Raw genomic sequence first — 136196 nt, forward strand, 5'->3', positions numbered from 1 at the left:
TATATATAAAACTAATGATACACATAAATCGCCTACAATTATATTCATTAATTATAAGAACAACTAATTAACCTTTGGACGATCCACAAATGTCTTATAACAATGAATTTCAATGTACCTATAAATCAATAATCATATAATTTAACATCCATTATTCTATGAGTAATTAAAATAATCATTATTAATTTAGAATTAAATAACCTTATAAATTTGGCTACTAACAAATTCATCATATATTTAATTTCAACCAAATATATATGGCCTGCACATATTTATTACTATTAATAATTCATAGTTATTTTATTAATTTCATTCCAGGTCATAAAATAATATTCACATTTATTTGTGTTTTGCATTCAAATACGTTCAAGAAAATATGCAGCATATACATATATTTAATGCTACTGATAATTTCAAAGCATTCATATGTTAATTTAATGGCAGGATATAAACTTTCAATTTTTTAATCACGTTTAATAATGATATTTGGAAAAAATTAAGGAAGTGGAGTTGAGAATAGGAAACATTGGGTTGCAAATAATAATTCCAAAGAATTCCATACGCTCTAACCGTGCAGCAGCACTTTCTTTCTCCCCGTTCAAAACAATTCGTGCACTTTCATTCCAAATAAATGCTTAACGTGCGTACATGGGGCGGCAGCAAGAGTGTTTATGTATTTGTGGTGTAATGAAAGCAAGCAATACAAAATCGACTTCTTTTTTAATATAAGATTTGATAGCACTAGAAGAAAAATCTACAAATTTTATAATTAGAGTTCAGATAAATTAAATAATTATTGAAAAATCATAAATTTTATAGCATATTAAACGATTTTTTAGATTATCAATTATAGGAATTATCAATCATAGAAAATCAACAAGATTTTAAAAATTATGATTCTCACAAATAATAAATAAATCAATAGTGCATATCTATTTTTTTTTTTCATAGGGAGACTTATTTCCTGTGTGCTTTGATTCTCTTGACAAATGAAAGAAATAATATTTGACTCCATTGATTATTCTTTTTTATTTCTCTTTATGTTTGCCATGACTATTATTTTGTCAAGAAATGAAACCTTATTTTACTTTAAGGTTCCTTTTATCATCACTAACATGAAATAAGATTCCTTTTATAATCATTATTTCCATTTGAGTGAGAAAATTTTTTTATTTAACATAATTATAATTTAATTCTTAATTATTAATTATTTATTTATTAATCTCTAAACGTAAGTGATGTTTTTCGCACGAAACATTAATTCTAACATCTCATCGAGTGACACATTTATGCATAATGCTTTGCTAATAAATTTCATATAATATTCAAAATTGAGAAAGATTGCTAAGAATTCAGAAATTAAGCATACATACTGGTCGAATTTGGTGATAAAGGAGTTGAACAGAAAAGAAATAGCATGGAGATAGTTTTAAGATATATCATCCTGTATTTTCTTCCAAAACGCGAACAATATCGTCGTCAAGCCACAATCCTGAATTATGTCATGCATGCTCACACAACCAGAATTATCGATCTTTGAGAGATTTGTCTGCCAACACTCGAATACCATCTTCTGCATGAAAACCATGAGCATGTAGCATTTGTTTGACAAATCCCATATTGTAAGTATTGAAAAAACGAGCAATGTCAAGGAAAATTTCCTTTTCATTTTCTTCCAAACCATCATAGCTCACTTTAAGTTTATCATGGATCTTTTTATGAGAAATTCTTTCATATTTATCTAATGCAGAGTTACATTCACATAAACTTTTCCGAAATAATGGAGAACCTATCACTTCCAAAGCCAATGGAAGGCCACGAGCATAAAAAACTGCACGCGGTTTAAATTATGAAAATAACTTGGATCAACTTTTTTTTTTTTCTCTTGAAGGCATGCCAGCTAAACAATTCAAAAGCTTTTTCATCACTTAGCAGTTTAACCTCATGTAATTTTACAGCCCCATGAGTGGCTAACAATTGTTTGTCTCTTGTTGTGATAATAATCTTGCTACCAGAGCCAAGCCAATGGAATTCTCCAGCAAGTGCCTTTAACTGCACCCATTTGTCAACATCGTAAAAAATCAAAAGAACCTTCTTCTGTTGAAGGCCTCCTTTTTATAATCAGGATTCCTCCATTGGCATCTCCCACTTTTATATCTCTCTTCCCAAGTATATATATATATGAGAAAGTAGTGTTTCTTGGAGTTGTACAAGACCATCCTTGTTAATTAATTGGTTTTTCTCTAGTGTCAAAAAAAAAAAAAAAAACACAAACCTTCAAATTGATCAGAAATCATGTTATACACCGCACAAGCAATTGTGGTTTTACCTATTCCTCCAATGCCATAAATACCTACCATGTTGCCTTCGGACCCAAATCCTAGGACAGGTGACACTTGATGTTAAAATTTCACACTGATTAATGAGTTTATGATGATAGTTTAACAGTTTGGAATCCTAATTTTATTAGAATAAATTTGGGTGTATGTATAAAAAATAAAAAATAAAATATTAAGTGTAAGAAATATTTTTCTCACCACATATATTATTTCGCAAATCATAACGATAAACATGTTCAAAAATAAATTTCAAATCAAGTGTTCAATTTTACAATGATCTAATGATTAACGAGTCTGAGATCGTCATTTTATTGAAAAATATTTAGATGTATACATGAAAAAGAAAAAAACTTTGGAGAGAAAGTATAAAAAACAAAATTGAGAGAAAAAGAGAGTGTAGATATATATGTTAATATAAAAACTCACCTAATATATTTATTTATAATTAGAATACTTTGGCGTATTATTTAACATATCTTGTTTTCTTACTTTTATTATCTTATAAACAAAAACTTTATTTTATTTCATATTAAATTAATAAATAAAAATATTTTTTTATTTTTTTTAAATTATTATTTTAATTAATAATATTATTTTTCTTTGTTTATTTAATTATAACCATCTAACTATTTTTTAAAATTTTATTTATTTTTAAATAAAATTATTTTTAATTTATTTTCCGAAAAAAAATAAGATGTTACGTTAGACCTGTTCTCACTGCCGTCGATACTGATGCAGTGGCACCAAACTGACCACGACTTTGGAGTTTTTCTGGTGCGACTTCAGTGGCAGATCTGAAGCTTTTTTTTCTTTAGTTTTTGATTTTTTATTTCGATTTATGTTGAAAACTTGTTCTGTATATTTTTTGTTGATATTTTGGTGTTGATTTCTTAGGTAGAATATTATACGTTACTTTCGTAAAAAAAATCATTATATTATTGATCTGAATCACAACTGTCAATGGAGAAGATTTTCTTTTACTTTTTTTTATCCGGTGTAAATACTTCTATCGTAGTCAACCACTTATTTTAAATAATCCATATCTAATGAACCATGTTTGTTTCTCACAGTGTTGTCCAATGTCCAGACAAAAGCTAGTTATTCTTACCGTGCAAATCCATTGGGGGTATCCAACGCAAAAAGCTGTCTACCAGGAAGATAATTTTTTTACTAGCGAGAGTTTCACGTGAAATGAAATGACAAACTTTAATATTTTTATACTAGTGCCAGTTTCACGTGAAATAGGATGAAAGCTTTAATATTTTTATACTAGCTAGCACGAATATGGATTCCTTTCTTTCCCAACTCAGCTATAATCAACCAAGAAATTAAAATTGATTGTGTAAAGAAAAAGTTAGAGTTTGTAATAATTTTTGTTTTAAATTCTCTCTCTAATCTGAAATTAATCTCCATATCATTGTCTTTATGAATGCATGCCAGATGCCTTACATGTAAGCCTTAGCACGACAAACGTATAGGAATGGGTTAATTTTCTTTTATAAAAAAAATAGGAAATTGTAGATTTTAAAAATATTACAAGTTATAGGTGAGTCGTGCTTTAAAATAAGACTTTATATATAATGAAATTATATTTTAAAACATGATTTTAGAATATTGTATTTTTTAAAATACTAAAGACTTATTTTAGATTATACTTTAGTATTTTTTATAATATAAAATATTTAAAGTCGTGATAAAAACATAAATTTAATATTTTTTTAATAGAAAATCTATGAAGTTGTGATAAAAAAATGACTTCAATATTTTTTTAATAAATTGTGACGTTATAAAAACATGGCTTCTCTATCATGTTTTAAAATACAACCTACTTACTTATAATTTATAATATTCTTAAAATTTATCAATTCCTGTAAAAAAAATTTAAATTAACTCACTTCTATAAATTTTCCCTTCACACCTAGTACACCATAAATAACATGTCATTCAATATTTAATTGTGTAAAGATACTTAAATCATCCTTTATTTTAAGATAAATACTAATCAAATGTTTAAAATTAGGTTATTTATGTTTTCTGAGTTTTTCTATGATTTTTATAATAAATATGTTTTATTCTATTTTTAACCAATACTCTAAGAGCATAAATTAATCGCACTCTAATTTTTAACATTTCACTAATAATTCTCATTTTTTATCATATCATAAATTCTATCAAAATTATATATATATATATATATATATATATATATATATATATATATATTACTCTCCAAATATTGGATAGCATAGAAGGTTAGTTGTTTATTATGCATTTCCTTATTTAATTATAAACTAGTTACCGAAAGATTCTCAAATTTACGATCCCACGCACTCCAAAGGCAAAATCTTCTCAAATTTGGAAACCCTTGGATTTTTAAAATTGACTTTTGGACATTTAAAAATATATTTGATGTCGAGATATAAAAAAGAAGAAAATGTAGATATAATAATAATAATAATAATAATAATAATAATAATAATATGAATGATGAGAAAAAGGAATTAAAAAAATGGTAAGTATTAATGAAATATTCCATTTAAAAACTAATGCATCTAATAGTAAGACTCCTATTGTTATTAACACTTCTCTCACTTTCTCTTTTTATTATTTGTTTGTCATTATAATGTCATTTTTACTTAGGAATATTTAATATAAATAATTAATACAAATGATATTGTGAATTGAGTTTTATAAAAAAAAGATTAAATATTACTTATATTTGCATCTTATAAATAAGATGGAAGAAAATGCCCTCTTAAATTATAATAGTATTAATCATAACAATAATAATGATACTAATAGGGTGGGGTTTAAATATTTAAATTAACGATCTAGCAATTGTTTGATGAGAATCCATCGCACGTGTTTCCAAGAACCTGATACAGTGATACGTACAAGGAGTAACTTTAAGAGAGATTTAAGTAACACTTTAACGTGATGGCAAACTTCAACCTTTATATATCTTGATTCTCGTACAATCAATTTGTTTTTTTTAATCATATCTCGTATAGAAGAAAAAGAAATACTCATAAAGAGCGCCTATAAATTGTTGCATGCATGCAAGAAGGAACAAGGCAGCGCAAAACTCACAACACATACAAAAAAATCCAGATAAATGGCTTATGCTAGGCTTGCCCCTTTGGCTCTCTTCTTGCTTGCCACTTTCAGTACGTAACATTCCATTTTTCTTCTTTTTTTTCTTTTCTTCATGATTTCTAAATATATATTTTAGAACTAAGAGAAATTATACTACCTCTTTCCCAAATCTTTTAATGTTTTAGCTTTTTTTTTTCAAAACATTTAATGTTTTAGAATTGGTATGAGAAATTTTTCACTTATTTTTCACCGCCTCCCCTGCAAATAAAATGCTGGTATGACGTTGACCTTGAATTTTATGGTAAGGTCAATTATTTAGAGTAATGATACCAGATAGTTATAGAATTAATGTAGTTAAAGCGTAAGTATAAGCACAAATATAACTTATAGCTTACATCCACGTTTAAAGATAATTGATATATGTTTATATAAAAAAAATGATGGGGAATACAGAGAGTTATCATGCTTCACTCAAACCTGAGTATCTCATCGTAATTTCTAATTTGTGTATGCACTCAACTCTCAACAAATATACAAAGATCTAAAGAAACAATTCTCCAGTGAGAGATTATTGATTATATAATCCTACAATTGTGTTTTTAATTAAGTATTTTGAATTTATAGGCCTTCAAGCTTTGGCTAATGAATATTCTTAACTTTAATCCTTAATTCATACAAAGCAGCACAAAGATGCTTCTGTGGTAAGCATCATAACAGTTGTTGCCTGTGTGACAAAACTTAGGGCTTTTGCTGCAATAGAGGAAATCCTCCAAAATTGATGACTTTTAGCATATGAAATTCAAGATATCAAACAACTCCAATTTACAGATAAGGAAATAATACAACAACAAACCTTATCCCACAAAATGCAAGATATCAAACAACAACAAACCTTATCCCACTAGTGGGAAAATAAGGAAATAACACAGCTAAAGTAAATCAGAAAGTTGACTGAAAAGTGAAAACATTACATTAATTGCAGAATTTAATAAACTTCCCCAACATCTGGGATTTCTTCAGCCTTCAGGCAAACACTATTCTCGATGAGGTGATGTGCAGAGTAACATTTGCTATTGCAATCTAGCATGATTTTCATTGTTCTTCAGTTTCAAGTGATATATGTCTTCCCCATCAATTTCTAGGCGTTGGAGACCAGGAATGAGGTCCCAATAAGCTCCGGTGTCTCTTTGGCATAGTGGGACAGGCAGTGGACAGTCAGAGATACTGAGAGAAGCCAAGGAGTTAGGAAAACCCTGTCCAGGTAGAGACTCTAGATTTTGGCATCCTTTTATTTCTCTGTGTCTGAGGTTCTGAAGATTCCAGAGCAACTGTGGTAAAACTGAAAGAGAATCAAGATTACATTCTAGTATGTGGAGATCATGAAGTGCTGTGAACAGGGATAATGGAAAGGATGAAAGACTGTCACAACAACTGCTTTCTATGTGCAAATGCTTACGTGCCCGGCAATGCCAGGTAACATGTTCGTCCCAAAAGCGGTCCAAATTCCTACACTCAGATACGTGTAGTGACTCTAATGTCTAGTGTTTGTGCTCTTTAGGAAAGGATTCCAGAGATGGACAATTGCAGATGACCAATTCCCTTAGACAAGTATTGCCTCGCATCATTTCCCTGTATGCAAAACACTCGAAGAGAAGGAAAAACTCTGCCCGCGTCTAGCTCCCACTGTTCCCAGTTAGGCATTTATCCGAAGTCAAAATTTCAAGGGAACTAAATGGCATATCATGATTACCAAAGAATTCAGACTTCACAACTCTTAGACTTGCCATTTTTTCTCTGTGAAGTGTTTTAAGATATAGAAATTGATCAAGTGGTGGCAACGATAAGCAAATCTCACAAGAAACAAGATGCACAGAAACCATATTAGAGAAAGCAGAATTCCCCAACCAATCTGGGAACACTGCACCACCATAGTGTTCAATTTTGAGGCCTTTCAAATTTGTGTGTGGCCGCAGGTTATCAAGAACAATTCTTTCCCTCCTAATATTATGCCTACATTGTGTCTATTTGAGTTCCAATTCATCAAGAAAATTCTTTTCATTCAAGTTGGCCTCAGATGCTTCTTTTCCTTCAGCATTAAGGCAGATAGTATGTTGCTTTTATGAGCTGGAAGATCTCACATATTATTTTGCAGTATATTGTTCCAATTCTTAGCTTCTGTTTTGAAAGCCAAGAGACTTCCAAGTGTTTTAAGAGATAAAGGATGCCTTTTGCATTTGCTAACTATTTTCTCACCAATTTCCTTTAAGGTGACAGTTGCTTCAGGATTTCTGGTTCTGAATGCACGGCGAGCAAATAACTACCAGCAAGCCTTGTCTAATAGATCTGGAAGTGAGTAGGATTTAGCAACATGCATAGTCAACCCAACTCTTTCATTTCATGTGGTAACCATGATACAACTTCTGCGAGCCCCACTTTACATGGGTCTCTTGAGGAGGTTTCAGTCAAGAAACCTTCTTCCTAATAATTATTGGACAGAAGGTTTCTTGACTGGAACTGGGCAGAATAGTGGTGGTAACATAGATTTTACCATGCATGACATGGTCTGTGTTTTAGCCTTGTTTGTATCTGCAAAAATTTATCCTATCTTTGACAGAAATGATGAGAGCATTGAAACTTCTTTCTTGATCTCAAATCTGCAAAATGTTGAAGAAAGTTCATCTGAGCTTTATGGCCCTCTAATGGAAGAATATATCCCCTTGAAGGATAATATTGACGTTGGCAACATAACTCATGGCCTTGACCAACAAACTCCAAAAATTGAACTTAATTATTTATCTACTACTGCAAATGATGCTGTCCAAACTACATTTGAGTATGGGACTCATTTCGATACACTCAGAATTTTGGATGCATCACAGCTAGTGGAATTACCATCCGAACTGCACAGCCTCAGAATTGAAGGGTGTCACTCTTTCAAGTCCCTGCAAGATGTTTTGATGGACAGAAGAACCAACTTCTTTGAATTGTTTATAATTGATTGTTCTTTTCTCGAGTACTAATTAACTGATGGATCATGCCCCACTTTCTTAAGAACTCTTCATGCGCATAAGTGTGGAAAATTAGAATTCCTCCCATCTCGTGAGAAAAAGCAAAAATTTGATTTTTTGGAACATTTTTTCATTGGTAGTAGCTGCGATTCTCTAATGTCTTTCCCAATGAACCTTTTTCCAAAACTTTAAATTGTTTGCATCTGGGATTGTCCCAATTTAGAGTCCCTTTCTATAGAGGAAGGCCAGAACCATAATCTATCACTGGAGTCTTCAGAAATTTGGGATGGAGAGGATCTGTTGTGAAGGATTTTGTGAAACAATGAGCTTGAGGTTATGGCTATGAAAGAAAAGCAGATGGCAGTCTTCTTTGGATGTGTGTATTGATTATTTATATGTATATGTGTTCATGTTGAGAGTGCCTAGAGTGTGTATTTTTCTCTGAGGTATGTGTTAGAGAGGGAAGGAATAATGTATTTGGTGAGTGAAGAGTATGAAGTTTATGTAATGTATGAGTGACCTTATACTGTTGAAGAAGGAAATAAAAGTAAAATTTGTTGAGAAAATGCATGATACCTTTTTTCAACATCAATGTATATGCAACGGCACAAAGTAAGCGTAATTAACATCATATGTGTTATGGAGATGATATTAAGAGCCACCACAGGACAATAAGAAGAATGTTATAGTATAACTAGGCATCAATTATTTTGCTCCTTTTAATCACATCCGCTTAATTTATTGGGTATGTTAGTTTATTTTGATGCGCGTATTACAATTTACAAATAAAAATAAAACTATTTTAGTTTTAGAAAGTTGAGAAAGAAAACATTTTTCATATCCAAAAGAGATATTGAAAATGTCTAATAGAAAGGAGGAGAGTGAGAATATATTGCTGGCTTTTTTACCAACCAGGAGTAAAAAAAATTTCAACTTTCCAATCCAGAGAATATTTTAAAAAATTACCAAAAATGAAATAAGTCGTAACAGATATTACGATTTCTAACTCATAAGTCACAACACCTGTTACGACTTGTTATTTTTTGTATCTGAAGTCGTAAAAATATTTACGACTTCAATGTAAATGTAATTTTTTATGACTTTAAAATCATATTTTTATATAAAAAAAAAAGAAAAGAAAGTCATATTTTGTGTTACGACTTTAAAGTCGTAAAATTATTTTATTTTATTTTTTTAATTTTTTAAAGGTTTACGAGTAAATCTTTTTTTAAAAAAAATACTATTTTACTATTTGCAGACATGCTTTTGTTTTGCTAACCTATTTTCTTTTAGTAAATTTATTTTTTTAAATTTAATATTGTTTACGGTTTTATTTTTATTTTAAATAAAAAAGTTCAAAAAATATATTTAAATATATAATAAATAATATTAAGTTGATTTTACTAGTATATTTTTTATTTTATTTGATATGTTATTATTTTATTTTAATGTTTTATTAATTAAAACATATTATATATATTTTTAATATAGTTTACTTTAAATTTTTTTATTTAAAGTTTAAATAATCTATCAACAAAAATTAAAAACAACATAATTAATACATTAATATAAAACGCACAATACAAATAAAAGAAAAACATAAAAATTGCAGCGTGTGTTTTTTGTAATTTAAATTATGATGATTTTGTTGATCCTATATACAAGTTGAAAAGCATTTTCAAAGTTTATCAACATCATTTTCATTCCCTTGGTGAAGACACATGGCCTCAATATTTAGGCCTGCATTTTATCTTTGATTCTTTAAAACGGCTACAGACATCAGGACACTACTCGAATACTTAATGAGATGGAAGAACCAATTCTAAATAGGTCTAAGAAATGCTCATTATGTAAAACTGAAGGACATGATCGAACTAATTATCCATACAAACAAGTACATGATTAAAATAACTTGTAATTTTTATGTTTTTCTTTCATTTGTATTGTGCGTTTTATATTAATATATTAATTATGTTGTTTTTAATTTTTATTGATAGATTATTTAAACTTTAAATAAAAAAATATTTAAAGTAAACTATATTAAAAATATATATAACATGTTTTAAATAATAAAATATTAAAATAAAATAATAACATATTAAATAAAATCACAAAAAATATACTAATAAAATAAAAAATATTATTTATTATATATTTAAATATATTTTTTTAACTTTTTTATTTAAAATAAAAATAAAATCGTAAAAAATATTAAATTAAAAAAACATATTTCCAAAAAAAGTTAGGTTAATAAAACAAAAACATGTCTCCAAATAATAAAATAACAGTTTTAATAAAAAAAAATAGACGTACTACTTTGAAGTCGTAAAACAAAATATGATTTTCATTTTTTTTTTAATATAACTTTAAAGTCGTGAAAAAAATACAACTTTAAAATCCTAAAGCTTTAAAAAAATTAAAAAAAAAATAATTTTACGACTTTAAAGTCGTAAAAAAAATACGACTTTCATTTTTAAAAGAAATACAAATTTAAAGTTGTAAAAAAATTATATTTACATTGAAGTCGTAGATAGTTAAAAAAAAATTTAAAAATAATAAGTCGTAACAGGTGTTACGACTCTTAGTTAGAAGTTGTAAGTTACGACTTACTCTGTTTTGAGTAATTTTTTAAAATATCTCCCGGATTAGAAAATTGGAAATTTTTTTATCCTAATGGGTAAAAAAGCCTATATTGCTCTCCAAATTATTACTCTGATTTATAATATAAGAGTATATAAGTTTTTTTCAAGGGCTAAGTGAATTTGCATGCTGTCTTTAGTGTTTTTTTCTTCTTCTTTTTTAAATGATTTTCATATTTGATTAATGTATTTGAATAATTTATTTTAGAGCGTTTGATGTTTTGTTGAGACTTTTAATATTTGTTAACATGTTTGGCATATATTTAATAATTTCTAGTCCTAACATTTTGAAAATGCTGGTCAATTTTGAAAGTCAAATTCTTCTAAACATTATATTATTATGTAGTGACAGTTATTTGTTTTTTATTATTAAAATATATTGTTATTTTCAGCGTTTGAATATATTGATTTTTGTAAGTTATATTTACTTGAATATATTAATTTATGAACTTGAATATTTTTCAGTAAAAGAAATCAGCTTGATTATTTAGTTTTTTTTTTAAGAAACTTGAATATTTTTTTAGTTTAATTTTATTTTTTAACTATTGACAAATTCTTTAAAAACAATTATTGAAACTTAATTTAGAGTTAAAGATAATATATATATATATATATATATATATATATATATATATATATATATATATATATATATAATATACTAAAAAGAGGTAGACGATTAAGAAGAACTGAAATACAAATAGAAATAAAAGAAAAATAGAAGAGAGAAGAGAGTGAAACTATAATAATAATGTTATTATTATCTTTAAATTTAAACTAAATCAAATACCATTTTATATTAATTTGATTTACGAAAAAAATAATAAAGTGATATTTAAAATTAAACTTAAGTATATTTTTTATTCCTAATAAATATTTAATTTTAACATTTGTTTTATAATAAATTTTTTATTTCATTGAGTCTATAATACAATAATTTTATTTTTATCCTTAACACTCTTTTTTAATCCATAATAAAATAGAAAATTTTGGATTTACTTATTAATAAATTTTTTATTTATAATTAATGTAAATTAAAACAAAATCTAATAATTTATCAAGTAGCAAATATAAAATATAAAATTCAAAATATTAAAAATAAAAAAATAAAATTATTATTTTATTAAAAACTGAATCTAAAATAAAAATTTATTAAGAAATAAACTTAAAAATTAAATATTTATTAAAGATAAAAAAAAAATACTTATCTCGTACCCAGTTTCTGGAGTCAACGCTTGAAGTATAGCTTGACTTACCTGTTGTTAGCATTAAGTATTACCTCTGTTCTATAATCGACTTAACGTTGAGTCAATCATTCACAAAACTAAGCTGCACTTCCAACATTCACAATCCTTTCTTCTTTTTTATTCGATCACTCACTTTTCTACCATGGCAGAAGCATTGGTTGGTGGTGCTCTTCTTTCTGCTTTCCTTCAGGTTGCATTTGACAGGTTGGCTTCACGCCAAGTGGTGGACTTCTTTCGCGGAAGAAAGCTCAATGAAAAGCTGCTGAAGAAGCTGAAGGTGAAGCTTCTGTCCATAAATGCTGTGGTTGATGATGCAGAACAAAAGCAGTTTGAGAATTCATATGTGAAAGCATGGCTTGATGAGGTCAAAGATGCTGTGTTTGATGCAGAGGATCTGTTGGATGAAATAGACTTAGAATTCTCCAAATGCGAGTTGGAAGCCGAATCCCGGGCCGGTACTAGAAAGGTACGAAATTTTGACATGGAAATTGAATCAAGGATGAAACAAGTCCTTGATGACTTGGAATTTCTTGTAAGTCAGAAGGGTGATTTAGGTTTGAAAGAGGGCAGTGGTGTTGGTGTGGGATTGGGTAGTAAAGTGTCACAGAAATTGCCATCAACATCTTTGGTGGTTGAAAGTGATATTTATGGCAGAGATGAGGACAAAGAAATGATCTTTAATTGGCTCACATCTGACAATGAATATCATAACCAGCTATCAATACTTTCTGTTGTGGGCATGGGCGGGGTGGGTAAGACTACGCTTGCCCAACATGTATACAATGACCCTAGGATAGAGGGTAAATTTGATATCAAAGCTTGGGTTTGTGTTTCGGATGATTTTGATGTTTTGACAGTAACAAGAGCAATTCTTGAGGCGGTCATTGACTCAACTGATAATAGTAGAGGCCTAGAAATGGTTCATCGACGGTTGAAAGAAAATTTGATAGGCAAGAGATTTCTTCTCGTTTTGGATGACGTTTGGAATGAAAAACGAGAAAAGTGGGAAGCTGTGCAAACTCCTCTTACTTACGGGGCCAGGGGAAGTAGAATTCTTGTCACGACGCGCACTACGAAAGTTGCTTCTACCGTGCGATCAAATAAAGAACTTCACTTGGAGCAATTGCAAGAAGATCATTGCTGGAAAGTTTTTGCTAAGCATGCATTCCAAGATGATAATCCTCGGTTGAATGTTGAGTTGAAGGAGATTGGTATAATGATAGTTGAAAAGTGTAAAGGATTGCCGCTTGCCTTGAAAACAATTGGAAGTCTTTTATACACAAAGGTATCTGCCTCAGAATGGAAAAATGTATTTCTAAGCAAGATATGGGACTTACCCAAAGAAGATAATGAAATTATCCCTGCTTTATTATTGAGCTATCACCACCTTCCTTCTCATCTAAAGAGATGCTTTGCTTATTGTGCCTTGTTCTCCAAAGATCATGAGTTTGACAAGGACGATTTAATTATGTTATGGATGGCTGAAAATTTTCTACAATTCCCTCAACAGAGTAAGCGTCCAGAAGAAGTTGGTGAACAGTACTTTAATGATCTATTGTCGAGATCCTTCTTTCAAGAATCAAGGAGATATGGAAGGCGCTTTATCATGCATGACCTTGTAAATGATTTGGCTAAATATGTTTGTGGGAACATCTGTTTCAGGTTGGAAGTTGAAGAAGAAAAAAGAATACCAAATGCAACTCGTCATTTTTCATTTGTAATCAATCACATTCAATATTTTGATGGGTTTGGGAGTTTATATGATGCTAAAAGGTTACGTACTTTTATGCCAACAAGTGGGAGAGTGGTTTTTCTTAGTGATTGGCATTGTAAGATATCGATACATGAGTTGTTCTGCAAGTTTAGGTTTTTACGTGTGTTATCTTTGTCTCAATGTTCTGGCCTTACTGAGGTGCCCGAGTCTTTAGGCAATCTTAAGCATCTCCATTCATTAGACCTTTCTAGTACTGACATAAAACACCTACCGGATTCAACATGTTTGCTCTATAACTTGCAAACACTGAAGCTTAATTATTGTTACAATTTGGAGGAGCTTCCTTTGAATTTACATAAACTCACCAATTTGCGTTGCCTTGAATTTGTGTTTACTAAAGTGAGAAAGGTACCAATTCATTTGGGAAAACTGAAAAATCTTCAAGTATTGAGTTCGTTTTATGTTGGCAAAAGTAAGGAGTCCAGTATACAGCAACTTGGAGAACTCAATCTTCATAGGAAGCTATCGATTGGGGAGCTGCAAAATATTGTGAATCCATCAGATGCATTAGCAGCAGATTTTAAAAATAAAACACATCTTGTGGAGCTAGAGTTAAATTGGAACTGGAATCCGAACCAGATCCCTGATGATCCAAGGAAAGACAGGGAAGTACTCGAGAATCTACAACCTTCTAAACACTTGGAGAAGTTGTCAATTAAGAACTATGGGGGTACACAATTTCCAAGTTGGTTTTTGAATAATTCATTGTTGAATGTAGTTTCCTTAAGATTGGACTGCTGTAAATATTGCCTATGTTTGCCTCCACTTGGACATTTGCCATTTCTCAAGTGTCTGTTGATTATAGGGCTTGATGGGATAGTGAATATTGATGCTAATTTTTATGGGAGTAGCTCTTCTTCATTTACATCCTTGGAAACATTGCACTTCTCCAACATGAAGGAATGGGAAGAATGGGAATGTAAAGCTGAGACAAGTGTCTTTCCAAACCTTCAACATCTTTCTATAGAGCAATGTCCCAAGCTGATAGGGCATCTACCAGAACAACTTCTTCATTTAAAAACACTATTTATTCATGACTGCAACCAACTTGTGGGTTCTGCTCCTAAGGCTGTAGAAATTTGTGTATTAGATCTACAAGACTGTGGAAAGCTGCAATTTGATTATCATTCGGCTACTTTGGAACAGCTTGTTATTAATGGTCACCACATGGAAGCATCAGCACTAGAAAGTATTGAGCACATCATATCTAATACTTCTCTTGATTCCTTGCGCATTGATTCTTGTCCGAATATGAATATTCCCATGAGCAGTTGCCACAATTTCCTTGGAACTTTGGAGATTGATAGTGGATGTGACTCTATAATTAGTTTTCCTCTAGATTTCTTCCCAAATCTCCGTTCACTTAATCTCAGGTGTTGTCGTAATCTACAAATGATTTCACAGGAGCACACTCATAATCATCTCAAGGATCTGAAAATTGTTGGGTGCCTTCAATTTGAATCATTTCCCAGCAAAGGATTATCTGCACCATTTCTAGAGATCTTTTGTATTGAAGGATTGAAGAATTTGAAATTTTTGTCTGAATGCATGCATATCCTCCTTCCATCTCTTTATAGGCTATCGATACACGATTGTCCACAAGTTGAGTTTATCTTCAATGCAGGTTTGCCATCAAATCTAAATTACATGCATCTCTCAAATTGCTCAAAACTCATTGCTTCACTAATAGGGGCTTTAGGAGCCAACACCTCTCTAGAAACCTTGCATATTGGAAAAGTGGATGTGGAGTCTTTTCCTGATGAGGGGTTGTTGCCACTCTCTCTTACTTCTCTATGGATCTATAAGTGTCCATATCTTAAAAAAATGAACTACAAGGATGTTTGCCACCTCTCCTCTCTCAAGGAATTGATTCTTGAAGACTGTCCCAACCTCCAATGCTTACCAGAGGAGGGTCTACCCAAATTCATTTCAACTCTTATAATTTTGGGCAATTGTCCATTGCTCAAACAGCGTTGCCAGAAACCAGAAGGTGAAGACTGGGGAAAGATTGCTCACATTAAAGATGTGAAGGTTTGGTAAACCAATAAGATGAACCAAAAGTTTGAAATTACACATGCACCTATTCTGATACTACCTTCTCATCAGGTGCCAATTCTCCTCAATATCTTTAGAGCTTTTGAAATACAAGCTTGTTAATTGGATATATTCCATTCTCTTGTTAGCATTTACTAAACAACAGAACACAAGTTGCACTTAAACTGATTAATGTTTGTTGAAGGAGGACGACTTGTCCACTTTCTTCATGCATCAGTTTTTTTCTTACATTCTGTTTTACATGCATGAATTTGTATTATCGTATCCGCTGTTGAAGTTGAATTTCAATAAAATGTGTTGCTTATATTTAGGACACTGGAACAATGATGACGAGGATGAAGTGCAAAAGTTCATATCCCGTAAAGAGTATTTTGCCATTGGGAGTTATGGGGGGTTCATCTTTTATCTTCCTTTAGCTTGTTGGGTAAATTTGTTTTCTTGCCCACATTATTCTCACTTTCTTCTTAGATCACACTTCTTACATTATTTTGAGGATTTATTTTTCTCATGGTAAGTTTTCTTGCCTAGAATCTTTTTCTATTGGTTATGTTATGGCATTTTCTTTTATTTTGGAGTCAATTGAACTCAATCTTAGACTGAAAAAGCATTGAGAAATCATACTATGTATTATGAACTTAGTCTTACCCTTTGCACGGTTTTCTATAATGTGGATTGGGTTTCTTTTCCTGTCTCTTCTTAACTTTTCTTGCTTAATGTTCTTGACATATATGTCTTTTTGTTAATAACATATTGTGCAAATTCATCCTTGTTTAAATTTATACTTTACTAATTGTTCATTTTTTTTCCAAAGAAGTGCATATTCGATGAAAATATGGTGGTTTCAGTTACATATTGACTAAGGTATCATCATCATGAACCTCGTGAGAGTCTTGTTTGTGTTTGTCATTTGTCATCATAATTCAAAGTACAGAGAGAAGTATGTATAACTATTCCTATAAATTAATTGATAATTGTGTGGATTAAAATGTATGGATACCTTCCTAGCTGCAGTAACAGTCAATTTTGTTTGTCACGTGATGATAATTATCACTGTGTTTCCAAACTATCTCCTAGGATTATGATACTGCAATATCTTGGCTTCACACTATATAACCTCCACAATCCACAGGCCTTTGTTGGTGTCCTAATGCAAGGTTTCACTGAATATCCAGAGAACATGAGAAAATTGGTTAATCTGCATCACCTTGAGCAAGAAGCACTGATGTGAAGGGATGTTCACAAAGTAGGCACACTGCAAAATCTCCAAGCACAAAGTGGAGGAGTGAAGGTTGTTTTTACAAGGGGAATTTTCCTTCATAAAAGTACAAAATTTTAAAAGCTTTCAAGGGATCAAGGCATTTTGAAGAGAGAACAGATTGATGTTTGGGGGAGTTGTTTGTTTTCTAACGGGCAATTGAAAGTGGCAGTGTTGGAATCTTGTATATTAGATCATCTGCTCAAAGGAGATATAACTAATAAATACTTGACATTTCTTAATGCTGTTGTTGTATTTTTTTTTTTTTTTCTGGCTTGTTCTGGTGGCATCACTGGTGTTGTGCACTCTTGTTATTTTATTTGTACTCTCTCTTTTGCTGATAATGATAACGCTGCCACCGATATAGCATCACTGGTTCGACAATATTGTTTGTTGCTTTTGGTATCAAATTTTGATGAATGTTATCAACAATCTAACATAGCACTTCACTAAAGTCCATATACAGACTAGGCATCTACTAAATGTTTCTAGCAACAAAATTAAATTCAGATAGCAACAAAGCACAAGACTGGACCAGAATCACTACAATCGATCACTATGCTCAACATGATTACGAATGTGTACACAGGAGCAGTGAAATCACAGACTTGCTATCCAGCAATCACAGAATTGCAGCCAGAATAACGGAACTAAAACGTGACCTGTTATTATCTTCACGTGATCAAGGAGTTACTCAACCATGAGAATGAGGAGTCAACTTTTCATAGGCAAACTGGAATTTGCTTTCTCAAATTGGGTCGACTTTCCTTAGGCAATCTGAAAGAGTTGATTGAAATTAAAGACTAAATCAATACAAGCTTTTCTTCTTTTTGTTATAAGTGCATAAGATTTACAGATTTTGTCGCGTGCCAGAGAATTTGGTTAGTCACCGTAAATCTTTTTTTTCAATTACATTTTTTTTATTCACCAAATTTAAAACATAGACATTGCTTACTCGGACCAACTTAATGTTGGTGTTAATGTTTTTGGGCTTCTTATTTTAACTAAATTTTATATGTATAAAAGTTCTCTTATTTTCTGTCTGTTTAGTAGAATTGCCAATAAACTTATAACATTATTGTCTGGTATACGATGTTTTGTTTTCTTATTCACACACTCTTAAGGTTACACCACTTAATACTAATGGAGTTTAGCTCAATTGGTTGAACATATTTTTACAGATAAAAAAAAATTACAGCATAAATTAATTTTGGAGTGCACAGATCCACCACAAATATTCCCTATTATTGCAGGTTTGTCGATTTATTACATTCGTATTGTAGTCCTTTATAAGTTTATGTTTTAAAAGCCATATGTTTTACAAAATGTTTGGCTTTTCATCACCAAAACATTAAATGTGGTGTGTTGGATTAGGATTTTAAAAAACTATTTTAACATAAAAAGTCTAATAAATTTTAAAGATTATGTTGGATGATTAGGACTTATTAGATTTTAAAGACTTTTATGATAATTTGAATTTTAATGGATCTATATCATGTGAATTTAAAGAATTTGAAATGATTGTATAGATTTATAAGATTTGAAATGATGAGATTTAGATAAAGAAAAAAAAGTAAACAAATATATTTTTTTTAATCTTTTAATAGTTAAATTGATTCTAACTTTATGTCTTCTTATACTAACCCTTCTTGTAATAACATTTTTTTCATTCTCACTTTTGGATTTGAAAAATAAATTTAAAATTATAAGTTGGTTTTGTGATTTTTTAATTACTATAATTATTTCATGATAAATCTAATGACATATTTAAATGGAGTAGAATGGAGCAGTAAGAATAAAAAAATTTATAGAAGGGTTATTAAATCATGTGGATGACAAAATTAAGTGGCAATCACGAAAATATTGTGTCGAACAAGTGATGAACATGATTAGTATAAAAAAAACATAATTAACCTTAACACATAAGACAAATATTAATTTAAAAAACAAAAGATCATCTTCAATTATTATCCAATTGGCGTGGACATATCTCATCTCATTTGATGAAAGGGAATTAAATCCTTCGCAAAGTTGTGAGTCATTGCTGAGGAGTAATTAGTGAGTTAGTCAATAAGGAAGATCAACAGTTTCACACATGCAACTAAACTGAAAGAAAATCAATGTTATCCATTTAATATATCATCTTAAAGAACAAGTATGTACATGTACTTTGGTTTGGGCCATGTTTTGATGTGACAAAGCTCATCAATATTTTGATGTACATCCAGTGTCTCACCATCAGCTCCAAAACATGCCTAATTACCTGTAACAATCACAATTGATAAAACATTTTTTCACAAAACATGTCATCAGTGCAATTTAAAACATAATCCAATAATGATTTATAATAGTTATCATTTATTATCATCAATAATGAATTGATTGCTAAAACCTTATCAAATAATATTTTATAATTATTATCATTCATTATCTAATAATGATTCAAAATCTTATTTAGTAATTATTTGTAATAGATATCATTATGATGAATTAGTAAACGTATGTATCATTTATAGTGTTTAAAGGTCAAGGTTGAGGTCAACATAGATAATATAAAAAATGGACTCAGTGGTGTTGGTGATGACCTAAATGCTAATAAAAATTTCGAACTTTGCATTACTTGTTAAAAGACACAAGTCATTATCAATTGTGTCAATCCTTATTAGTGTTACAAACACGAATGAAAAAGAATATTGGTTAGGATTAACAAAAAAGATAAACAATAAAAAGATAGATACTTGATGATAGAGATTCAGAATGATGTCTCCAATGAACTTGAGATGCTTATAAGAGACACCCTTGATGAAGGGGTGAGTAAGGACTTCTTCTAAAAACTTTTTGTTTTCAAATATGTAGCCTAGAATTATCTCCACGCCCTCTCAATCCAATATAGTTTCATCTCTACATATGTAGTAGTAACACAAACACAAGTCGAAACATTTCAACAATTTGTCTTTGTCGTGTCTCGTTCTATTTGTATCGTTGCAAGTGAGGAACAAGGCTTTTTATAGGCCCCTCCAGATATTTTTTTTAATTATCAAAGAAAAAAATACTTATATGGTGTGAAACGTTTTTGCTGATTAATTGAAATTTTATAAAAATTACTTTATAAAACATGTGTGAAAAAAATATATTTAAATGTATATTAATATGATATAGACTTTGAAATATACTAATTTATAATCTGTATAAATAAATTATACATGAAAATAAATATTGATATGATATTTAAAAATTATTAGTATAATATTTATATAAATATACACATAAATATATTTTCCATATATATTATGACACAATTTGTGTATTTAATAATATATTTTCAAAAATTAGTTTATAAAAATGTAAACATTTTTATCTTGATGTAATATGGTGTCACATAGGCTTTTGAAATGTATCTTGGAGAGGTCTATTTATTTGATTGTAAAATTTTTAATCCAGGAATCGAATATAACTCCTCCGGAACTTGACTATATAGCCATTCACTTTGAAACTGATTGTAAGCAAGCTGTGGATGTTCTTCAGAGTTTTGTTCAAAGGGCGAATTTTACCAAACTCAAAGGGCGAATTTTATTAGGAGGCAAAGCAAGAAGGGGTTCGCCTATTAGCAACGGCAGCTAAGTTTTATGCTAGCAACATGTGTTTGAGTCTATTTCCAATTGTATCTTTATTCTTTATCATGAATCAAATGTTATAAGTTTTCTTCTCTTAAAAAATTACAGAAATAAAAAATTAAAAATTAAAAACTCAACTATATTTTTAGTTAAATGTATATATTTAAGTTTGTTATTTAATTACTAAGTTAACTGATTTATATTTTCAAAAATTATAACAACAAAATCTTTAATATATATGTATATAGGAAAATGTTAATATTCATTCCAGCAGGAGTGCATTAGTATTTAACACCAAACTTTGGACCGTAAAATCATTGGTTATTTGGTTTTTTTCAAAATTTAATTTGAGGATATTATGATATTTTATCATTTAATTTTAAAACTAACCTTTTTTTTCTCTTCAATCTCTGTGTGTGCACGCTTGTATGTGTGTTTGTGTGATCAATTTAGTTATTTTGAACATGCCTATGGGTAAGTGTGAAAACAAAGAAACACACTATAAGTGTACCATGTTTAAAGTCTATCTTCAATGTGTGTGTATGTATGTGTGTCTGTGTGATCAATTTAGTTATTTTGAACATGCCTATGGGCAAGTGTGAAAACTTTAGTTATTTTGAACATGCTTATGGGCAAGTGTGAAAACAAAGAAACACTAAGTGTGAAAACAAAGAAACACATATTATAAGTGTGTGTGAAAGGTACCTATAAGGCTATAACGTCTGGGGAGTTGATATTGATCTCACTATAAGTGTGAAAACAAAGAAACACATATTATAAGTGTGTGTGAAAGGTACCTATAAGGCTATAACGTCTGGGGAGTTGATATTATCACATTTGCTATTAATTCTTACACACCTAATAAAAGAACCTCTTACCCCTATGAGTTCTTCATCCCTCCTCCCCTTCCCCACACCCACCCATCGACACCACACCATCTCCACCTTAGATTTGAACCAGTGTTGGGCCCCAACATTGGCGACTCCTGTGCGCACTACCTCAACCTCCATTTGTGCCGCAACGGGAGTCTTCCTTGTTGCACAGTGGGAGTGATGTCCGTGGCAAATAGATCTATTGGTGTAAGATGTTTGGTCATGCAATAATGTTGTTGGTATGGTGATGACTCTGGTGATTGACGGCAGCGAGATGACGTGATGGAAGGTGGTGATCTGGTGTTTGGGACGTGTAAATCTTGGTGGTGTTTGATGATGGTTATGGTTAACAATGTGCGGTGTGCACAAGAAGAACAAACAAACATACAGGGGTATTAAAACAAATAACCAATGAAAACACAATTCTATTATACAATTGGTAGGATAATGTGTTTTTTATGCTAATTTTTTGGCACCCCTCAACAAATAAACAAAAACATGATTTTGTTATATAATTCTGTGCATCTTCTTCAATAAAACAACGAAAACATGATTCAATTGTACAATTATACAACAAAAATTGTGTTTTCATGAAAAATGTATTTTTGAATTTTTACTTTAAAGATTACCCGGTAGAGGTTAATAACAATGGTGTCGGGCCAATAACAACTCCCTAACACTTGCCCATTAATGATTTAGTTAAGGTGAAGATCTGGAGTTCTTTAGTTGGAATGCTGTAAAAATGAATGACAAAGTCTCTCTGAATTTTGTTAATATATTAAATGACAAATTATATTTTTAGTCCTTAAACCTTTTGAGGTTTTTGATTTTAGTTTATAAATTTTTCATTGATTGGTCAAAGTCTTTCAACTTTCCTTCCATCCTAAGCCGTGTCATCAAACTCTCCGTCGGTCGGATTGGTCCAATCGGGCTTTAGTGACCTAACCGGATCGATTTTACTATTGGACTATTCATGCATATGACCCAGAATGACTCGGCCAAACTCAAATAGTTTTTGAGGAAACCTAACGACCCAACCCAAGTTTATAAACCTGGACTGGGCTATGCACAAAAAAATAAACTACCTTTATAATATTGTTTTGATGCCTCATTATTATTGATTGTTATTTTAGATTTTTTAATCAAATAATATTAATTATATACCTATTTATAATATATATATATATATATATATATATATAATTTTAAATTTTTAATATATATTAGATCAATTGACTCACCAGTTGAATTACTTATTCACTACCATGATTAGATCAATAATCAAGACCAATTTTTATAACAATGATACTTAAGTTTTAGTCTTTTCGTCTATTTTGGTTGTTAACTGATTGTGCGTCATAAATTTTATTACTTTTAATGGCAGCACGTTCTTTAATAGTTTAAAGTCGGAAGAAAATACGTAATTTAAATTGTTTAAATGCTATGAAACAAAGGCGGCCTCTAGGTCGGGAGTGATGAGTAAATCTCTCACTTTGAGAAAGAAAGCTGGTGCATATGAGTTTGGTCTTTTTCAAGATGTGTGAGAGCACCATAGATAGTTCCAGTGGCCACCCTTTTCTTTTCTCGTCACCCCTCCTTCCCTCTAATTAATCGTTTTCCTTTTATCTCTATTGCTCTCCCTCTCCTTCTCCGTGCTCGGAGCTCTTGCACCATCATGCTCCCTTCGTATCTTGCTCTTACCTTTTCTCTTTCTCCTTCACACGGTGTTGACATTGATGATAGTTAGGGGTGAGAATAGGTCAGACCAACCTACAGGGACCTACGACCTGACCTATATAAAGTCTGGCCTGTACTAACCTATTTAATTAAAAGGTTAGACTCAGACTTTTTAAAAGTCTATTAAATTAAATAGATCAGACTTTGACTTATTAAAAAACTTTATAAATCTGATAGGTTGACATATATATATATATATATATATATATATATATATATATATATATATATATATTATTTTCTGGGTACCAATTTATACTTATATTATAGGTATAATTATTTTTTTTTATAAAATTAGTAGACTTTGATTACACATTACTGCTCCATAACTAAGACTTTAATTAAAATTTAAGTGTGATTCATGTGCCCCTTTATATTTTTCATTATTTTTAAAAAGGCTTTTCTATTCCTGGTAATAACTTTTTTAAAAAGACTATCAGACTAGGTAAGACTTTTAAAAAGACTAGGCCGAACAAAAAAAATAAAAGTCTTTGATAAACTATAGGTCAGGCCTCAAAAATTCATCGTAGGCTAGACTTAGACCTTTTAAAGCCTGACCTATTTTCACCCCTAATGATAGCTTTATATTGTATTGGCTTTTGTGAAAGGACAACAAGAAGATTAATTTTAATTTTAATTGCTCAAAGTTATACATATTAGAATACTAAAATGGATGCAGGAGAATTCATCAATTATTTTCATCACAATAATGTTCATTGGAATTGAAAGTCTTCAAATTTGGACTCACCAAAAATCTCAACAATGGTAGTCAATGGCCATGAGTCTTGATAAAAGATAAAAATCATAGGCATTAACTTTGGGGTGGACGTATCTATGATAATCATGCACATATCTCATAAAAGATAAAAAAAATCATACGCATTAACTTTTTTTCCCCCCGTGGGGAATTTGCTCATGCTCCCATCCTAGAAGCCCCCATAAAACATTTATGTCGGTTTTGACCTCTAGAAATCGTTGAGTTTTGAACAGACCTAAGAACCCTATATCTCAACCACACTAAACTCTTAGTTCAACTTCTCTCAGTGCACAAGTCACAATAACAAGAAAACATCACATAACACATTAAACTTCTTCCACTTGCGAATATAAAGTCAGACCACACAACCACAGCAAACGGGAAGGGTTTCTCTCATTCCATTTTCTCGCACTTCTGCGCTGCGAATCAAAGGGAGCTTCACGAAGAACAGGTAGTTCAGCAGTTCTGCGCTCACCACGAACCGCTCCATTACCTCTCCCACGTAGACCGGCACCCCCACCGGGACTCAGATCGGAGGAGCGTGTACGGATCGGAGAGCTTGCAAATAAGCTGCTTCATCGCTTTTTATGGTCTACGTATTTCAATATTGCACCCCCATCGCTTTTTATGTTTTTAGATTTTTTTAAAAGATAAATATATTTTTTTCAAAATTAATTTTTGAAATGTATTTTAAGTTATGATAGTGGTTTTAAAAATTAATTTTCAAAATGTAAATAATACATTCTAAAAATTAAAATTAGTTTCTGGAAGTATGCATTCTACCTTTGGTTCCGGAAATATAACCCCTCTTAAAATCAAAGAGAGCGGAACTTCAAACTTGCTTTTGTGTGCAAATTGGCTTCATCTGATCTCTCTCTGTCATAAAGCAAATGTGGTCATCACATCTCACGGCCACGACTACTTCAAAGAAATAAAATCAATGGCAGAAGGAAAATAAAAACCCTGACAAACAGTTGAAAAAAGCGGGATGGGTTGGAGAAGAATAATTGATGGGAAGCATATTTTACCGAGAACACATGCTTCCAGAAAATAATTTTTTAACACTTCCACATCTGAAAATTAGTTTCCAAAATATATTTAATACATTTCAAAAATCAAATTCTGAAACATCTATCGATTAATAAAAATAAATTTCAGAACTTAATTTTAAAAAAAACAATTAAAACAAAATGAAAAGTGGTGTGTATAAGTAAAAAAAAATAAAAAAAACTAAATATTACTTCTAATCAAGTATGTTTTAATAATTTACTAGCCATTACTCATGTATACACACGGGTCATCCCGCTTAAATTAAAAAGTAAAATATTTTAAAAAGTATAAAAATTACAAGAAAAAATACAAAAAATCATTTGCATTATTTTTTATGGTGAATAAAAGAAGTTAGATCCTTTTCATTACTAAAAAAATAGACATCTTTTATATTTATCTTCCTTCCCTCACCTCCTACGCAAACGTGACACGTCTCGTTATATTTCTTCCTGTTATCCTCTTTCTCTTTTCAGTTTTTACATTCAATAGTAATTTTTTTAAAATTCTCATTTTATTCCTATTTATAAAAAATGTCAATAATATAAAATATCCATTTTAGCCTTTTCACCAACCTATTCTTTTATATAATAGAGATAGATTTCTTACTTTATTTTCAAAAAATTTATTTTGATACATTAAATTTTTAAAAAAATATTTGTTTTTAATATTTTTTAAAATTTCATTTTGATCATTTGCTTTATTTTCCTTTGAAAAAACATTAGTGCTCGTCCATATTTTAAATTTTAAAATAAATAATTATTTTAACAATCATTATTTTAAATTAATTATTTTACTTATATTTGACGTTCCATCAAAATTTAAAACATTGACAAAGCACTAGCATTTTTAATAAAAAATAAATAAATGATTAAGATGAAACTTTAAAAAAACATAAAAAATAAAATAAAACTTCTAAAACTTAATATGCCAAAAAATATAAAGAATACTAAAACATAATGAACTAAGAATGACAGTTAACCTTAATAATAAAAAACAAAAGCAACTCCCAAAAAATCCCAGGAACTTGTGGCTTAAGGTTTGTCTCTAAGCTCGACCGCTAATTTTGGGTTAAATTAGTTTTTTTTTCCTTTACTTTATTATTTTAGTTCAATTTAATTCTTTAATTTTTCATATTCAACTAGGTTCTCTAATTTTTAAAAAGAATTTGATTTGATCTTTGTCATCCATTTTGTCTAACTAAGTTAAGTTTATATCCGTTTAAGTGAAGAAAACATCAATAACTACCTAGACTCTACCATTTAACAATTTTGATAGAATGGATGACAAAGATCAAATTAAACCCATAGAACCTAATTAAATCGGTAAAACTAAAAGATCAAATTGAACCAAAATAATAAATTAAAGGACAAATAAACTAATTTAACCCTTTGTTTTATTTTGAAAAAAATTAGCTCACCTTCAAATGCACTAGCCCCGATATCCCAGGCAACCCCGCTGGTGTTTCTCTTTCTCTCTCTTTTAAATACCGCTATTTTAGATAAACAATGTATCTTCATTTTTTACGGCCGGGAGTGTAGACCTATACCCGAAGTGAAAACTTAAATTAAACCCCAAAAATAAATTGCTCATATTCCGTTATCTAGGCAAAGGCAACATGTTCACAGGTAATGGTATAAACCAACCTGCAATATTGTTACCATGAACTAGTCAGGATCAATCTTCAGAATAGTCCTATATAGTTTAAAACACCTGCATACATTGCCGGTTTAGGGTTTAATTTTCCATACTCATAACAGCGTACATTGAGTCCATCTACCAGCGTATTTGAGATTAGAACACCTGCATAACATAAAGCAGATCAAAACACTCTTCCTTAAGAATATACGGTGATTAAGAAAATATTGTAATTCAAATTCAATCCATCATGAGGGCAATTAATTACAGACTAGACAATGTACTGTTTTTTTTTTTTTTGCTCAACAAAATTAGATAATTATATTATATGCAAAGTACCAGAGGTACTGAAAATACAAACAGTAGTGCTATACACAGATGGTATCAATACTATCCTAGAGATTAGTATTAGATACCATTTGAGCCCAAGGCCAAGATTACAACTGTGGTGTATCTACTACAGAGAATCCTAACCATTACCCTTCTTTCCTATTTACCCAAATACTTCCCCCAGTTGAGATGACCATTGGTTGTAATGACTAGACAATGTACTGTACTTCGAAAGATACGCATAGGATCAGGAAATAACATCCTGGTGACATTTAATGTCAAATAATCAACCACACCTCCAGCATTTACCAATTTAATTCACTAGTAGCATAAGCATTAGCATTTTAATGTCTTTTTTCCTACAGCCAGAGACCACTCTTTTACAATATCCAATAATGCAATTCTCATATGTAACATGGCTGATATTCAGTCCTTGAGTTCAAAAAAAATATTCCATAACTCATTTATCCACTTTTAGAAGGGAGTACAATATATGTAATGTTTCAAATATTCCATAATTCATCATAGTCAGTCTGAAATTCAGGAAAAGAATGAAGGTTATGCTAGCAAACATAAAACTCATCGATATATTTAACATGGATCACTCACAAAAAAATTTACGTGCTAATTTTAGGTAACTTAGAATTAATGATTGTATAGGAGACCATCAATATTATTAATGTTTATGCACAATGGTTAGATTGTAAAAACTTGTGAAAGAAAAGTTTTGCGAAAATTTGGAGGGATTGGTTCAAAGCATTTCATTAGAGAGAAAAAGTCTCTTAGGCAAGGATCTAAGCAGACATGTTGGTAGTCAGTCAAGGCAACTTCATAGGAGTTCATGATAGTTTTCGTATGGAAGAACTAAATGATGAAAAATGGTCTATTCTTGATTTCTCTGACTTATGAATTCATAATTATGAACATTTGTTTCAAAAAGCGAGAAGAACATCTAATTAGTACCGTGTCTTTTCTACCTTTGGACTTTCTTCATCATTTCCAATCTTGTGATTTTGCTCTATGGGCGCTTCAATGGTTTTACAGCCCAACTTGCTAGCTTCTTTGAGGAGATCAAGTATATATTTTCTCTGAGAAATGAAGATACCCTACCTAGAGTATGCAACCTCTATCCCAAGGAAGTACTTTACCTTCCCGAGATCTTTCATCTTAAATTGGGCAGCCAACCTCTCCATCAAGGTCTGTTTTTCAAGCTCATCATCGCCTGCAATAATTATATCATCGACATAGACCAAGAGCAAAGTAAGTTTACCATCTTAGGAGTGTTTTATAAAAAGAGTATGGTCACATTGGCTTTGCTTGTACCCCAAAGATACCATAGCTTGAGTGAACCTACCAAACCAAGCCCAAGGAGACTGCTTGAGACCATATAGGATCTTCTTTAGTCTGCAAACTTTATTTCCTCCATTAGGGGCACCATATCCAGGTGGAATCTCCATGTATACTTTTTCTTCCAAGCTTCCATGTAAGAAGGCATTTTTAACATCAAATTAATGCATCTCCCAACCAAAGTGCGCTGCTAAGGAGATGATGATCCTGACTATATTCATTTTTGCCACTGGAGAGAATGTCTTCTCATAATTGATCTCCCATAGGTTATGTATTTCCCTTTGCAACCAACCTTGCCTAATACTGGTCCAATGTGCCATCAGCCTGATATTTAACTATATATATCCACCTACAACCCACTGCTTTTTTGCCTTTCGGTCTCTCTACAATCTCTCAAGTCTCGTTCCTTTCCAATGCTCCCATTTCTTCATTCATGGCTCGAACCCAATTCTCATCCTATAAGGCTTCTTGTACTGATGTAGTGATTCTGATAGAATCAATAGCTAACAAAAACTCTGGTGTTGTAGAGAAAGATTTTTAGTAGACACAAATTGGGATATAGGATAACTGGCACAAGATCTTTTTCCTTTTCTTAAGGCAATTGGCAAATCATCTAGGTTAGATTCACAAGAGGCATCTAAGGTGTCCTCAAGAGTATGAGTTCTTACTTCCGATTTGGATGATTGAAGTTGTTGTTGGACCAGGTTGGATTCTTTTTTTCGCTAGTACTGGTTCCCAAAGCGTTTGTCCTCCTTATGTTGAACTAATGATGATGTTAGTTCAGGGTCTTTGTCATCCTCTGTAGGAGTGGAATAGTATAACAAGGGAAAGCATGACAACTTAGGGATCTCAGCTTCTGGACTACTCTTCCCTTGAAGCAGAGGACTAGTGAAGAAAGACTCTGTTTCATGAAAAGTGATATCCTTGAAAACATAGACACAACGACTTTGAGGGTGATAACATTTGTACCCATTTTTGTTTGAGGCGTAACCTACAAAGACATATTTGACAGCCCAAGGATCTAACTTTTCCCATGGGGACCATGAACATAAACATGAACAAAGATAGGACATCAAAAGACAACTCTGACGACTAGTCATAAGGGGAACATAAGGATAGAATGTAGTCATGAGTTGAATAGGACTAACACCATTTAAAACACAAGAGGATAACCTATTTATCAAGTGGCGGTTAGAATAGCTTACCCCCAGTAAGACTTAGTAGCAGACATTTGGAAGAGTAAAGCTCTGACAACCTCAAGAAGATGTCGATTTTTCCTTTCTGCAACCCCATTTTGTTTAGGGGTGTCCACAAAAGTTAACTCATGAATAACACTATTATCTTTGAGGAAGTTGGAAAGGTTTTAATTCACACATTCTCTCCCATTATCAGAATGCAATCTTTTAATTGGGCTCCCAAATTGTGTTTGAATTATACAGTAAAAGTTTGCAAACAATTGGAAAACTTCAAATTTTTCTTTCATGAGAAATATCCAAGTGACTCAAGTGCAGTCATCAATAACAGAAACAAGCCACTTTGCACCAGAAATATTACTAATAGGTGTAGATCCCGACACATCCTAATAAACAAGATCAAAAGGTTTAGAACTTTTATTGGTATTGGGAAGAAAAGTTGTTCGATGGTGTTTAACAAACTCACAAACACCACAATGGAAAGACTCAACTGACATTTTTGTAAACAAAAAAGGAAATAAAGACTAAAGGACACTAAACAGAGGATGACTCAAATGCCTATGCTGAAGCCATATTTGGGAGGATGACCAAGGTTTTGAACTTGTCTGATGATTGGAAGTGAGAGTTTTCTATCTAGTACACTCTTTATTGTCTTCATCCTGCAAGTAGTATAACCCGCCCTGCTCTTTAGCAATTTCAATCGTCCTTCTCAAGGCAAGATCCTGAAAAGCACAATAAGAGTGAAAAAATGTCACACCACAGTTTAAGTCCTGGGTGATTTTATGAATAGACAAGAGGTTATTAGATAATTTGGAAACATGGAGCACATTGTTCAAATGAAGGGAAGATTGAAGTTGAATGTTACCGCAACCAATAACAGGGGTATGAGAACCATTAGCGACAATGATGTGTTGGTTACCAGTTAAAATGGTGTAGGATGAAAAATAAGAAGAGTGAGGTGTCATATGATTAGTAGCACCAGAGTCTATAATTCAGATATTTTTAGTACTAGAAGCATTAAAGGATAGAAAGCTAGAACTCTTACCAGTCATGGTTAGGGAACAAGAGGTAAATATCTTACTGAGAGAGTCCATAAGGACCCGTAGACGTTCTAATTCTACTTTGCTATGAGCTGGGATCTCCTTTTTAGCATGTGGGATAAGTGTGTCTTCTACACCTTTGGAAGCAAACGTTGCTTGATTTGCACCTTCTCCTTTCCAAGAAGTCTAAAACATGTCTCCTTAGTATGACCTTGCTTCCTACAATAGATGCACCAGCGATCATCAGAGTTAGCCTTTGTGAGAGGCTTCCTAAATGAAGAGGATGAGCCTTTTGTGGAACCCTTGCCAGTAGCTAAGGCTGAACCATCAACAGAACTATCCTCTTCCAACATTAATGACCTCCGAGTTTCTTCTCCTTACATAGTGCAGAACACCTTTGAGAGAGAAGAAAGTTTTTCTTTGCCCAAAATCTGAACCCGAATCAGATCAAACTCAAAGTTCAGTCCATTAAGAAATTTAAAGATTCTCATCTTTTCAATGAACTGTGTCGATGTGGTAGAATCAACTGTGGACGTCATTTTCAAATCTTGATATTGATCCAACTTGATCCATAAACCATTCAACGTCCCATAGTAATTTGTTATTGAAAGACTCCCCTGCTTGGTATTGAAAGCCTTGTTCTCTATCTTATAAAATGTTGCAGTATCCTTCTTCATAGAATACGTCTTACTAAGATTCTCCCAAATCTCCTTAACAGTGGAGAAGAACATACAGTTCTGGCAGATTTCTTGAGTCATAGAATACCATCACCAGGTCATGATAAGAGTGTCTTCGTCATCCCAGGCTTCATACTTAGGATCTATGTGGTTCAACTTCTTTCAACCCTTGAGAGTATTGCGAACCAACCAGGCTCACTGGAGGTAATTGCGCCCATCAAGTCGATGCCAGCCTTGCTATGCCTGAAGGTCATTGGGACTGAGAAGAGGGACTATCTTGTCTGTAGACATAATGGGGAGAGGAAAATCGCAGAAACAGAACAGAGAAAAAACGCAGAACAGTAATCGTAACCTTCTCAAGCTAGGGTTTCTTAACAGCTGCAAAAGGAGGCTGTTTTAGGGCAAAATAAACCCTGGAACAGAACCAGGGTGGGCCGGCAACCTGTTCTGTGACAGCACTGTCGGAAAAAAAATGGCATGTACAGTGGCATGTGCGCGCTTACACACGCTGGAGAAAAAAAGGGCGAGTGGTGGCTCGTCCTGCGGCGGTTGGCAGTGAAACTTCAAGGATGGGCCGATCTGGAGAAGGCGCTTCTCCTGGTGGGTTCTCCGGTCAGTTTCCCAACGGCAGACAGTGGCTAACGACGGCAGAAGGTGGCTGACGGCGGAGGACAGCGACCAATGGTATACGCAGTAACTGGGCACTAAAATAGTAACAACTGCAAAAATGAAGGCTGCCTAGAAAAATGCAGAAGCAGAGCCCCCTGGATCGGGAGCTCTGATACCAACTTGAAAGATAATAATCTGAATATTATTGTAATTCTATGTTTTCAAAGAGTAAATGCAAGACTTATTTATAAGCTATCAGCAACATAATTAAGGAAAGAAATACAATGGAACAAAATCTATACAAATCAAATATGTACTAATTACAGAATAAAATTTGTGCTAATTATAGAATGTATCACAACAAACCATATAGAATAAAGTCATGTGATCCATATAATCAACCTCACTTAATTATATAAGGCTCTTGTTGTTATTTCAAATTCTAACTAACCTCACGAATAACTGATAATTCTAACCTCAATATAACTTGAGAAAGGTAATATGACATGAGAAAAGGATTACAGTACACTTAATACTTAATTCTTTACATACTAAAATAAAGTCCATAACAACAGTCAGGGTTACACAACGAAATAGCAACTGAAAGAGAATTAGCACACAAAGTTTGTCCTTCACTCAGGACTGCACTTTCAACTGGTTCTAGACATACAACCAAACTTTGGTAAATCTGTTTGGATAAACTTCTCCAATACTTGTAGGAGAAGAAAATAAGGAAAAATGGTTTTTTTTTCTTCTATAAGTGCTTTGGAAAAGATTTGTCCAAAAAGACCATCCATTTCTAAAGCTTTACAGATGGAGGGGTATGGGTTCAGATCCAAGAATCATTCCTCGAGTTCTTTGTTGAGACCTAACATAAAAATTGGTAATTTTATCCTCCACAACATTATTATATGTTTTCATCTACTTGGCAACACCAACTAAAAGATTACGACATGCCAAGTCGTTGCCAGTAATGAGTGAGAAGTAAGAACTCAATGTAGGAGTAGGATTCATCAACACTAGCCCAAAAATCCTTTGCATTTCTGGCCTATTTACTGGTTCATGATGTTGAGCAGTCATCAATCAAGACATGATCATGTGGTGTAGTTCTCAGACTTCCACTTTCCACTGCTTGTATATAGGATCAAATTTGGAAGGGGGTTCCTCAGTACCGGTAAGGTATTCCTCTTTGCCTTCACCACTGATAAACACAAGGACAGAATGAGACTTTAGGAGGTAGTTTGTTTCCACTGTCCAGTGCTTGGCATGACAGAACTCTCAGAGTTCATAAGGGATTGAGAGGATTCCCCATAGGAGGGTTGGTATTGGAAGAGCTGCAGCTGTCAGACGCCATAGCAGGGTTTAGGGATTTTGAAATAGAGAGCACACTGATGCCATGAAGGATCATATGATGGAATTCACTGGTTTCTATTGCAATACGAATTAGGAAGCTATAATATCTTGACCAAGGGGTGTTGCTACTTACACCCTTGTGCAAATTTGGTTAAGGATATTCATAAGTATGAAGGTCATGTGAGTTAGATATATTGCAGGAAACCAATCAGGATGCAGATTTTATGCACATTTTAGATCAGTTTCATATTTTTTATGTAGTTCCGGATTTCATTTGTAATGTCTTGAAGGGAGATCTTGTTAGTGTTTGTTTTTGTAGAGGTTTCTAGGGTTCTTCTGTGTGCATTTCACTAAAAAAAGAAGCAATAATTTATTTTTTTGCTGAAACCAAGGTATCATGAGACTAATCCCTTAAAGTGTGCAGAGATCTCCGAAATGAATTTTGTCTCTCCCAACAAAGTTTTCTCCATATACATGACAAGAAAATTGAATCCCTGTCAACATACTCTGTATATCAACTATCTACCAATTGTGCTAGACCTTGTTGGTAAAAGGAAGCTATAATATGTACAGCTGTTTTCGTTTTGGGTATCTTCACCCACAATTTAAGGATCTAAATCTGGTACCTAGAAATCAGGATATACACTAATTACAGGAAATAAACAGCTTAGCTAAATAAGGAAAGAATCTGAATCCTGAAACCAATATGTTGCAATAATTCCTAAATCAGAAGAAAACACAATAAGTTCTATGAATCTGATCAACTGACTAGGATAAGCTTGTAAATAATTGATTGTAAAAAAAGCTAAATGGTCAATCATGTCAAAGCTTGTAAATAATTTAACTGGGATGGCATCTGTGATTCATACCAATTGAGGGGGCAATGTGCCCCTTGGTGTTTTTTTTAAGAGAATTTAATGTAATATCATCTATTTGTATGCCATTATGTGGTATGCTTACCTTGGACAAGAGGGCAGAGGAACCTAGAAAATTCCCCATCCTGCTTCCATCTTCTTAGGCTGCTTCGACATCTTGCATGTTTGCCTGGGACAAGAGGGTAGAGGATCCCAGAAAATTCCCCATCCCGCTTCCATCATCTGAGGCTAGTTCGACATCTGGCATGTCATACTCCTGCTCCAATGTATACAGAGTAATATGAATAAACAATTATATTTCAATATCAAATAAGGCCAGAGAGGAAAAACCAAACCATCCATATCAGTCTTACCGTATACTCTTCTGAAATATCCCCGAACGATGGGATCCAATTGTTTTCTCCAATCATGCTCTCTATCAATTCAGAATAATGAATTCTTTTATATTCATCTAATGCAATCTCGCATTCCGCTATTGTTTTTCCACTAAAACTGGAACCAATAGCTTTCAAAGCACAAGGATTGCCATCAGCACAAGTTTCAGCACGGCTTATGATGTCCATGTATTTGAAACTCATATTCATGGAACTGAAAGCCTCTAGGCAAAGCACTTGATAAGCCGATGTCTTGTCTAACCCCTTTACTTCATATACCTTTTCAATTCCATTATTTTCAAGCAAAGTTATATCTGGAGCTATAATGAAGACTTGACTTCCAGGAGCAAAGCGAGGAGTAAGTCCAAGAGCAGCTTTCAACGAATCCAGAGAGTCAATGCAATCCAAAACTGCAAGAACCTTCTCATGCCTTATAAATGGCACTCCTTCCTGGGAATTTCCAAGCATATAAGGCCCAAGCATGTTTTGGAGATATTCCGGCCCATGTTCCCTAATTTTTTCTCCCACATCAGGAAGAAAGCAATGAGCAGGAAAACTTGGGGCAATTACCTCATAAACCTTACGAGTTATTGTTTCCTTTCCTGGTCCAACAACTCCAACCACGTTGACTCCATTGTCAGATTCGGGAGACAAAAGCAACATCACTTCCGTCACTCGAGGAATTACTCCAATCGTGGAAGCAACGTGTTTAGCGCTCACTTGAACAATCTTTTCGACACACTGGTATTCATATGTAACTCCATCCCTGCTCAATTAAAGGAGTCTAGGTGAAGTCATACTATACTAAAGTCATACAAGAAGAAGGTAAAGTTTGGTCAGAATCAGTACCCGAAACGAAAGCCAGTCAAATCAGTCACTTTAGTCAGAACCTCGTTAAATTTCTCAAACAGTTTTCCACCCATCAGATATCGCACATCTTTGAGTTCCAGCTTGTAAAGAAAAGGCAGAAACAGATGGCACGTCCTATTCTCATCAACCACCGTGGCAAGTTTCTCCAACTGATCTGGAGAAGATACAAGGTCCTTGGAGAAGACAGGAATAACAACCATGGATTCTTCAATTTCCTTTCTTCCTAGCTCATGACCAGCCCCGACTAAGACTGCACGGAAACCACGCCGTTGAAAAGCTTTGAGGAGAGTGCCCCCAAAACCCCACCGGGTGTCTTTCTCGGAGATGATCAACGCGTCATTGCGGAAGGGTTTCGGCTCGACGGAAAGATTGAAGGTTGCCATGATTTGAGACAGAGTAAGCAAACTGCGAAATACAAATACAACTGAGGCGTTGAAGACTGCAGCAGGGAAAACGAAACCTTGAAATTTTCTTTTCTTTTTTCGAGAAACCTTGAAATTTCTACTGTGCATAAGTTTTTACAATGGCGGCTACATAGCAGTTAAAAAGAAAGTTGTCTTTTTCTCGGAATATTTTTTAAATTTTAGGACATACTAGAAGGTTCTTCTACCAGTACCACACGTGTATACAAAATTGACTTAATAATATGAAACTTTTTTATAAAGATAAAAGATGAAAATAGAATCATTTAAAAATTACATCTTAAAGAATTAAAATAGTGTCACTTAAACCAAAGTGATTTTAATTAACATGTCATATTATTACTTTAATCAGCATTAATGAATATATTACATTTTTCTATTCATATATTTAATGTTCTTGTTAAAAAGAATAAAAACAATAAAAAATAAAAAATATAAAGAATTAAAACAAAAATTTTAAAACTTAAAAGGTTAAAATAAAATAAAAATAGTCAAACACAATGAATCAGAATCACACTTAATCTTTTGAATATCTTGTTATGAAGTATATTATTCTAAAAAGTTATATTTAATATTAACTTTAGAAATTTATCTAAAATCCTTACTGACATTTTTTAAAGTAATAAAATCAATAAGTGTTCAAAATCAAATATTAATATTAATATTAATATATATAGGCTCACATATGTAACAAAATACATATATATTATTATAGCTTTACTTTTACCACAAAATTATCAAAGTTAAATTGAGATATGGATTTAAAATCATTTGTGAACGATAAAATCTTATAAAGAAAAAAAAAAAAGATAACATCAAATTAAAAGTTGAACGGAGGTAGTTACAGAAATATTAGAAGGAGTATGGGTAGCTACAAACATTAATAAAAGAAATTTTAGGAAAATTAAGTTGCAAGCTGAATTAGTATGGGTTTTATTTAATACTAAAATTTCAAAAAAAAATACTAAACAAAAAATAATATATCTTAAATATGTAATTTATGTGATCTTAAAATCATCGATTAATATCACTATCATCATTGTTTTCATTACAATTTTCATAATCATCCTCACAATCATTATTATGATTTTTAATCGATCGTTGTCAATAATCATTATTAATGTTACTAACATGATGTTGTTGTTATGGTCGTCATTTAGTGACAACGATAATAATAATAATAAAGATAAGTGTTGTGATAAATTTTAACATAAATTATTTTTTGATAAAGGGTATAAATTAATCTTTAATATATTTAATTTTTTATTTATAAATTTATTTAAAAATTTTATGATTAAATAAAGTTTAAATTTAAATTTAAAATATCTCTATATATAAATAAAAAGATATAATAATAATAATAATAAATATACAACCAAATTTCATATCTAACAACTATAAATTTGACCCCGGAAATTATTTAATTACTAACATGTTTTAACAATTTCAACTACTTTCATGTCAATTGGGGAAAAAAAACTTAGAGACAACGCTAACTTCTCCCTCTAATAATTATATAACGAAACCATTATTTAAGAATCATTACTCTTTCCATAATGATCAAAAACTTACTCTTTGCATGCCTGCTTAGCACATTTTCTTATATATTTTTTTTAAAATGCAATAAAAATAAAAAATTATCACCATCGTCCTAATAAAAGAAACATATTTAAACAAAAGCATATAATTTATCGATCAGTGATACAAAGTTTACACACACATAATCTACGTATACATATATGAAATTTGCTAATATATTTTTTATGGAATATATTCTTATTTTTTAGAAGAAATATATTAAAAAATTATACCTTCATTTTAAGAAAATCTTAAATATGTATTTTTTAACATTCTTTCAAAATGGCAAAACTATCCCTTCTTTAAAAATGGCAAAACTACCTTCATTTTTTAATATATTCTTATTTTTTAGCAATATTGCTGATGCACCCAGCATTCTTTAAAAATGGCAAAATTATCCCTTCCTTCTTTCTCCTTTTAAAAGCTGTTTTTTTTTATATAAAAAAAAACAGAGCAGCATTGTTGCGCACTCTTTTTCTCACTTTTCTCTCTTCAGTGTCATATTATCTTCGATTCCTTAGCAACGATTAGGTTCGGTAAAGGCAGAAGAATTACGGATCAAGTTGATCTGTAACAATCAACTTGATCCGCAACTTTAAAATCTACATGCGGATCAAGTTGATCTGTAAAGCACCACCACCACGCCGCCAAACGCTAGTCGAGGAGAATGCACGAGGAAGAAGCAAAACAGAGCAGCACAACAACACCACCACCAAGCATTTTAAAGAAGCTTGCAGATCAGGTTGACCAAATCCCCTTCGGGAATTTGCTAGGGGATTCCTCCTTCAATTTCGGGCGTTTTGACATATTATGGGCCTCAAACAGACATTTCTATCAAAAGTTACAACCGTTTGAAACTTACGGATCAACTTGATCTGTGAAATACTTTTTAAAAATCAACTTGCGGATCAACTTGATCCATAAAAGACTTACGGATCAACTTGATCCGTGTTGATCCGTTAGTCATAAAAATCAACTCGCGAATCAATTTGACCTGTAAAAGACTTACGGATTAAGTTGATATGCAAGTGACTTACAGATCAACTTGATCCGTAAGTCTTAAAAACCAACTTGCGGATCAACTAAAACCTATACGGACCAACCTGAATGAGCTGGGTGGACAAAAATATTTTTAAAAATACACAGGAATATTGTTGTCTTTTCATGTTAAGTGTTGGGTATACTAGCAATAATGTTGAATGCACCTAGCAACACCCCATGGTTAATTAGTAAGTATTTATATTCATCATATTAGAAATATCATCTAACCAATTATTTAATAGGCATAGCAGTATGAAATTCTTTCCGAAGAGGGGTCTAACATGAAGTGATGAACTTTACTATCCTATTTTTCATCTAGTATATATGTTTTTATGCTTTCAATATTAACTGAATGGTTAATAGGTTGAAACTGAATATTATAAACCAAGTTTAAATTTATCTTCTTCTCTAAAGATTTTTCTTCCATGCTAATATATTTTTTTCAAACTCTTTATTTCTTGGTCCCTTTTCAAATTTTCCTTTATTCTTTTTAATGGAAAAATGTTTAGGCATCTTCATCAGTCAAAATTTTATTTTGAGACTAAAATTTAAAATTCCTAAAAATTTAATTGCCCCTTATATATTTACAAAACTTTAAGTAAAAATAAATTATTATTTTGAAACTATTAATTTTTACAAAATAAAAATTAATTTAAATTTTTTTAGACTCAATTAACCAAATTCAAATTAATCTATTTATGATGGAATTGATTTGACTAAGGTAATTTTCACGTTAGCCTATAAGGATGTTGTTGACAGATGATGTGGGAGTTAGACATGGCAATGAGGCGCGACGGGGACAAGTATTGTCTCTCCAATCTCGGACTCCAACTTTTCAACATGTTCTTATATCTGTACCCGATATTTGACGAGTTAAAATTTATTATCCAATTCTCGTATCCGTCTAGTACCAGGTATCCCCGATCCTGTCCCGTACCCGATCCAAATTAAAAAATAATAATTTTTTAAAAAAAAAATATTAAAAAATTGATTTTAGAAAAAATAAATTGATTATTAAACATTATTTTTAACTACTTATATGTTAATAAATTTATTATAGCACATGTGTCTACAAAAATCATTAAGACAAAAAATATTAAATTATGTAAAAAAATTAAAGTAAAATTATCAAGTAATAAAAATTACAGGCCTTTTGATTAAATTATACAAAAATTCAAAAAAAAAATTAAGTGGCGGGACGGGTCCGGGTTTAGGGTCGGGGCGGATGTAGTAATCTCATACCCGTACCGTACCCGACTTTTGATTATCAGAAAAAACTCAAACCCAAACTCATACCTGATCAACTTGAGTATTATCCGTTAAAGTTAAGACGAATTAAGATAGATTACCCACACAGATACAAATTTTCTTGACATATATAGTGGAAGTTTTTCTGTTTTATCAAGAGCAAATGTTGTTAATATAAGTGAGTGCTCACATATCTTAACTTTTTTCCCTAACTTTTGGATAGATCGAGTTGGTTAGACTATAAGCTATTATAGTTGTTTATACTTTGGCAAGAGTAGTTATTGACTATGCTATTTCCTTTATCTATCATTTGATTCTTTTGTTGTATTTCTGAATTTATCAATAATGATATGAGATGAGTTTCCTTTGGTAAAAAAAAAAACATATATAAAATTGATTGTGGCAATTATTTAACTTCTTTCTTAATTAACACTTTCATATTTATTGAAAAATAAAAAATTTAGAGACAACGCTAACTTCTCCCCCCTTATAAAAACTATATAGAGAAACAATTATTTACGACTATTTTTTTTAGGGATAAGACTCATTATTCTTTCATACTTGCTTAGAGCATTTTCCTATATTTTCTATGAAAAAATGTTATATAAATAGTATACTACCATAATAAAAGAAACTTATTTAAACTAAAAAATAAAAAGCATATAATATGTTATCCCGTAAAGTGCACGTTTATAATTAATTATCATTAAAAATATTCACGTTAAGGACAAATTATATCGCAAGGAAATACAATTATACACAAAATTATATAACCAGTGGCAACTGACAACTTCTTACATCCGGTAAAACATTATTGTTTCATCATAAACCACTTGACTAGTTATTCCGCCATATTATCATTTTCATCAAAAGGTTCTTTTTCTATAAAATTGAAATTTGTTATTCATTTCCATTATAAATCGTACGTTAATTTACGGAATTGAAATTTCATATTCATTTCAATGCCAATTTTTTTTAGTTTAAAATCAATGTAAAATAATTTCTTGGGTTTTGTAATAAGTAATAAGACATCTTAAATACTCTACAATAACACCAACATACGTATTTTTAAAATACATAATCCTATCAATACTATAAACTTTATCATATAGTAATTTAAATTATATATATATATATATATATATATATATATATATATATATATATATATATATATATATATATATATATATATATATATATTAAGAACAAGCCAAAGGAACGCCGGAAGTATAAGTTCCTGCAAGGTCTAGTTTATTAATACAATCGGGATGGACTTTGTCATTTTTCATAGCATTGCAACTAAACAATTCCAGAGCTTCACCACGGGTTAATTGAACCACTAATGATAGTAGCTTTTGCTCGCATTACATTTTTATATGTTATAGCTGCCTGCCCATCAAACATGGTACACAAAGTCATTAGAAGCTTGCTTTGGATATATAGCAAAAAATGGATCTAAATATAGTAGGACTGTAATTACCAAATAAACAAATCACCAAAATCAAAACAAAAACCAAAGAGTAAACAAAATCAAAGTATCTACAAATGAGGAGGCAGAAACAAAAACCAACATAATATCAAGTTACTACTTTTATTTACTACACAGCTAGGCAGAATCGTGGTTGAGCTTGGGTTTAAAAAGCAGTTTTTTAGTAGTATACTTTCAACAAAAGATAAATCACCAATAAAATCAAGGCTTGAAAAAAATTTAACAGGTGTACTTTGGGGAAGCTGGTACGTCTTTGGGAGAGGGAGGGGGAGAACATGAAGCAGCCAGAAAAGAGGACGAAAGACCAGAAGGATACGATTGAAATAAGTCAGCAGGTTTAATTGCTATTTACCACTTTGATTAGATTCAGATCCCATCACATTACGGCCCTTGTCACTCATATGGTGCTTTCATAATTTGAAACAAAATTTATTATAGTGGGCAGTGTCTGGTAATCAGCTCTGATTGTCACTTCTTTAGCTACACTTTTCATATTTCTTTGTTAATTTTCAGTGTTACTGAGCAGTATTTTTTTCCTTATAAAGAAGATTCCCTCAAGTTTAATCCTAATTTCAGTATTGATTCCAGTCCCTGTCATAAATAGTGAATTTCACTCTAATGAAACAAAATACTGAATAGAATTATATTATGAATATTCATTTCTAAAGAACCAGTGAATGAGAGTACAAATTTTAGAAAATGTAACAACTTATTAGAATTAAAATAATTATGACCATCACTTTTTTTTTTTTAAAGTGTAGCATCACTTGAAAGATATAACATGAGATATCAAAAGATACATTTCACATAATATGCAGACTAAAAAGCATTTCAAGGATTCATTTTCAAAATCCAGTAGCAGCATACATCAAGTTTGCTATGCTTTGTAATTGTAATTAATGTGATGTCACTTCCTACATGGGCATGCAAATATTTTGAAAATTTTACATGCACTGACAGAGTAGTTAATAGTAACCTAAGCACCACTATAGCACCATCATGCCATGGGATGGCCAACTCCCTGGAACTAAGTCGCACTGTGCCTGGCTATCGTGGGGTAGGGTGGCACGATTTGTGGCTGCCATCACACATAAGGGGGGAGAGAGACAGAGAGAGAGAGGTGGAAAAGGAAGAAGAAAAAAAGTGCGGCCGCCACTGGAAATGGCCTCCCATGGCAGCACACAGCAGAGAACGTGCAATTCATAAAAAAAAAACACGACTCAAGACCAATTCGTGAGTCAATGTGCTATTCATCCACAAAAATGAGTTTCAAGCGATTCATATCGCCGGATTGCAGAATCTTGTTGAATCGTAAGATACATATTGTGCATCATACGATACTTACCACCATGACTACTACTATGATTGTAAAATTTTCTTATTTAAAAAAGGGAGACTGCATATTTCAACATCAACCACAGAAAAAAAAAATTGTAAGTTTTCTAAATGTTGAAATACAGTAACAAGTTACTGATGTAATTACAGGATTTAGAATTAAAATATTTTAGAATCTGTTAAAATATCATAATTAATAAAGGGCTGGAGGGGAGAGGCCTATGCATCCCCAGCTCAGTATTTGAATTGAATTTGGATGACCTAGATAATTTTTAACATCAATCAATTGTACATACAATTGGCATCTAAAATAGACGTGCACTCCCAAAAAAAAAAAGTTCTCAATAACTACAATTTTGGATACAAGTATATCACCAACATAAAGTTTAGTAATTTATAAAATACTATTGGTTCTGTTTACCATGGAAAAGTGTGATAATTATTTAGACTTTTACTCTTATACCTCCAAATTTTATGTCAATTATACAAAACCTCTTTTTATTCTGTGAAACTATGCCTTGCAAAACTAAACAAATCTGGTTTGTTTAAATTTTAGAACTACGGATGAGGGAGTTCCTATAATATAATAAAAACAGAACGAAGGAGGAGGAATAATTTACTTGATTATTTATATTTATCTCACACATGAATATTAGGACTAAACTATGTCCAATTTTCTGAATACTAAAGAGAATATAATTAAGCCAGTTTTACATTATTGTTGTACTTCTCCCATTATCCTCCCCACCATTGGTATTGCATTCTACCATTCTCCCCTCAGCTTCATTTACACCTCCACAAAGATTTCTTGGATGATAGAAGGTAATTGTTATCCTCGCAGACCTGAAATTCAAAAAGCATTAAGACTTATTATAACTTACTTTTCATCTTTATTTTCTTGTATAAACTTCAATGTTTAGTAGACTAGGGAGTACGGACTCTGTTTTATAGTTTGGTAGAATTGATTTTTGATAGAATTAATTTTGAACTGTTGAAAAATGTGTGTAAATTAATCTGAGTCACATGTTTTACATTGGAACATACTCAGTGTGAAGAAAGATGTAACCAAATGAGCACTAAGTTGCTAACTAACACTAAACAAACCCGAATTCTAAGGATGAAAATGAGCAATAAGGACAAATATTTTAAGTAAGAACTTTGTTATATATGTAAATAAACTCATCCTCAAATTCTACCATTTTTTATACCAAACTTTATAGTAACACAAATGATAATTTCCAAATGAATAGATCTTGTCAGAACAAGAAAAGTTCAATTTACCGCAAAGGCGTTTCAGTTGTCTGAAATTCATTAAATATCCTAGTCAAAGAAAGGGAAATCTCTTTTCCTAATAGAGAATAATAGGCTACGGCATAGAGAAAAAGGTTTAAAGTTTTTTAAACATCTCAAAGGCCCATACATCCAAGGAATTATCAAAGGAAAAAGGCAAGGATTCCCAGAAGGTGCTCTGTTTTCTTTTGTTCTAATAATCTATTTGGTAAAAGAGCTTCGTCAACTATGGGAAGCTGTTACCTATTATTACCATAAGCAGATCTGATATATCCCTTTTACAATTTTTTCAAAATAAAGGAATCCATCATACCTTTTCCCAGCCATATTGCATATTATTCTTTGTATGTAAATTAAAAAAGAGAGTTTAGAAACTTCCTTGACATTTTTACATTTTAGTGGTTCTATAAAATATGAATCTAAGACATGGAAACTTAGCATGAGTTTAGAACGTAAGAATGGTATATTCCACCACATCCAGAAGACAAAAGATTAAAAATAAAAATAAATAATAAATGAAAAAAAAAACAGAAGTAATGGTACACTTGCAAAATGAGAATTTATTCAGATGGTGTGATATTGAAATTATAAGTTTGACTAGGTTTACTTGTCTATATAACCTGTAATATTCATTTGAGTAATTTATTTTGCTTACAGCAATGTATAGTTATCAAATTTCCCTATATAATAACTGCAAAACACAACAAATTTAGGCAACTATCTAGGCATCTAGGGTGAGGTACTGTCATTAATATTAACACTTTGTTTGGATAGGAAATGAAATTGAGTGGAAAGAATGAGAGAGGAAAGAAATAGAAATGATATTTGAATGGAATTTTGTATTCTTTGGATTGATGGAATTAGGAAGGAATAAAGTAAAGTGATTTATTTTCAGTTGGTTGATTATATGAAAAAGCGAAGGGAAATATTACAAAACGACAATTTTACCCATATAATTAAATTCAATTTTTAATTAAAACAAAATTTAAAACATAATTTCAATCCAATGATCTAATTTAATACAAAATTATGGCTACTAAGTGTTTTTTTTTTAATCTCCAGTGGTAAGTATAAATTTATTAAATAGTGGCAAAGTATGCTTTTCTTTTACAGTATCCGGTCGCAGCCATAAAAAAACTGCACTTTCAATCTTCAGTTTCCCTTGAGAATCACAGAAAAGTTGGAATGATTTGTAATAAGGTGGGGACCATGAATTTTCATTACTTTCCTAACTTATAATCAAACAAAGGATATGATTAATATCCTTCCTAAATCCTTTCCACTAAAATCACTCCTTTTTTTTTATCAGCAAAAATATAGATATATTATATAGGATATTAAAAACAGTAAAAGTGGTACCGTTGTATATACATCCTTTCCACTAAAATCACTCCCTTCTAAATCACTCAAAACAAACAAAGTGCAAGTGAAATAGACATTTTAATTGATCTCCTTGCTTTAATTTTTAATTCAAGCATTGAAAGCAGATACTTGGGGGCTTTGGTATGTGAAAAGTTTTTTAGTGAGTCATGATTTCTGGACATGAATAAAATTTGTTTGGTTGAAAATAAATATTTTTGGAAATATTTAAGTTTCATTAGAATCAAAGAGTTATGTGATATTTTTGTCAATTACTTTAATTATTAACCACATTAAATAATCTAATAAGAGTAACATAATAATTTTTACTATAAAAAAAAATTAACTCAAAGGATTCCCACCTCTCCCATGGGAAGTTTTTGTGAGAAACTTAACTAAAAATCATTCCCGGGAAAACTTCTTTACCAGGAATGTCTTTTTTTAAAATAGATACCGAACATAGGAAACGAAGATTTCCAATCTATGGTTCTCATCAAACTAAAAACTTCTCCCCCTACCAAAAGCACCCTCAGTGTGGATCTTATGGTGAAAAACTCAATCTCCATAAACTTACCAAGTAATTCATAACAAAAGGAGAAATTAATGCCAACAATTGCTTGCCTCCATCACTAGCAATCTACACAAACACAACAGAATCCAAAACCACTTTTGAACTTTCTAACGTAAGTTACCTTTCTCCATGCAATTGATTAACTTGTTTGGAATAAGATATTTCAAAATAGGAAGTTTCAAACATATTTGACAAACCATATATTACAAATAATCACTTTTAACATTTTCATGTTAATAGTACTAGTAGTTAGTACAACACAGGAAAAAAAAAGCAACAAGCAAACTTACATTGAACACCAGCTGTACTACTCATCTGGGATGCATGATGCCATCAAAGTTGAATCCCAATTCACATTATCTTTTAATGCTAGAGGGTTGAAGCAACGAAAATCACTCTCCAGTCTCCACCACTTTGTTAATGTGGTAGCAATGAATCAAATGATGCCAATTCTTTTTGCATCACACAAATGGTCTTTGAGACTCCCAAGCCATCTAATATATGTTTTTCTTTATAAGATGGTGGGTTTATAAGGATCAATGAATCGAATATCTTCCACGCTACTTTTTGGTTTGATTACATGGAGTCCAGTCCGCACAACAAGCGGCTCTGTTGGGTTCCATTTGAAATCAACATCAACAGAGACCACTACATGATTCCAATCATTTTCTGAAACAACTTCATCCACATTATCTTCAAATTTAATCTGTCTTTCACCAAATGTAAGTATATGATCAGTTAATACTGGGAACTCGAAATAAAACCATCTCCTTTGAAACTCGGTCTTCATTTTATTGCCATTAATGGACACAATAGGTTTAAGTCCAAAAGGGTGCTTATGCATGAGTCCAGCAAGACAGAGAGATATCACTGGGAACTTGTTACGAAACCAAAAGGAAATTGATTGTCCCCTGCTGCAGTGCTCAAACCATTCTGGAATCCTTGTTCCTGGCAAAGAATATCTCTTATTTCCAGCCTCATGCAACTCCTGTTAGTCATAGTTCATATGAATAGAAGCACATGTAGAGTTTAATCAATGCGAATACCAAATACGAAATCAAATAACCAATTAAGGAAAACAAAGATGAACCTGTTTCAGTAGCATTCTCCTACATGAGGCAGTCAAGGATCTGCAGTTTGTTGCAGACAAAAACTCTATGCTTGGTGGAATCCCTCTAATTTCTTGAAGATTCTCACAATCATCCAAAATAAGTTGTCTCAAGCAGCAACCTTCTTTGGTGGATTCAAGAGGAACTGCAAGGTCTAAATCTTTCAAGGATGTGCACCGAATTGCAGATAATGTTTCTAAATTGGGTGGAATCCCCCTAATTTCTTGAAGATGCATACAGTAGTCCAAATATAGTTTCCTCAAAAGGTGACATTCTTGGATGCATGAAGGAAGAATTGTAAAATTATTTGCTGAAAGATCTAACCTTTTCACATTGGCAAACCAAGCGAGTCCTGTATCAATCAATTCATCAGATATACTGCAGGACCATAAATTGACTTGTTTCAAATACGAAGAGGGCATCAGTAAGCTCTTATTTTTCACATCTTCGTCCTGTTTTGAAAATCGCAACCCTTCACATTGGCAAATACTCAACACTTCAAGTTCTCGCAATGTGACAATGCTACTCGGTAACTGAACCATTCCACAGTTGTGCAGTTCTAAACTTTGAAGTCGGACAAGTTCTCTAATTGAATTTGGCAATTTACTTATGGCAGTGTACTCCAAAGAAAGATGCGTTATGTTTTCCATCTTTCCTAATATTTCAGGAAAACTCACAAGACTTGAACAATACGAAAAATTGATGCTTTCAAGAGAGGTCAACTTGATTGGTGGAAAAGTCTCAAGCTTGCTACAACCCTCAAAGTTCATGATTTCAAGTTTATCTAGGAATCCAACCGAATCATGAATTTCAACTAAATTCTCACAAAAAACAGAAGATAATTCTTTTAAAATTGGGGCACCAGATAAATCAGGTGTCCGTGTTAAAAATTCACACCTGTCAAAATTCAGAACTCTCATATGCAAAAAGTTTGGCAACTCAAGTGACATAAAGCCACTATAGGGTAACTTCAGTATAGCTAGTTTCTCTGGCTTAAAATCGGAAGGTAAAGACTTTGAGGGATAGCCCCACCACTCCAGCACTCTTAAGCTATTTGGAAGTTTTTTTGGACCTTTGGAAAAACACTCATTTCTGATAATAAGTGTTCTGAGGCTTATCATCTTCACGAAGGCCATTCCATCCCATTGTACCACTTTTTTAGATTTGGAGAAATCCAGAATTATACTTTGAATTTTACATGTTCCCTTTTCAACACAAAAAACACAAGTCAACCACAATACGATGTATGTATGTACTAGTAGGGGAATTGAAATGCAGATTTCAAGCAGTTCTCATACTATAAAAATGCGGGAAAATCAAGAGTGACTAATACCATCAATAGAATGGCAGAAACTCGATGTAATGTAAAGTTTAAAGTAATGAAATGTCACCTAACATGTACAATAATGGTAAAAAAAATCAATGCTAAAGATGAAGATCAAACCATTGATCTCAGTCTTACTCACCGTGTTATCTTCTAAAACACGAACTATATCCTCAGTAGCCCATAACCTACTGCGTTTGCCAGGGTGCTCCTGTGATTCCTGTCGAACAATTTCTCTACCCATTTGTTGTATCAAATCGTGCATCTGAACACGGCCATGCTCGTCAATCATTATAAGAGATTTTTCCACTAATGCTCCAATATGAATTTTCAAACAGCAACCGTGATGTGCACCAAGTATATGCTCGATCTCTGCTAATTCAAATCCATTGAAGAAACATGCAATGTCTAGAAAAACCTCCTTCTCGAGGTAACCCAGAGCATCGAAGGATATTTTAAGTGCCATGTGTATGTCTCTATGAGGATTTTTTTCATACTGATCCAAAGTAGATTCCCATTCTTCTATTCCTCTACCATACAAGCTTGAACCTATAAGTTCAAGAGCCAAAGGAATGCCGGAAGCAAAAGTGATTGCACGGTTTAATTTATTAATGAGATCTGGATGAACTCTGACGGTTCTGAAGGCCTTCCAACAAAGCAATTCGAGAGCTTCACCGTTGGTCAAAACTTCTACCTCGTATACCTTGTCAACCCCATGGGATTTAAGCAACTGTCTGTCTCTAGTGGTAATGATGACTCTGCTGCCAGGGCCAAACCAATCAGGACTTCCAACAAGAGCCTGCAAGTCCTCTAGCTCACGGACATCGTCAAGAACCAAAAGAAGCCTCTTCCTGTGGAGCCTCTTCTTTATTAGTGAAATTCCTTGCTCGACACTTGTCAGACGAATATTGTTCTCACGGAATATCTCAGCAAGCAGGGTTTGCTGGAGATGCACTAAGCCATGCTTCATAGCATTTTCCCTGACGTTACCAAGGAAACACGAGGTATCAAAGTGGCCAGCAGCGGAATGGTATACAGCACGGGCAAGTGTTGTTTTTCCAATGCCACCCATGCCACAAATCCCTATCACATGTACTCCAGCAAGGGATGTGGCATCCAGCAGCCAGTTTACTTCAAGCATTCGATACTCGAGGCCAACTGGGCGATCCACAACAGGTCGACTAATCTTAATCTTGTTGGAAATGTCCTCCACAATCTTCTCAATCAACTCGTATTCATATCCATCGCTGCTCAATTTGATGAATTAATTAAACTCATTCAAGATCGACAAGAAGATATTACCGAAAATAAAATAAAAAATGAATAAATAAAGATTGGGTAGGTTACCCATGTTTGAAAGGCCAACCGGACAAGGTAGCAGCTTGACGCAGTGCGTTCCTCCATTTCATGACTTTGTACGACTCGTGGTTGAGTCTTCTCTCATGCATAGCCAGTGCTTCTCCGTAGATCCCCTTCTGATGTCTCACATCGGACGGATCAACGTAATAGAAAACTGGAATAACCGGTCGATGGTTATCCTCGGTGAAGTCAAGGATACGTACAAGTTCATCTAAGCACCAAGAAGAAGAAGCATAGTTCTCGGAGAACACTATAACGAAAACTCTTGAACGTTCAATCGCCTCCGAAAGTGATGCTTTGATTTCCTCTCCACTCTCAAAATCGTAGTCGCCAATGAAGGTATGGATTCCCCTTTTCTCCAAATAATTGTAGAGATTACCCGTGAAACTGCGTCTGGTGTCTTCTCCTCTAAAACTGAGGAAAACATCGTAAGCCCTAATACCAATAGATTCAGAAACTGCCTTCGACATCGATTACTTCTTCGCTAATTCACCTCCTCCCACTCCAATCCCAGCAATTCCAAACCCTAGATTCTGCCTCCATCTTCCACTGTTTTATACTGCTACTTCTTTTCTACCAAAAGTCATTACTGATAAAAATAAATAAATAAATGGTCACTATCTTTTCTTTTCTTTTCTTTTTTATTATCTATTTTCAGTAAACAAAATCTTCTACCGTCTCTACATACACATGTTCTCCGTGGCTGAAATCTGAACCGTTCTCTCTTTTCATATTGGTTAAAGTTTACATAATACTTTTATCAAAATTTGAAATTTTTCACAACAGTTAAAATTGCGATTTTTTTTAAAGTAAAAACGAAATGTATGAATTAAAAAATAAAAAAATAAAATCATAAAATTTTAAAGAGTAAACGATGAAATCTTTCAATTAATAATGAATTTTAATATACATAAACTAAAAACACAAATATGAAAAATTAGGAAAATAAAAAATATATTTTATCATAAAATGTAAATCTCTAACAACGTTAATGAAAATAACTCATTTTGATACTCATAGTAAACATCAAGAACCAAATTGAGTCTTCTAAGACAAAAAAAATCAGACTCAACAAAAACTAAAACATAAAGAATCAAACATATAATTTGTCCTAAATATTTCAAGTCTAATACTTATTCTCTAGCTTTTATAAAAGATAAAATCATCTATAAATTAGTTAATAATTAACTAATGAAGAGCAAATGATTTTAGTTTATAAAATAAATTATTTAATATTTTTATGCTAAAAATGTGTTTAAAGAAAATTATTCAAATAGTTTTATAATAAGAGATTCATTTTCCTTTTATCTTCATTTTTTCCTACCTGGTTACTACAACTTCTCCTTCTACAAATATCCCTACCCGCACTTTGAGAAGTGTTAAAGCTGAATCTAAATATAAGCAATAAAAAAAATTTAGACCTAAATATAACTAACTAACTTTTATCTTTTTAATGATAATATTTCAATTATATTTTTTATTTAATAAAATCTTATTTCTTATCAATCATTTATTCATATCATACAAAATTATTATGGAGGGTATTTTAGAAATGTTTTTTGAATTAAATGGTATCAACCGAGTTCATTAATCCATGTGTTTGTTAGTTAAACTCATTTATATTTAAATTCAAATAGAATAATCTCTAATTCAATCTTTTTAATATATTTTCTTTTATCGAATAAAATTTATTAAAAATAATAAATTTTAATGGATCTTTCATCATATTTAACTATTCTCTTTTGTAATTTTATAATTTTTAATAAATTTTAACCAACTACATAAAACAATTCATCAAGAAATAAGAAAAGGCCACACAATTCATTAGAGATAGTGTTTGAAGGAGTGGGTTGGTAGCACCACCAACCAACGTGGATTCTAATTTTCTGTTTTAAAATACAAATTCAAAACAGAATTGTGTTGAGAAAAAGTACAAAAATTGGATTGAAAACAAATCCAGAAATGTGTTCGTATTTAGGGCTGGCCGTGGTCGCTTGCCGTTCTTGCCGCTGGCTGTCATCCCTCCACGGACCCTGTTGTACAATATTGTAATGATGCTCTTTATTTGACATCTTGCACCTGCTTTTTTTTTTATATATATATATAAATGACATCTTGCACTTTTGTGTCACTAGACATTTTTTATTAATGATATCTTGGATGAAAAAACCAAAGCAACTTAATGACATCGATGAGTTTTTTAATGGTTTTTTTTTTTAAGTTTTTACGTAAAACAAACTCCTATCAGACTACAAATAAAACAATGACACAATATAGTAAAATAAACATTGTTGTAAAATACAGTCAAGATATACCTCAAGGCTTCTAATTTGACAGGTTTTAACATCCAGACTACAAATAAAAATTGAAATAAAACATATCATAACACAATATAGTAAAATACATTGTTGTAAACATCAAGATATACCGTGTTGTACAATATTTAATTTTTAATAAAATACAACAATATTCGTTAACAATGACAAATTTACTAATGCATAAAAAGAATTTTTCAAGTTAATATAATATCAAATTGTAAAAATCAAGATATAAAAATTATAAATTAATATAAATGAATAAATTACATGTTTTACAAGAAAAAAATTGATAAAATAATCTATACTTATTTGTAATTCTTATTAAATAAGTGATTTTATTTATATTTATATTCAAAAAATTAAAATAAAAAATAAAAGTATTTTTCAAGAATACCAATTCAAACCTAGGTCCTGAATTGGTTCTAGAATAATTTGGCATGTTGATATACTCTAAAATAGTCTGATTTATTAATAAACAAACTAATCACTAAGTCGATCCCCAGTCAAATTAACAAGTCCAATTTTCAAAATCATAAAATAAACACACCAAGAAAAAAAAAAGAATTTTGTTTATTTTATTAAAACATATGTTTGCTTAAAAATATGTTATTTGACATTTATTAATTAGTGCTAATTCTAATTAAATCAATTAGTTTTTAGTTTTTCAATTCCTAACTTGTAACTTATAACCTTTCTATTAGTTTGTAAGCTATTAGTTAGCTTATAGGCTATTTTCACCCCACATAAACATAAAAAAATATCACCATATCATGCTTTGGTAAAATAATGTTTCACCTTTTTTTTCAAAGTTTAAATTTACTATAAAAAATGAAAGAGAATATTTTCGATTCATGTGTATTTTATATTAATTAGGTTTAAATTGATTTTCATTAAAAAAATCAGAGTTTTATAAAATATTTTTATTACCAATGGAAAAATCAATATTATAAAAATATTTTATAAACCTTCGTAAATATACATAGGTAGATTTTATTGATAAAAAAAGTCTTCTATATCAATATACGTTACCACATTTATCACATTAATCTAAAATATTAAAAAGATTGATTAATAAAAATGTAAGAATTATTGGGTGTGTGTACCAAAATAAACAGTGGAAAATTAAATAATTGGATGAAGGTTAAATTAAATAAATTAAATATTTAGATTAGTAATGAATTAGTTGGACTGGTTGAAATTATTTTTTTCTTCTCATTTCTGAAACTCATATAGCAGCTCACACACAATAATTTTTTCTATATAAAAATTGCACGGTAATTGCATGTTTCTTACTGTTCAACTAAAAATAATAACAAATTCTGTGTTCTTTTAGAGAAACCGGAAATCATCCTGGAATGTAATCGTTATTTGGTCTTTTAATAAAAAAAAGATTTCGAGATTATAAATAATGAATTAGGAATCAATTAACTAAAATTTATTATGATATCATAAATATTTATCTTGAAAAAATTAACTAAAAATTGTGAAAAATGTATTTTTGAAAATTGTTTTATCAGTGAATGTTGCATAAAATCAAATTTAACAAATATTAACGTGAATATAATATTATATTTAATCATTTAAATTTAAGTAAGTTTTATTAAATTTATATTTTTATTCATTCAATTAATTTTGTTTCCAATAATTTTTTTCGCGGAATGTTAAATTAATTATCTTCATAAAAGTGATTATAATGAAATGATTTACGAGTTATTTTTTATAAAAATAATTTTATTATTATTTTCATTTGGATTTTGTTGTGTAATTTCATTTGGAAAATAATATTGTTAAAACTATTTTTAGTTGTATTAAAAGCTAATCACATTCAATTATGTTATATTATTTTCTATTAATAAATAAGTTCTATATTTTGGATATTTTAATTTTTTTTAATAGCATAAGAAAATCATAATATTTTTATATAATCCTAAAAATTTATTCCTCTAAATTTACTTGTGTACCAAAATCAAAACAAGTTATTTTGTAGGTACTAAAAAAAAGAGTTTATTCAATCCTAAAATTAAAACAAAATTAAAGCCCCAAAATACCTTTGCTTCCCCTATTTTCTTGTTCTTCGAACCCTTATCCTCTGCATCCCCCTTCGACTTTCTTTGCCACCCGTGAGGACTATCACTGCCAACACAGACGACAATCACCAACACATTCGAAGCACATTCATTTTGTGGAACAGGTTGCTTTTTTAGTTTATTTTATGGATTGATAAATCTGTATTGTGCACATTTGTTGGTATGTTCCAGATTAGAGAATCCACAAGCTTGTTTGGGTTTTCCGGATCAGATGATCTGGAATATTGTTATGTATATGTTCCAGAATGCTTAAAGTAATCCGGATAGCCTATTTTGGATTGCTTGTTCCAGAAGCTTTAATTTTTAAAAATTTCGGTCTGTAGGTTTTTTTGTTGTGGCGTTTCATGTGGGTCATTGTCCTGACTTTCTTAACTTTCCCCTGCGACGTACCCTAAGATCATCAGCGAAAATATCGATCCTGCAAATCAAGCAGCATTGCTTCAGTTTTTGCAACACTTGTAATCTTTCAATAGTTTGAGTAACTTGGTGCTTGAGTAACTTTTTCTTTTTATGTTTGTTATTATTTCATATATTCATCCAAGTTCTTTGGACTAAATATCAATCTAGCTTATGCATTTTTTACCCTTTTTAGAGTGGAATTTTGCTTCTTTTTTACTCTTGTATTTTTCATCCGATTTCACATTTAGCAAATATAGGAGGATAGTATGCAGTTTTGCACAATTTTATTTATACCAACATACTTGTTAATTGTTTTGCTGCCTTCCGAGGGATTGAAATTTGCAAGAATGAGAATGGGGTATAACTCTGAAAGTGAAATCCCCAACGGCGTGAAGAGGTTTGAGATAAGGGTGAGAGAGAACTTATATAAGAAGACGGGCAAATATGGAACTTTGAAAAATATAAAATTGAAAATATCGGGGGAACAGAAGTTATTGCCTTGTTGGTTGCCTTTGTGATGAAGCCCACAAACACTTGGGCCAGGTGTTGGATCAGCAAGGTCAATCTAGGGGTGTTGCTAGGTGCACCAGCTTTCATTTTTTGTTAATTCCAAAATTATCCTGTGTTGAAGGTACGAAAATACATGATTAATATGTATGGTTTGTACGGATAAACGATCCGTATGAGTCATACGGATCAACTTGATTCATATGACTCATACAGATAAACTTGAGTGAAGGACATTTTTGTCCATTCACTTAAAATGCTGGATGCACCTAGCATCACCCTCAATCTAGACAAGCAAAGCCTATGTCAATCAAAAGGATAGAAAATCGCTCACATTTAGTGTTATAAAAATCGAACCGGTGATTGACCTGATTGAACCACTGGATCAGTCGGAGGCAGTGCCTAACCAGGCCAATTACATAACCAATCCATATCATGACTTGACCCAGTCCTTATGCCTGATTTCCGGTCCGAACAGTTCAACTGGCCGGGCTGAGCAAGGTTTTAATAACACTACTCACACTACTTGAAAATTAGCACCACACCAGTGACGGTTTCCTTGATGATGGGGCCCATGAGGACAGAGAAGAGAATAGTGAGCAATAAACATCTATCAGCTTTGTCTTGAGTCTGCATCTCTGGGATTGTGAAACACTAGCTCTACTTTTGTCTTTTCTTTAGTAGCTGCGTTGTAAGATTGTTCTGTGAATTTCTGGTTCTGTCCTGATGCTTGGTCGCTTGGTTTCTGGTAGCTCACCCCAACTAACCCTGCAAGTTATCACCAAACTCAGTTCACTTTTTGGATTAAAGCAACTTTGCACCTCCACTGCTTTTTGGGTATTCAGTCATGCACCATCCCGATCCGTCTTGTTATCTCAAGGGAAGTAGACCAAAATTCACATGATTGATGCCAAAGGCATGCCTACTATGGTTGGCAGCTGTAAACTCAGTTTGGAGCTGACTATTGGTATGTTTGGATTACCATTTTGAACACCAAAAAACAGGCATTCACACTTTCAAAAGGAGGAAATGAAGAAGCAAGTTTTGCCTGTCCTTGAGTTCAATATCCATTTATGTTAAGAGACAGTGATTTTCCAAACACACTATGTCCACGATTCTCATCCATACAATATGTGACCTTAACTATGCCAGAAATCAACTATAATGTGAATGAAGAGAGCCAATGTCTTTCCCAACCAGAGATGCACACATCCTTAAAAGCACCCATTTATCGTGGGTTATTGCTGCACTGGCTCAGTTCCACCTGTCATTCACTCTATAAACCTACTATGATGCTGACTGGGCATGTGATCCTGATGACGGAAGACAAAAGATCGATGTTGGGCTTATGCATTAAGTTAGGTCTAATTTCATTTGATGGTCTAAGAAACAGGCCCTAATTGTGAGATCTAGCACTAAAGCTGAGTACAACAGTTTGGCCAACACTGCTACTGAAGTATTGTGGGTTCCGACTCCTGCAAGAGTTAAATGTGTTGGCTACCAGACCTATCATCTACTATGACAGCCCAAGTATTGTTCCTTCTAGCATAATAAGGTTTGAAACTCCGAAAAACAAGCATAAGGAGCTAGATCTGCACCCTATCATATAGAAAGTCATTACTCCTATTATTCTGCAATATTTCTTCCTAAGATCAAATTGTAGACATCCTAACCAAGGCTGTGTCACCACACAGATTCAGTAATGCATACAAACTCAGTGCTTGATTAATTTACATTGCTGCACTGCACACAGAGTTTGGGAGAGAAATGCTAAATTAGCACTTATTCTGTTAAGTCATCCTCACTGCTGAGCTGCTATTGTTACTGTTTTGTAAAGTAAGCAAGCTAGTTAGGATTCAGATCATAACTTTCTAACAGCTATACATGTGGTTAGCAATTTTGTAACAGTTCAGTTGAATATAGATCACAACATTCAGTTTCATAATCATTCAAATCAGTAGCAATTAAAATGTAAAGATCCAAGTTTGAGCTTTGACTACATGATCACAATTAATTTTCTCTTAAAAAAGACTAGTATAGCACCAACTTGATGCCCATAAGATATTAACAGGAAATAATGTAAATAATATTGAAGGAGAAAACTTAATCTATTTGTAATTTGGAGTCATTAAACACTTGAGTAAATTTAAGGAGGGAAAACAGATTCATCAAATGTTGAAATCATGGTTAATATTATTAAATATGGATCCAAATCATAACTGGAAGCCATATTTTCCAAATCATAAATTAAACCATGTCAGCACATCGTGAATTGAAGATTTTTTCTCTATAATTAAAAATAACAATAGTATATTCTCACATAATGAACATAAAACATTGACACACTAGCATTTGAAGTCAAACAGCTCACTATAGCTAACACACTGAAGTGTAAACCTCAAAATACAAGAACAACAACAAAAGCCTTTTCCCGCTAGGTGAAGTCAGTCATGCATCAAACAACACCATTCAGCTTGGTTAAAGACCAGATTTTCAGAAATGTAAATTTCAAAATAAACCATGATACACACACAAGGAAAAAATTATTAACTACTGATGAACGGGAACAGAAGTAAACTTTTTTCTTTGAAGCAGCAAGATTTCTGGTAATTGTCAATCCAATTCCATCGGATCCCAATCCCCGCTTCCATCATTTGAGACAAATTGCGTTTCTTGGTTTCCATACTCCTATTACATTGTATATACAGAGTTACATGACAAAACAATAATTGTTCATTGTTAAAAACAAGGTTAAATAATAATAATAAAAAAATCAATTCAAATCATCCAAAGTATTCTTACCTCAAAACGTGAAGCTTTATCTTTAATCATTTCCTGTGTAGAGGTATGCAATGTCACTTGACCGTGGTGATTAATTTTTATAAGAGATTTATCAAGCAACACTCTAATATCTAATCTGGGGCAGACTTTATACTTATTACAAAGTTCAGCTTCAACATCTACCAATTTCTGTTCTTTGAGGTACAATGCAATGTGAATCAACATCTGCTGCTGACATTTTTCCAAAGCACTAAAGCTTACTTCTAGTATCTTTTGGATGTCTCTATCTGTTATAGATTCATACTTGAGTAATGCAGATTCACATTCTTCTATTGATTTTCCACTCAAGTTGGAACATATTACTTCCAAAGTCCATGGATGACCAAGGGCATAAGACTTGATTCGGTTTAGAATGTTCACATACTTTGGACTAACAGTTGCAGAATTAAGAACTTTGAATTTAAGAAATTGATCAGCTTCTGAATCACTAAACCTTTTTATTTCATATATACTTTCAAATCCAATCCCACATCTATCAAGCAAATGTTTATCTTGAGCAGTAATGATGACTTTGCTGCCAGAACCAAGCTGCTTAGTTAGTTCTCGGATGTCTTCCAACTGCTTGAAATGTTTAATATCTTGAAAAATTATAAAAACCCTTTTTCCATGGAGTATTGATAAAATTCCAGACTGATTTGAAATTCCTCCCACGTCATAAAAAAGGAGACAGTGATCAAATACCTTGTCAGCGTTGAAGTGAAAAACTTCATGGGCTAAAGTTATTTTACCAATCCCAGCTTCTCCGCATATCCCAATCATGCGGACTCCATCTGATCCAGAGGACAAAAGCAAGTTAACCTTAAATATTTTTTCATCAAGTCCAATTGGGCAGAGAACATGTCTAGAGACCTCTTTAACGATTTCATCAATATGTTGGTATTCAAATATATTCCCGTCCCTGCACAATAAAAAGGAGTTTACTCGAAGAATCGCTACATAGATATACAATGAGGTCAAAGGCATTTTTTTTTCACCAAAAAGAAAAGCAGAAAAAGGGAAGAAAAAAAAAGTATTGGCGAGATTGAGTACCTGCTGACACAGAAGCCAGGAAATTTAGATAATTTAGTCAAAGCAGTCCTCCATTCTTCAATTTTGTCATCACTAGACCACTTCTTCTGGTTCGCCAATGCCGGTTCATAAGTACGAACCAGAACAGAGGGATCGACGTAGAAGAAAACCGGCACAATCCATCGACCCTTCCCCTTAGCGAACTCATCAAGAATCATAACAACTTCAACTAAGCAATACCGGGAAGAAGCAAAATTCTCAGATAAAACGATAATATAAATCCTGGACTCCTCAATCGCCTTGGGGAGTTCTTGAGATATTTTCTCCCCCTTGTCAATTCTCTGATCATCCATGAAGACGCAGAATCCCCGATCTCGGAGAGCACGGTAGAGGTTGCCAGTAAAAGTGAAGCGTGTATCTTTGCCTCTGAAGCTGAGGAACACATGATATTTGAAGGGCTCAACCAAGTAGCTAAAGGCTTGCATTGTCGGAATTGGAGTAACTATCTATATGACCTAGATCTTACAAAAACATATACAGTGATTCTGACAAAACAACAGTGTCCAAGTATATATAGCCTAGTAGTGGTGTGGTGATGACAAAACACAAGTTTCCAAATTCGGAATCCTATCTAACTAAAATTCAATCTAATTTGCTAGCTCTAAATTATGTTTTGTTTGAGTTAGAAATGAAACATAGAAGAATCAAATAAAGGCGGGTTTGTTTCACTCTTGATTTATTTATTATTGGCAATATGAAATTGGTAAACTTTATTTATATGTTTCTTGAGAGATAATAAAATAATTATTGTCCAATATATGATATATTTTTAAAAATATTTAAGAACAATATTTTTCTTGTTATACTCTCAAGAAAAAATTTCCTGAGGAACGAGTTACTTAATTATTGTCAAATATATTATATATCAATGAATAATATTTATCTTAATATTCTCACAACTATTTATATTATATTTTAATGGTTCCAAAGACTCATGGGCCTCAACACATCATTATTATTTTAGGTAATGTGTTGATAGTTACTTTTAAGATATCTATTTTTGTCTTTAATATTCTTTATGCAAAGTAATTACCTTTTATGACTTTTAACTTGTTTTATGCTTTTGGTTGTTTGGGTACTCGGTTGGACTGAATATCAGACATTAGGCCCAGCATCTCATTGTGCTCAAATGCAGGATTTAGTATACTTTGGTATTCGACTTAACTAAATACTTGAGTACTTTTAACCATAAATCTCATGAAGGTGTTGATATGTATCTAGACAAGCATTCAGTTGCATCGAATACTCAAATACTATTGATATTGGAATGTATAAGTATTTGAGTATCTAACTATGTTGAATATTGAAATACTTGACTTCCATACACTTTGATGGCTGGTACCCATGTATTCATCAAAGCCAATTACCTAAGTATGAGATAACTTTATGCTTCAATATGTTAAATTTTTTAGGGGTATACTTAGGTGTTCAGTTAGATCGAGTGTTCATACATATATATAATTTACATGATAGTTTTTAAATTTAAATATTGTATAAATTATTAATAATTTTATAAATATGATTTGGTATTGTGTAAATTAAATTATTATTAAAAATGATAATGAAATAAGGCAGGCTAAAACTAGTAGTCTTTCATCGTTTTCTCATTGAAAGAAAATACACATCGTGCTTGTTTCGTACCTACACAAATATCCTTTAGGCAAGTATCAATGAATTTTGTAAGAATATATGTAAGTATATTCACGGATATCAATGAATATTTGTTAAAATAAAAATTTAAAACAAAAAGGAAAATTAAATTAGAATTTGAAATGTATTGTGCTAAAAATTATACTAAAAACAAAATACTTTCAAAAAAATTATATACATATATTTTTGTACTAAAACTTTAAATTTGAAACAAGTATATTCCTGAGTTAAATTTGAAACATATATATTTAGACTAAAAATTTAAATTATTTATATTTATAGTTATAATAATAACAATAAATTAGAGTAACTTAATTTATATATAACTAAAATTATTTACATAATAATTATAAAATATATTGTCAGTTCATGTATCTTATTATGTACTGACGGTCTCGTGCTATAATCATCTTAGAATATGATATTTTTTATAGTGATTATTATAGAATAGTCATAGAAAGTTTGTTTGTTTTTTATTTTTTTTTAAAAATCTCATTTGTAATTCTATATACAGAGCATTGTAATTCATTAAGTCTCAACAATTATAATCTAGGGACAACATTAGCCATTTCTAAAATGTCAAATTTAGTGCTACAGAAATGCAATGCAGATGAGCTTCTAATAACATTTAAAACATATAGGTTCTAATTGTGTATTTCTATTTTACTTCATTTTACATTTTTTTGGCCCTCCCAACACAAAAAGAAATAAGCTACTTCCATCCCTTTCCAGTTAAGAAAACTGGAAGAACAAATAGAAATTGATCAAAACCTTGAAAATTAGCAAAATCCAGTAACACCTGAAGTTTACACAGATACAGGAATGAAATGTCAACATACAAAAACAACAGAAATGCATCTTCTTGTAATTAGCTTTAAAGCAAGCTTGCCTCAGCTTCTTGGCTTTTTCACTTAGTTCCATTTCTGGTAATTTTTCCAGCAACCTTTTATGCTTCTCCAACCTTGCAACCTCGTCTTCCAAACCCTTTTCCTGTATCACAGAACAAATTAAACACTTTCAAACATTGACCACTGCCTGAAAAAAAAAACTAATGATTAAGACTTAAGACCAACAAATTAGTAAAAATTATTACAAGTTCTCAAGTATCATATCCGTGTGGGGTCCTACTCCTAGAATAGTAAACTTTGAATTGGTCATCAAGTCAAAACAAAATTGTTTACTCCTTGAGTGATTAAGACACGGGATATTGAAAAAATCCAAAGAGAAGGTTGTTCTCAGTAGGTTTATTAAATGTTGGTCATTCCCATAGGACATAGTAGCTAGCAAGGTACCTTGACATTGTCGATGAGTAATTGCAAGCTCTTGAGTTTCCTATGTTTGCAATAAGACTTTGTTGTTGCATGTTGTTCCATATCCTTATTTCGGGTGTTGAAAGTACCATCAGCCGTTGCCTTAGTGATCATCTGCAAAGGAGGTTAACGAATCTAAATTGAACCAAAATGACAAACAAAATCTAGAAAACAACTTCTATGACTGATGCCAATAAAGATCAATAAGAAAGGACAAGTAGTCAGTGCAAAAAATTAAATATTTTTTAATCCACAGCAATGCAATCCAAATGGATCTAATTTATATTTGATTACATAATTCTCAATTAAATACTATATTCATTTTTATATTTGTGCAGATTTTAATCACAAATTTTAATTATAAATAGTTTTGAGTCATTAATTATTCTTACTTGCTCATTTTATTATGTTACTAAGAAAAGTACTATATTAAGTGACATTATTAGAATGTCAAGAACAAAGTCATTTAAATTATTCAATTAATTTAATCAACAACCGTGCATTCGCAATATCGTATGGGTCGCTTCACCAATTAAAAATTAAAAACAAGTTGTTTTCATATTGTATTTCACTTAATAGATTGATTATGATAAATAATCAATTGTTATCACAGAAAAAAATTAAAAACAGTCCATGCATCGCATGCTTAAACCGATTAGTCGTAACAAATAAAATATATAAACTCCACAATTAACTCATTTCAGCCACAATAAAATTGATCTAAAAAAGACTACTTTCATAAAAATTGGTAGAAAAGGACCTATTATCCTTTATTCTTTTAACTTATAAATAAATAGTGGCTCTATCATTTTCCTCAATTATTATTCTCTGCCAATTTTACGGTGATATAATAAAAACTACTAATAATTAAAACTTTTATGCCCATTTGTGAATTTCTATTATTAGGTTTAAATTAATATAAGGTTTTTAATTGCTATAAAATTAAAGATTATATAAAGTATAAAAAATCCAAAATTATATAGTGTAAAAAATAGAAAATAAGATTTTATATAATTAAATTACGTAAACTATAAAATTGCTTTAAAATTAAATTCAAACATTTAAAAAAAAATAGTTAATTAGTATTACAATGAATAAAAATTTAGATAATCTGTAATTTCCTTCCTAGAGCAATTTACGGTTATAAAACAAAAACTATAAATGTATAATTGAGTATAATTAAAAGTATAACAAATATTAAAAAAATGATGAAAAAAATATTAATTTAATTAAATTTTCTGAAGTTACAACTTTTTTCTTATGTAAATAAGATGATAAGAGATGATTTACTTATTCTTTACTTCTATACAGTTTTTTTTGCCTTCTTAAGCATTGTTACTACAGGATATGTAGGTTTTTCATATTTGTTTTTTTTTTGGAAATTTTGGTTTTTCATAGTTTCTTTGTATTTATTTTCAAATGTGTGCATGATAATGTTTTATAGGATGACTTTTTTCCAAGATAAAAATTTATCAATTGGTTTAGGAGTTTTACAACAAAATTAACACACACAAAAATATATTTATAATTTTTTAATATGATAATTACCTTACATTTTAATATTTTTTTACTAAAATGTTTTGTTCTTAAGTTTGAATTTGTTATGACAAAAAGAAAATTTTGATTACCTTTTTTCTTATTAAGGAAACCGTCTATAACCTGAATTAGCATACAAAACTAATCTTAATGTAAATGAAATGTGTCTTTTCAAGCGTCTTATTCAAAGTGAGACTTGAGCCCGTCCATCAACTCTCTTATTATAAGTTAAAAAACATGGAGTTTATTTAATTATTTTCAAACTATTTTTTTGAGATTTAATATGTAAAATTTAATTTTTTTAATTTGAATGAATTTATTTTTGAAATTTTGATTTGCATAAACTATTATTAAAAATTTATAAAGAATGATAAAAATATCTTTTAATATATTATTTATAATTTATTTGAAATTGTAACATATTGTTATTATTATAACATGACTTAATGATTAAATTAATTTGATTATTATAGCATTTAATACATCAGATAACATTCAAGTACTGTTTAAATGCAATCATTTTAAATTGTAATGTAATATTATTATTATTTTATGATTAAATTAATTTAATTATTATAGCATATATTTCTTTGGGTCTCAAATATAAGGAGAGAAAAAAGTTTTTTTCTTCATCTCAAGAAAATTTTAAGTAATTTTATTTCAATATAAAATATTATTTATTTAATTGAAGTGATACTTCCAATAAATCATTTTTATTTCTAATATCATGTTTCAATTAAAGATTGTAGAAAAAACTTATTTTTTAATTAAGATTGATGCAATTAAATATAATTAATGTAATTAACGTGAATAATTTTTTTACTTATATTTAAAACAAAGACCATATAACACTAAATAACATAATCCAAGATGAGATTGAAATTAAAATATTTTTTCTATCAAGACAATGAAGGTTTTCATCTTATTAAAACTTAAAAATATATTTCATCTAGTATTCTTGCTTATAAAATAATGTTACTAAATTATTGTCATGTTTATTTTCTTCAATTAAGTGTTTGGGATATGTGAAAAATAATTGAAGAGTTATATATCTATTTTAATAATTTAAATATAGGTTTAAATGTTTGTTTAGTGTCTCTAATTTAACGTTTTTTTATTTTTCATTCTTGTAAAATAATTTTCTTATTTTAATTCATATAAATTATGTTTGTTTATATGTTTTGTCCTTAAATTCTATTAGATAAGACTTTAAAAGCTAAAAAGTTTTATCTAAAACTTTATAAAAATAAAAAAATAAATAAGTATAATTTGTAAGAACTAAAAATAATTTGTAAGATGAAAATAAAATTCAAAAGAGTAAAAAGATATTTAAGTAAATATTTACACCACTTTATAACTATAATTAGTATTTGTTAACAATGACACATGACAGATTACTTTCGTTTAAATATATTTTTTGTTCATGTAGATTAAAATTTTTTTTTTTCCTTATAATCTTTTTGTTTTAATTCTTATTAAATATATTTGTTTTATTTTTTGTCCTTATAAATAAAAAGTATATTTAAATCTATTATTTTTTATTAATTTGGGTTCCGTGTACGCAGTGTTGGGTGCGTTCTGTTCTAGTGTACGACAAATCGAGCGGATCAAGTTGATCCGTAAGAAGTTTACGGATCAAGTTGATCCGCAGTTAAATTTCATTGTTGCGGATCAAGTTGATAGTTGCAGATTGAGTTGATCCGTGAGTCTTTTACAAATCAAATTGATCCGTGAAAGACTTACGGATCAACTTGATCCGCAACAATGAATCACATATCAAGTTGATTCATGAGTCTTTTGCGGATCAAGTTAATTCGTAAGTATTTCACAGATCAACTTAATCTACAAAAATCTCACAAATTAACTTGATCCGCAAGAGACTCCATTTTTTGAAATTGTAAAGTTTAATTTTGTTTTTAATTTATTACTTTGTTTGTATTGTCATTTTGTATTTGAATTGTTTATACGTGTAGAATGAAATAGGATTTTGGCTTTTTACTATGTTATTTGTGTATTTGTTTTTAAATTATTACTATGTTATTTGTGTATTTTTATTTGGATAGGATTTTTCTATGTTTGTGTTTAAATTTTTTATTTATTGTTAAGATGAATGAGGATCGGTGGATGTATAAAAATATAATGCCCAAAGAAGTGGATATGGATTATGAAAATAAAAAAGAATGTGGTGTTAATGAATCACATGTTAATTGTTCAGATGCGTTCAATATTTCTTAAGTAATAATATATTCATGAATATGTCGTAGGAAGCTATGGATTTGTTTGTAGGTGTTTGACAGCCAAAAGGATGTTGTGCGATGGGCTCGATTCGATGCTTATGAAAATGAATTTGTCTGTTAATGGGATGTGATAAGAGTGGTGAGTATAGGTGGGTGTCCCTTCAAGTTTTGTTCCAAGCCAATGGTTGGAGAACAAGACTCAACGGTAGAGTTGATTTGTGAGATTCATAATCATAAATTGACCAACTCATGTCCCAAATGATTGAATACAACTGAAAAGACACTTATGTCACGAAGTCAATGTTCGAACCAAAAAACATATTGATGCTCCAGTTAAATGAATATGTCGCTACACTTTCCATTCGAAGTCATGTCGGAACCCAAGACATCTGAAGTGCTGATCAGCTGCGCCAAAGATACATACCAAGGTTTTGCGGGCGATCTCTTAAGATCTCTCGAAGTATGCGGATTCTCCGTTAAGGTAGTCTCAGAAGACCATCGGGATCTTAAGGAAGAGGAAACTGAATGCGTCAGGATTTTCATTATTGTTTTTTCCCATCACTATGCAACTTCTTCATCTCGTTTGGATAAACTTACCGAGATCGTAAATAAGTACGGTGCGGCAGAAGATCGACGCATTTTTCCAGTTTTCTTCGAGGTGGAACCGTCTCATGTACGCTTTCAAAAAGGTAGTTTTGATATAGCCTTTGATTCTCATGCCAACCATGTGGAGCCTGGGTGCTTAGACAGGTGGATAATTACTCTGAAAGAAGTAACTGATTTTTCTGGCTGGAGTCTCAATCGGTACCCCCATCTAACCATTTTTTTTTGTCTCTCCCTGTTTTCATCTGTCTGGTTATATATATATAACGTTGTAATTTTTAGAGTACACTTAGTTCTGTTAATTGAAATTGGTTTGTTAGTTAGTTCATTAAATGTTAGTTACCTCTTATAGCAATTAGCAACTCTCTATAAATAGCATGTAAACACACTGATAGCACCCTGGACTCAGATGCTAATCACAGGCCCAAAAGGATTATTAAGAGCCCACAAGGATTGTTACCTCTTATAGCACGCTGATAGCAACTCTCTATAGATAGCATCAGACCTTTACTCGAATTCTGCTAGTAGTGGGTAGTATTGGAATCAGTATCTGTTAGTGGCTGTCCCCCTAGTTGTTAGCCATTCTGTTATTGTTGTCCTTATCCTATTAGCAAATGTAAGCCTATAAATAGTGATATATCAATGAAAGGGGGCAAGTATTAGCAAGCCAAAAACCCTGTCTTCTTACCTTTCTTTCTGGAGGTATTTCCTGGCCTCGGATACAGGAAGCCAATTTCCCTTACGAGCCATCACATACTCATTTGCATATTATTCAATCAATTACACAATACTTTTCAATGGTACTCCTCTCCTCTTCTCTATTATAATCTTTACGGCGTATGGCTACACTATGTTGGTGTTACCTGCGTATATTCTCAGAGATATGTATATCAAAGTATCAAGCACACTATGAACTAAACCTTGTTTGTTATAAATATCAGGACATGGATATGATGCATTTAGTAGGGCTAGCTTCACCTAAACTCCTTTGATTGCGCAGGTCCGGGAATACATATCAACACCAGGTTATTGAGAATATAGTTCAAAAGGTCTCTGACCATGTTTCTTGCTCAGTTGGATTACCTTGTCGAGTGGAGAAAGTTAATGATCTTTTGAAATCTGAATCTGACGATAGAGTGAGGGTTTTGGTATATGGAGAAGCTGGAATAGGCAAAACAACTGTAGTTCGTGGAGTTTGTCGTTCCAATGGGGGGAAATTTGCCTATTATTGCTTTCTTGAGAAGGTGGGAGAAAATTTAAGGAATCATGGATCAGTACATCTCATAAGGATGCTTTGCTCTAAAATAATTGTTGACAATGATAGTGAGTCTGGAACTGAAGAAGAAATATTACGGAAGAAGGGAAAACAACTGGGAAAGTCTCTTTTGGTTTTTGAAGACATTTTTGATCAAGAGCAGTTGGAATACATTGTTAAAGTAGCATATGACTGCTTTAGTTTCAACTCCAAAGTCATCATTACAGCTGAGAAAAATTGTTTCCTAAAATGTCCTGAGATTGAAATATATGAGGTAGAAAGGCTCACAGAGAAAGAGAGTATTGAATTGTTTAATTTGAAAGTGTTTAATTCTCGGTATCTAGAAATTACGTATTTGGGAATTATCGCACGAGCAGTAACTATGGCTTCTCGGGTTCCATATACTTTGGAACTGATAGCTTCCTACTTTCGTGAAAAAAGTGCAGAACAGTGTCAGTATATATTAGATGAATTTGAAAAAATTCCAAATGAAAACAAGAAACAAGTGATAGTTCAAATGATCTTTGATGCTTTGAGCAATGATCAGAAGAAAATGTTAATTCATATTGCCTATAACCTCATTGGACAAAAAAAGGCAATAGTTGAAGACAGACTTCATCATCTTTTTGGTGTCTGGGCAAAAGATGGTATTAACATGTTGCTTCATAAATCTCTTGTAAAGATTGATGAGCAAGGTCAGGTGACAATGCACCACTTGACACATAACATGGTAAAAGATATGGTAAGACTAATATAGATGGTTTGGTTTTTCACTTTCAATTTGATATATCTCCTTTATCGATGAAGCTTCATTGTTTATTCATGTTACTTTGTATACAACACAATGGAACAGGAGTATGGCAAAAAAGAAGACCAACCTGCATCAAATTATGGTAGCATGTGTGATTCGGTGGAATTGGACAAAAACGTAAGACCTATATGGATGAATTATTTTTTCATCTTTCACCTTGATACATCTCCTTTAACAATGGATTATTGTTATTTATATATGTTACTCTGTATACAATGGAAATAGGGGCATGTCATGGAAGAAACCCAACCTTCCTCAAATGATTACGAACCTATGGAATGTGAATATCAAAATTGTTCTACCTCCTCTTCTTGAGATCCTTCATGATGTTATTTAAGATCTGCTTCCCTCTTTTCCAAGGTAAACATGCTTGATGCCATGCAGTGCCTGATAATGCTAAATGTTTTAATAAATTCAAGGTGCAAATTGCTCCTCAATGTGTATGATGCTTTGACATGGATACCACGACAGCTAAATTAGGGGAACAATTTGTACTAACATGTAAGGTCTTGGAATTATCAAAAGTTAGATTTTGACATTAGTTAGTCCAGCATTACGAAAATTGCTGGGGAAATTCTATTTTGAATTTGAACAAATCCTTTGGCGAGATTGTAGACTTAAATGTTTATTTTCAAATGAAATGGGTCCCATGTTATTTAAATTTTTCTGATTTATAGTGATTTTTACATTGGAAAGGTTCTATGAGTTAAAGTGTTGGACAGCATGTTGTTGAATCAACTGTTTGCTTGCTATCTGAGTGTATAAGATTCATATGAAGTTTGAGTTGCATGGTCTTTTGTTGCCCTGCTTATTAATGCTTAAAATGTGATGTTCTAGCTGAACTTGATGCCAATTAGTGACAGCTGACAAGTGTGGATTGAAAATTGGTTAAGTGAAGGGGGTGTATTAGTTGTGGTTTATTACTTATTACTGCAGTAGCTCTGTCTTGCATAAATTGCTGTGTATTTTCTATTCTAATATTTTGAATTTCTTTTGTGAGATTGTAGATTTTACTTTATATTTTCAAATGCAATTGGTCCCATGTTTTGAGGATTATGCTTCAATCAAGGTTTTGGTTTTGCTAAGAGTTGATGAACTATCATCAGCATTCTTCAATCTTAATTTAATTAGATGCTTTTCTTCAAAATGATTTTAAATAATGTTCATGCATATGTATTTTCCATATAGTATCCAAGTATATGAACCTATGAGTATTTAGGGGATTCGCTTTCAAACCAAACTTATAGTTACTTATTGGAATCATTGGATTTTAAAAGAATGAATTGTGAAGATGAGGAGCAACTCTTTTAAAGTTGCATTTAGAGTAATTTGATTCCTACTCACACACACACAAGTGTGAGATGAAATTCTACATTAGATATGAATGAGAGAAAGTTGAACACCATATAAGTGAGGATAAGACTCATGAGTCCGAGCCTTAAGGTTTTGGGTTTAAGTGTGATATCAAGTTCACTTATGTGATTGCTCATGACTCATTGATAAAAATTTAATCGGTGTTATCATAACCAAATATGAACGGTCAAGATTTAATGTCACATGATCACTTTTAGAGTTACTCTTCATTCTCGTCATTCATTTTTTTGAAATCTAATGGTTAGGAAGAAGAGTCTCTCTCTCTCTCTCTCTCTCTCTCTCTCTCTCTCTCTCTCTCTCTCTCTCTCTCTCTCTCTCTCTCTCTCTCTCTCTCTCTCTCTCTCTCTCTCTCTCTCTCTCTCTCTCTCTCTCTATATATATATATATATATACTACTTTTCTCATACTTCTAATTTGCTTTCCATTAGTTTCCTTTTTCTAAGTTCATTACTTCATGATTTTAAATGATCTAATATTTAAACTTGGATTTAAGAGAAGTAAGAAAAGCTTTTTGGTAGGAAAGAAATATTTTCCAGTTTGGGACAACATGCAAAAGGATTTCCGTAGTGAATCCATCACGTTTGTAAATATCAAAGAGAAAGAGATAATGAAATTACTCATGCATCATATTATCTACCCCCACATGAACAAGCTGTTGATTCCTTAGATAATGCACAGTGATGTGTATGGGGCGAGTTGTCCCGCACGGATTAGTTGTTATCCCTTCAGGGACATGCACACTTTGTCCTTTATGGGAGCTTTGTTAAGTGATAAGTTGGCAAGTCCCTAAGCAGTGGACCAGTGGTGGATCCAAAATTTTTTTTTAGTGGTAGTAAGAAATAATTTTTAATGTTTTCACAAAAGTAAATATTACAAGGTACTACAAAATATATAATATTATGATAAAAGAAATCTAAAGTACTTAAACTTCTACAAATTATAATTGTCCTCTGTACATTCTTATACTTTCAAAATGTTTTATGATTTTTTTATTGTCAATACTATAAAAAATTACGATGTGCTCTATGCAAGTATGTGGTGTGTTTTTTTTGTATTACTGTAACAATAATAAGAATTGATCTAAATGATTTATTAAGCATGTAGTTTTTGTATTGAATGTCTTATGTTTATTTGAACTTTGGGTTAAAAAAAATCCAATAGGGATAATATATAATTTTTATGAGGGCAATTTTTTTATATACATTAACAAATAAAAAAAATCTGGTTGGGGAATTGCCCCCACAACAGATAATGTGTATCCGTCATGGTCGCTAAGTCATTAGTTCCTTTAAGAAATCTATCTTTTGCCCTGCGTCGAGAGTTGTTTCATTCCTATATGGAATGCATTTCTATCCACGTGCGGGCTAGTTGTTGTTCCTACTGAGTTATGGGTACTCCATGTATGATTGTACCTTAATTGAAAGAGAGGAACAAAATAAATAGGAAAACATGCATTCCATGCATCATAGGTGCCAAGCATTGATTGATATAATTGTGAATGATTGATTACCTCTATAATTTATTGTTGAAGTTTTGGTTGACAAGACAGACTTGTTCTATGATTGATTGACTTGTTTATGATCTATTTCACTTCATATCTGTATATATGTGCTTGGAGAAATGATGTTTTTCACGAGTGGCTGAGTATTAGTAAGTATGATGTGTTTAAGGACGATTGCTTGATTCTGCCATGTCAATGAATTCTTCTACTAGCAAATATAGTTGATAAGATCTATATGTTTGAAATACTATTGATAATCATGGATACCTATGTGTGTATGGTATGCTCTGTGAATAGATTATAGGTTTGTTTGAGGATTGTTTATTGTAAGATAATAAAGGTAAGAGATATGCATGTATAATGTTGTAAATGGTATTGTATACCTGACTGAGTGTAACTAACCTATGTCTTATGTGTGGTGTGAAGTATTTGTTAGTCTCATGTTTATATGTTGTATAACATAATCTCACTCCTTCTGTCTCTCTTTCTTTTTGTGGTCTTACTTTTTTTGTCAATCGGCAGATGGACGAGAGGCGAGGCGGCACATCCTCTTTTCTTTTTCTTTTTTTTATTCTGAGGAGGGCTTAATGCCCAGGAAAACTGAACAGAAATCGAACGGGACATAGGGAGCCCCATAATGTCCTTAACCAAGAGCATATCACACCCAGGAGGCGGCGAGCTCTTAACATGCAGGTCAATATCTTCATGAAAGGTGACACATCTGAATCACCCTGGATTAGTTTTTGGCTTGAAGCCATAGGTTTTGATAGTAGTGATGTAGGTGGTATTGGGGGTTCTCCTCGTAACTCTCCACTGTCTAGTGACTCTGGTGAGTCTTATAACTCCTTCTGACCTTTCAAAGTTAGAGTTAGAGCTACATTCCTTTTGGGTGCCTAAGGATGTTTTGGATCATGTCTGGTATAGTTTTGTTGTTCGTTAAGTGATTGTAGTGTTTGTATGTAACAATCATGTCGGATTAGGTCCTGCTGGAGTTATTCGTGATATTTTGTATATAGTTACATGTCACATGTGTCTGCTTTGTAGACCTTGATGCTCTTATATTTATAAGTGGGATGCAAGTTTGTACCTGCTTGTTTTATATTACACAATCCTTTACATGTTTATAAAAGTGCTTATCAGGTATCAAGAGAAAAATTATTGTATGATATTCGAATTAATACGTTTAAACTAAATTTGTACATATTCTTCTATAAATTGTCTAATAGGTATCTTCAGACGAAACCACTTGAAAAGTAGGACATCTCGTGGAAGTATATGTTTGTGAATCTATATACTATGTTTTCTAATTGCATAAACTACGTTTCTTATGTGAGAATAATTCTTCTCTTTTATTTAAATCTAATACCTTAGGAAATAAAATCCTTGAAAGGTGCATAAAATTTACACGTTTTTCCATCATCTTCACAATTAGTATAAACTTTATTTTCATTATCCTTGAGCTAAATAGTGTTAAGTCTTAATTTAGATAGAGGTTGTCACAATGATTATATAATGCATTGTTTTGAAAATCGGACTGAGTGGTTCAACCGGTCTTATCAGGAACTGGCATGGTGACTGGTCTGTTTACTCAACAAAACAGATTATTTTTAAAACCATTCAAATCAGCCCAAGATCGGTGTAGAAAACTGGTTTGAACCGATCTTTTAAGAAACTTTTTTTTTTCATTTTTTAAATTTAATCTAAAATTTCTAAGATAAATAAAAAGCCATTTAATTAGATTTACAAATTGGTATACATTATTTTGTTAATTATTTTTTTTATAAAAAAATATAATTTAATCATTTATTTTAATTCATATTTTATATCTTTATTTCTTATAATTTTATAGCATTATATTAATTTCTTATTTTATCTTTTATTCTATTTGTTATTGTTAATGACATTGTATTTCGTTCAAATATAAACCTAAATATTAGGATATATTTGTTTCAGATTTGTATGTTTACTTTAAATGTTAAAAACCTATGAAGTGGTGTTTTTATTTTATTTTTTAGTGCTATAAAGTTATAATATTATATTTGTTTAATATGACTTTATGTGTTATTTAATTGTTATTAATGTTTTATTAATATTGGTTTGAACATTGAATCTTGAACCAATACTTCGACTGGTTTAATGATTGTGTCTATAGAGATAATCTGAATAGGAAGCATGGAACATTTGCTAAAGAGGGATTTTTCATTTCTAAGATATATTTTGAATCCATTTAAAAAATATGGGCATTTCATATATCTTAACCTTCTGTTTGAATAGAGTATTTAAACATACTAATGTAATTTTTTTAGGATACTTCAATTTATACTAAGGAAAATGCTTCGTTTGGATATTTACTTTTAAAATTTCATAAATTCTCTGAATTTCCAATCCCGTTAAAATGAGGAATTTACAATTCCATTAAAATAAGTGAAATATTTAATTCCACTCATCACACACCACATTCTCCTTTCCTCTCTATTTCGTTGCTTATCGACAATGGAAGATTACTCTAGGTGATTACTTTTCAGCGACCTCCTGCAATTGAAAACTCATCGAAGCATGATATTCCTCAACCGGGATGAGGGCACGAATTAAAAACTCAATGCTCGAGCATCTTTTGTTGCGGGACTCTGATGGACATGGCACACACACGATGTCGCTCGCTACCGACATATATGTTTCGCCGATGTATAAGTTTTGACATCCTCACCACCACCTTCGAAGATGTCGATGCAGATTCCTCAACATGGTGGTGTCATGTCTCCTTGCTGTCAATGCTAGCAGAGTTGCAAAGCTTTAAACATGGCTAAAGTTTGGTCTTGGGTCCAACAATGAGAATATTCCACTAGGTAGAATATTGGACCATCATCATTGAAGAAGTTTCTTATGTAGAAGGATATATAGGGGAGTCAAACCAGTTTTGAGTTTTGAAAGAGTGACAAGTAGATACTAACCAAATGATCTAAATTAAATTAATAACCTAATTTACATTTTAAATTCTTTAGTATTGTAAAACTCTATCCAAACATAGGTAGTTTAGCTTTAGAGGCAAATTCAGTTTGGTTTTCAGTTAAACATTCTCAACAAATATTTGTTATTATTTTTAATTGAACAGTAAGAAATATGCAATTACCGTGCAGTTTTTATATAGAAAAAATTATTGTGTGTGTGAGCTATGCTATATGAGTTTCAGAAATGAGAAGAAAAAAATAATTTCAACCAGTCCAACTAATTCATTACTAATCTAAATATTTAATTTATTTAATTTAACCTTCACCCAATTATTTAATTTTTCATTGTTTATTTTGGTACACACACCCCATGATTCTTACATTTTTATTAATCAATCTTTTTAATATTTTAGATTAATGTGATAAATGTGGTAACTTATATTGATATAGAAGACTTTTTTATTAATAAAATATATCTATGTATATTTACGAAGGTTTATAAAATATTTTTATAATATTGATTTTTCCACTGGTAATAAAAATATTTTATAAAACTCTGATTTTTTTAATGAAAAATCAATTTAAACCTAATGAATATAAAATACAAATGAATCGAAACTATTCTCTTTCATTTTTTTATAGTAAATTTAAACCTTGAAAGAAAAAAGGTGAAACATTATTTTACCAAAGCATGATATGGTGATATTTTTATGTTTATGTGGGGTGAAAATAGCCTATAAGCTAACTAATAGCTTACAAACAAATAGAAAGCTTACAAGTTATAAGTTAGGAAGTGAGAAACTAAAAACTAATTGATTTAATTGGAATTAACACTAATTAATAAATGTTAAATAACATATTTTAAGCAAACATATGTTTTAATAAAATAAAAATAAAAATCTTTTTTTTTCTTGGTGTGTTTATTTTATGATTTAGAAAATTAAACATGTTGATTTGACTGGAGATCGATTTAGTGATTAGTTTGTTTATTAATAAAGCAGACTATTTTAGAGTAGACCAACATGCTAAATTAGCCTAGAACCAATTCAGAACCTAGGTTTGAATTGGTATTCTTGAAAAATACTTTTATTTTTTATTTTAATTTTTTTGAATATAAATATAAATATAAATAAAATCACTTATTTAATAAGAATTACAAATAAGTATAAATTATTTTATCAATTTTTTCTTGTAAAACATGTAATTTACTCATTTATATTAATTTATATTTTTTATATCTTGATTTTTACAATTTGATATTATATTAACTTGGAAATTTCTTTTTATACATTAGTAAACTTGTCATTGTTAACGAATATTGTTGTATTTTATTAAAAATTAAATGTTGTACAACACGGTATATCTTGATGTTTACAATAATGTATTTTACTATATTGTGTTATGATATGTTTTATTTCAATTTATTTGTAGTCTGAATGTTAAAACCTATCAAATTAGAAGCCTCAATGATAGGAGTTTGTTTTACGTAAAAACTTAAAAAAAAGAATCCATTTAAAAAGTCATCAATGTCATTAAGTTGCTTTGGTATTTTCATCCAAGAGATCATTAATAAAAAAAAATGTCTAGTGACACTTACAAAAGTGCAAGATGTCAAATAAAGAGCATCATTACAACATTGTACAACAGGGTCCGTGGAGGGATATGACAGTGAGGGGCAACAACAGCGTTTGGAGAGGGAGGAGGGTTTGCAGGAACGGCCAGCCCTAGATCCGAACACATTTCTGGATTTTTTCTCAATCCAATTTTTGAATTTTTTTTCAACATATTTCTGTTTTGAATTTGTATTTTAAAACAGAAAATTAGAAACTATCCGAACGAGGCCTTAGATGTTGAAAATGAAGAATCCACGTTGGTTGGTGGTGCTACCATAGCACTGCTTCAAACACTATCTCTAATGAATTGTGCCCTTTCCTTATTTCTTAATGAATTGTTTTACTTATAAAATAACTCCTTTTAAGTACTCTTTTCTAAGTACTCTTTTTTAACGGGTGAAACTTATAAAATTATAAAAAAGAATCTTTAAATACAAGGTGACATCTATCAAATTTATTATTTTTAAAAAATTTCATTCAATAAAAGAAAATATATTCAAGGAGTGTGTTAGAGAATACTCTATTCGAATTTAAATATAAGCGGTTTAACTACCAATCACATGAATGGTTAAGGAGTTCAATTAATAACATTTAATTTAAAAAATCTTCTTAAATATCTTTCATAACATGTTTGTACAATAGAAATAAATTTTTCATAAAAAATTAGATTTTATTAATAAAATACATAATAAGAATATTATCATTAAACAAAAATAAAAGTTAGTTAGTAGCAACTTATATTTAAGTCTAAATTTTTGTTATTGCTTAGAGTAAATATGACCTTAACACTTCTGAAAGTCAAAATAGAGATATTTGAATAAAGAGAAGTTATAGTAACAAGGTAAGAAAAAATGGAGATGAAAAAAAAATGAAACTCTTATTATGAAACTAGTTGGATAAACTTTTTTAAACACATTTTTAGTAGAAAAATTATTAAATAAGTTTTTTTATAAACTAAAATCAGTTGCTCTCCATTAATTCACTATTAACTAATTTATAAATGCTTTAATCTTTTATAGAAGCTAGAGAATAAGTAGTTTAGTTCTTTGTGTTTTAGTTTTTGTTGAGTATGACTTTTTTGTTTTAAAAGACTAAATTTGGCTGATGTTATCTATGAATATTAAACTGAGTTATTTTAATTGATATTGTTAGCTATTTAAGTTTTAGGATAAAATATATTTTTTGTTTATCTATTTTTTCATATTTCTGTTTTTAGTTTTTAATTTTTTAATTGAAATTTTTTATCATTTACTCTTTAAAAGTTTACGATTTAATTTTTTTATTTTTTAATTGAGACATTTTGTTTTATTTTTTAAAATATCCTCAATTTTAACTGTTGTGAAAAATTTCAAATTTTGATAAAAGTATTATGTAAACTTTAACCAGTATGAAAAGAGAGAACGGTTCAGATTTCAGCCACAGAGAACATGTGTATGTAGAGACGGTAGAAGATTTTGTTTACTGAAAATAGATAATAAAAAAGAAAAGAAAAGAAAAGATAGTGACCATTTATTTATTTATTTTTATCAGTAATGACTTTTGGTAGAAAAGAAGTAGTAGTATAAAACAGTGGAAGATGGAGGCAGAATCTAGGGTTTGGGATTGCTGGGATTGGAGTGGGAGGAGTTGAATTAGCGAAGAAGTAATCGATGTCGAAGGCAGTTTCAGAATCTATTGATATTAGGGCTTACGATGTTTTCCTCAGTTTTAGAGGAGAAGACACTAGACGCAGTTTCACGGGTAATCTCTACAATTATTTGGAGAAAAGGGGAATCCATACCTTCATTGGCGACTACGATTTTGAGAGTGGAGAGGAAATCAAAGCATCACTTTCGGAGGCGATTGAACGTTCAAGAGTTTTCGTTATAGTGTTCTCCGAGAACTATGCTTCTTCTTCTTGGTGCTTAGATGAACTTGTACGTATCCTTGACTTCACCGAGGATAACCATCGACCGGTTATTCCAGTTTTCTATTACGTTGATCCGTCCGATGTGAGACATCAGAAGGGGATCTATGGAGAAGCACTGGCTATGCATGAGAGAAGACTCAACCACGAGTCGTACAAAGTCATGAAATGGAGGAACGCACTGCGTCAAGCTGCTACTTTGTCCGGTTGGCCTTTCAAACATGGGTAACCTACCCAATCTTTATTTATTCATTTTTTTTAATTTTATTTTCAGGTAATATCTTCTTGTCGATCTTGAATGAGTTTAATTAATTCATCAAATTGAGCAGCGATGGATATGAATACGAGTTGATTGAGAAGATTGTGGAGGACATTTCCAACAAGATTAAGATTAGTCGACCTGTTGTGGATCGCCCAGTTGGCCTCGAGTATCGAATGCTTGAAGTAAACTGGCTGCTGGATGCCACATCCCTTGCTGGAGTACATGTGATAGGGATTTGTGGCATGGGTGGCATTGGAAAAACAACACTTGCCCGTGCTGTATACCATTCCGCTGCTGGCCACTTTGATACCTCGTGTTTCCTTGGTAACGTCAGGGAAAATGCTATGAAGCATGGCTTAGTGCATCTCCAGCAAACCCTGCTTGCTGAGATATTCCGTGAGAACAATATTCGTCTGACAAGTGTCGAGCAAGGAATTTCACTAATAAAGAAGAGGCTCCACAGGAAGAGGCTTCTTTTGGTTCTTGACGATGTCCGTGAGCTAGAGGACTTGCAGGCTCTTGTTGGAAGTCCTGATTGGTTTGGCCCTGGCAGCAGAGTCATCATTACCACTAGAGACAGACAGTTGCTTAAAGCCCATGGGGTTGACAAGGTATACGAGGTAGAAGTTTTGGCCAACGGTGAAGCTCTCAAATTGCTTTGTTGGAAGGCCTTCAGAACCGACAGAGTTCATCCAGATTTCATTAGTAAATTAAACCGTGCAATCGCTTTTGCTTCTGGCATTCCTTTGGTTCTTGAACTTATAGGTTCAAGCTTGTATGGTAGAGGAATAGAAGAATGGGAATCTACTTTGGATCAGTATGAAAAAAATCCTCATAGAGACATACACATGGCACTTAAAATATCCTTCGATGCTCTGAGTTACCTCGAGAAGGAGGTTTTTCTAGACATTGCATGTTTCTTCAATGGATTTGAATTAGCAGAGATCGAGCATATACTTGGTGCACATCACGGTTGCTGTTTGAAAATTCATATTGGAGCATTGGTGGAAAAATCTCTTATAATGATTGACGAGCATGGCTGTGTTCAGATGCATGATTTGATGCAACAAATGGGTAGAGAAATTGTTCGACAGGAATCACAGGAGCACCCTGGCAAACGCAGTAGGTTATGGTCTACTGAGGATATAGTTCGTGTTTTAGAAGATAACACAGTGAGTAAGACTGAGATCAATGGTTTGATCTTCATCTTTAGCATTGATTTTTTTTACCATTATTGTACATGTTAGGTGACATTTCATTACTTTAAACTTTACATTACATCGAGTTTCTGCCATTCTATTGATGGTATTAGTCACTCTTGATTTTCCCGCATTTGTATAGTACGAGAACTGCTTGAAATCTGCATTTCAATTCCCCTACTAGTACATACATACATCGTATTGTGGTTGACTTGTGTTTTTTGTGTTGAAAAGGGAACATCTAAAATCCAAAGTATAATTCTGGATTTCTCCAAATCTGAAGAAGTGGTACAATGGGATGGAATGGCCTTCGTGAAGATGATAAGCCTCAGAACACTTATTATCAGAAAGGAGTGTTTTTCCAAAGGTCCAAAAAAACTTCCAAATAGCTTAAGAGTGCTGGAGTGGTGGGGCTATCCCTCAAAGTCTTTACCATCCGATTTTAAGCCAGAGAAACTAGCTATACTGAAGTTACCCTATAGTGGCTTTATGTCACTTGAGTTGCCAAACTTTTTGCATATGAGAGTTTTGAATTTTGACAGGTGTAAATTTTTAACACGGACACCTGATTTATCTGGTGCCCCAATTTTAAAAGAATTATCTTCTGTTTTTTGTGAGAATTTAGTTGAAATTCATGATTCGGTTGGATTCCTAGATAAACTTGAAATCATGAACTTTGAGAGTTGTAGCAAGCTTGAGACTTTTCCACCAATCAAGTTGACCTCTCTTGAAAGCATCAACTTTTCGTATTGTTCAAGTCTTGTGAGTTTTCCTGAAATATTAGGAAAGATGGAAAACATAACGCATCTTTCTTTGGAGTACACTGCCATAAGTAAATTACCAAATTCAATTAGAGAACTTGTCCGACTTCAAAGTTTAGAACTGCACAACTGTGGAATGGTTCAGTTACCGAGTAGCATTGTCACATTGCGAGAACTTGAGGTGTTGAGTATTTGCCAATGTGAAGGGTTGCGATTTTCAAAACAGGACGAAGATGTGAAAAATAAGAGCTTACTGATGCCCTCTTCATATTTGAAACAAGTCAATTTATGGTCCTGCAGTATATCTGATGAATTCATTGATACAGGACTCGCTTGGTTTGCCAATGTGAAAAGCTTAGATCTTTCAGCAAATAATTTTACAATTCTTCCTTCATGCATCCAAGAATGTCGCCTTTTGAGGAAACTATATTTGGACTACTGTACGCATCTTCATGAAATTAGGGGGATTCCACCCAATTTAGAAACATTATCTGCAATTCGGTGCACATCCTTGAAAGATTTAGACCTTGCAGTTCCTCTTGAATCCACCAAAGAAGGTTGCTGTTTGAGACAACTTATTTTGGATGATTGTGAGAATCTTCAAGAAATTAGAGGGATTCCACCAAGCATAGAGTTTTTGTCTGCAACAAACTGCAGATCCTTGACTGCCTCATGTAGGAGAATGCTACTGAAACAGGTTCGTCTTTGTTTTCCTTAATTGGTTATTTGATTTCGTATTTGGCATTCGCATTGATTAAACTCTACATGTGTTTCTAATCATATGAACTATGACTAACAGGAGTTGCATGAGGCTGGAAATAAGAGATATTCTTTGCCAGGAACAAGGATTCCAGAATGGTTTGAGCACTGCAGCAGGGGACAATCAATTTCCTTTTGGTTTCGTAACAAGTTCCCAGTAATATCTCTCTGTCTTGCTGGACTCATGCATAAGCACCCTTTTGGACTTAAACCTATTGTGTCCATTAATGGCAATAAAATGAAGACCGAGTTTCAAAGGAGATGGTTTTATTTCGAGTTCCCAGTATTAACTGATCATATACTTATATTTGGTGAAAGGCAGATTAAATTTGAAGATAATGTGGATGAAGTAGTTTCAGAAAATGATTGGAATCATGTAGTGGTCTCTGTTGATGTTGATTTCAAATGGAACCCAACAGAGCCGCTTGTTGTGCGGACTGGACTCCATGTAATCAAACCAAAAAGTAGCGTGGAAGATATTCGATTCATTGATCCTTATAAACCCACCTTCTTATAAAGAAAAACATAATATTAGATGACTTGGGAGTCTCAAAGACCATTTGTGTGACGCAAAAAGAATTGGCATCATTTGATTCATTGCTACCACATTAACAAAGTGGTGGAGACTGGAGAGTGATTTTCGTTGCTTCAACCCTCTAGCATTAAAAGATAATGTGAATTGGGATTCAACTTTGATGGCATCATGCATCCCAGATGAGTAGTACAGCTGGTGTTCAATGTAAGTTTGCTTGCTGCTTTTTTTTCCTGTGTTGTACTAACTACTAGTACTATTAACATGAAAATGTTAAAAGTGATTATTTGTAATATATGGTTTGTCAAATATGTTTGAAACTTCCTATTTTGAAATATCTTATTCCAAACAAGTTAATCAATTGCATGGAGAAAGGTAACTTACGTTAGAAAGTTCAAAAGTGGTTTTGGATTCTGTTGTGTGTGTAGATTGCTATTGATGGAGGCAAGCAATTGTTGGCATTAATTTCTCCTTTTGTTATGAATTACTTGGTAAGTTTATGGAGATTGAGTTTTTCACCATAAGATCCACACTGAGGTGGCTTTTGGTAGGGGGAGAAGTTTTTAGTTTGATGAGAACCATAGATTGGAAATCTTCGTTTCCTATGTTCGGTATCTATTTTAAAAAAAGACATTCCTGGTAAAGAAGTTTTCCCGGGAATGATTTTTAATTAAGTTTCTCACAAAAACTTTCCCATGAAACTTTCCCATGGGAGAGGTGGGAATCTTTTGAGTTAATTTTTTTTTCTTATATAGTAAAAATTATTATGTTACTCTTATTAGATTATTTAATGTGGTTAATAATTAAAGTAATTGACAAAAATATCACATAACTCTTTGATTCTCATTAAACTTACCATCTTATAAAGAATAACATATGTTAGATAACATAGGAGTTTCTCAGAGACCATTTGTGCAGATGCAAAAAGAATCGATGTCATTTGATTCATTGCTACCACATCTGGAAAGGGGTGGAGAGTGGCTTTCATTCCCTCAACCTCTGGATTATTCAAATTTGGTACTATGATGAGAAGCACCGCTGGTGTCCAAGGCAAGTCTGCTTGTCGCTTTTTTTTGTGTGTGTGCTCTCTCGTACTAAATGACAAGAAAATGTCTGAAATGACTACTTATAAATTATAATTTGAAAAATGTTTGAAACTTCATATTTTGAAATATCCGCTTATAGCAATTTCAGGATCATTTGCTCGTACCAATATTCGTATCCATGTGTAATTTCCCTTAGTTCAACACTTCAGCCTACTTTCCTCCCCTCCCCCTATATGCATGTGTCAAAGGTTTATCTGCTTGTTAATTGTATAAAATCCTTTAAAATTATAAGAAAATGGTATATCAAAGGTATTGTGATATACATCAGTCATATTTATTATGAATTGTAGAAAATTACTTCTTGTACATTAGACATCAGCTAAAAAATTGGGGAAAATATGGAACTGTGCGTGTAAAACTAAAGAAATTGGGGGAAAATATGAAAGTGTCCCCCGTGTAAAACTAAAGAAATTGGGGAAAATATGGAAGTGGGATTTGACGTAAATTACATAATTTGACTTAGCATATGTGGTAACTTATATTTAAGTATTTGACTGACTTGGTATTAAATATGGAGAAATATTTATAACAGGTGCGAAGTATTGATGCTTTGTCTTGCCATGTACCTTTATATTTATTGGAATAAGAGATTCATTGTTTCGTTATGTAACTTTGTATATTATATATTTATTGGAATAGGAGAATCAGGTGAGAAGCCAGAAATGCCAACGTTCCTCAAGCTTTAATTAATTTGATTGTTGTTTTATCGATTGATGAAGTAAATAACTAGTAGTTGCTTGGATGTGTACATAAAACTTGCGAGCAACTTGATTTTTGTGTTTTTTTTTCTACATTCTCATATGTAGCTACTTCTGATTTTATTTACTTTTAGTTTTTGTTTTGCTTTCGTTGATTTCTTCATTTGGTATTGGTTGTCTTATATGGATCCATATTTTGTTATGCATTCAAAGTGACCTTTTAAATGACTCTATTTGTTTTTCCGTTTAAAAGCCAGATCAGAGCCAATCCATGCTTTAACCGTAGTTATGTTGAGGTGCATGGAAAAGTGTAAATATCCTTGCATAAAAATGGACAATATGGTACAAAGAATCTTTAATTGAAATATTTTAAGAGGTGATAAATAAGATCTTTTATAGATTATTTTTTGTTTTGTAAATTTTTTAGAAATTTTATGGTTGCATGATATTTTAATTTGAGTTATTAAATATTTTAATCTCAATGATTTATTATTTTTTTAACATTTAAAGTCACTTTTAGTCTATTATATAATTGTTTTACTCTTTTGTACATTAAATTTAAAAAGTTTCACTCTAGTTATTTAAGTTTTTTAAATGTCTCATTTTTGTCCTTTTTGATGGTGTCTCCTTAACGGACATTAACAAATGCTTACTTGTTCGTTAAGTTGCCTTGTTGGCCTATTTATCATGCACACATGTTTTTCTGACGTGAAAATTAATATAATTAATTTTTTAATAAGATTGGAACAACTCTTTTTGACTGTTACGGTTTTCTTCAATAAATGGTGTCTTCTTCAAATGGGTTTTGGTTCTTCTTTTTCTTCCAATGAGTTCTTCCTTTTCAAATTAAATGGTCATTTCTTTAGCCTGAAATTGGAGTTTAGAGTTTGTGTTGTAGCTTCAAGTTGTTGCAAGTAATTTATAGTTTGACAATGTTCTGGTTTACAATTCTGTGAAGGTCTGATTACCAATTCACAGTACTATTCATCATGTTTTAATAAACTTAATGGATCAAATTGAAACAATTTAAAAATTTTATGGACCAAATTAAAACAAAAAAAAAACTTAATGGACCAGGTTAAAATAATTTAAAAACTTTATGGACCAAAATGGAACTATTTACAAAAATAGAGAACATCGCGTGATATGAACAACCAACATAGGTATTCTAGGTTGCTGATTTCGTATATTAGATGCTGAACTTCTTATCTCAGATGATAGGTTGCGGAGCTTGTTCCATGAGTACTTCATATTCTGAAATTGTAACTTCATGTGTAGAATTTTGTTCAAATTGCTGGTTCACTTCCACATTCTACAAAATAACTCCCCCTGATTATCTTCATTGTGATCACTTGCAATGTGATCACCAAGTGGATCATCAACATCTGCAGAACAAGTATCAAAATCTAACCAAAGAAAACAACCACCATAACTAAAACCAATTACAAAAAACTATAACTATAAATTTATAGAAGCATACAAGATAATTTATAATTACTATTGACTACAACTTGACAACTTGTACATCATCATCATCAAGACAGCTTAGAAGATGGAAGATAACTTCAGCCTCTGCCCCAGGATGCTCGACATAAAGATGAACAATTTCCTATCCAGCTGCAATGCCAACCATCTCTAAAGCACCTTTGTCATCCTTAAACTCTTTCAAACCAACACTCAAGACCTCCCCACCACATCGATACCATAATACAACTCTTTTTGGACAATTCAGTTCCCTTAACATTCACAAAATCTAAAAAATACGACCACATATCCTCAATGCAAATTCCAAAGAGATTCAAAATCCATAAATTCCAAATTATTATCGCCTCTACATAATTTACCACCATGGTACACCATTCAATTGAAACAATGATTCATTATGAAGACCACAATATCTAAGGAGCAAAGTACAATAACCTACAGAAAACACATAGAACATAGCACAGCTCATATTAAATGATAATGAATATTTAACTTCATTTGGTGCACACATACAAACATGGCACTCTAAAATTTATAACACCAAAAGAACAACAACACGAATGACATAGCTCTGATGACAACAACAACGTCGGGAATAGCTGCAGAAGGCAACACTGATAAAAATCCGACAACGATCACATGCCCTAGGTCTAACTCTTGCTCGCAAGAACCCTTGGTTTCCTTCCATTTCTGCCCCACGTCAGAATGTCATTTCTCCTTCCAATGGTTTCTTATTTTGCAAACAAAAAGGCATCGTTCAAAACAACATCGTTTTAAAAGCCTTGCCATATCAACATTCTACTCAACAATTACACGGGCATGTTATACAACTCTATTAATTTTTTAAAATGTTTTTCATGAACAGGAGGAAAATGAGGCATTTTAAAAACTTTAAAGAACCAGGTGAAACCTTTTAACCTTAATATACTAAAATGAAACAACTATGAAATATAATGAATTATAAGTGACATTAATCATTTTTTTAATCTTAATAGTTGATATGATAATTGTTATGAGTTATTTTCATATTCCTATATCTCCACTTCCTATTACATTATACTCACTCAGTAAGAGGTGTTTGGTTTGGTTGTTTTCTGTTTTCATTGAAAATGAAAACAGAAAATGGTGATGGAAATGTGTTTGATTGGATTTTTGAAAATATTTTAACTAAAAATGAAAACAGTTTTCAAAAAATAAAAATAGTAAATGAAAATACAAACCAAACATCCTAAATAATTGTAATTTTAAAAAATAATAATATTGTTTTGTGGTTAATCTCTTTACAGTTACATGAATGATATATAAACGAGTAAGATTATGTACAAATAATCTTATTACCTCCTTCAAGTTGTAGTATGCTGCAAATCACAAATACCCAAATTGTGCAATAATGAAGTATATTGAGTAAGACCAAGTGCTTTGGTGAGTACACAAGTCAAGTGGGCAGTGGTAGAGGCATATAAAATAGGTCCTTTAGAATTCCATGTCGAACAAAATGACAATCAACTACTATATGTTTGGTATGCTTAGGAAAAATTGAACTTTTGGTGGCTATTACAATGAAGATGCATAGGTTGAGAATGTGAGATACCAATGTCAAGAAGAATTTTCTTTAACCATTTCAACTCATAGATAGTTTATACCATGTAACAATATTCAACTTTAGCGGATGAGCGTGAAATCGTGTGTTGCTTATTTGTTTTCCATGAAATGGGAGAGTTACCCAGATGAATGAACCATCCTATGACAGACCTGTAAGTAATAGAACAATTTCCCCAATCTGAATCACGCTAACTAGTGAATTTGTAGATCATGATTTCTACTCAATGAGCACACCTTGCCCCAAATTTCCCTTTAAGTAGTGAACTTGATAGCAAGCCCATTTCGTCTAGGCCCACTCGTAACACCCCAAGGCTTAAGAAGTTTCTAGGTTATGTTTGAATAATATTTTGGACTTATCCGTTTGTATTTATCTTTCCTTCAAGGCTATGATGTAGCCAAGTGTAGGGCTCTGATATTTAGACTGTTGCAAGTTTGTCTACCTATGGACAACATTGTAATGTTTTCGGTATGAAAATGAAATATCTTAAATTAGATGAATTAGTGTAGAGTAGGTAGAGCAGTCTCTAGCGGATAACCCTACAATTATTGCCCTAATAGAACTACTCACAATGCAATCTCCCAATGCTTTTGTCAAGGTTGCTGCATAAACTGAGACAATATGCGAACACAATAAAACAATTTTGGTATAGTAAAACAAAGGTAAATGAAACATCCCACCAACCCTGTATATTGATCAGGATGAGAAAATTTTGATCCTTCCACAATACCCAAATGATGATTTTGCTTCACGGAGTATTTGATGGTTTTGCTCCTAGAAGTCTTGTTTCCCTTATGATACCCACAGCCGTCAATTGTATCGAATGCTAGAAAGAAGAGAATTCTTCAATTATAACATAATTTTACATAAAAAACAATTAAACAATATATGAAATTTACTTTCTAAGGTTGCTTTGTCTAAAAGTAGATTTAATATAATTTTGGTTCTCTTTTTAAATAGAGATATTTAGTTCTTTAATTCTATAAAATCTGTAGTCCATCAAATTTAAAAAATATTAATTGATAAGAAATTAATTTAATGTAATCTAAATTTAATAATGTGAGATAAAATAAGTCATTTAATCTATATCATAATTGATGTTAATGATCAACACTTTTAGTTTGAAGGAATGATCAAATTTTATTAAAGTAGGAGATTAACTATTTCTATTTTAAAATAAAAAAACTAAAATTATGAAATTAAAAAAATTAAATATTTTTATTTTAAAATAAAAGATCAAAATTATCAATTTTAAAAGTAAAAAAATAATAATTATCGTAACACATATTTGTTTTCCCCACAAAATCAAGGTCAAGAACCAATAAATGTTGAACATTGGCGTGTATCAAAAAGTAAAATAAAATTGAAGATTGATGATTCAATGGGAGAACACAAGACGCGTTTTCTGTTTCTCTTGCTTAAGTTTTTTTTTTTTTTTTTTGGGTGAATTTTTCTCTTGCTTAAGTAGGAGGCATCATCTAAACGAGCAAGTCGATGTCTTGTTTGGTTGGCGAAGTCTTTTATTATATAATCAATTTATAGTTAAAAAATATCTGACTAATTTTTATGAAATTTTATTTGACGCGCCTTTACTTCAAAATCGACAAGAGTGTAGTAAATGAATAATTCCTAGGAATCCAAAAAAAAAAAAAAAGAATGCCTAGGAAATAATATTTAAAAAATTATGTTCTTTACATCTCTAGTATTATTAAAATTTGAATATAAAATCAATTAATTCTTTTAAATTCATAAGTTTATAATGTTGCACTAGTAACAGTTTTAAAAATATAAATTTAATTAGAATATACACACAACTGGGCAATCAAAATTTATATATATATATATATATATATATATATATATATATATATATAATATACAATTTGTTATACTGTTATCTCACCTCATATTATTATGTAAATTAAATTTATTGAATTATATAATAATTATTTTAAAATTATACTTAAAAAAAATTAAATTGATTTATAATATAAAAATTTATACACCAATAATACATGAAAATTAAACTAAAAAAATATTTATTGTCAAATCAAACTGATATTGTACCCAAAAAATAAATCCAGATAATAATATAAGCTCCCATAAAAATAAAAAATAAATGCTAAAGTAAACCAACCCTTTCAAACTTGCAAAATTCAAAGTCAACTCCTACCCACCTTAGCTGCTTAGCCAATCCAGGAAATTGAAAATGGTTGAAACTTGGAAAAGCTAAGGAAAAACAAATCACGAAATTACTTATCAGTACCATTTCAATCTTCATGCACACCAAAACTGTATATAATAAGCATATAATACCAATTGTCTTTGACTTTTGTCAAAGTTCTTATCTTCCATTTTTTTAATTTAATATTTATCTAATATTGTTTAAACGCGTTGGTTAGTCTTGCTTGCATTCGTGTAGTACACTTTCATAAATCATAGCATTGCTAAAAAAAATTAAAATACATTTTGGTTCTTTTTCAATTTAATCCCTCAAATTTAAAAAGTTTCATCATAATTTTTTAAATTATTTTTATCATGTCATATGAGAGTGTTCCGCATCAGCAAAAGACCAACAAGATTAGTATCAAATTTGATGAAAAAACTAGAGTAATCTTATAAATTTAAGAAACTAAACTGAAAAAACCAAAATGAAATAAAGACCGAAAATACCAATATTTTAGCCTATATAATGTATACGATAAAATATTTATTTTATATAACTAAAATTTAATAAATAAATATATTTAATATAAATTATATTTTAAATATATAATAATAAATATTTTAATTTATTGATAATTAACTAAAACTATTGAAATTTAGTTTATAAAAGTATATATTAAAAAATAAAATGATTAAAAACTGTTAAAAACATACAAAAATTATTATCATTATTATTTCAAGAACTGTTTGAATTTAAAAATTATCTATACAAGTAATTGAGTGTAATTTCTTTTGAAAGATATAAGTTACAATAATAATTAAAGAAAAAAATATTTAGAAGAAAAAACCCCAAATAAAATAATTATTTTTTATATTAGGTATAGATTATAAATAAATTAAGATTAAAATAAGGAATATTTAAGAGAAATTATTAATGGTTTAGCATCAAATGTTTTTTTATCTGCTCTTTCATGCAAACAACAAAGTAACTGGTTTCTTTTTCTCCTGTCAACTCTTTCTCCATTTTCCACCACCACCCACCGTTTTTCTTCGCCATTTCAAAAACAAAGTTCAACTTTGGTTCGAAAGAATGAAAACCAGAGAGCCGTTCTGTTCCGTTTGCCAAACCCGCTACGACGAGGAGCTGCGGGTCCCACTTCTTCTCCAATGCGGCCACGGCTTCTGCCGGGACTGTCTTTCCAGAATGTTCTCCGCCTCAACCGACACCACGCTGACGTGTCCCCGCTGCCGCCACGTGTCCTCCGTCGGAAACTCCGTCCACGCGCTTCCGAAAAACTTCCCCGTCCTCGCGCTCCTCCGCTCGCCGTCTTCTTCTAACGCCGTCAGGTCCGTTCTCGACTTCGATTTCGATTACACCGATGATGAAGACGAAGATCAAGATCAAGACCAAGACTATCGGAGCTACCTAAAAGGTAAGGCAACTCAAGCTAATTAGCATCAACCAAAAAAAATAAAATATTTGTAATTTTGTATAAAGCAAAAAAGCCTACCTACGTTTGACAAAAAGCTCCATATATACTATGGAGTGTGTGTTGATCAACTCGGCTTAATTAGATGTTTTGAGTTCGTGTTCTAAATATCCAATTATCATAAATATTTGGAGGGAAATTTTTATTGTCTATAATAATTTTATCCGCCATTTTAGAAGAGATACCTGCGTGGTTTATTTATATAAAAAACAGCTCAATATGTAATTCTTTCGTTTAAAATAAAAAAAAAAATTGTTTTAGTTCTCACTTACTTCAAAGTTGTTGTTGGATCTGTCTGACAGACGATGAAGTACTGTGGCGGAACGGTGGTGGAGGATTGAGGCTGGTGCGGCGGATTGGAGAGGGCGGGAGGGCGGGCGTGGAGACGTGGACGGCGGTGATGGGTGGTGGAGGGCGGAAGGTGGCGGTGAAGAAGGTAGAGGCGGTGGAGGAGATGGAGTTGGTGATGGAGAAGCTTGAGCTTTTGCAAAGGGGTTCGATGTGGTGTAGGAATGTGTGCACGTTTCATGGGGCAGTGAGAGTTGGTGATGGGTTGTGGCTTGTCATGGATAGGTGTAACGGGTCCATTCAGTCGGAGATGCAACGCAATGAAGGCAGACTCACTTTGGAGCAAGTCCTAAGGTTTTGTTGCTTTTGTTTTTTATAGTTAAAATTCAATCAGTTGAATGAAGTCATGAATTTTTTGTTTTGTTTGTTTCTGGTTGCTTTTTTATGATTAAAACTAAAATTGAATTAATTGAAGTGCACACTTGCAGGGTAAAAGTTTTTCATAATGCGATCCAAATATAACCTGTCAATTTCATATAATTGAAAATTTGTTGCTTTTGTTTTTTCAAAATTAAAATTGAATGAAGTCCTATGTTTGTTTTTTTTTTTGCTTCTCTTTATAAGTAAAATTGAATTAATTGAAATACTTTAAATGTTTTGTACAGTGTCATCCTGTCATAAATTGTCATATATTACAAATTGTTTAGTTTTAGAGTTTAAAATCTGTGCAAATAAATATAAAAGATTTTTACTATTGTAGGAAAATCCAATACTTACAGTTTTCTTATTTTAAGGAGACAAACTGTTGGAGTTTACTACAAGTGATTTTTGTCTTTTAATTGTTGTTATATTGCTTGACAACCATGGATATGATTATTAGTTATAAATAAATAGAAAAAAAATATAATTTGTAGATATGTTGTGTGGTAAAAATTTATATTAATCTTTTTATGACGGACCTTGAATTCGGTTTGAAATTCTAATTATATAGTTATACATTATAAAGTTGAGTTGATAAAAATGTAAGTAAATAGATATTATAAACTTAAGTTTTTAAGTATCTTTTTTTTTGCACTGCAAAAATCAATAGTATATATTATAAAAGAAATTCAGTACTAGATGTACTGAAGATACAAAGATAAAGGCAAGAAAGATACTAAGAGAACCCCTCTAGGGAAAATCGAAGGCAGCCCACAGAGTACAACAAGCCCAACCCCTCTAGGAAAAAACATCCTGTAAATTGGTTGACCAAGAATGAAAGTGCAGTTGGGAGTCCTTCTCAACATATTTTAGCCATGACCAAGTGTGAAACAGGGCATCATCCATGACCTTTTCAGGATTAAAAGGCTGGTTCTTGAAAATCATGGCATTTCTATAATGCCAAATGGAGAAGGACAGGGCTAACCACAGAAATTCCCATCTTCTGTTTGTACTAGCTTTGCTACTCCATTGAGTGAATTGTAAGAAGTGATTCTTTGGGTCTATGGAAAAAGGACCCACTCTATTAACCCAACTCAATGGCTCCCACCAAAGGTTCCTTGTCATAACACATTTGAACATAAGATGGTTGACCGATTCTTCTTCATGATCACAAAGGGGACAGCTATAGGAAGGCATTGTGACCTGTCTCTTTCTGAGATTGTCCCTAGAAGGGAGTCGGTTCTTGAGGAGTCTCCAAGAAAAAGCACTCACTTTTGGAGGGATTTTCAACTTCCACATAGTGTTAAGAACGTTGTCTTGACTAATACTATGATGAGTCTCCTGCAGCACTTTGTAGGCAGTTCTTGTTGAAAATAATCCATTAGGGTCTGGCTTCCACCAAAGGATATCCCTGTTGGATTGGTTTAAGTGAGCAGAATCAATCTCCGCTAGAAGATCAGCTACCATTTGTATTTCATGATCAAAAAAATCCCTTCTCCATGATAACTTCCATTCCCATCTGCCCTCCACAAAGTCTCCCATGGAACTAATTGAAGAATGCTGCTGTTTACTTATAACATATAATTGGGGGTATCTTCCTTGGAGATCACAATTGTTCTCTAGCCATATATCCTTCCAGAACCTGATGTTGGACCCCGTACCCACTCTCCATTTGAAATTATCACTAAGGCAATTGTTGTGTTGCTGCTGAAAGATTATCTTCAAGTCCTGCCACCATTGAGAGCTGATATTTCTCCTTCCACCAGAAATCAGCTCCTTCCATCCACCATACTTCGAAGTTAAAATTCTAGACCAAGGTTGGTTATGATCATTTGCCAACTGCCATCCCCATTTACCAAGTAAAGCCTCATTAAATAAAGATAAATCTTTAATCCCTAGGCCCCCTTGGCTCTTAGGAAGACAAACAATATCCCACTTTACCCAAGGAATCTTTCTGGCCTCTTGGTGAGCTCCCCAAAGGAAATTTCTCTGAATGGAAACGATTTTGTGCACCACTTTTTTGGGGATCCTAAAGAAGGATAGAAGGTAGATAGGTAAGGCTGAGAGAACAAAATTAATAAGGGTGATTCTGCCCCCCATAGTATACACATGGAGCTTTTCGTGTTAGACCCCTTTCTGTGTTAACATATTATAGACTATGTATATGATTAAAAATTATGAAATCAAGGCAATAGATATGTTTAACGTACTCAAGCATTCTGAGGTTGTACTAACAAACACTGTTTTATTGTTTTTATTCTGTAATCAAATTTCTGGTTGTAGCAATTTATTTCCTTTTCCTATGAGGTTTCTTTGGTAAGGTTGTGGCAAGAAATTTATTGCTAGAACTTGATACATACTAATAGAAAAGAAACCTGCTGATTTTCATGCTTGATTAGTTTAATTTATCTAGATTGGTTTGATGAGTACTATTGCCAATGTCACAAGTTATAAATATGATGAACCACATTCTGGTATATTCATGTGTATATGCTGGTCAATGCTAACGTGTGTATGGAGCAACACTGTATCTCAATGATCATCCAGACTGGGTTTAGTATCAGAAGTTTCAGTTAACTGCGTTCTGCCTCTGCTTTTTCTGTTTTCATAAACAAAAAAACCAAGAGAAGATTGAATTATTTGATTAAAATTGTGTTGAAATTTGAAAACGTCTCACCTGAACCGTTTTATCTATGACTTGATGGTTTGCTTTTCTTAATTCTTATTTATGCAATATGGGCAGTTTAAAAGCCATTTCCATGAAATTTGAGTTCTCTCTTATTGTATATCAATTGCCTATGATAACTATGAAGTATGAATAGTGTCATCAAATTTTGCCGGATGTAGATATGGGGCTGACATTGCGCGAGGGATTGCTGAGTTACATGCTGCAGGTGTTGTTTGCATGAATATAAAACCATCCAATCTTCTTCTTGATTCAAATGGCCATGCAGTGGTTTCTGATTATGGGCTTGCTGCTATTCTGAAGAAGCATTCCTGTTGGAAGGGCCAACCAGAGTGTGAGTCCTCAAACACCCACTCATGTATGGAATGTACAGTGCTCAGTCCACATTATGCAGCTCCAGAGGCTTGGGGGCAACCTGTGAAGAAGTCATTAAATTTGTTCTGGGATGATGCAATAGGTATATCAGCAGAGTCTGATGCCTGGAGTTTTGGTTGTACACTGGTGGAGATGTGCACAGGTTTTGTTCCGTACGTGGATCAACTCATCATTCAATTTTTCTTCTTTACATTCTGGTTTTCTAGAGTTTCATATGGAAAATTCTTTGCTTGTGCAGCTGGGCTGGTTTAAGTTCGGAGGAAATTTATCAAGCAGTTGTCAAGGCCAAGAAACTGCCTCCACAGTATGCCAGTGTTGTTGGTGGTGGAATACCTAGTGATTTGTGGAGGATGATTGGAGAGTGCTTGCAGTTCAAGCCATCTAAAAGGCCTAGTTTTACTGCAATGTTAGCAATATTTCTCCGTCATTTGCAGGGAATACCGCACAGCCTTCCTGCAAGCCCTGATAAGTAAGCCTTGTACATTATAATTATCCATGACTTGTATCTTCTATGCTGGTTTTGTGGCATCTGATTGAGCAGTCAAATTGTAACCTATTTATAGTTTTTGATGTGTGGTGTGTAAATGAACCAAATTTGCAGTTGTCATAGAGATGCCCAACAATTGTCTTATACATGTTATATATTTCTGTAAATACAGTGACTTTGTTAAAAGCTTTTCATCAAATGTGATGGAGTTGCCCCCTCTGTCTGAATTTGAAGTTTCTCATCAAAACCCATTCCATCTTCATCAACGTGTATCTCAGGGGGATGTCAGAAGTGTTAGGTTAGTTGGTGCACCAAAGTCAAACAACCTTCCTTGAGCTAGCTTTCATTTGAATTTTGCAATTCATTCTTTTTCTTTATAATTTTTGCACAGAGAACTTCTTTTCAAGGCTGTATCAGATTATGGCAACAACTACCTATCTTCTCTATTGGAAGCTCAAAATGCTGACGGACAAAATGCTCTCCACTTGGCTTGTAGACGTGGCAGTGCAGAACTTGTTGAGGCAATTTTGGAGAATGAAGAGGCAAATGTTGACGTCTTGGACAAAGATGGAGATCCTCCTCTTGTTTATGCATTAGCTGCTGGATCCCCAGAATGCGTTCGTAGTCTTATCAAAAGAGGTGCTAATGTGAGATCACAATTAAGAGATGGCTTTGGCCCATCTGTTGCTCATGTTTGTGCACATCATGGCCAACCAGAATGCATGCGAGTATGTTTTACTTGAATCATATTTAGTTGAGCCTTTGTATTTACTAGAGCTATATTCATATAAATTTGTGGTAAAATAACAGGAATTACTATTAGCTGGAGCTGATCCTAATGCAGTGGATGATGAAGGTGAATCTGTCCTGCATAGAGCAGTTGCCAAGAAGTCCACTGACTGTGCCCTTGTGATAGTGGAAAATGGGGGCAGTAGATCAATGGCCATCTTGAATTCAAAGAATATGACGTAAGTATAGATATCCCATCAATTTTTGTTTTTAGCTTAAAATGTGTTTTCCAAGCATGTCAATCAGTCTAGAACTCTATAGGTACGGAAAGAAACTGATCTTACTCAATTTTGCATATCCTATAATCAATGTGAAACATGCACTTTAGTTGTCTCAGTCCACTGCATGTCTTTTTCTCTAGTATGGAAAGGCTTACTTGTGTTGAAACATGCACCTTAGCTTGATAAAATTACTACGAACCACTCTTGTGTTTTCTTAGCTAGTTGTACAATTGAACACAATTTAGGATTGAAATTGAACAGAATGACAATATATTTCTCTAAGTTCCTTTATGTATAATGATTTATTGCTGTGAATGCTCAATAATCTTCGATAAGTGATGTTTATTCTTGTTATCTCTTCATTATGGTGTGTTCCTTCTGAATTTTGATTCCATGAAAAACTTTCTAATTTGCTGGCTGATACTGTCTTATTGATTCCAAATTTAGTTTGTTGTCTTCCCATAGTTCTCTTATCTTCAAACTTAGTGGCATGGATCTTACTTTTTCAATAGATAGTTATTTATTGATGTATGTTCTCTGAAGTCTGATTGCTGAACTAACAGGTGGTTGGTTTCCCCCTAACACTGGCACACAACTCTTTCCTAATTTTTTGCATCTTCTGTGCATTATTTAGGTATAAACAATAGTCCCTTGTCATTAGGTTCCAGTTGCCTATTTTGAGACTGTTTAGTGTTAGCTTTTGTGAGCAAAAAGGCAAAAAAAAAGAGACATCATATTGTAATGCTCTTATATGATTACAGTAATTTTTGTAATTAAGTTTCAGTATAACCAAATATATGAATATGATCATTGTTTCACATGACAACCATCTTGCATAGAGAATATAGATCTACATGGTTCTTATTTTTTATCACTAGACTATTTTTGTTTTGTATAAAGTAATTATTAAGTTGGTGTTAATTCCATTTGGTTTTCCTGCGTGCTAGATTATACCGATAGATATAGATATTCAGGAGTATACTTTTACAAATGCCTTTTTGTGAAGCTTGAGTTTCAATACATGTGTCAGTTATTTTGTTTTTCCTGATGAGTAAGTTGGGCCTGATACATAATATATCCTGGCTAAAGGCATGGTTTCTAGATGTGAAAGATGGTAGTTTATTCTTTTACTTTGAATAGCCTTCAATACAAGATTTCTGCACTGTGATATTGCTGATGGGTAGACTTTAAAAAGGTGGTTATTCCTGTTTGAGTAAACCAGGCCATCTCTTCTTTGTCCTTATTTGAGTAGTAAAGATAATAACATGTTTTCATATTTTCAGTAACGAATCCATTCTTTACTACTGCTACTAGGGAACAGAAAGCAAATGCTGTAAGTCAATCATATTATAGCAAATTAAATACCACTGGAGCTTGTATTTAAGCTAATTTTAAAGGGCATTGCTTCTTTTTTTTTTTTTTTATCGTAATTTTTGGGGTTAGTTTTTAAGCTCTTGAGTGTTTAATTTTTGTCATTTGTTGGAATTTATGTTAGAAATTCTATCTTGGATTGCAACATTTTAAATGCTTCTGGTTATTGTGTGGGTGTTCAAATTTAGATATCATTTTGCCTTGCATGCATATGTGATCATCTAGTTTTACACTTTTGATGTTGCAGACCGCTGCACTTGTGTGTGGCAACTTGGAATGTTGCCGTTGTAAAAAGATGGGTTGAAATTGCAACTTCTGATGAGATTGCTGAATCAGTTGACATCCCAAGCCCTATGGGCACTGCTTTGTGCATGGCTGCTGCCTCTAAGAAAGATCATGAAAGTGGTATGTAGATTTGGGAGGATTGGTTGATAAAGATTTTAACATTTGTCGTGTCTTTTGATTGAGCTATTGTAGTTTTCTATTCAAATCTAGTTATTCCTTATTTATGGTAATAATTAATAAAGCTTCTGTTTTATTCAATAGTTAAGTCATCTGATTTTGTTTGCTCATGCCAAATATAGAGGGGAGAGAATTGGTGCAGATATTGCTTGCTGCTGGAGCAGATCCATATGCTCAAGATTCACAGCATGGGTGGACAGCTTTGCATACAGCTGTTATGACTGACAATGTTGAATTAGTTAAGGTGAGTAAACCAGATTCTTCATTAGAATAATAAATATCCATCAATATTCAATATCATGTTGGTATCTGAAGTATGTGCCTTTTGTATCTAATGTTAACTAAGTTCTTTTTTTGTGTGTTTTGAGTAGGTTATTCTTGCTGCTGGTGTTGATGTGAACATTCGCAATATGCACAATGGCATTCCTCTTCACATAGCCTTAGCTAGGGGAGCTAAGTCATGTGTTGAACTACTTCTATCTATTGGGGCAGATTGTAATTTGCAGGTTTTCATTCAAGTTCCGAATTTACTCTGTTTCAGTACAGTATTACATGAAGTGTAGTAATAAATATAAATACTAAGCTTCATATCTCTTATTATTGGATTGTTTGAAAATGAAGATTTGGTGCTTTGATCTGATTTCTTTTTTTCCTCTTTTTGATTTTTGTCACACTCAAATGCTTTTATTATTTGTCTATAGTAGATTTGGAGTTTAACTTTATCATTTGACTGATTGGTTGCTGAGTTCAGTGACTTCAGTCCAGTGTTATCAATGGCGTAAAGCCGAAATTCCCCCATATAAACACGCCATTGTGACTCCTTGGTGGGCCTCCCTTAAATTTCCTATGGCTGTTGGCAAAAAATCTGCCACATTATTCTGCCATCACGGTGCCATGGCCACTATTTAACAAAACTGGTTCAATCTCCAGTACACTGTAGCCTGCCTCTTCGTCACAGAGTAAATTAAGCTTAATGTTGATTTATAATGTTATAAATGGTTGGGGGACTGACAAATCTAAGGGACATGATTCTTATTAGAACTCAAAAGGTTGCTTATGCTGTTTAAAATTCAGAATGGAATATTGAAGTTTCTCTAAGTTTATACTATTGTCATCTGTTTGGGAATATTAGAGATCTACTGATATAGTTGAAACTTGAAAGTTTAGTGTTTGCTTTCATTACAGGCATTTAATCTTTCAGATAAATTGCAGTTTACTAATTTGAGGTTTATCCTCTTCTAAAAGTTAGTGCATAAATTCTAAAAAACGAAGAGTTGGTTCATAACATTTTATGGTGTGCTCTAAAATTGACAACTAGGCAGTTGCAGTATGGTAGCACTCATGAGTGGCACTTGACTGGAACTAAAATCTTCTCAATGACAGTTTTTAGATTGCGCCAAACTTCTTGAGTATGAAGTTTTACAAATGAAACCTCACCATTCACTTCAACTCCTGAATAGTTAGCCAAAGTTCAGGGGTTGAATTGTTACTAGAAACTTTTGTATTATCATTGAAAAATGAAAATTGCATAAACTTTAAATCTACCTTTTACCCATTTGATTTATTGTTGTCTTTATCTTATCTATCTTTTACATTTTAGGCTGGCTTGTGTACATGAAAAAAGATAAATAGGGTGGAATTTATTTTTTAACTAAAATTTGTTACTTGCTAGAAATATTTGAAAGTTGACATCCCTCCTATCTTCTGAAAGTAAGGTTTTTTCTATTATGTTTGTGATTTAAAGTTCTAAGCTGTTTATTTTGTCTCAGGATGATGATGGTAATACTTCTTTCCATATAGCAGCAGAAACAGCAAAAATGATACGTGAAAATCTTGATTGGCTCATTCTTATGCTTGGGAATCCTAATGCTGATGTATTAGTCAGAAACCACAGGCAAGTTGCAGCTTAGTGAATTCATTCTCATTAGATTTTGATCACATTTGTTTTTTTCATTTTTAACCATCTGAAAAACTTTTGTCCATCTAGTATCATTTTAGAAAATTTTGGCAACTTTCATTTTTCCATTCCAAAGAAAGCCTCTCCTATTAATTATAGAGTTACATTTTATTACAGTGGCAAGACTCTTCTTGATGTCTTGGAGGTCCTTCCCCGAGAATGGATATCTGAAGATCTGATGGAGGCACTCATGAAGAAAGGAGTTTGTCTCTCTCCTACAATGTGAGGAAGCATTATTTTCTATTTTTCTTATATAGTGTCCTTGGAATATCTTAATTGTATATCTTAGAATTAGAATATTGTAGAAAATCTTTAGAATTTTTTGTGAAATTATTATCTTCTCTAATTCGGGAAGAAATCTTGGGAGTTGTTTCCTAATTTCATTATTTTCCACATTTATTAGGGTTCAGATTTTATTGACTTAGTGTGCTTTTGCACTAGTAGAACTACACCTGTATGTGACCTAATTCGTAGTATAAATAAGTGCCAGTGTTTGTAATCTAATGGAATACTATCAAGAACCTTTACAGAGAAAACAATATAATTTAGCTCCTTCTTTTTCTCTTTCCTTCCCTTCCTACCTTAAGCCCCATAAATTCAATAGATGTGATATCATATTTATTTTCTAACCACATCCAACTAATATTTTTTTAATTTTTGTTTTAGATGTGTTTTAGCCAATGAAGTTGTAAAAGTCATTCAATAGATGTGATATCATATTCATTTTCTAACCACATCCAACTAATATTTTTTATAATTTTTGTTTATTGTTTTAGATTTGAAGTGGGAGACTGGGTGAAGTTTAGAAAAACTTCCATAACTCCAACAAATTGGTGGGAAGGTGATCGGCAGAAGCAGGTGGGCTTTGTGCAAAGAGTTCCAGACAAAGATAATCTCATTGTTTCATTTTGTTCTGGAGATTATAATGTTTTAGCCAATGAAGTTGTAAAAGTCATTCCATTAGACAGGGGACAACATGTGCAGCTTAAAGAGGATGTAAAAAAGCCAAGGTTTGTTTCCGCATAAATCTTACATCAAATATAAGTGAGGAAAAGTATGTGTGAATTATCATCAGTACATGCATATGTTTATATTATTGACAGTAGTAATTACAAGAGGAACCATCTTCTAAATCAGAACTAATTAGCACCAATCATCCATGAGTCAGTAACATCCAATACTAAGCATTATATATGTTCTTAATCCTAACATTATATAATATAATGGCTTCTTTGTATTCATGCCTCTGTTGGAGGGATTTCTATGATCCTTTAAATAATTTAAATAGATTGGAGAGGTCATATTTGGATCCAATTGCAAGGTATGGGACTCGAGTCACACAGTGGAAGTGTTGGGTTTATAAGGCCTTGGGTTCTCCAACTACAGTTGCTAGCCTTTGTGGTGTGATTCTCCTAAGGCTCTTATCAATTGGTATAAGTGCTTAAATCAAAGCTTCCAAGCTAATCAGCATTTAATACTGCGTTTGGATTTCCTTTCTTAGAGCTTAGAATTTACTTTAAAACATGGACGTTAAAAATAAGATCTTTAAATTTAAAAGGCTGTGATAATTATTTAATTTTTAAACTTAAAAGTTACTTTTTGGTTAAAATTCCTTAGGTAGTGTGTTCTTGGACTTTGGGTTTTGGAATAAAGGCAGAGGGGAAGTAGAAGCTAAAAGCTCCTAAAATTAGGTTTCTAAGTTTTCTTTATTTTAGGGGGAAAAAACTCTGCTTTTTTAAAAGCTCATTTTCTTAGAATTCTGTTTGAGTCCAGCCTCTCTTTTTAAGGAGAAGAGAAACCCAAAATAAATTAGGCCAAGCACTTCCTAAAACATCATATGATGTCTATAAATGATGTATATTTGGCCTTTTTTCTTAATGCAGATCATTTGTGTTAGTTCAAGATGTAATGCAGGCCGTCTTTACATTCCAGATAGTGATCATGAGTAGTAAAGTCTGGCTAGTGGGGGACCAAATGAGATTATGGAAGAAAAAAAATATTGAAAATAAAATGTGCAGATAGAGTACTCTAGTGAGCAAGTCCTGTGCTTTATCCGTGTAGATTATATTTCATTTGCTTGGATATATGGCATTCCTTGAAGAAACCATGCTCCTGTGGTGGTTCTTAAAGGATATTGCATTGAACTGGAGAGCCAATTAATTGGGTGGAACCTTTGTATGCTTTTTCTCTTCTTTTTTGGTTCATGTCTTAATACTCTGATATGTATTTTCTTCTCATTTTTATTTTAAACACAGGAGTAAGGCTTTTTGTGCAGAAGACAGAGAGAATAGAGAACAACCTATCACCTATGCTTAACTATATAGATTTTATTATCTAGTGCCTTGTGTATGACATATGTCTGCGTTTCTTGCACTCATTTTTGAGTGATATTAATGACTAATTATCTATGCCAGGTTTGGTTGGCCTGGGCAGTCTCGTGACAGCATTGGGACAGTATTATGTGTTGATGATGATGGGATCATCCGAGTTGGATTTCCTGGACAATCCAGAGGATGGAAAGCTGATCCAGGAGAGATGGAACGGGTTGAAGAATTCAAGGTTGGAGATTGGGTTCGCATTCGTCCTTTTCTTACGTCTACAAAGTATGGATTAGGATCTGTGACACCAGGAAGCATCGGCATTGTATATTGTATCAGACCAGACAGTAGTCTGTTAATAGAACTGAGTTATCTTCCAACTCCATGGCATTGTGAACCGGAGGAGGTTGAGCAGGTTGTCCCTTTTAGGGTAAGAAACAAATTCGTCTAATTTCCCTTTCATGACAGTTTATTTTTCTCCTGCATGAGTTGCATAAACAAATTTTTATCTTACAGATTGGTGATCGGATATGCGTGAAGCGATCTGTTGCAGAACCTAGATATGCTTGGGGAGGTGAGACACATCATAGCGTTGGAAAAATAAGAGAGATTGAGGGTGATGGTCTCTTAATAATAGATATACCAAACCGACCTGTTCCATGGCAAGCAGATCCATCAGACATGGAGAAGGTGGAAGATTTTAAGGTGGTAATTCTTGTTGTTGACCTTTATCTAACAATTTAGGGCCTGTTTACCTTGAGAAAATGTTTTCTGTTTTCACCTTTGATCACAAAACTGCAACTTTGTTTTCAATCTGTTTTGTTGTTTTTAAAGATTTGTATGGGAAACAGTTAAAACAACTTTCTTTTTTCTCTATCTCCTGTACAAATCTTAAGAACAGGGAACAAATTGAAAATAAGGCATCAATTTTATAATTAACAGTTAAAACTGGAAATGAAAAAGGAAATTTTTTTCTCAAAGTAAAACAAACCCTTAAGTTTTCTTCTCATATATTCTGAGATGTTATATGATCAACTTTATTTAATTTGTTATTTTGTCCAACTGCAGGTTGGAGATTGGGTCAGAGTTAAAGCTTCAGTGTCTGCTCCAAGATATGGATGGGAGGATGTTACAAGAAACAGCATTGGAGTAATTCATAGCTTGGAGGAGGATGGCGATATGGGTATTGCCTTTTGCTTCAGGAGTAAGCTTTTTCCTTGCTCAGTCACTGATGTTGAGAAAGTTCCCCATTTTGAGGCGGGGCAAGAAATACGCGTGATGCCATCTGTTAACCAGCCACGGCTTGGATGGTCAAATGAATCACCCTCTACTTTTGGAAAAATAGCAAGAATTGATCTGGATGGTGCTCTCAATGTAAGGTTATGTATTTACTTTTTTTTTATTAAAAAATTGCGCAAGATATCATACTTATAAAAGTGGAACCAGTACAGTTTCCACTGTTGCTAGAAAGCTTATAAAACCATATAGACATTCCTAGGATTTAGCCTTCATTGGAGTATATTCTAACATGGATTCAATTCACCTAATTTGGGTGGACTGATTCAATTCATTTTTTTCACCTTATACGCTAAAGTTGAAGTTTCAAATAGAAACCCTATTGTAATCTTCAAATAGATTATGAGTCTATTGAATTATAATGATGCCAAGCTCAAAATTGAACCATGACTGCAAATTATTGATTGCCTATTTATTCAATCTGATCCTAGTGGTGTAGCTTGTTGGTTAAGAGTTGAGGATATTTATGGAATTTGTCAGAAAACTTTTCACATGTAAAGTTGTAGTATAAGGAATCAGACATTCTTATAAAACTGCTTTCCATTTCTAGCTTTGCTGGCATTTCTTTTCTGATCTCATCATGATGTGAAAATTATACTGACATGAAATTTTGGCCACTGCTTGTGTGTTCAAAAAGCTAAACTTCACATACAACATTTTGGTAACAAGGTTATTTGTGATTGCATCATTAAACTATTGGCAATAAATGATTTTGTTGGTTTCGTTGTAGGTGAGGGTCCCTGGTAGGAAGAGCTTGTGGAAGGTTTCTCCTGGAGATGTGGAACAACTTCCAGGATTTGAAGTTGGTGATTGGGTTTGCTCAAAACCAAGCCCGGGAAGCAGATCAAGCAATGACTTGAATGGTGTTAGAAGTATAGCTGTTGTGCATAGTGTACAGGATTCTGGGTACTTGGAGTTGGCTTGCTGTTTCCGTAAATTGAAGTTGTTGACTCATTATACTGAAGTTGAAAAGGTTCCTTGCTTTAAAGTTGGGCAGTATGTTAGGTTCAGAACTGGTTTGGTGGAACCAAGGTGGGGTTGGAGAGGAGCTCAGCCTGAATCTCGAGGCTTTTTAACCGGCATTCATGCTGATGGAGAAGTGAAGGTGGCATTCTTTGGTTTGCCAGGATTGTGGAGAGGAGACCCTGCAGACCTGGAAATTGAACAGATGTTTGAAGTGGGAGAGTGGGTGAGGTTGAAAGATGATGGCAATGATTGGAACTCAATTCGGCCAAGTAGTGTTGGTGTGGTACAAGGCTTAGGGTATGAAGGAGATGAATGGAACTATAGTACTTATGTTGCCTTTTGTGGAGAACAAGAAAAGTGGGTAGGACCTAGTTCCCATCTTGAAAGAGTTCACAAACTCTTTCTTGAACAGAAAGTTAGAGTAAAACTTAACGTAAAGCAACCAAGATTTGGGTGGTCCGGGCACACCCATGAGAGCATTGGAACGATACAAGCCATCGATGCTGATGGAAAGCTTCGAGTATACACGCCTGAGGGATCAAGAGCATGGATGTTGGACCCATCAGAAGTGGAGGTGGTGGAAGAGAAGAGGCTCTGCATTGGAGACTGGGTCAAGGTTAAAGCATCGGTTTCAACCCCAACACACCATTGGGGAGAGGTGACTCATTCAAGCATAGGAGTGGTGCATCGGATAGAAGATGAGAATCTCTGGGTGGCTTTCTGTTTTATGGAGAAGCTATGGCTATGTAAAGCATGGGAAATGGAACAGGTTAGGCCATTTAGAGTGGGAGACAATGTTAGGATCAAAGATGGATTGGTGACCCCACGGTGGGGATGGGGAATGGAGACACATGCCAGTAAGGGAAGGGTGGTAGGAGTAGATGCAAATGGCAAAGTAAGAATAAAGTTTCAGTGGAGGGAAGGAAGGCCTTGGGTAGGAGACCCTGCTAATGTTGTCCTTGATGAAAATTGATGTCTATATACATAAGAGGTCATGGAAGCTTGAGTTTGTGCCAAGAAAATGAACAACAAGGATGAGGAGTAACTCCAAAAGAGTACTCTTGGAGTAAGTTGATACTTCCTCATAAATGAATAGCTTTATGGTCCTTGCAACTACATGTGCTCTGGACTATAACCTACTTTTGAAGGATGGAATACTGCTTTTGACCAGATTTCTTCATGTTTATATGCAGGAGTGAAAGGACTGAAGTTAGAAGGGAAAGTTGGCTTGCTGGCTTGGACAGTTATTTATCTATTCTTAGATTAGGCCATTTATATTCATAACTTTTGAGGTATATATATTTTTGCTTATAATATTGCAAATATTTTACTCCACAGTCATTTTTTTTATAGAACTTTATTGTACAGTTGAATAATTCTTGAATGAAATTTGTTCTATTACAATGGATAAATATCAGTTTGACAAAATATTAAGGATTCGAACGCTTTTTACCTCACATAGTCACATTATTATCTACTAATAGGCATTGAGCATTGAGCAAGTAATGGGGTTAACTTTCTGGACATATGCAACTACTATATTTAATTTATGGTTTCCTTGCAGCAAATCTCCTTACGTGTGAATAAGTCAAGTTTCTGGGGAAAGACTGGATTAGATTTCTGTAGAATAGATTATTGAGGTATTTATCCGTTGTAACAACTTAAATCCGTATGAATATCAAAATATGGATTCATTTCTTATCCGGACTCCAATTTCATCCATGGAATGGAGGAAAAATTTATCAGCATACTTTTTTTTTAGATTTTCTTTAAAATGATTCTAATTATTGAGTAAGTTATATTAAAAAAAGAAATTATTGAGTAAGTTTAACATGTATCACTAAATAGGGAGTGAAAAATAAATAAGTTATATTTTTGTGGATCTTACGTCAATTTCCTGAAATAATAGTGCTTAAGAAGTGCATGAAACTAGTCATCAACATACATGAAGTTCCTTGTTAATATTTCGAGTTAACGGAGTATGCACTAAACATGAATAGATAACAATTAAAACAACCAGAACAAGCATCCTCCAGTCTCAACTAAAACCAATGTTATGAATTATATACTCTGAATTAAAAAAAAAAATCAGAGATCAATCCAGATTCGAAACAACGATAAACTACCATGCAATTCTGATTTAGAGTTAACTGTCCTAAAGTAATGGAACCCCCAAGAGAAGTGTTTTAAACACAGATACAATGCCCTACATGTAATTAGTCAGCAAATCCTTCTTATTCTTCCCTTCCATTCACCAACTTATCCTCATGCCATTTACAAAAGCATTCCAGGGCATCCCTCATCCACGCATGCCGGAGGCTTTCAAGTGCCTCCGACACAGCTAGCCATCTCCTATTTCTGGTACTTTGCTCAGGCCATAACTCAAGTTCTTCCTTAACAAACAAAGCAAACATTGCTGCTTTACATAAACCTTCTGGACTAAACTCATCTTGATGGGTCTTACTCCTAAACTCATAGTATCCAAGAAAATCCTGACATCAAATAGCCATAAGTATATCAACAATCGATTTGCAAGTATCCATCCAAATGACAAGATTACAAGGCAATGCAAAATATTTAGGATTAACTAGTTTTTAGTCCCTAAATTTTTTAAAAATTTGATTTTTAGTCCCTAAACTTTTGTTCGCTAGTCAAGGTTGCTCAACTTTTTTTCATTAAGGATTTTAGTTCTTAAAAACTCTAATGAAAAAAATTTGAGGGACTTTAACTAGTCAAACAATAGTTTAGGAACTAAGAACCATAATGAAAAGAAAGTTGAAGGATCTTGATCAGTCAAACAAAAGTTTAAGAACTAAAAAGAAATTGACTAAAAACTTATTTAACCCAAATATTTATCATCATTGTTTACAGTTAAAATAGGATAAATCAAGAATAGAAATAGAAGATTTAGAGGGTTAACAGCATGTTAAAACAAATATATTAACCAAAACCATGTACAATACCACTTATGCTAAATTCTACAACAACAAAAAAAAGCAAGCAACCATAAAAGAATTTAAGTGCTAACATTCAATCATATTTTAGGGCCATATTCACCAAACTTCAAATGATGATGTGGCGTCATCCAATGGGTATAGTTTAGTTGATAACACACACTAAATTTGTGGGAGAGGACCTGGATTCGATCTCCGCAGAATACACACTTATGGAGGAGTGAGGAGCCTTAAATCTAAATAAATCCCAAACCAAGTGATTACAGTTGTTGATAATAAAAAAATGATAATGTGGCTTCTTGTGTTTTCACTCAGATGCAAAAGTCCCGGTAAGTATTGGAGAAAACTTCATTGCAATTATCATCAATCACGTGACACTAACTCAATTCATCACAAAAGTCTTATTCCACTAAGTGATCCTAGATTCTTACTATGAAACAACTAAAGTATACAGATAAAACAATCTGTTAAGATATTACGAAAGCTTCAATAACAATTACAGAAGCTCAAAAGTCAAATAAATTCATGAGTGGATAAGTTTTTCACCATTATGTCTCCTCGAACTCCTGCTTCTTCTACAGCTTCCCTTACAGCTGCCTGCTCAACAGTTTCGTCATTCTCCCAACCTCCCTTTAATGGAATAAACAATATCTCAATAATCGGAAATTACATCTTCATTTAGTGCCCTTTCAGAAAACAATGCACAACTGATCTCAACCAGATTAAGTTACAAAACATTTCAAAACTAAAGTAGCAACAATCATTTTAAATGGACCCTTCAGTTGCAGTCAAAGGCAGCAATATATATATATATATATAAAAGCATATATTGCAATTTAATAGAAATGTCTCATGAATAAATTCAGTATAGGTGTTTAACACAAATTAACAATAAGGTCCTCCAATTCACGTAATTCTTACAGTGCAATAAATGACACCGAGCATTTGTATTGCTAAAATTCAGAAAAGAATGACAAATCAATTTGTCATCCCGAATGGTGGTATAGAGAACAGAATCTGTGATTTTACCATCTAGCCCAAAACAAATATTTTTTTAAAAAAAAATTAATTTAGTAAACAATGAAATGTGCATTAAAATCGGAACAGAAATTGACCAACTGAGTTCCAAGAGTCCCCAATATTCATATGTATTAGAATATAGCTTTTGTGGGTGTTGAACTGTAATTGGACTATATCATATGCATATAATAACATTGAATTCAAGTTCCAATTCAACTTGTGGTTTACTTCCTATAAACAAATTCGTTCAAACCAAAGATCCTAGATAGGCCATAATGCATTTCGATCGAAGAGCTTAAGTATCAGACACAACCTAATTCACTTGATCAGAACCATATACCTTGGGAAACAAAAGACCAGGTCCGCTTGGTGAATTTATCATAAGCACTTCAACAATCTTCTCAGAACTAGAGTCTCCACAATCATTAGAACTTTTATATCTAAATGGAACACACCTGCACCCCAATTAGCATCTCCAGATCAGATCTTTGAGTATTTATATCCAAAACAAGTACATTAAACAAAAGCCAAGCAATTCCTAGCTGAAAATCATAGGTTATTGTTGTAATCAAAGCTGCTCAATTAAAAGGCTAATTAACTTAGTCAACGGAATTCTTCAATTCCTCCCCCCCCCCCCCCCCCCCCCCTATTACACTCACGAAGTCCAGATTCATATTGGTACCACATATGAGATTGTATCAAAAAATTATTCAATTATTTTACAATTGAGTTATTTGGAATAAACAATGATTTTGCTTGTTCAAAAATCACACATTTCTCCAATTCATAAGTAAAGATGATGATATGACAAACCTTAACACGTCATACAAAAATGTTAAGGAAAATAATAAACACTAAAATGTTAACAAAAAGGCTTATATGGTACTGCGTGCATCCTATTGAAATTTCCAGGATTTGAAGCATCACTGCTGTGCAAGTCTAAAAAATATAAGATTCATGATATATCATTTATCTCTATTTTCAACTTAACAGTTCAAGCATTGACCAAAAAATGCACAAGCTAAATTATATGCACAAAATAGAAACCTCAAAAGGAACAAAAGTGTGATCATATCAAACTTAAAAAATTGTGAATGTATCTCAAAAGTCAAGCTAACACAATTACCTAACAAGCACAGAAAGTCAATGCTCCAAAATAAAACTTCTCCATTTTTCAATTAAATTAGCATCCACTATTGCAAAACCATACACTCTACAAACAATGATTTAGTATGTCTATGTCCCTAAAAAATGATCATCGTAATTTCTCTCTTTAAATCCACGTGCTTTCACGAAATAACCCATTCCTTCATAATTAAACTATGCTACAAGACACGCTAATCCACACCAAAACAGAGAAAAACAAATAAAGAATAATGTCTTAATGTATTTAAAGACCCACCAAAATCCAATTAGTTTAGCACTATTACAGAAAACTTCGTTATAATAAAATATTTATACTAAAACCAAATCATTTCTATTCTATCTTTAAGAATGATCAATCAATAACAAGGTTTTTTAAAAAAAATAAAATCGGATACCATCAAAAGGTTTTTGATTGTCCATAACATAATTGTGACCTCATTTATATGCAATTTCTTGCGACAACGAAGATTTCCTTTATATAAAATAAATACACAAAAACTTCGTTATCCCAAAAAAATGGTGCAATAACCACATGCATCAACATCAACAAACAACAAAAAAGATTTTTTTAAAAGCAAACATCTATCTAAACCAAAAATTAAATAATAATATCAACAACTTATAACGTTAAAGCATCACCATCATCCAGTCAACATCCTAATTTCTCAACCCAACCAACCAAATAATCAAATAAACTTTTTACATGTTCCGTACCAAAACGACATTTATTATTATTATTATTATTCAACAACAATAAACGATTATTGAATCAAAGAAGATGAAAAGAAGGGACAAAAAACGTTGTCATTTTACCCAGAAACAAGACGATAACCGTTCTCGTACCGCTGCTGATGCCGGCCCGTACGGGCCACCAATTCAGACATAGTAATGATTTTCTCAAATCAATTCTCAAATGATTCCTTCGTCATTGCGAAATTCCAATGCATCGATCCTACAATGATCGCGCCCGCACCAAATCACGATCTACCAACGCATCATTGTTCCTTCTTCTTCTTCTTCTTAGGATTTGTGTTTACAGAGAGAGAAAGAGAAAATGAATTAAGGCAATGAATGAGGGTTGGGTTGGGAAGAGACGAAACGAAATGAATGCAAAGCGATCGGTCAAAGTCAGGTGGATCATGGTCAACTTGTGGAGCTTGATTTTATAGACCAATGATTTTATGACACGTTTGGGAGGATGGTGATTGGGTGAGTTGTGCGGTGAGCGAGGTTGGGAATTGGGACGCGCACGTGGTTGAAGAAGTCAACTGATGGAGAATGATGTTTGTTCTTTTTGCCATTAAGTGTGTCAGGATTTTGTAGGGTCCTCTCTTCTTCTCCTTCTATTTTTCTATTTTGTTGGTTCAATGAAATACTAATATCTAATAGATGATAAAATTTTGTGGATCTTCTATCATTTTTAATATTTTTATTTTATTTTATAGATTTTAATTAATGTTACATGTATCTAGCACTCTTCATAATATTTATATGTACCAACCACGTAATATTGGGTTTTATTGTGCAAAATCTTTTGATTAAAAATAAAGTGAAATTGATGCATCATGGATGTGTACATATTTGTCTTGTGTTTATAAAATATTGATTAATCAACTCAAAAGAAATATACTAGGGAGAGTCAAATAGGAGTGTAGCGTATAATAATTACTACTCTATATATAAGACTTTTTTTAAAAAGAAATTATTGTTTATATTTTATAGGATGTTGTTCTAATTGTACGGTGTATTACTTATTTTTTCTTATAATATCATTAATTAATTATAATATTCTTTATTTAAAATATTAATTAAGTGAGAAGTAATTAGGTGGAGAAAGAAACGAAGGGTAATTTTAAAAAAATAATATAAATTATCGATAAATTTAAAGATAATTTTTTTAAAAATAATATAAATTATTAATAAATTTAATATTATCAACTAAATTATCACAGGTTGTGACTCAATGACATGTATAAGTGGTTACATGATTAATATAACAAGCTTAAAATAGTATAGTGAAAAACTTCATTGTGAGCTTTCATATCAATTGAAGATAAACTTAAATAATTAAAGAAAGTAAATGTTGTTGTTTTCAAGAACATCATGTTAAGGGGTCAACTTGCTTCAATTTGGAATTTAATTAAGTGGACTATATTATAAAACTTGATGTCTTAGTAGATACATAAAGAATTTGGTTCAACCTTTCTAGCTATTTTCTCGCATATTGGATCTAGACGTATGTTCATAGCTAGAATTGCAAATGTTCTTACTGTTGGAGTTTAGTCTAAAGGTGCGTCCAACCTAATAATAGAAAAAAAAAGTCATTCAAATTTGTCTCCTCCTTTTTTGCATTTGTTTTGTCATTTTTATGTTTTTACAAAGACCATTCTATTTTCTTGTTTTCATATTTAGGTTCAAACGATGTTGAATTATAAATGGAAGAGTGAATATTTAGTCTAATTTTATTGATATATGTAAATAAGAATGCAACTATTTAAAGAGGTTGATCTAAATTTTAAAACATCTTTATTGTCGAGTTTGTCTTGCATAGTTTTCTAGATTTTGTAGGCCCGAATTGTGCAGTGGTAGACGTTGGTGATGATGAACAAAAGTGATTATAGTAAGATTTTTTTGTTTTTTTTTTTATGTTTGGTTGTATTAAATTTAATTTGGTTTAATCCAAATAAATTTTATTTATCGTAGGTGTTTGGTGTATGGCTTAGCTGACTATTATAGGGTGAAATTTGAGCGTTGATTTTTGCGTTGGTGATTGATAATATTTGGGCGTTGAATGATTTTGTCTGATCTGGTTGGAATAAGAGTTACATGTTTTTTTTTTATTTATAATGAACCACCTATTTGAGTTGACATTATCCAAATTGATAGAAATATGTAATAATAGTTATCAGTCTGTGTTATGTAATGTAGAAAGATTGATTTTATGGTTTTTTTTATTTATTGTATTAAGGTATGGACTTTAGTGGGGAAGAGAGAGATGTAGCTTGAGGTTTAAATTTAACAATTGATTTACCTTAAAATATATTAAAAGTACATAAATGCATAATAAAATGAAGTACACAAAGTTACAAACATAAGTAATAAGTTCATATAATTATAAAACATAAGTTCTTAAAATTATAATATTTAAATAACTAAAAAAATATCTTCAAATGCCCATTTCTAATCCTTAAATGGCATCATTCATTCCCATGATTATCATTATCACCATCATTTTTTTCATCATCAAATTCTTCCTAAGCATCATCAACATTAAATTCCAACAAAACTAAATTATCTAAATCAAAAACATTTAAAATTAGATCATTTGACTTTTTCTAACATCTCTCACCGATTCAACATTATCACCATCATTTTCGTCCTTGAGGATACTCAAACTCAATTTCATATTCCTCTTCAGTTATCAATTCATTAATCTCATCAAATAAAAAAAAATATTTTTTTAATTTATTTCCTTTTCAACTTCAAATTATACATTACATGAACTAAGTTATTCTGTTGATACAAATGATTTCTTCTCTTTACATAAACCTATAATTAAAAATAAAATTCTAATTATTATCTAAACAAAATAAAGAAAATTAATAATACAAATAAAGTTATAAACTTAAATAAGAATTACCATTTCAAATGAACTCCAAGTTCTCCTGTTTTATGTAACTTCCGGCCGGATTATTTTATTCATAGATTTTCTGGTGAATTCTGTAATTCATCAAACTCGTAGTTTTGCTAAGTTTATTACTGAAAACTGACACATTTAATTGAAAAAATAAAATATTTATTATTTTGATTTGGCTAAACATTAAAAAATAGAAAAAAAAATATCTCAAAAAATGACATAATTAAAAAATATAAAATGTATTTTTAAGTGGCTAACAAATAACAGTGAAAAGAACTTAATTGATTAAATGATAAATGAATTACATTATCAAATGGTGGCTGGAGTGGGTTCGGGCCGGCCCATACGTTACAGTATAAAACAAAACTCCTAGGAGCAATCGATTCAAAATTGGTACAATCTACGCTGGTGATCATTCGAACAGAGAGAGGGAATGAAGAAGTCGCAGAATGGTGAGCTTCTACATTATACCTCCACGAATCCACAGTCCCATTGTTAATTTTACCACTGTTCTCTCTTTTGATTTTCAATTTCTTTGAAATTCTTTATAATTGTTTTAACTCAAGTGTTTGCCTTGGTTGGGCAAACGCGATCATTCTGTCAATCTTTCAATTTTTATTTTTTTTTTCATTTTGAGACAGCTACATCGCCTTCTTAATCATTCAAGAAGCCTAATTTTGATGAAACTTGATTGTCCAAAAAGTGAAGAATTTCTTCATTCGCTATTCGTAGTTGGATTGCGATATTGGTTTGTCATTGGGTAATTTTAATTTCAATCTTCAAATGACCAAAATGTGATTTGCAATGTGAATTCTTAATTCAATTTGTAAAAGTGGAATGGTGTGCTTTGGAACTGGCAGCCCTAAATGCATTATGAATATTATGTTCATATTGTAAAATTGAAATAGTGTGCCTGAGAATTGACGCTTCTAAATGCAGATGAATCTTTTTATAATCATAGTGTAAAGCGGGATATCATGCTTGAGAATTGACGGAAGTACTAAATCGGTATATTTTGATAATGGACGGTTTTGATGTAGTTATGATATGAATTTTAGTTTAAATTCATATTGTAAATTCAGGATGGTCTGCTTTGAGAATGAACAGTTTTTTATTTAATGATTTTTTTGTTCAAATTCATACTATAAAATATCTGGATGCTATTAGTGTTTTGAGAATTAAGGGATTTGATGTTATTATTGTTTGAATTTTATCCCAATTAAATTCATACTAAAAAATTGGAATAGTATGCTTTGAGAATTGACCATGTAATTATTGTATGAGTTTGATTCACACTATAAAATCCGATGGTATGTTTTGAGAATTAACGATTTTGATGTAATTATTGTATGAACGATAAATTCATACTAAAAAATTGGGATGATATGCTTTGAGAATTGACCATGTAATTATTGTATGAAACTGATTCACACTATAAAATCCGATGGTATATGGTATGCTTTGAGAATTGACGATTTTGATGTAATTATTGTATGAACTTCATTCATACGATAAAATTGAGATGGTTTGCTTTTGAGAATGGATGGTTATGAGGTAGTTATTGTATGAATTTTTACCTGAATTCATACCAGAAAATTGGGATGGTATACTTTGAGAATTGACGGTTTTAACATAATTATTATCTAAATTCATACTAGAAAATTGGGATGGTATGCTTTGAGTATGGTTTTGACGTAATTATTGTATGAATTTTTATTCAAATTCATACTATAAAATCTGGATGGTATTATTGAGAGATTTGATACTATTTATCCAAATTCATACTAGAAAAAAATTGGATGATACTTTTATAAAAGTGGAGTTGAACAACAATCACAAAGATGTGAGATGTCACAACCTTCAAGAGGTTCAAACACTGGAACAATCAACTAACAAAATACACCACATAAATAAGCACTAGAGATGCTCATGTGCTGCCTTTCAACCAAATAGATTAACTCTCCTAATGCCACAAATAACATGTGAAAAGTACTAACTAATAAAAAATAAAGACACATGCCAAAAACCGGATTATAAAGAAATTAAATAAAAGCTAATATACAGGACATGACAAAGATTAAATAAAAATACTTAACCCATCATCACTTAATAAAATTATGGAAATGATAAATACTAAAAAGTTCATACTTAGAAAAACATGAGAGACATAAATAATAAAATTAAAGGATTTATAAGTGATACTTAAACAATTCACTAAAAATAAAAGTGATACTTAAACCAAAATTTGAGTTTTTTTTTAAAAATTCATTATAATTGAAATCCTACTTGTTGCAACTAGTATGTATTTCTCCAATAATCTTTATTGTACATCCTTTATTTTTTTCACTATTCTCGCATCTTATATATTTATCATAATTAAACAAGATCAGAGATAAATTTAATTCATTTTTGTTTTACTATAAAAATACAAGAGGTATCTTATTTTCATAATAAAATTATACAATAACTTATATTGCACATATTTTTATCATGTCTACTACTAAAAAAATACTTTTTTACGACACTTTTTACGTCGGTTGCAATAAAATTGTCTTAAAAAATAAACTGGTGATATTTTTGTAATTATCGAACTGAAAAAAGTCTTGTAGGACACACATTCTAAGACAATTATTGAAAATCACCTTAGAATGTGTGTTGGTCATAAAAATTAAGACGGATTTTATTAAAACACTGTCGCTATCTCATGATCTTATCCACACGCTACGGTGTCCTTTGGCATTCACGGCCTTATCCACACCCACGACACCCCTCAACCTCGAACAATGAGCAAAAACAACGATGAAACTGCGGTGACTGAAGAAGACCAAGGGCCGCGGGTTCCGCCAGGACACTGACGCCAACCGCAACACTCGCCTCTTTGGCACCGACTTCGATTCTCTCACCGGCGACGGCAACCCTGGCCCTCAGAGATGTTAGTAATCCCTTTTCTCTCCTTCCTCTTAGGGTTAGGGTTTTGCCTCTTCAGCAGAGAGTTGTTGTAGTCGCTCACAGAGGCGTGAAGCGGGGACCCAAGTGCTCTTGACGTGGGTTTGGCAATCGAAGCTGCGGCTCTTGCAGCACGTCCTGCACCACATGTGAGGGCAATCTTTCTTGGCTTGGTTCCCGCAATTCTGACAACTAATCCTTCCTGTTGCTGCCCTTCTAAGCATGAACCTGGATCTCAACCACGACTGATCGTCCGAGATGGTCTTGCTGGGCCCAACGCCCAGCGCGGAGTAGAGATCTTGGCGAAAGAGAGGTCGCGGTTGAGGAGAAAGGCCCTGGCCTATAAGTTGATGCTGGTTCCATAACCCAATCCCACCACCTCGGTGGTAAGAGGAAACATCGTCATTTTTGTTGTTATACCAGAATAAGGTATCCAGAGGAGGAATTTGGGAGAGAGAACCGCACAACAACTAAGGATAGTTTCTTTTTTTTTTTTGCTCTTAAATTCTTTGGTTTTTGTGTGTACGCGTGTATTGTGTTGTTTTTGTTCTCTCTCCTTGTAGCTTTTTTTTGGTTCTGACCACTTCCCCTTTTATGTTTTGGCTTATGGTGTGATTAAGAAGATTTGCATCTGTTGACTATAATACTGAACCAAGAACCAAGAAATTATAAATTAAACCCAGGTAATTATGCAGATTACAACATGACTAATATTGTACTGGTAAAGAGTCTACTTAGTGCTTATGCCTTTGGACTTCATATTTTAATTTTATGATGGTATTTTCTTCCTTAACATGTCAGCCTTGACTTGTAGCAGGGTATCCATATATGTTTAGTATAGATTTAACCGGATATCATAACATCTTCATCTTCTCCTTTTGTTGATTTCACATAAATGTCAAGAAGATTCGAGGTATTGGCTTGCATGTTTCCAGGCTTGAAAGTGCTGAAGCTTATATTTTTGTCATTTTGTTTTTTCTATATTTATAATCTCTGTCTTATTTTTTTTTATAAATTATGAGAAAATAAACATTATCATAAAATAGATTTTTATATTATTATCAAACTACAAATTATTATATATGATAAGTTTATTTATGGTTAACGAAAATCCTTTTAAAAGTATGTCAACCATAATTTTTATTAACTTATATTAAAATTACAGTGTTAACACATAACATCAAACTAATAAATTATTATGTTATGCATATTTTTTAGGACTTGTTCAATCAAACATCTTCGAGTTGATTCGTGTAAAGACTCAACATCAAATAGCTGAAGTATTCATCAAGCCTTGTTCAACTTCTTTTTTTCACCAATTTCATTCACAACTTGAGGGGAATATTAGAAAATGTAAAAGCTACTTGAGTATCTATTATGTATGTTAGTTAACCTAGTTAGCTTCGGCATGAAGTAAGTTAGTTAGTTTGACCTTTATATAAGCAGTACAAATCATATTTTGTAATTCAATTCCATCAATTTTATTCACTCTATCAGTTTATCTCTTTCTTTCCCAATGTAAGATAAAAAAATTAAACCCCTATCAACATGTTTAAGAAATCCGATCTATCAATTGTATTGGATGTTATTGATTTTTCAAATTAGATTCATTTACTTAATAAAAAAATCAGAAATTTTTATATAAATAATCAGAAAAAGTTAAAATGAGAAAAAAAATCTAGGGCGCCCAAGCCCACCTTTAACCTTGGTCTGCCCTTGAGGTCGAGCTCAAGTTTTATAATAACTCAATTTGATCCATTTTTAATTTTAGTGTAAATATGAAATTTAAAAATTATTTATTTTTAGTATAAATATATGTTTTAAAAGTATTTATTTTAGTACAATAATATGTTTCAAATTTATTTGTTTCAATTGAATTTATTCTTTATTTTAATTTTTCAAATATATCATATAAATATATTTGCAAGTATATGCACACACATGCACAGACACAAAGACTCGTACACGCGCGCGCGCACACATATATATATTTGAAGTAAAAAGATATTTCAAATATTAAAAATTATAATAATATAAGAATTTGTAAAGTGTAAATTGTGTATGGTACGAATTATTACACTAATAAATTGATTATTAAAATATAACATTTTTTACAATATAATAAATAATATTGAAAAGAATGATCTTGGGATTGTCAACGTCGATTATTAACCAACGTTGAAAGTATTATCGTCAACATTGGTCATTTAAATAACCGAGGTTATATAATAAGAATTATAAAAAAAGTTATATATCTCTATATCAACATCAGTTTTAACCAAAATCGATGTTAATAGTAATAAAATAACATAAGTTTTTATTAAAAATCGATGTTGTTTTCTTATAATAGACATCGATTTTTGGTAAGAGTCAATGTTGTTTTATTACCAGTAATATCGATTTTTCCCAAAATTGATGTTGTTAATGAAATTTAACATCTATTTTTTTAAAAATGTCATACAACTTCGGATTTTTTTTGAAAAACCGATGTTGTTTTTAGGATTTTTTTAATATGGTGTCTATTTTTTCAATAATCCTAAAATTAACCTGCAAATTTTAAAAGCAGACTATACAACATATAATTTTCATTCTGTTTTGAAACAGTTTTGACTAGAAATTCCATGAAAAATTTATTAATTACTATGAATGAAAAGAATATTTAATGTTAAGGAGACATGAACTGTAAAAAATGTAAAGTAACTAAACTACAATTACAAAATTGCCTAAAAACCATAGGTTTCATTTTTAACTTTTAAATAATACAGGCGATGCTAACATATTGGAGGACTTATCGTTAGCGCTGCGTGTGACGAGGGTCGAGAGCTCCACTGTCTGTTGCCCTAACTCTGCAGCCATTGGTTTCTTGTTTGGGTAGGGTTCTTCCTGGTCTGTTGTGTTGTGTCAAAGCAGCAACATCGAAACTAGGGTTTTAATCAAAATGAAATAGGGGAAATGTTTATATGAAGAAGAACAAGAAGACGACGCCCTCTCCCGATTCCTCTTCCTCTCTATAACACACACAGTTTTTACTAGTCTCACTCGGGTTCGTTGGCTTTGTCTGTCTCTCTCTCCTAAGTTTGTTTGCTGTTCATTGTGAAATGCTTTTACTGACAAAAATTTAATTGTCTCTTACTCACAAAACGTTGGTAACAAATATTTGTACCTGTGATGATGAGCAGGACAATCCAAAATCAAAGCAACAATCCAATAAATAACTCAATGACCACCTAAATCAATCATCATTCCCAAAAACATTAGATATCAACATGTGATAGTGAATAGGCTTAAAGTATCCTATTGTTACTTCTACTAGTTGCTTTTTGATCTAACAAATATTATGTCCTATAAGATATTATGCAGTGGTTACATATAACCGATAATATGATGAGAATAACAACAACTATGTGTAGTAGCACAAGACTATTAAGACTTGAAAATAATATGATGATCTCATATGATTTACAACAATCCTATTGCACATGGGTGAAAATCAGTATGATATCAATAACTAGTACTGTTACATAAATCTTTCAAGGAAGGATCTTGTAGTGCATGCTAGCTGCACTAGTATTCCTATGTAGTGGATTCGATGTATATACGTTGAGTAAGAGGGATATTTTGCGGCCGTTTTACCCATTCTTTTCGCATTTTTCCTATAAATAGGTGATCTTGCCCGAAATGCAATTTCATGAAAGATTTTTCCTATAAATAGATGGATGTCATGTTCACCCTGGGTATTTATTACCTAGCTAGCTAGCTAGTTTTGTCTACTAATTGCAAAATTTACCATTATACCATAGAAGGTTTTTACAAAACTACCGAGAATGCAATTTCATAATAATTGTTGTTGCCTTGCACCTCGTTTCATATTTCAAAGACCTATAAGTACAAGGGGTGCAATAAAAAAATCAACTATATATTAGTTACACAGACAGGTGGTCAACTGATTGACAACATACCTTCTTTGCTCCAATTGATGTTCAAGTACTGTTCCCATCATGTTGGGGCTTGGACATCATTCTATCATCCTTTTCTCAATAGATGTTATTCATATGCTCTCTCTTCATATGTTCACTACTGATCTTATCTATTCTTATAAGTCTATTCATGCACCACAACATTTTGATTTCTGCCATGCCTAATGCTAGTGTCAGCATTTAAGGGAGAAACACAATTTCTTGTGTGCTGACAAGCATAGTGAATATATCTATCCTAGAATTCTGGCAATAAATATCACCAATTGATTTTGTTTGCCTAATGATGCTTTATATGCGTATTCTACTACTTTGTGAGTGACAAACACAATTTAAAATTACATTACCAACATCACACACATCATCAATTACTAGGAAATAGATTTATTTGCTAACTAATTTAATTTATTCATTCTTTATTTAAGGCCCGCAATAGTGGTAATTGCCATCAAGCATTATTTCATATTTCACCTGTTTCAAGAGGCTTCCTTGAGGTATCTCTAGAGGCCCAAGCTTGATAATCAGGATCAACCTGCTTTGGATAAATTTATAACCAACAAATGAAATTCTGGTTATTTAAGGTTATGACATGTTTCACATTCTAATAAGAGACCACTAACTAATATCAGTGTGTTTGGATTATATTCAGTTTTTTTATAATCAATTTTAATTTCAAGTTGAAAGCTAAAATAACAACAAATAATTACTCATTTTTTAAATTTTTTATTATAATTTTTAGACCCAAAAATAATTTATCCAAACAGGTTATAAATAAATAAATTGAAACAGTCACGAGCTATGTAGTCACGAGAAAAAGAATCCATTAATCAGGCAAAATAAAAGTGTGGATAAAGTGACAAAAGAAAAAAAAAAGTAAACAAGAACATTCTCAATCTCATTGGTGATAGCTAATGCTTTGAATTTATTGGGGTGGTGTAATAATGAAATAATGTAAAACTGAAATCTCACCAAACTTTAAAACAACATATCTCTGCGTGTGCACCAGTTCAAGTGTATAACATTCACCAAACTTTAAGACTAATTTGTTTCAAAAGTTTTATTATTTATTGCTCCCTTACGTTTTTTTACAGTTTTACTATTGTACAACTCAAATTAATGGCAAAAAGAAACAAACCTTTTTGTTTGTATTTCCATTTGAGTGAAACTTAATTTGATTTATAATTTTTTAGGATCCACATTTTTATGCTCTTTCGTAGTTATAAAACAGGTAAAACTAATTACATATAATTGTTTAGGTGCTGTTAGTATTTTTCCCCAATTAGAAATTGAAGGTACTAGCTTCAGTAATTTGCATAATAAACACAATCATTAAAATTGCACAAATTACTAAAATAAAACTCTAATTCTAATTTAAAGACAACACCAATAATACCTACAAAACTTTCTATAGATTATTTCTTTCATGTCCAAGAGATCAAGTTTAATTTAAACCAAATAATGACTAGATGTTAATTAATTTCCTATACGTCACTAGGGACGTCTGAACCAGAGTTTGGATAAGAGAAGGGAATCAAATGGAGCTGGGGTGATTCCTCATAAAGGTCATAAGATAAAATCATACAGAGTTATCTCCAAATTCTCTTAATTAGCTTCCCAATGATATCAAGAAAAATTGTACATGAATTGACATAAAGGTCACACAATGTGTGATCTCAGGTCTAATGAAGGTACTTATTGCAAGGAAGCTACCACTAACCCACCACCTCGTGTTGAAAGATTCAGGCCATATGGCTTTTGATTTTGCATGGTCATAGAGTGTTGCATTTTAATTTGTCCAGACCAAATAATGCATTCAAGAAAAGGAATACATAAATTATACTGCATCTAGTAAGAAAATAGAGTTGAATAAAAGTAATTTGATTTTTTTTGTTGGGAATGTCTAATCCATAATTTGGATAAAGCTATGGGACTTTCTAACAATTGTTTTGAACTTTCTAACAAACAAATAAATATATAGTAAATGGGCTCCACAGATGTTAACCCATGCCTTTGAATTTGGAGGATAGCTAGATTTCAATATTGTGAGTAAAATTCCAACAAATTTGTTTAGATCTGTTCATGACGAAACTACGATCAACCTGAAAACCAGAATCTGTTACTCACAATGAAAAAGAAATACTTGAATTTTTTACTTGAATCATTTATTTGACACTTAGTTAATACCTTTGTATTGGGTCAGCCTATTTTGAAACAAATGGTACTGTTAGTTGCAATTTCGTACCCAAGCTGCAGTTGTTCAAAACACATACCTTAGATAAAAGTGCTTATTGATTAAGAAAATAAACTTTTAGTTGTGATATCAGCTCGGTATAGAAGTAGTAATATTTATCTAAGACCGGTTATTTTTTATTTTTAACAAACTATGACTACATGAGATTATACATTGAATAAAGTTAAGACCACACATCCTCTAAGATAAGAGGACTGCTAGGTATACAAAGAGGACTCTCACAAAGCGTATGTATAATTTGCAGAGAGGACCGCTACATTAAGGAAAGGTCCGGCAAGTCGTGCCGGTTCTGGTGCAATCAGCTTAGTGGTTAAACAAAATCTTTTTAAACAAAATTACGGTAGACATACTTTTAAAAGGATTTTGTTTAACCACTAAACTGATTGCACCATCGGAGCCGGCACGACTTGCCAGTCCTGTTATCTTGGAGGATGCATGGTTTTAACTTTATTCATTTACTTAATAAAAAGTCAGATTTTTTTATATAATTAATCAGAAAAATTTAAAATGAAAAAATAATTTGGGGTGCCCAAGCCCCCACCTTGGTGTGCCCTTGAGGTCGAGCTCAAGTTTTATAATAATTCAATTTCATTCATTTTTAATTTTAGTGTAAATATATAAATTTTAAATTATTTATTTTTAGTATAAATATATGTTTTAAAAGTATTTATTATAGTACAATAATATGCTTCAAATTTATTTGTTTTAATTGAATTTATTCTTTATTTTAATTTTTTAAACATATACATATAAATATATTTGTAAGCATACACACACATGCACGGACACACGTGCACGCTCATATATATATATATATATATATATATATATATATATATATATATATATATATATATGAAGTAAAAAGATATTTCAAATATTAAAAATTATAATAATATAAGAATTTGTAAAGTGTAAATTGTTTATGTAATGAGTTATTACACTAATAGATTGAGTATTAAAATATAACATTTTTATAATATAATGAATAATATTGAAAGGAATGATCTAGGGATTGTCAAGTGACAACCCATATATATATATATATAAAAGTTACATTTTCAAATTTTAAATTAGATTTATTTAAATAAATTAAACTAAACTTAAAAAATTCTCTTTTTTTTTTCTTTCTTATATAAAATAACTAGATTTTATATATATTATGCATTAAAAAATTTATTTAATAATTAATATTTACTTTTATTATTAAAAATTTGCTCTAAGATCCTTAACTATATTAATAAAACTCCTCATTCATTTAATTAATTCGAATTTGAAAATGAAAAAAATTGAGGTGTCTTTAATTATTTACTTGATTAAATTCCAGATAAAAATAAAGAAAATATTATAATTTCCTACAATTATGTAATAGTGATATGGTAATTTTTTAGAATAAACTTATTATTTGAATTTTTTCATAAAGGCATCTGCACAACTGCCGATAGGAAATTTTATAGTTAGATTTATCTCCTTTTTTTCTTATCTCTCATATTTATAAAAATAATATTGTATAAAATATATATGAATAAATTTGTCATTATTATATTAAGGATGTGAACCAGCTCTCAAAAAGTTTCATAAATAGTGTTCTGACTTACCATTAATTTAGTATTATTATTTTTAATATTTTGACTGCATTTGCAGGACTTTCATTAATGTTTTAAATTCATAACAAACTTGGTCGGCAAATCTAACCAGTGCATGTACTCATGGCCCAGAATAGGTCCCAATTACAACCACAGGTAAAGCAATGACACAAATAGACAGTCTAACCTATGCATGCATGTATGTATCTAAATGCATCTCTAATATAAAGCAATTGATTCAATTCACAATTGATATGGATTAAAAAATAACTCAATGGAGAATGCAGAACAATAAAAATCTTTCATGGAAAATAAAACAAAGCCAATGTCAAAATACAATATACAATTATGATTTGTACCCACTAAGTTATTAGATACCCTTAGTCAACTTACAAAAATTGTTGATACTTGATACTCATTCAAATTACTCTTGCATTTCATTTTTTCCTTCAAGTAGTCTCATGAATTATTTTTTTTTCACCAACATATATGAGATTGAGTGAATGATAACAAACAAACATAACTAATTGGAGGTGGGTCCCATGCATTGCATTGCATGGCACGCTATAAATTCCCAACAATCTTACCTAATCGTCAAAACTCATTCTCTTTTCTTAATCTGGTCTTCACTTTTTTTCATGTTTGCTGGAATCTTATGTAAAGGTGTCCAACCTGTGGTGAAAAACATGGTTCGATTCTTTAGCGCGGTGTCGATTCTAATTCTGGTTGCCGTGACAGCATTGATGGTAGTGCTACCACTGATGTTGCCACCACTCCCTCCGCCACCGCTTGTTCTCCTCTTCTTCCCTGTCGGCATAATGGCGGTGCTTATGTTGTTGGCGTTTGTGCTGTCGGAGGCACCCATGACTACAAAAGTCATCCTTTAGGAGATGATAGAATAATAGGGAATAGGATTTGCAAGCACGTGATTCTTGCTCGAGACATTTTTCTTGTTGGATAGAGAGAGTAACATGTTTTTGTTTAGATGCCAAATAACTGTATAACATGATTATATTATAAGTATAAGGTATCTATTATTTTTCTTCTCAGAAATCTAACTAATTACTCCTAATAGAGATTTAATTTCCTTTCGAATAACAATTTATTTTTTATCTACCTAGCTTAAACTCAAGAGATTATTTAAAAGATTTGAATCTAAATTTATTTAGATTAAAATAATGTTTGATTTGTAATTGAATTTGTTGTGCTGCATGCGTTCAAATGCAAATTTAACTAATAAAAACAAAAATGAAAACAACAACAAAAACAAGAATTTTAATCCTTTGACAATTATTTTAGTCTCAAAAGTCATTTTGTACTAGATTTGAAACATGTTCTATCAACTTGTTGATACTCATTATTGTGCATTCATCATTTGTCCCAATTTTATTTTTTTAAAACATTTTTTAAGATGCTACCTATATCAATCACGTGTTAGGCCAATTAGTGTGTCAATGATGTATTTTTCCAATAATATTTATTGTACACCCTTTATTTCTTTTCAGTGTTCTTCATCTTATATTTTTACCATAATTAAACAAGATCAGAGATAAATTTAATTCAATTTTATGTTTTACTATAAAAATACAAGATGTATCTTATTTTCATAATTATACAATAATTTATACTGCACATATTTTTATCATGTCACTTATATTTTTGTCATTCTGTTTTTTCCTATATTTATAATGTCTCTCTTATTTTTTTATAAATTATGAGAAAATAAATATTATTATAGAATAAATTTTTATATTATTATCAAACTACAAATTATTATATATGATGTTTATTTATGGTTAACAAAACTCCTTTTAAAAGTATGTCTACCATAATTTTTATTAACTTACATTAAAATTACACCGATAAAATTAAACTAATAAATTATTATGTTATGCATATTTTTGAGAACTTGTTCCAATCAAACATCTTTGAGTTGATTCATGTTAAGACTCAATATCAAATAACTGAATATTCACAGCCTCCTCTGACTTCTTTTTTCACCAATTTCATTCACAACTTGAGGGGGATAATAGAGAATGTGAAAGCTACTTGAGTATTTGTTATGTTAGTTAAAGTAGTTAGCTTCGGCATGAAGTAAGTTAGTTAATTTGACCCTGTATATAAGCGTTACAAACCATATTTTGTAATTTAATTCCATAATTTTATTCAATCTATCAGTTTATCTCTTTCTTTCCCAACATAAATAAGAAAATTAAATCCTTATCAACATGTTTATGAAATTCAATCGTCTATCAATTGTGTTGGACATTATTGATTTTTCAAATTAGATTCATTTACTTAACAAAAAGTCAGAATTTTTTATATAAATAATCAGAAATAATTAAAATGAGAAAAAAATCTGGGGCGCTCAAGCCCCCCTTAAGCTTGGTCTGCCCTTGAGGTCGAGCTCAAGTTTTATAATAACTCAATTTTATCCATTTTTAATTTTAGTGTAAATACAAAAATTTAAAATTATTTATTTTGTATAAATATATGTTTTAAAAGAATTTATTTTAGTACAATAATATGTTTCAAATTTATTTGTTTTAATTGAATTTATTCTTTATTTTAATTTTTTAAACATATAAATATAAATATACTTGCAAGCATATGCACACACGTGCACGCGGGCGGACATATATATATATATATATATATATATATATATATATATATATATATATATATTTGAAGTAAAAAAATATTTCAAATATTAAAAATTATAATAATATAAGAATTTGTAAAATATAAATTGTGTATGACATGTGTTATTACACTAATAGATTGATTATTAAATTACAACATTTTTACGATATAATGAATAATATTGAAAGGAATGATCTTGAGATTGTCAAGGTGACATAACCCAAAGAATCAAACTCATATATATATATAAGTTGCATTTTCAAATTTCAAATTAGATTCATTTAAATAAATAAACTAAACTTAAAAAATTCTCTCTCTTTTTTCTTTCTTATATAAAAAACTAGATTTTATATATATCATACACGGAAAAATTCATTTAATAATTAATATAATAGTTACATTTATCTCCTTTTTTTTTATCTCATATTTATATGAATTTGATGTAATAGTGATACAGTAATTTTTTAAAATAAACTTATTATTTGACTTTTTCATAAAGGGGTCTCGAGCAGTAGGAAATTTCATAGTTACATTTATCTCCTTTTTTTTATCTCTCATATTTATAAAAATAATATTGTATAAAATTTATATGAATAGATTTTTTTTTCATTATTATAATATGGATGTCCAGCTCTTGAAAAGTTTGATAAATAACATTGTGACTTTATTATTTTTAATATTCTTACTGTCATTGTATTTCCAGGACTTTCATTAATGTTTTAAATTCATAAAAAAACTTGGTCGGCAAATGTAACCAATGCATGTACTCATGGCCCAGGATAGGTCCCAATTACAACCAGAAGACTAAAGTAATGACACGAATAGACTGTCAATCGATGCATGCATCTATCTAAATGCACCTCTGATACAAAGCAACTGATTCAATTCCCAATTGATATGAAAAAATAACTCAATGGAGAATGCAGAACAATAAAAATCTTTCATTGAAAATAAAACAAAGGCAATGTCAAAATACAATATACAATTATGATTTGTACCCACTAAGTTACTACATACCCTTAGTCAACTTACAAAAAAAAATTTATACTTGATATTAGTTCAAATTACTCTTGCATTTTATTTTTCCTTCAAGCATTCTCATGAGTTTTTTTTTCAAGTAAAAAAATATATATCTGTTGATCAAATGTAGATTTCTTTTTGACATTTTTATACAAGGGAATACAAATATAGAAACACAAATAAAAAAGGAAGCACAAAAATGAATACATTAACTAAAAGAAGATGCTACTAATAAATATTTCTAGTAACAAAACATGTATTATATGACATGGTGCTGAAGGATATATCCCTCCAAAAATATCATTAATTCATAAATCCTTGAAATCCAATAATTAGTTAACCAAATTTCAGTAAGAGACAAAATTCTTTGATTTTTCCCCTAATAATGAGCATTGGTATTGTTTAATGAAAATATTAACCCATGATAGATTTTCCCACCAACATATATGAAATTAAGTGAATAATAACAAACAAACATAACTAATTGGTGGTGGGTCCCACGCATTGCACTACATTGCACGCTATAAATTCCCAACCATCCTACCTAAATGTCAAAACTCATTCATATTGTCTTCACTCTTTTTTTTCACATTTTCGGAATGTAACTGTAGAAAACATGGTTCGATTCTTTAGAGTGGTGTCGATTCTAATTTTGGTTTCCGTGACAGCATTGATGGTAGTGCTACCACTAATGTTGCCATCACTCCCTCCGCCGCCGCTTGTTCTCCTCTTCTTCCCTGTTGGCATAATGGCGGTGCTTATGTTGTTGGCGTTTGTGCCGTCGGAGGCGCCCATGACTACAAATGTCATCGTCTAGGAGATGATGGAATAATAGGGAATACAATGTGCGAGCACGTGATTCTTGCTTGAGACATTTTTCTTGTTGGATAGAGAGAGTAACATGTTTTTGTTTAGATGCCAAATAACTGTATAAAGGTTTAGAAGTATTTCTTTTTTGTAAAATCCTAATTAAGTATTTTTTTTTCCGATAATTATATTATAAGGTATCTATTGCTTCTCCAGTCAGAAATCTAACCGATTAAGATTACTTGTGATAGAGATTTAATTTACTTTCCAATAACATTTTTTTATCTACCTAGCTTAAACTCAAGAGCTTATTTAAAATATTTGAATCCAAATTTATTTTGATTAAAATAATTTTTGATTTTTTTATTGAAATTGTTGTGCTGCACACGTTCAAACGCAAATCTAACTAACAAAAACAAAATGAAAGTAAAAACAAGAATTTTAATCCTTTGACAGCATTATTTTTGTCTCAAAAGTCATTTTGTACCAGATTTAAACATGCTCTAACAACTTGTTGATATACTCATTATTCTATATTGATCATTTGAACCAATTTTATTTTTTAAAACATTTTTTTAAGATGCTACCAAAATCAGAGGTTAGGCCAATTAGTATTTTTGAATGTATACCATCAAATCCAGGTTTTTAATTTGTATGAGATTTGCAGAGGCTCTATGTTGGATTTCAAGTGGTGGAGTGTCCCGTGCGTGTCTCGTTGTGAATTAGTGTGTCCAAACAATATGCATGAAGGGAAAGGAGTATGAGATTATATATGAAAGGTACTGTTGCTTTGTTTTTGAGCCATGATAATTTCTTTGATCTGTGGTGGAACTTTAGAAGTTGCATAGATTAAGCAGGTTGCGGATATGTTGTATATATGAAAAAATGTTTTAAGGGTCAACATATATAGCAACTTTGGGGGAAAACTATATGCTATGAGATCATAAGGAGTTTATGTAGTATGCTTGGATATGCATCTAAATAGTATTGGGTATATATTTCAGCAAGGAATGCACTGCTGGAATATATATCAAATGGTTGGAGTTTATTTGCTTACAAATTAGGAATTGACATCAAAGTGTAAAACCGGTGATGTGCTCACCAAATTTGACATTTTTTTTGCCAGATGATCTTTTATAATTTTGGTGCTGGTTTTCTTTTCTGCAATTTTATGATTCTGTTTTGTAATATTGTAGTCATGACATTTCTTGTGCTTATAGTTAGTTTTTCTTTTTATCTATCCATGAGATTTGGCTTGTCTATGTTATGAAATTAAATAAACAAAGGAATATTATATAATTATATTTGTATTTACTATATTAAATAGGAGGAGAGAGACACTTTGTGTCTCTCTAAGTTTTATAAATAATTAATAAATAAATAAACAAAAAAGACAGAAATTAAATATAAAAGTAGTGAAAATTGTATGGACATCAAATAAAAATATTTTCTTTTTTATTAGTATTCATGCATAAAAATGTACGTTTGTATGAAATTTAACAGTAATTTCTGTTTAGTTTATTTGTGTTAGAAGATATGATAATATATTTTGATTTTATATGATTGTTATATCTATTAGATTTATCTTTAATTATATCTTTAGCTATTTCAATTTTATAGTTGTTATATCTATTATATTTTTCTTTAGTCATTCTATTAGATTTATCTTTAGCCATATCTTTAACTTATATATCTTTAGCTTGTAATCTTGCATATAAGCGAATGGTGCTTAATGAATTATTCAAGGAAACAATTTCTTTCATGGTATCAGATTACTTAGGGAAAGATTTTTGAACCTTCCCCAGCCTTCCGCACACAGGTCCTAGCGCCGTTCAGCCCTTTTCTTCTTCTTCTCCCCTTCTTCTCCATCATTATGCCTGACTCAAAATCTACCTTTCACCCTACTCTTGCTGTATCCAACATCAAAAATCATGTCCCAACCATTCTTAAGATGGAAAATGTCCAATATGCGACATGAGCTGAACTTTTCAAAATTCACGCACGATCCCATAGGATAATTGATCATATAATTCCTCCGCAGGATGGCAAGTAGAAGACACCACCAACGGAGGAGGTGACAGAACTCTGGTTGACACTAGATGCCACTATTCTTATAACTGGTTAGTTGTAAAAATATAGTTTCCATCTTTTTAGTCTTGAATTCCAGATGAGCTAACTCTTATATGGATTCAATCATATATCAACAAGTGAATCTTGGTGAGTTTCTCAACGCAGTTGAATCGAATTCCTTGACTCTCAACAAGTCCACCATCTATCTTTGCTATGGAAAAAAACTTCTCTGGGACCTAAATCTTCATCTAATGTCCTCACTTCACTTGTGTACCCTTTAACTCTCAGCATTTAGCCGCTGCACATTTTTTCAGTTACCTTGTTTGCTTGAGCTTTTAAGACCCTTTTTTTTGGCTGAAGGGACTTGTAAGACCCTGTTAGTATATCTATTGTAAAAATATGACAGGATATATTTTACACATTAAAAGCGTAATTGTTTTGTTATCAATAGATTATGTGTCATGTCCTTTTTTTCTTAAAAAAAAAACCATTATTACATTGGCATAATATTTTTCTTCATTGATAATGCATGGACCATGTTGACCGTGGATTAAACTAATTAAACTTTTTCTAATCTAGATCTATAAAATTACAAATACTAGTCAGCTGAAACGAAAAGTTAAAAATACAAGTGATGATGTAAAATGTTTTAAGCCAATAATGGGTTAAGATCATCTTAAGAAAAATAGTAACTCTCCTTTTAATTTGCTAATTAAGGCCTGATATTTGTCTGGTCTTAGCCACATTGGTGCATGCTGTTGTGAATTATGGTTGATCAACATGTTGAACTTATTGTAACTTCTTTTGTTAGTCCCAATTTGTGAATGTTATGTTCTAATAGTGTAGGCTGTGTATAGATTTAAGGAGTGAAGGATATATGATAATCGATGCTGATTCTCAATTAAGAGCAGCTAATGATTTGTAGGCATCAAGTTCAGCGTGCCACATCTCCTCTACAGGCATCATCGCTTACTAGCAGTGGCGTAGCTTCACCGATTATTTTGAGGGGAGCGAAAGATTAAATGATACTCATAAATTTAAATTCAACATTACAATAAAATGAAACAAATAATTATTATTTTGTTCCTTTAATTTATATTTTTAAGTTTTATTTGATCCTCTTATTATTAAGAAGTTAAATTAGGTTTCCTAATTTTTTAAAAATTATTCAATTAAGTTTTTTTATTTTTAGAAGTTTTAATTAAGTCTATTATTTTTTAAAATAGGTTCAAGTTGATCTCATTTTTTTTAAACATTATATTTTTTAAAAAAAGAACAAATTTGATTTTAAATGAGATCCAATTGAACTTGTTCTAAAAATAAGAGACCTAATTTAATCGTTTAATAACAAGAAGATCAAATTGAACTTTAAAAATAAATTATAGAACTAAAATATTAATTAAACCTATAATTTACTACTCTTATCCCTAAAATAAGATTCTTTTAACCCATTCATATTCTTTAACAAGAATAATTAATTTAGCTAGTAATATTAAAATTATTGATAATTTATATATTTTTTTAAAATTATCCTTAAAATTATTGAAACTCATCATCACTCTTTTTTCACTTAATTACTTTCTAACTAATTAATGAATGTTTCCTAATCTTTTTTTATCCTTATAAGAAAATGTATTTATCCTTTTAATTGATATTTATTATAAAGTAATTAAGAGTATTCAGATAAAAAAATAATTAATGTCAAAAACAACTTGAAAATAATATTATAAAAAAAGAAAAATAAATCTTATTATAAGGATGGAGGTAGTAATTGATTTTACTCATTTATAGATTATCACTATAATTAATATAGAAATATGAGTACACAATGCTATAAAAATCATTTAATATTTTAAAAATCACATTCGATTGCTGATTGCTGGAAGTTGTTTGCTAAACATGCATTTCAAGATGATAATATTCAACCAAATCCAGATGGTAAGGAGATTGGTATGAAGATAGTTGAAAACAAGTAAAGGACTTCCTCTATCCTTGAAAACAACTTGATGGGCAATGTGGCAAATTACATGAGTGAAATGGCCATGGCCATGGGTAAGCTAGGGACACTTGAAGGTTCATTCGACACGTACATTTTTCTTTGTTGCACTTGTATGCAAATAGTTTGCTAGCTACATTAGTGAATAGGTGAGGAAGAGTCTTGATTTCCTAATATTATTTACAACTGATAATTAACATCTTGCTCTAAACAATAGAAATGCCCCCATTCCTAATGGTGTGTTTGGAACCGTAGAGAGAAAGTGTGGAAGAAGTAAAAGGCTTAAAATTTGAATTGAAAGAAAATTGAAACGAAAGAAAATTTTAAATTTTTGTTTCTAGTTGTCAAAAAATAATATTGTTATTTGTGTTTTCTTTCCTCTGAACCAAACATACTGTAAGATTTTTTTAGAGTGGAAAAGGATGAAATTTTGAATTGTTAAAACTGTAGTAACTGATCAATATTAGAATTTCATCTGCTAGTGCCATGTAACCAGATTTGACATCTGTGGTACTGGTTGTTGCTTTTGTCTGAACTCATGGCCATTTAGCTTTCATTACTGCTGTTGCAAGAATCATTTGCTAGCCTTGACCAACTCATTTTGGTTTGACTGAAGTTACTCATGTTTGTCCATTCCTCCTTAAAATAAAAGAAAGAACCAAGAACAAGCTCTTGTTAACAAATATTTTGTATACTATTTACAATAAATAGCCCTATTAAAATATCTAACTAATGACTCCATTTCTTTGGTGTTTATCATTATAAGGCTGACAATCTCCTGACATGACTAAATTTCGCGTCTGCGTGCTCTCAGTTCGCTCTGGCTAGCTCGCCCTAGAGATTGATGGTTGTAGTAAATAATATGTCAAATTACTTCTCATGGATCAATCACCAGGAATACTTGGTCATCATAGGTTTTATTCTTGACAAGTTTTCTTGTGTTGTATTGTTGCAGACTTGTAGTCTCTGTATCACTGATGTTAGTGCTTCATTAAGTCACATAGTCATGAAACGAAATTGGTGACAAGTAGTATGGATGTGTCTACTAATAATATTTACCATTGTAATTGTAGAAGGGCTTTGTTTTTTCCATGCAAATATGGGCCATATGATATATTTTAAGGTTTGTTTCACTTGTCATAGTTTTCCCATGGTTCTGAATTCATACAAAATTGTTAGTTTTTTTTTCTTTATTTTTCTCCTAGCTTGAGATTTTTCTTGTCAGTCACCTAATAAGCCTCTGTTTATTTCCTTTGTTACCCTTAACTGCTTTAGCTTTTGTGATCAAGGGAATACTCAGTGGGGATGGCAAAATGCTAAATGTACTCATGATGTTTTGCTGTTAAAAGATACTACTTTTATTTTTATTTATAAGACTGCATAGTCAACTAATATGATCTCTTATTATAAGATTTTATTTTATCTTTCTTGTGCATTAATTATTTTTTTTATTAAAATATCTTAAATTAATTTTTCTATCTTGTATGTAGATTGGGAAAGATAAATAAGTTTTCAATAGAATTAAAGATAAATTTAAAAAAATATTATAATTATAAGCAAATTTAATGTTAATAACTAAATTAACTAGCTTTCTTAATAAGCTTAAATTAATCAATTATATTTTATAATTACTGAGCAAGGAAGTATAAAGTATCACTTTACAAATGTATAGTATATGCATGTTGACAGTTGTATCTGGAATGGATGGGGGCGTAAATCTATTGCTCTAAGATCTCTTATTCCAAGTGTCAGGTCCAGATATTTTAGTGCAATATTTATGTCAGTGTACGATAATATGAAGAAAAAAATGGAAGAGGAATGATGAGAATGAACATACTTGTACAATTAGCCAGGGTTTTCCGCTTCCTTCGTGGACGTGGTCTTCTCCCAGCAAGTTTTTTTTTCCTATCAGGTCAAGCAAAATCCACATCCTGTTCCTACGTCCTCCTAAAAGTTACTCTATACAACTTGGGAATAGCAACTATGCTCCTCGTGGCAACTATATGCCCAAAGACCCTATTGAGTTGTTTCGTTGTAGCAGCGAGCTCTGCTAGCTATCATTTCAGATTACTTATATACCATACATATTAAGAATAAATCATAACATCATGAATTTATATAAATTCACGTAATGATAATTTTTCAATGTATTGGAATACATGTGAGCTCATAATTAACTCGCATATAATCAATAATAATGTTATTTAATTAGTCTCCAACGTACGTACAATGTGATGTGTATTAATTTGATGTTCTACATTGTCATTTGTTTTTATCGTTTTTTTCCTATTTGAATTTAATTAATGGTATTCCCTGTAAAGGATGTTTTGGAACAACAGATTAAGAAAAGGAAGAAATAAAATTTCATGAGAACAGAAAATTTGAATCTCTGGAGGTGCACTTCAATAATTCCTCGTTTGAAATGAGAGAAAAGTGAAGCTAAACGAATTTTGAGTTTATGTTAACGTTTATCGTCTTTTTTTCAATCTAAAAAGACAATCAAGAAAGAAATGGATAGTAAGTAATCCCGAAATGACAAAAATATCCTATTTTTCATATATTTGGAACTGTTTAAACTAACTTAGTTTTGTTTAGGACCAAATCAACTTGATTTGTTGATATACGATACTAATCTTAACACTAAACATAGTTAGATATATTGTAAAATTAAAACATATAACTAAAATTAAGATATATATATATATATATATATATATATATATATATATATATATATATATAATATTATAATATATTTCAAAATACATAATATGAATATAAATATAATATTATCTTGTTATACAAAACATATCTATATTTAGAAATTGTATTATCATTCATACATAATTATTTTAAAAAATATATTTTTAAAAAGAATAAATGACATTTTTTACAGCAAAAGAATAAATTACATTGAACCATGTTGAGATGATCATAAATTAATTCTCAAAATACAGTAGGTGTAGTTTTTTTAAATACAAACCCATCAAAAGTAACATTGAGGCAAGTCGGGAAAATGAAAACGTATAGATCATGAATGCTCTCACTTAATATAATTACATTTTATTTTCTATATATCCAAACAAGTAAACAAAAAAATCAATATTTTCTTTCTCTTCATCTTTAATTTCCTTTTCTCAATCTTTTTTTTTTACCGCGGCTCTCTCTCTTAATCTAACTAATCTAAAAATGTATCTTTTAATTTTCTTATTGTATTCTCTACATCTTTCTATCATAATTACTTCTTTCTTCTCAATTTTATTATTTGAAGATTATATTATATGAATCACCGGACCCAGGTAAAGGAATTTAAAGAAAAAAAGGTTGAATATTAATTTGTTTGAATAAGTACTTGTCGTTTGCATTATATGGAAAGCTTGTTCATATTATTGGAGCTTATCAATTCAAAGCTCTCGATCAATTGATATTATTATTATTATTATATAAATACATTGTACTCTTCCCCCCTTGACTATGAATTTTCTCGGTAGGGTTTTTAATGAAACATTATTCAATCGCGCATGGAGGAATAAATACATTCTTTTTTCTCCTCTAAATTTTGTCCTATAGGATTTTCCCATGTAATATTCTTTAGTAATAGACATATAGGGCGGATCAGATAAAAATATATTTTAAAATCTTATGCAAACAAATGACAAAAAATAAGTTACGTACTTTTTTTAAGAGAGATATGTACGTAGTACGTAGTTATTATACTTAAAATTGATTTTCTGTTATAATTTATAAGATCATCAGTATGATTGAATGTTTTTTTTTTTTTACGATATGTTTGAATGTATTTATGTATCGTGTAGTAAATAGTAAATTTTATTCAAGCTTAGATTATATGTTCGTTAAGTATTTTAATTCTAACTGATTCTTCTTTAAGTTAATTAAAGTTGGTATTGTGTATTTATTTATTATTTAAAAACATTTATTTTAATTATTGAATTTAAAATAAACCGGTTTTCTATAATATTATCCGTTGTTTATTTTATTAAAAGTATACAAATATTTCTGGTGGATTAAAAAACAGTCAAATAAACCTTGTATACGCATCCATTGACCAAGAAAAGAAACAACAACGGTTGCTGCACTTTGTTAATTTCTTTCTTGGTGAATTCATGAAAACATATGACCCGCCATGATTGAAGCCTATGAAAAGGACAGTGCTTAATTTCCTTCCAAGAGAAGAAAATTCAGTGCAAGTTCGTCATGCTTGATGTTTCTACAATAAATTAAACTTTCCATAAAAATTAATTAATCTATGGCTACAGACTTTGGTACATTCATGCACCAGTTACCAACTAGAAGGGAAGCTGTTATGAATGAGAATCCAACTACAGAGCAATGCGCACAGAATAAGAATAATACAAATGATGAGGATGATGTAACAGGAACAGAGCATGCAATAGAGAGCAGAAAAGAAGGAGAAGAAAGACCAAAACAAGGTAGCAACAAGCCACGTTACCTGGATGACTACGTGGCCAAGTGATGAGTCGGCAGCAAAACTTCCAGAAGCAAAATCTACCAATTCTACTGAGTCGTTGTGTCGTTAAGAGGTGTCTCCCTTTAGCACTGCATTTCCAATTTCCTCCAAGGAAAATGAAA

At 31.5% G+C, this 136196-nt stretch overlaps 8 protein-coding genes and 3 long non-coding RNA genes across 22 annotated transcripts; 5 read left to right on the top strand and 6 right to left on the bottom strand.

The window, feature by feature from the left end:
• The first annotated feature begins 12396 nt into the window (after positions 1-12396).
• Positions 12397-17519, top strand: LOC114374681 (putative disease resistance RPP13-like protein 1). The gene is made up of 2 exons (XM_028332354.1): positions 12397-16209; positions 16470-17519. The coding sequence occupies exon 1, from the start codon at positions 12472-12474 to the stop codon at positions 16141-16143; it is 3672 nt and encodes a 1223-aa protein (XP_028188155.1). The 5' UTR covers positions 12397-12471; the 3' UTR covers positions 16144-16209; positions 16470-17519.
• A 149-nt stretch (positions 17520-17668) lies between these two features.
• On the bottom strand, positions 17669-20490 carry LOC114374682. 3 transcript variants are annotated; one of them, XR_003658598.1, is made up of 3 exons: positions 20152-20490; positions 19583-19676; positions 17669-18190 (listed from the first exon to the last, which is right to left on the bottom strand). It is a non-coding gene; the product is annotated as an uncharacterized LOC114374682 (long non-coding RNA). The 3 variants fall into 3 exon arrangements; XR_003658597.1 differs by having other exon boundaries at positions 19577-19676; XR_003658596.1 differs by having other exon boundaries at positions 19577-20490.
• A 6494-nt stretch (positions 20491-26984) lies between these two features.
• LOC114376859 (disease resistance protein ADR2-like) lies at positions 26985-36255 on the bottom strand. The gene is made up of 4 exons (XM_028335164.1): positions 35726-36255; positions 34856-35642; positions 34588-34758; positions 26985-27243 (listed from the first exon to the last, which is right to left on the bottom strand). The coding sequence occupies exons 1-3, from the start codon at positions 36127-36129 to the stop codon at positions 34642-34644; spliced, it is 1308 nt and encodes a 435-aa protein (XP_028190965.1). The 5' UTR covers positions 36130-36255; the 3' UTR covers positions 26985-27243; positions 34588-34641.
• Positions 36256-43457: 7202 nt separating this feature from the next.
• Positions 43458-50453, bottom strand: LOC114375445 (TMV resistance protein N-like). Of its 2 annotated transcripts, XR_003658768.1 has the most exons (5): positions 49863-50453; positions 48658-49762; positions 47173-48396; positions 46373-47070; positions 43458-43705 (listed from the first exon to the last, which is right to left on the bottom strand). XR_003658768.1 is itself a non-coding variant. In XM_028333223.1 (4 exons), exons 1-4 carry the CDS (start codon positions 50342-50344, stop codon positions 46594-46596), a joined length of 3288 nt encoding a protein of 1095 aa, XP_028189024.1. In that variant the 5' UTR covers positions 50345-50453; the 3' UTR covers positions 46191-46593. The 2 variants fall into 2 exon arrangements, 1 of the variants encoding a protein (XP_028189024.1); XM_028333223.1 differs by lacking the exon at positions 43458-43705 and having other exon boundaries at positions 46191-47070.
• A 6997-nt stretch (positions 50454-57450) lies between these two features.
• LOC114373578 (TMV resistance protein N-like) lies at positions 57451-59676 on the bottom strand. The gene is made up of 3 exons (XM_028331070.1): positions 59056-59676; positions 57988-58924; positions 57451-57873 (listed from the first exon to the last, which is right to left on the bottom strand). Exons 1-3 carry the CDS (start codon positions 59517-59519, stop codon positions 57799-57801), a joined length of 1476 nt encoding a protein of 491 aa, XP_028186871.1. The 5' UTR covers positions 59520-59676; the 3' UTR covers positions 57451-57798.
• Positions 59677-65889: 6213 nt separating this feature from the next.
• Positions 65890-72480, top strand: LOC114373847 (TMV resistance protein N-like). The gene is made up of 5 exons (XM_028331397.1): positions 65890-66631; positions 67431-68427; positions 68539-68613; positions 68722-68856; positions 71894-72480. The coding sequence occupies exons 1-4, from the start codon at positions 66165-66167 to the stop codon at positions 68809-68811; spliced, it is 1629 nt and encodes a 542-aa protein (XP_028187198.1). The 5' UTR covers positions 65890-66164; the 3' UTR covers positions 68812-68856; positions 71894-72480.
• A 5001-nt stretch (positions 72481-77481) lies between these two features.
• On the top strand, positions 77482-83318 carry LOC114375020 (TMV resistance protein N-like). Of its 7 annotated transcripts, none has more exons than XR_003658682.1 (5): positions 77482-78063; positions 78168-79272; positions 79534-80757; positions 80860-81558; positions 83097-83318. XR_003658682.1 is itself a non-coding variant. In XM_028332755.1 (4 exons), the coding sequence occupies exons 1-4, from the start codon at positions 77582-77584 to the stop codon at positions 81334-81336; spliced, it is 3288 nt and encodes a 1095-aa protein (XP_028188556.1). In that variant the 5' UTR covers positions 77482-77581; the 3' UTR covers positions 81337-81708. The 7 variants fall into 7 exon arrangements, 2 of the variants coding, with proteins under 2 accessions (XP_028188556.1, XP_028188557.1); XR_003658681.1 differs by lacking the exon at positions 83097-83318 and adding an exon at positions 82244-82564; XR_003658679.1 differs by lacking the exon at positions 83097-83318 and adding an exon at positions 82255-82564.
• A 5984-nt stretch (positions 83319-89302) lies between these two features.
• On the bottom strand, positions 89303-90284 carry LOC114376276. The gene is made up of 2 exons (XR_003658936.1): positions 90169-90284; positions 89303-89832 (listed from the first exon to the last, which is right to left on the bottom strand). It is a non-coding gene; the product is annotated as an uncharacterized LOC114376276 (long non-coding RNA).
• On the top strand, positions 89466-104971 carry LOC114376275 (E3 ubiquitin-protein ligase KEG-like). Of its 2 annotated transcripts, XR_003658935.1 has the most exons (18): positions 89466-89839; positions 90199-90538; positions 93452-93817; positions 93904-94134; positions 94325-94450; positions 94544-94880; positions 94963-95120; positions 96781-96938; positions 97118-97239; positions 97367-97501; positions 98765-98889; positions 99070-99174; positions 99729-99962; positions 101367-101700; positions 101787-101975; positions 102339-102644; positions 103297-104598; positions 104726-104971. XR_003658935.1 is itself a non-coding variant. In XM_028334304.1 (17 exons), the coding sequence occupies exons 1-17, from the start codon at positions 89497-89499 to the stop codon at positions 104503-104505; spliced, it is 4818 nt and encodes a 1605-aa protein (XP_028190105.1). In that variant the 5' UTR covers positions 89466-89496; the 3' UTR covers positions 104506-104971. The 2 variants fall into 2 exon arrangements, 1 of the variants encoding a protein (XP_028190105.1); XM_028334304.1 differs by having other exon boundaries at positions 103297-104971.
• Positions 104972-105539: 568 nt separating this feature from the next.
• On the bottom strand, positions 105540-109847 carry LOC114375629 (nudix hydrolase 16, mitochondrial-like). 2 transcript variants are annotated; one of them, XM_028333463.1, is made up of 4 exons: positions 109496-109847; positions 107847-107961; positions 107033-107116; positions 105540-106024 (listed from the first exon to the last, which is right to left on the bottom strand). In XM_028333463.1, exons 1-4 carry the CDS (start codon positions 109534-109536, stop codon positions 105767-105769), a joined length of 498 nt encoding a protein of 165 aa, XP_028189264.1. In that variant the 5' UTR covers positions 109537-109847; the 3' UTR covers positions 105540-105766. The 2 variants fall into 2 exon arrangements, with proteins under 2 accessions (XP_028189264.1, XP_028189263.1); XM_028333462.1 differs by having other exon boundaries at positions 109466-109836.
• Positions 109848-127284: 17437 nt separating this feature from the next.
• Positions 127285-128656, top strand: LOC114375797. The gene is made up of 2 exons (XR_003658843.1): positions 127285-127557; positions 128187-128656. It is a non-coding gene; the product is annotated as an uncharacterized LOC114375797 (long non-coding RNA).
• Positions 128657-136196: the final 7540 nt, after the last annotated feature.

The sequence above is a fragment of the Glycine soja genome, chromosome 11 (assembly GCF_004193775.1).
Source record: "Glycine soja cultivar W05 chromosome 11, ASM419377v2, whole genome shotgun sequence".
Taxonomy (NCBI): domain Eukaryota; kingdom Viridiplantae; phylum Streptophyta; class Magnoliopsida; order Fabales; family Fabaceae; genus Glycine; species Glycine soja.

Bases quoted from the DNA above. Each gene is read 5' to 3' on its own strand.
- LOC114374681 (XM_028332354.1), top strand. From the start codon at position 12,472: ATGGCAGAAGCATTGGTTGGTGGTGCTCTTCTTTCTGCTTTCCTTCAG.
- LOC114376859 (XM_028335164.1), bottom strand. From the start codon at position 36,129: ATGGCAACCTTCAATCTTTCCGTCGAGCCGAAACCCTTCCGCAATGAC. The intron at 35,643-35,725 runs GTACTGATTCTG...TTAATTGAGCAG, and splicing joins TTGACTGGCTTTCGTTTCGG to GGATGGAGTTACATATGAAT. The intron at 34,759-34,855 runs GTAAGACTGATA...ACATTGGAGCAG, and splicing joins ATATTTCAGAAGAGTATACG to GAGTATGACATGCCAGATGT.
- LOC114375445 (XM_028333223.1), bottom strand. From the start codon at position 50,344: ATGTCGAAGGCAGTTTCTGAATCTATTGGTATTAGGGCTTACGATGTT. The intron at 48,397-48,657 runs GTGAGTAAGACT...TGTGTTGAAAAG, and splicing joins GTGTTTTAGAAGATAACACG to GGAACATGTAAAATTCAAAG. The intron at 47,071-47,172 runs GTTCATCTTTGT...TATGACTAACAG, and splicing joins GGAGAATGCTACTGAAACAG to GAGTTGCATGAGGCTGGAAA.
- LOC114373578 (XM_028331070.1), bottom strand. From the start codon at position 59,519: ATGCAAGCCTTTAGCTACTTGGTTGAGCCCTTCAAATATCATGTGTTC. The intron at 58,925-59,055 runs GTACTCAATCTC...TTTATTGTGCAG, and splicing joins CCTGGCTTCTGTGTCAGCAG to GGACGGGAATATATTTGAAT. The intron at 57,874-57,987 runs GTAAGAATACTT...ACAATGTAATAG, and splicing joins ATAAAGCTTCACGTTTTGAG to GAGTATGGAAACCAAGAAAC.
- LOC114373847 (XM_028331397.1), top strand. From the start codon at position 66,165: ATGAATATGTCGCTACACTTTCCATTCGAAGTCATGTCGGAACCCAAG. The intron at 66,632-67,430 runs GTACCCCCATCT...TTGATTGCGCAG, and splicing joins TCTGGCTGGAGTCTCAATCG to GTCCGGGAATACATATCAAC. The intron at 68,614-68,721 runs GTAAGACCTATA...CAATGGAAATAG, and splicing joins CGGTGGAATTGGACAAAAAC to GGGCATGTCATGGAAGAAAC.
- LOC114375020 (XM_028332755.1), top strand. From the start codon at position 77,582: ATGTCGAAGGCAGTTTCAGAATCTATTGATATTAGGGCTTACGATGTT. The intron at 79,273-79,533 runs GTGAGTAAGACT...TGTGTTGAAAAG, and splicing joins GTGTTTTAGAAGATAACACA to GGAACATCTAAAATCCAAAG. The intron at 80,758-80,859 runs GTTCGTCTTTGT...TATGACTAACAG, and splicing joins GGAGAATGCTACTGAAACAG to GAGTTGCATGAGGCTGGAAA.
- LOC114376275 (XM_028334304.1), top strand. From the start codon at position 89,497: ATGAAAACCAGAGAGCCGTTCTGTTCCGTTTGCCAAACCCGCTACGAC. The intron at 94,135-94,324 runs GTAAGCCTTGTA...CTGTAAATACAG, and splicing joins CTTCCTGCAAGCCCTGATAA to TGACTTTGTTAAAAGCTTTT. The intron at 97,502-98,764 runs GTTTTCATTCAA...ATTTTGTCTCAG, and splicing joins GGGCAGATTGTAATTTGCAG to GATGATGATGGTAATACTTC.
- LOC114375629 (XM_028333462.1), bottom strand. From the start codon at position 109,536: ATGTCTGAATTGGTGGCCCGTACGGGCCGGCATCAGCAGCGGTACGAG. The intron at 107,962-109,465 runs GTAAAATGACAA...ATTGGGGTGCAG, and splicing joins GGTTATCGTCTTGTTTCTGG to GTGTGTTCCATTTAGATATA. The intron at 106,025-107,032 runs GTGAAAAACTTA...ATTTGATGTCAG, and splicing joins GAGTTCGAGGAGACATAATG to GATTTTCTTGGATACTATGA.